Source organism: Oncorhynchus keta, chromosome 8 (assembly GCF_023373465.1).
Source record: "Oncorhynchus keta strain PuntledgeMale-10-30-2019 chromosome 8, Oket_V2, whole genome shotgun sequence".
Lineage (NCBI taxonomy): Eukaryota > Metazoa > Chordata > Actinopteri > Salmoniformes > Salmonidae > Oncorhynchus > Oncorhynchus keta.
Window position 1 is genome coordinate 46731195 of NC_068428.1, and position 109008 is coordinate 46840202.

General features: G+C 46.0%; 1 protein-coding gene and 1 long non-coding RNA gene across 2 annotated transcripts; both read right to left on the reverse strand.

The window, feature by feature from the left end:
* Window positions 1-6577: 6577 nt before the first annotated feature.
* Window positions 6578-107177, reverse strand: pinx1 (PIN2 (TERF1) interacting telomerase inhibitor 1). Its single transcript, XM_052524589.1, has 7 exons — window positions 106992-107177; window positions 106014-106123; window positions 105625-105717; window positions 105241-105322; window positions 100731-100829; window positions 72066-72154; window positions 6578-9356 (listed from the first exon to the last, which is right to left on the reverse strand). Exons 1-7 carry the CDS (start codon window positions 107008-107010, stop codon window positions 8556-8558), a joined length of 1293 nt encoding a protein of 430 aa, XP_052380549.1. The 5' UTR covers window positions 107011-107177; the 3' UTR covers window positions 6578-8555.
* Window positions 15057-18747, reverse strand: LOC127931520 (uncharacterized). Its single transcript, XR_008141540.1, has 3 exons — window positions 18682-18747; window positions 17602-17631; window positions 15057-15111 (listed from the first exon to the last, which is right to left on the reverse strand). It is a non-coding gene; the product is annotated as an uncharacterized LOC127931520 (long non-coding RNA).
* Window positions 107178-109008: the final 1831 nt, after the last annotated feature.

Genomic DNA, 109008 nt, shown 5'->3' on the forward strand with positions numbered 1-109008 from the left:
GATTACAGGTAGATGGTTACAAGATGATTACAGGTAGATGATTACAGGTATATGATTACAGGTAGATGGTTACGGCTAGATGATTACAGGTAGATGATTACAGGTAGATGATTACTGGTAGATGGTTACGCTAGATGATTACAGGTAGATGATTACAGGTAGATGATTACAGGTAGATGATTACTGGTAGATGGTTACGGCTAGATGATTACAGGTAGATGATTACAGGTATATGATTACAGGTAGATGGTTACGGCTAGATGATTACAGGTAGATGATTACAGGTATATGATTACAGGTAGATGGTTACGGCTAGATGATTACAGGTAGATGATTACAGGTATATGATTACAGGTAGATGGTTACGGCTAGATGATTACAGGTAGATGATTACAGGTAGATGATTACTGGTAGATGATTACAGGTAGATGATTACGGGTAGATGATTACAGGTAGATGATTACGGGTAGATGATTACGGGTAGATGATTACAGGTAGATGATTACAGGTAGATGATTACTGGTAGATGATTACGGGTAGATGATTACAGGTAGATGATTACGGGTAGATGATTACAGGTAGATGATTACGGCTAGATGATTACAGGTAGATGATTACGGGTAGATGATTACAGGTAGATGATTACAGGTAGATGATTACGGGTAGATGATTACAGGTAGATGATTACGGCTAGATGATTACAGGTAGATGATTACATGTAGATGATTACAGGTAGATGATTACTGGTAGATGATTACAGGTAGATGATTACAGGTAGATGATTACGGGTAGATGATTACTGGTAGATCGTTACGGGTTGATCATCACAGCTAGATGATTACGGGTAGATGATTACTGGTAGATCGTTACGGGTTGATCATCACGGGTAGATGATTACGGGTAGATGATTACGGGTAGATGATTACAGGTAGATGATTACGGGTAGATGATTACAGGTAGATGATTACGGGTAGATGATTACAGGTAGATGATTACGGGTAGATGATTACAGGTAGATGATTACGGGTAGATGATTACAGGTAGATGATTACGGGTAGATGATTACAGGTAGATGATTACGGGTAGATGATTACAGGTAGATGATTACGGGTAGATGATTACTGGTAGATGATTACGGGTTGATCATCACGGGTAGATGATTACAGGTAGATGATTACGGGTAGATGATTACTGGTAGATCGTTACGGGTTGATCATCACGGGTAGATGATTACGGGTAGATGATTACGGGTAGATGATTACTGGTAGATCGTTACGGGTTGATCATCACGGCTAGATGATTACAGGTAGATGATTACGGGTAGATGATTACTGGTAGATCGTTACGGGTTGATCATCACGGGTAGATGATTACGGGTAGATGATTACTGGTAGATCGTTACGGGTTGATCATCACGGGTAGATGATTACGGGTAGATGGTTACGGGTAGATGATTACTGGTAAATCGTTAAGGGTTGATCATCACGGGTAGATGATTACGGGTAGATGGTTACTGTAGATCGTTACGGGTAGATGATTACGGGTAGATGATTACGGTAGATGATTACGGCTAGATGATTACGGGTAGATGATTACGGGTAGATGATTACGGTAGATCGTTACGGTAGATGATTACGGGTAGATGATTACGGGTAGATGATTACAGGTAGATGATTACGGGTAGATGATTACTGGTAGATCGTTACGGGTTGATCATCACGGCTAGATGATTACAGGTAGATGATTACGGGTAGATGATTACTGGTAGATCGTTACGGGTTGATCATCACGGGTAGATGATTACGGGTAGATGATTACGGGTAGATGATTACTGGTAGATCGTTACGGGTTGATCATCACGGGTAGATGATTACGGGTAGATGGTTACGGGTAGATGATTACTGGTAAATCGTTAAGGGTTGATCATCACGGGTAGATGATTACGGGTAGATGGTTACTGTAGATCGTTACGGGTAGATGATTACGGGTAGATGATTACGGGTAGATGATTACGGTAGATCGTTACGGTAGATGATTACGGGTAGATGATTACGGGTAGATGATTACGGTAGATGATTACGGTAGATCGTTACGGTAGATGATTACGGGTAGATGATTACGGTAGATGATTACGGTAGATCGTTACTGGTAGATGATTACGGTAGATCGGTACTGGTAGATGATTACGGTAGATCGGTACTGGTAGATGATTACGGTAGATCGGTACTGGTAGATGATTACGTTAAATCGTTATGGGAGATGATTACGGGTAGATGATTACGGTAGATCGTTACGGTAGATGATTACGGGTAGATGATTACGGTAGATTACTGGTAGATGATTAATGGTAGATGATTACGGTAGATGATTACGGTAGATCGTTACTGGTAGATAACTACGGTAGATCGTTACGGTAGATGATTACTGGTAGATGATTACGGGAGATGATTACGGGTAGATGATTACAGTAGATGATTACGGGTAGATGATTACGGTAGATGATTACGGGTAGATGATTACGGTAGATGACTATGGGTAGATGATTACAGGTAGATGATTACGGTAGATCGTTACGGGTAGATGATTAAGGTAGATCGTTACGGGTAGATGATTACGGTAGATGATTACGGGTAGATGATTACTGGTAGATCGTTACGGGTTGATCATCACGGGTAGATGATTACGGGTAGATGATTACGGGTAGATGATTACTGGTAGATCGTTACGGGTTGATCATCATGGGTAGATGATTACGGGTAGATGGTTACGGGTAGATGATTACTGGTAAATCGTTACGGGTTGATCATCACGGGTAGATGATTACGGGTAGATGGTTACTGTAGATCGTTACGGGTAGATGATTACGGGTAGATGATTACGGTAGATGATTACGGGTAGATGATTACGGGTAGATGATTACGGTAGATCGTTACGGTAGATGATTACGGGTAGATGATTACGGGTAGATGATTACGGTAGATGATTACGGTAGATCGTTACGGTAGATGATTACGGGTAGATGATTACGGTAGATGATTACGGTAGATCGTTACTGGTAGATGATTACGGTAGATCGGTACTGGTAGATGATTACGGTAGATCGGTACTGGTAGATGATTACGGTAGATCGGTACTGGTAGATGATTACGTTAAATCGTTATGGGAGATGATTACGGGTAGATGATTACGGTAGATCGTTACGGTAGATGATTACGGGTAGATGATTACGGTAGATTACTGGTAGATGATTAATGGTAGATGATTACGGTAGATGATTACGGTAGATCGTTACTGGTAGATAACTACGGTAGATCGTTACGGTAGATGATTACTGGTAGATGATTAGGGGAGATGATTACGGGTAGATGATTACGGGTAGATGATTACAGTAGATGATTACAGGTAGATGATTACGGGTAGATGATTACGGTAGATGATTACGGGTAGATGATTACGGTAGATGACTACGGGTAGATGATTACGGTAGATGATTACAGGTAGATGATTACGGTAGATCGTTACGGGTAGATGATTAAGGTAGATCGTTACGGGTAGATGATTACGGTAGATGATTACGGGTAGATGATTACGGGTAGATGATTACGGTAGATCGTTACGGGTAGATCGTTACGGGTAGATGATTACTGGTAGATCGTTACGGTAGATCGTTACGGGTATATGATTACAGGTAGATAATTACAGGTAGATAATTACGGGTAGATAATTACAGTAGATGATTACAGGTAGATAATTACAGGTAGATAATTACGGGTAGATAATTACAGTAGATGATTACAGGTAGATAATTACAGTAGATGATTACGGGTAGATGATTACAGGTAGATAATTACGGGTAGATGATTACTGGTAGATCGTTACTGGTAGATCGTTACAGGTAGATGATTACGGTAGATCGTTACGGGTAGATGATTACGGTAGATCGTTACGGTAGATCGTTACTGGTAGATCGTTACGGGTAGATCGTTACGGGTAGATGATTACGGGTAGCTATTGATGACGCCTGTTGTTTCGACGACTAGACAAACACAGACCGCAGTTTCTTATTCCTCCTTTGACTCATCTTGGTAATATAATATAAATCTGCATATTTAGCAGACGCTTTTATCTGAAGCAACTTAGTCACCCGTAACATTTTACATATGGGGAAAGGGGGATTTTAGTCAGTTGTACCACAATGCATTTAACTGAAATGTGTATTCCACATTTAACCCAACCCCTCTGAAATAGAGAGGTGCGGGGGGGGGGCTGCCTTAAATCGACATCCATGTCTTCGGCAATGTGATGTCTGGGGGAGGCAATGTGATGGTCTGGGGGAGGCAATGTGATGTCTGGGGTAGGCAATGTGATGGTCTGGGGGAGGCAATGTGATGGTCTGGGGGAGGCAATGTGTTGGTCTGGGGAGGCAATGTGATGGTCTGGGGGAGGCAAAGTGATGGTCTGGGGGAGGCAATGTGATGGTCTGGGGGAGGCAATGTGATGTCTGGGGTAGGCAATGTGATGTCTGGGGGAGGCAATGTGATGGTCTGGGGGTGGCAATGTGTTGGTCTGGGGGAGGCAATGTGATGGTCTGGGGGAGGCAATGTGATGGTCTGGGGGTGGCAATGTGATGGTCTGGGGGTGGCAATGTGATGGTCTGGGGTAGGCAATGTGATGGTCTGGGGTAGGCAATGTGATGGTCTGGGGTAGGCAATGTGATGTCTGGGGGAGGCAATGTGATGGTCTGGGGGTGGCAATGTGATGTCTGGGGAGGCAATGTGATGGTCTGGGGGAGGCAATGTGATGGTCTGGGGGTGGCAATGTGATGTCTGGGGGAGGCAATGTGATGGTCTGGGGAGGCAATGTGATGTCTGGGGTAGGCAATGTGATGTCTGGGGAGGCAATGTGATGGTCTGGGGGTGGCAATGTGTTGGTCTGGGGAGGCAATGTGATGGTCTGGGGGAGGCAATGTGATGGTCTGGGGGTGGCAATGTGATGGTCTGGGGGAGGCAATGTGATGTCTGGGGTAGGCAATGTGATGTCTGGGGGAGGCAATGTGATGGTCTGGGGGTGGCAATGTGTTGGTCTGGGGGAGGCAATGTGATGGTCTGGGGAGGCAATGTGATGGTCTGGGGGTGGCAATGTGATGGTCTGGGGGTGGCAATGTGATGGTCTGGGGTAGGCAATGTGATGGTCTGGGGTAGGCAATGTGATGGTCTGGGGTAGGCAATGTGATGTCTGGGGAGGCAATGTGATGGTCTGGGGGTGGCAATGTGATGTCTGGGGAGGCAATGTGATGGTCTGGGGGAGGCAATGTGATGGTCTGGGGGTGGCAATGTGATGTCTGGGGGAGGCAATGTGATGGTCTGGGGAGGCAATGTGATGGTCTGGGGGTGGCAATGTGATGGTCTGGGGAGGCAATGTGATGGTCTGGGGGAGGCAATGTGATGGTCTGGGGGTGGCAATGTGATGGTCTGGGGGAGGCAATGTGATGGTCTGGGGGAGGCAATGTGATGGTCTGGGGGAGGCAATGTGATGGTCTGGGGGTGCTTTGGTGGTGGTAAAAGTGGGAGATTTATACAGGGTAAAAGGGATCTTGAAGAAGGAAGGATATCACTCCATTTTGCAACGCCATACCCTGTGGACGGTCCTTAATTCGAGCCAATTTCCTCCTACAACAGGACAATGACCCAAAGCACGGCTCCAGACTATGCTAGAACTATTCAGGGAAGAAGCCGTCAGCTGGTATTCTGTCTATAATGGAGTGACCAGCAGTCAACCCTATTGAGCTGCTGTGGGAGCAGCTTGACCGTATGGTAACTATGTAGGAGCCAGCAGTCAGCTGGTATTCTGTCTATAATGGAGTGACCAGCACAGTCAACCCTATTGAGCTGTTGTGGGAGCAGCTTGACCGTATGGTAACTATGTAGGAGCCAGCAGTCAGCTGGTATTCTGTCTATAATGGAGTGACCAGCACAGTCAACCCTATTGAGCTGTTGTGGGAGCAGCTTGACCGTATGGTAACTATGTAGGAGCCAGCAGTCAGCTGGTATTCTGTCTATAATGGAGTGACCAGCAGTCAACCCTATTGAGCTGCTGTGGGAGCAGCTTGACCGTATGGTAACTATGTAGGGAGCCAGCAGTCAGCTGGTATTCTGTCTATAATGGAGTGGCCAGCACAGTCAACCCTATTGAGCTGTTGTGGGAGCAGCTTGACCGTATGGTACGTAAGAAGGGGCCCATTAAGCCAATCCAACGGGTGGGAGGTGCTTCAGGAAGCATTGGGGTGAAATCTCTTCAGAGTACCTCAACAAATTGACGACTAGAATGCGAAAGGTCTGCAAGGCTGTAATTGATGAAAGCAAAAAGTTTGAAGGACACAATTATTATTTCAATTAATTATAATTATTTATAACCATGTCAACATCTTGACTGTATTTCCTGTTCCTTTTTGCAACTCATTTCATTTATATGTTTTCATGGAAAACAAGGACATTTCTAAGTGACCCCAAACTTTTGTCACGGTAGTGTACATAGACAAGTCATGTCCTGTTCAACAAGTTACACCCTGCTACAGACACATGTTTAAACCATTTATTTATTTATTTTAGTAGCCAACTGAAAGACAACTGATACGGAGGACAATAATTGTAGCGGATCAATATAAACACGAGACGAAGCAGCTCATGGATTGACAAGGTGATTGGAGTTGTATCAGTAGAAACACTACGTACATATGTTAATGTATGCACAATTGCAATGACAATGTGGACCGCATGTAGTCCTAGGTTCTGGATGTATTGCATGTCAGATTGATTGGCAAAAAGCCCATCGAGAAATTCTTCAACAGCTCAAAAAAAAAACAAAAAAAAAAGTTTTCATTTTTGAGTTTGATTTATTGACCGGGAAACATTGACAGCTTGATTTCATCTGATTATAAAGAGAACACTTTATTATGAAATCAAACACACATCAATTCCTTTCTATAAGAACCCCTGTCCTCTTGTAGACTGGCCCCCTGTCCTGTTGTAGACTGGCCCCCTGTCCTGTTGTAGACTGGCCCCCTGTCCTGTTGTAGACTGGCCCCCTGTCCTGTTGTAGACTGGCCCCCTGTCCTCTTGTAGACTGGCCCCCTGTCCTGTTGTAGAATGGCCCCCTGTCCTGTTGTAGAATGGCCCCCTGTCCTGTTGTAGACTGGCCCCCTGTCCTGTTTTAGAATGGCCCCCTGTCCTGTTTTAGAATGGCCCCCTGTCCTGTTTTAGAATGGCCCCCTGTCCTGTTGTAGAATGGCCCCCTGTCCTGTTGTAGAATGGCCCCCTGTCCTGTTGTAGAATGGCCCCCTGTCCTGTTGTAGAATGGCCCCCTGTCCTGTTGTAGACTGGCCCCCTGTCCTGTTGTAGAATGGCCCCCTGTCCTGTTGTAGAATGGCCCCCTGTCCTGTTGTAGAATGGCCCCCTGTCCTGTTGTAGACTGGCCCCCTGTCCTGTTGTAGACTGGCCCCCTGTCCTGTTGTAGACTGGCCCCCTGTCCTGTTGTAGAATGGCCCCCTGTCCTGTTGTAGAATGGCCCCCTGTCCTGTTGTAGAATGGGAGAGGGGAGACTACAGGGAGACTACAGGGGGCAGATACCACAGGGAGACTACAGGGAGCAGACTACAGGGAGACTACAGGGAGACTACAGGGAGCAGATACTACAGGGAGCAGAGACTACAGGGAGACTACAGGGAGCAGAGACTTTAGGGAGACTACAGGGAGACTACAGGGAGCAGAGACTTTAGGGAGACTACAGGGAGACTACAGGGAGCAGACACTTTAGGGAGACTACAGGGAGACTACAGGGAGCAGAGACTACAGGGAGCAGAGACTACAGGGAGCAGAGACTACAGGGAGCAGAGACTACAGGGAGCAGAGACTACAGGGAGACTACAGGGAGCAGAGACTTTAGGGAGACTACAGGGAGACTACAGGGAGCAGAGACTTTAGGGAGACTACAGGGAGACTACAGGGAGCAGAGACTACAGGGAGCAGAGACTACAGGGAGCAGAGACTACAGGGAGACTACAGGGGGCAGAGACTACAGGGAGCAGAGACTACAGGGAGCAGAGACTACAGGGAGCAGAGACTACAGGGAGCAGAGACTACAGGGAGCAGAGACTACAGGGAGAATACAGGGAGACTTTAGGGAGACTACAGGGAGACTACAGGGGCATCCAGAGAACATACGAGTCACAATGCTCATTATAAAAGTGTATCTCTGGGAAAGCACCAAACTCATCCTGAATGGGTCCAGAAACGTAGGACCACCTCGATTGTTTCCAGCAGATATTCAGTCCAAACTAACCGATGAGAATCACTCTGTGCACAGACACAGTTCTTTCATGTATGAACAGAGGCCTACTGTACTGTAACACAGAAACCTGAGGACTACAGTGCATCCCAAACGGCACCCTATTCTCTCTCTATAATAATATATAGTGCACTACTTTATATCAGAGCCATATGGGAGTAGTGCACTACAAAGGGATTAGGGTGCCATTTGAGATGACGGTTCTAATAGTTCTACAAAGAATGTAGATCTATTCTCTTCTTCTTTTTCTTCTTCTTGTCCTTTTTAGATTTCTTCTCTTTTACCACGATCACCTCATCCTCCACGACAACTACCTCCTCCCTCCATTTCTTATTTACAACCTCGCCCTCCGTTAAGTCTACAATTTGGCGGTCCTGGTTGTTCTGCTCCACGCCAGTGGTGGCGCTGCAGTCTTCAGCCAACACCTCTTTCTCCGCCCGCTTTCTCTTTCTCTTCTTCTCGCGCCCCTCCGACACGGGAGCTACGACACACTCTTCCTTCACCACCACCACGTCATCCTCTTCCCTCTCCCCCTTTCTCTTCTTCTCGCGCCCCTCCGACACGAGATCTACGACACACTCTTCCTTCACCACCACCACGTCATCCTCTTCCCTCTCCCCCTTTCTCTTCTTCTCGCGCCCCTCCGACACGGGAGCTACGACACACTCTTCCTTCACCACCACCACGTCATCCTCTTCCCTCTCTCTCTTTCTCCTCTTCTTCTTCTTCTTCTTCTTTGACGTGAGTTCCTCTGTGTGGTCAGTGACAAAATCAGCCGGGACTTGCTGCGTATCACTGTTCTCTGGTGATGAGGTTGCAGTGGGAGCCTCGCCACGACCCTTTTTCAGCTGAGCCATCCGCTGGGCAAAGTACTCCTGCATGGAGAGGTTGCTGGTGACTGTTTTGGTGATGGCCTCTACATCAGGTTCAGGGGTCGTAACCTTTGTAGCTGGTGCTGTAACTGCCCTGGTCTCCTTCTCGTTCATTCCCTGGGAGTCTGGCCCACTGCTCTCCTACAGAGACAGAGAAATATAGAAACACATTAGAAATGTAAAATTAAGAATAGTTTAAAGTCCCCTACTGTCTACCACTTTACATAATCACTGGTATGTCTAATAAAATCACTGTGTGCATTTATTTCATTTATTTATTTATCATTTATTATACTTGTAATAATTGATTTCCCCTGAGCCACCTTTTGCCATTAAATGCTCAGGTCTGATTGTGTGAGAGTGTTGATACAAATGTAAATATATTTACATATATTTACATACACGGCCCTGATTGGAGGATAACATTGTGTAGACTCTAAAAGACTCTAAAAGCAGGACTCTTCATTTTGACGAGATGAAAAAGGTTATTAGAATTGAAAAAGGTTTGAATTACCACTGTTCTAGTAACTACCACCCTTTCATATGCAAATTAAAGATGACTGGTCATTGGTCAGAATAATCCAATTGTGATGTCATGCTCTGGTCCAAAAACTCCATCCCACCTGGCCAGGCTGAAATAACAACCTTTTCCCACCCCACCAAAGAGCTCTTACACTAAAAAAGGCCCTGACAATAATTTCCACAATTTCAGAGTGTTGTTTTCAACCTCCGGGTGGAAAAATATGTATATTTTTAAATGGGGAAAAAAACATCAAGTGTTTGACTGCACTTTAAAACGGTCAACACCCCCCCCCGTCTCTCCATCTCACCTCCACAACCACTGACCCTTTAAAACGGTCAACACCCCCCAGTCTCTCCATCTCACCTCCACAACCACTGACCCTTTAAAACGGTCAACACCCCCCCCAATCTCTCCATCTCACCTCCACAACCACTGACCCTTTAAAAACGGTCAACACCCCCCACCCAGTCTCTCCATCTCACCTCTACAACCACTGACCCTTTAAAACAGTCAACACCCCCCAGTCTCTCCATCTCACCTCCACAACCACTGACCCTTTAAAACAGTCAACACCCCCCAGTCTCTCCATCTCACCTCCACAACCACTGACCCTTTAAAACGGTCAACACCCCCCAGTCTCTCCATCTCACCTCCACAACCACTGACCCTTTAAAACGGTCAACACCCCCCCCAGTCTCTCCATCTCACCTCCACAACCACTGACCCTTTAAAACAGTCAACACCCCCCAGTCTCTCCATCTCACCTCCACAACCACTGACCCTTTAAAACAGTCAACACCCCCCAGTCTCTCCATCTCACCTCCACAACCACTGACCCTTTAAAACAGTCAACACCCCCCAGTCTCTCCATCTCACCTCCACAACCACTGACCCTTTAAAACGGTCAACACCCCCCAGTCTCTCCATCTCACCTCCACAACCACTGACCCTTTAAAACGGTCAACACCCCCCCCAGTCTCTCCATCTCACCTCCACAACCACTGACCCTTTAAAACAGTCAACACCCCCCAGTCTCTCCATCTCACCTCCACAACCACTGACCCTTTAAAACAGTCAACACCCCCCAGTCTCTCCATCTCACCTCCACAACCACTGACCCTTTAAAACGGTCAACACCCCCCCCAGTCTCCCCATCTCACCTCCACAACCACTGACCCTTTAAAACGGTCAACACCCCCCAGTCTCTCCATCTCACCTCCACAACCACTGACCCTTTAAAACGGTCAACACCCCCCCAGTCTCTCCATCTCACCTCCACAACCACTGACCCTTTAAAACGGTCAACACCCCCCCCCCAGTCTCTCCATCTCACCTCCACAACCACTGACATCGTCACATTGCAGCACTGTCTGTCAGAACATCTCACCAGTGTACAACAATAATAAAATAGAGAACGTGAGATCTTGACAGTAGAGTTCCCTGAACCGTTCGGCTTCTATTGGTTTCAATTAGAAGACAAGTTTTTTTGTGTTGCTAAGGGAGTCTTTGCACCCTGTCTATGGTAGGTGCCAGGTTTGAGTGTGTCGAGAACTGCACCTATGCTCGGGTTTACACACTCAACTGTTTCCCGTTTGTATCAAGAATGGTCCACAAGCTAAAGTACATCCAGCCAATGGGACACAACCTAAAGTACATCCAGCCAATGGGACACAGCCTAAAGTACATCCAGCCAATGGGACACAACCTAAAGTACATCCAGCCAATGGGACACAACCTAAAGTACATCCAGCCAATGGTCCACAACCTAAAGTACATCCAGCCAATGGTCCACAACCTAAAGTACATCCAGCCAATGGTCCACAACCTAAAGTACATCCAGCCAATGGGACACAACCTAAAGTACATCCAGCCAATGGGACACAACCTAAAGTACATTCAGCCAATGGTCCACAACCTAAAGTACATCCAGCCAATGGGACACAACCTAAAGTACATCCAGCCAATGGGACACAACCTAAAGTACATCCAGCCAATGGGACACAACCTAAAGTACATCCAGCCAATGGGACACAACCTAAAGTACATCCAGCCAATGGGACACAACCTAAAGTACATCCAGCCAATGGTCCACAACCTAAAGTACATCCAGCCAATGGTCCACAACCTAAAGTACATCCAGCCAATGGGACACAACCTAAAGTACATCCAGCCAATGGGACACAGCCTAAAGTACATCCAGCCAATGGGACACAACCTAAAGTACATCCAGCCAATGGGACACAGCCTAAAGTACATCCAGCCAATGGTCCACAAGCTAAAGTACATCCAGCCAATGGTCCACAAGCTAAAGTACATCCAGCCAATGGGACACAACCTAAAGTACATCCAGCCAATGGGACACAACCTAAAGTACATCCAGCCAATGGGACACAACCTAAAGTACATCCAGCCAATGGGACACAACCTAAAGTACATCCAGCCAATGGTCCACAACCTAAAGTACATCCAGCCAATGGTCCACAACCTAAAGTACATCCAGCCAATGGTCCACAAGCTAAAGTACATCCAGCCAATGGTCCACAACCTAAAGTACATCCAGCCAATGGGACACAACCTAAAGTACATCCAGCCAATGGTCCACAAGCTAAAGTACATCCAGCCAATGGTCCACAACCTAAAGTACATCCAGCCAATGGTCCACAACCTAAAGTACATCCAGCCAATGGTCCACAACCTAAAGTACATCCAGCCAATGGTCCACAGCCTAAAGTACATCCAGCCAATGGTCCACAGCCTAAAGTACATTCAGCCAATGGTCCACAAGCTAAAGTACATCCAGCCAATGGTCCACAACCTAAAGTACATCCAGCCAATGGGACACAACCTAAAGTACATCCAGCCAATGGGACACAACCTAAAGTACATCCAGCCAATGGGACACAACCTAAAGTACATCCAACCAATGGTCCACAAGCTAAAGTACATCCAGCCAATGGGACACAACCTAAAGTACATCCAGCCAATGGGACACAACCTAAAGTACATCCAGCCAATGGGACACAACCTAAAGTACATCCAGCCAATGGGACACAACCTAAAGTACATCCAGCCAATGGGACACAACCTAAAGTACATCCAGCCAATCGGACACAACCTAAAGTACATCCAGCCAATGGTCCACAACCTAAAGTACATTCAGCCAATGGGACACAACCTAAAGTACATTCAGCCAATGGTCCACAACCTAAAGTACATCCAGCCAATGGTCCACAACCTAAAGTACATCCAGCCAATGGTCCACAACCTAAAGTACATCCAGCCAATGGTCCACAACCTAAAGTACATCCAGCCAATGGTCCACAACCTAAAGTACATCCAGCCAATGGGACACAACCTAAAGTACATTCAGCCAATGGTCCACAACCTAAAGTACATTCAGCCAATGGTCCACAACCTAAAGTACATTCAGCCAATGGGACACAAGCTAAAGTACATCCAGCCAATGGGACACAACCTAAAGTACATCCAGCCAACACAACCTAAAGACACAACCTAAAGTACATCCAGCCAATGGGACACAACCTAAAGTACATCCAGCCAATGGGACACAACCTAAAGTACATCCAGCCAATGGGACACAACCTAAAGTACATCCAGCCAATGGGACACAACCTAAAGTACATCCAGCCAATGGGACACAACCTAAAGTACATCCAGCCAATGGGACACAACCTAAAGTACATCCAGCCAATGGGACACAACCTAAAGTACATCCAGCCAATGGGACACAACCTAAAGTACATCCAGCCAATGGGACACAACCTAAAGTACATCCAGCCAATGGGACACAACCTAAAGTACATCCAGCCAATGGGACACAACCTAAAGTACATCCAGCCAATGGGACACAACCTAAAGTACATCCAGCCAATGGGACACAACCTAAAGTACATCCAGCCAATGGGACACAACCTAAAGTACATCCAGCCAATGGGACACAACCTAAAGTACATCCAGCCAATGGGACACAACCTAAAGTACATCCAGCCAATGGTCCACAACCTAAAGTACATCCAGCCAATGGGACACAACCTAAAGTACATCCAGCCAATGGTCCACAACCTAAAGTACATCCAGCCAATGGGACACAACCTAAAGTACATCCAGCCAATGGGACACAAGCTAAAGTACATCCAGCCAATGGGACACAAGCTAAAGTACATCCAGCCAATGGGCCACAACCTAAAGTACATTCAGCCAATGGTCCACAACCTAAAGTACATCCAGCCAATGGTCCACAACCTAAAGTACATTCAGCCAATGGTCCACAACCTAAAGTACATCCAGCCAATGGGACACAACCTAAAGTACATTCAGCCAATGGTCCACAACCTAAAGTACATTCAGCCAATGGGACACAACCTAAAGTACATTCAGCCAATGGTCCACAACCTAAAGTACATCCAGCCAATGGGACACAACCTAAAGTACATTCAGCCAATGGTCCACAACCTAAAGTACATCCAGCCAATGGTCCACAACCTAAAGTACATCCAGCCAATGGGACACAACCTAAAGTACATCCAGCCAATGGTCCACAAGCTAAAGTACATCCAGCCAATGGTCCACAACCTAAAGTACACCCAGCCAATGGTCCACAACCTAAAGTACACCCAGCCAATGGTCCACAACCTAAAGTACATCCAGCCAATGGGACACAACCTAAAGTACATCCAGCCAATGGGACACAACCTAAAGTACATCCAGCCAATGGGACACAACCTAAAGTACATCCAGCCAATGGTCCACAACCTAAAGTACATCCAGCCAATGGTCCACAAGCTAAAGTACATCCAGCCAATGGTCCACAAGCTAAAGTACATCCAGCCAATGGTCCACAACCTAAAGTACATCCAGCCAATGGGACACAACCTAAAGTACACCCAGCCAATGGTCCACAAGCTAAAGTACATCCAGCCAATGGTCCACAACCTAAAGTACATCCAGCCAATGGTCCACAACCTAAAGTACATCCAGCCAATGGTCCACAACCTAAAGTACATCCAGCCAATGGTCCACAGCCTAAAGTACATCCAGCCAATGGTCCACAGCCTAAAGTACATTCAGCCAATGGTCCACAAGCTAAAGTACATCCAGCCAATGGTCCACAACCTAAAGTACATCCAGCCAATGGGACACAACCTAAAGTACATCCAGCCAATGGGACACAACCTAAAGTACATCCAGCCAATGGGACACAACCTAAAGTACATCCAGCCAATGGTCCACAAGCTAAAGTACATCCAGCCAATAGGACACAACCTAAAGTACATCCAGCCAATGGGACACAACCTAAAGTACATCCAGCCAATGGTCCACAACCTAAAGTACATTCAGCCAATGGGACACAACCTAAAGTACATCCAGCCAATGGTCCACAACCTAAAGTACATCCAGCCAATGGGACACAACCTAAAGTACATTCAGCCAATGGTCCACAACCTAAAGTACATCCAGCCAATGGGACACAACCTAAAGTACATCCAGCCAATGGGACACAACCTAAAGTACATCCAGCCAATGGGACACAACCTAAAGTACATCCAGCCAATGGGACACAACCTAAAGTACATTCAGCCAATGGGACACAACCTAAAGTACATCCAGCCAATGGGACACAACCTAAAGTACATCCAGCCAATCGGACACAACCTAAAGTATATCCAGCCAATGGTCCACAACCTAAAGTACATCCAGCCAATGGTCCACAACCTAAAGTACATCCAGCCAATGGGACACAACCTAAAGTACATCCAGCCAATGGTCCACAACCTAAAGTACATCCAGCCAATGGTCCACAACCTAAAGTACATCCAGCCAATGGTCCACAACCTAAAGTACATTCAGCCAATGGTCCACAACCTAAAGTACATCCAGCCAATGGTCCACAACCTAAAGTACATCCAGCCAATGGGACACAAGCTAAAGTACATCCAGCCAATGGTCCACAACCTAAAGTACATCCAGCCAATGGGACACAAGCTAAAGTACATCCAGCCAATGGGACACAACCTAAAGTACATCCAGCCAATGGGACACAACCTAAAGTACATCCAGCCAATGGGACACAACCTAAAGTACATCCAGCCAATGGGACACAACCTAAAGTACATCCAGCCAATGGGACACAACCTAAAGTACATCCAGCCAATGGGACACAACCTAAAGTACATCCAGCCAATGGGACACAACCTAAAGTACATCCAGCCAATGGTCCACAACCTAAAGTACATCCAGCCAATGGTCCACAACCTAAAGTACATCCAGCCAATGGTCCACAACCTAAAGTACATCCAGCCAATGGGACACAACCTAAAGTACATCCAGCCAATGGGACACAACCTAAAGTACATCCAGCCAATGGGACACAACCTAAAGTACATCCAGCCAATGGGACACAACCTAAAGTACATCCAGCCAATGGGACACAACCTAAAGTACATCCAGCCAATGGGACACAACCTAAAGTACATCCAGCCAATGGGACACAACCTAAAGTACATCCAGCCAATGGGACACAAGCTAAAGTACATCCAGCCAATGGGACACAACCTAAAGTACATCCAGCCAATGGGACACAACCTAAAGTACATCCAGCCAATGGGACACAACCTAAAGTACATCCAGCCAATGGGACACAAGCTAAAGTACATCCAGCCAATGGTCCACAACCTAAAGTACATCCAGCCAATGGGACACAAGCTAAAGTACATCCAGCCAATGGGACACAAGCTAAAGTACATCCAGCCAATGGGACACAAGCTAAAGTACATCCAGCCAATGGTCCACAACCTAAAGTACATTCAGCCAATGGTCCACAACCTAAAGTACATCCAGCCAATGGTCCACAAGCTAAAGTACATCCAGCCAATGGTCCACAACCTAAAGTACATCCAGCCAATGGGACACAACCTAAAGTACATTCAGCCAATGGTCCACAACCTAAAGTACATCCAGCCAATGGGACACAACCTAAAGTACATCCAGCCAATGGTCCACAACCTAAAGTACATCCAGCCAATGGGACACAACCTAAAGTACATCCAGCCAATGGGACACAACCTAAAGTACATCCAGCCAATGGTCCACAAGCTAAAGTACATCCAGCCAATGGGACACAACCTAAAGTACATCCAGCCAATGGGACACAACCTAAAGTACATCCAGCCAATGGGACACAACCTAAAGTACATCCAGCCAATGGTCCACAACCTAAAGTACATCCAGCCAATGGGACACAACCTAAAGTACATTCAGCCAATGGTCCACAAGCTAAAGTACATCCAGCCAATGGGACACAACCTAAAGTACATCCAGCCAATGGGACACAACCTAAAGTACATCCAGCCAATGGGACACAACCTAAAGTACATCCAGCCAATGGGACACAACCTAAAGTACATCCAGCCAATGGGACACAACCTAAAGTACATCCAGCCAATGGGACACAACCTAAAGTACATCCAGCCAATCGGACACAACCTAAAGTATATCCAGCCAATGGTCCACAACCTAAAGTACATCCAGCCAATGGTCCACAACCTAAAGTACATCCAGCCAATGGGACACAACCTAAAGTACATCCAGCCAATGGTCCACAACCTAAAGTACATCCAGCCAATGGTCCACAACCTAAAGTACATCCAGCCAATGGTCCACAACCTAAAGTACATCCAGCCAATGGGACACAACCTAAAGTACATCCAGCCAATGGGACACAACCTAAAGTACATCCAGCCAATGGGACACAACCTAAAGTACATCCAGCCAATGGGACACAACCTAAAGTACATCCAGCCAATGGGACACAACCTAAAGTACATCCAGCCAATGGGACACAACCTAAAGTACATCCAGCCAATGGGACACAGCCTAAAGTACATCCAGCCAATGGTCCACAACCTAAAGTACATCCAGCCAATGGTCCACAACCTAAAGTACATCCAGCCAATGGTCCACAACCTAAAGTACATCCAGCCAATGGTCCACAACCTAAAGTACATCCAGCCAATGGGACACAACCTAAAGTACATCCAGCCAATGGGACACAACCTAAAGTACATCCAGCCAATGGGACACAACCTAAAGTACATCCAGCCAATGGGACACAACCTAAAGTACATCCAGCCAATGGGACACAACCTAAAGTACATCCAGCCAATGGGACACAACCTAAAGTACATCCAGCCAATGGGACACAACCTAAAGTACATCCAGCCAATGGGACACAACCTAAAGTACATCCAGCCAATGGGACACAAGCTAAAGTACATCCAGCCAATGGTCCACAAGCTAAAGTACATCCAGCCAATGGGACACAACCTAAAGTACATCCAGCCAATGGGACACAAGCTAAAGTACATCCAGCCAATGGGACACAAGCTAAAGTACATCCAGCCAATGGTCCACAACCTAAAGTACATCCAGCCAATGGGACACAACCTAAAGTACATCCAGCCAATGGGACACAACCTAAAGTACATCCAGCCAATGGGACACAACCTAAAGTACATCCAGCCAATGGGACACAACCTAAAGTACATCCAGCCAATGGGACACAACCTAAAGTACATCCAGCCAATGGGACACAACCTAAAGTACATCCAGCCAATGGGACACAAGCTAAAGTACATCCAGCCAATGGTCCACAACCTAAAGTACATCCAGCCAATGGGACACAACCTAAAGTACATCCAGCCAATGGGACACAAGCTAAAGTACATCCAGCCAATGGGACACAAGCTAAAGTACATCCAGCCAATGGTCCACAACCTAAAGTACATTCAGCCAATGGTCCACAACCTAAAGTACATCCAGCCAATGGTCCACAAGCTAAAGTACATCCAGCCAATGGTCCACAACCTAAAGTACATCCAGCCAATGGGACACAACCTAAAGTACATTCAGCCAATGGTCCACAACCTAAAGTACATCCAGCCAATGGGACACAACCTAAAGTACATCCAGCCAATGGTCCACAACCTAAAGTACATCCAGCCAATGGGACACAAGCTAAAGTACATCCAGCCAATGGGACAAAACCTAAAGTACATCCAGCCAATGGTCCACAACCTAAAGTACATCCAGCCAATGGGACACAACCTAAAGTACATCCAGCCAATGGTCCACAAGCTAAAGTACATCCAGCCAATGGGACACAACCTAAAGTACACCCAGCCAATGGTCCACAACCTAAAGTACACCCAGCCAATGGTCCACAACCTAAAGTACATCCAGCCAATGGGACACAACCTAAAGTACATCCAGCCAATGGGACACAACCTAAAGTACATCCAGCCAATGGGACACAACCTAAAGTACATCCAGCCAATGGGACATAAGCTAAAGTACATCCAGCCAATGGGACACAAGCTAAAGTACATCCAGCCAATGGGACACAACCTAAAGTACATCCAGCCAATGGGACACAACCTAAAGTACATCCAGCCAATGGGACACAACCTAAAGTACATCCAGCCAATGGGACACAACCTAAAGTACATCCAGCCAATGGGACACAACCTAAAGTACATCCAGCCAATGGGCCACAACCTAAAGTACATCCAGCCAATGGGACACAACCTAAAGTACATCCAGCCAATGGGACACAACCTAAAGTACATCCAGCCAATGGGACACAACCTAAAGTACATCCAGCCAATGGGACACAACTGCGAGAAGCATTCGAGTCAACAATGGGCCACTACCCCAGGGGAACGTTTGACACCTTGTAGAAGACCATGCCCCTGACGAATTGAGTCTGTTCTGGAGGGCAACGCAATATCAGGAAGGTGTTCCTAATGTTTTGTAAACTCACAGGGTTCTTTCTCCTCTGATATTTTGCAGGGGGGGGGGGAAATGACATTCCCATTTCCCAGTGCTCTGAAGTCAGCTTCACTCCCTTACGTTAATATATATTGCTGTACGTATATGAATACATTATCTGTGTCTGCATCCCAAATCGCATCCTACTCCCTAAATAGTGTACTACTTTTCACCAGAACCTGGCGCACTATACAGGGTACAAGGCCAGAATGTATTTCTTTTTCTTCGCTCTTTGTTCATGCAGCTGGTTAACTTAAGCAATTGGGGAATATTGCAAGATTTACAGATACCTCTTGGTTAGGCCACATGGGATTAAAGCAAGCATTCTACTGGTCATTAATCTCTGTCCTCGACCAACCAGAACACAGATTATAGTCGATACTATCCCACACAGAGGAAAGGGAGGGTAGTGTTCGCGAGGACCCAACGGACAAAACAAATAAATGATTTGAGCTGAACAATGGGATGTTTTTGATATCATGTAAATCGGGATGAGTCCTGAGATGATTAAATATTTAAAATCGTTAAACCTCTCACTTAAAGCTTCACCCTATACAAAAGTTTCACTTCAAACCAAAATGATTCTCCAGTAGATTACTAAGAAAAGCAGATTCCTTGTTCAAAGTATCTCTCTTTCTCAAAACATGCAATTTTTTTATTTATTTAACTAGGCAAGTCAGTTTAAGAACAAATTCTTATTTTCAATGACGGCCTAGGAACAGTGGGTTAACTGCCTGTTCAGGGGCAGAACGACAGATTTGTACCTTGTCAGCTCGGGGATTCGAACTTGCAACCTTTCGGTTACTTGTCCAACGCTCTAACCACTAGGCTACCCTGCTAGGTCACCCTGATCTATGGGTGACCTATGATTGACCTATGGTTGATCTATGGTTGAGCCATCAGATCTAAACGTCTCACACTGAGCCATCAGATCTAAACGTCTCACACTGAGCCATCAGATCTAAACGTCTCACACGGAGCCATCATAACGGCACGTCTCACACGGAGCCATCAGAACGGCACGTCTCACACTGAGCTATCAGAACGCACGTCTCACACGGAGCCATCAGATCTAAACGTCTCACACGGAGCCATCAGATCTAAACGTCTCACACTGAGCCATCAGAACGGCACGCCTCACACTGAGCCATCAGAACGGCACGTCTCACACTGAGCCATCAGAACGGCACGTCTCACACTGAGCCATCAGAACGGCACGTCTCACACTGAGCCATCAGAACGGCACGTCTCACACGGAGCCATCAGATCTAAACGTCTCACACTGAGCCATCAGAACGGCACGTCTCACACGGAGCCATCAGAACGGCACGTCTCACACTGAGCCATCAGAACGGCACGTCTCACACGGAGCCATCAGAACGGCACGTCTCACACGGAGCCATCAGAACGGCACGTCTCACACTGAGCCATCAGAACGGCACGTCTCACACGGAGCCATCAGAACGGCACGTCTCACACTGAGCCATCAGAACGGCACGTCTCACACTGAGCCATCAGAACGGCACGTCTCACACGGAGCCATCAGAACGGCACGTCTCACACGGAGCCATCAGAACGGCACGTCTCACACTGAGCCATCAGAACGGCACGTCTCACACGGAGCCATCAGAACGGCACGTCTCACACGGAGCCATCAGATCTAAACGTCTCACACGGAGCCATCAGAACGGCACGTCTCACACGGAGCCATCAGATCTAAACGTCTCACACGGAGCCATCAGAACGGCACGTCTCACACGGAGCCATCAGAACGGCACGTCTCACACGGAGCCATCAGAACGGCACGTCTCACACTGAGCCATCAGAACGGCACGTCTCACACTGAGCCATCAGAACGGCACGTCTCACACTGAGCCATCAGAACGGCACGTCTCACACTGAGCCATCAGAACGGCACGTCTCACACTGAGCCATCAGAACGGCACGTCTCACACTGAGCCATCAGAACGGCACGTCTCACACTGAGCCATCAGATCTAAACGTCTCACACGGAGCCATCAGAACGGCACGTCTCACACGGAGCCATCAGAACGGCACGTCTCACACTGAGCCATCAGAACGGCACGTCTCACACTGAGCCATCAGAACGGCACGTCTCACACTGAGCCATCAGAACGGCACGTCTCACACGGAGCCATCAGAACGGCACGTCTCACACTGAGCCATCAGAACGGCACGTCTCACACTGAGCCATCAGAACGGCACGTCTCACACGGAGCCATCAGATCTAAACGTCTCACACTGAGCCATCAGAACGGCACGTCTCACACGGAGCCATCAGAACGGCACGCTCACACTGAGCCATCAGATCTAAACGCCTCACACTGAGCCATCAGATCTAAACGCCTCACACGGAGCCATCAGAACGGCACGTCTCACACTGAGCCATCAGATCTAAACGTCTCACACTGAGCCATCAGATCTAAACGTCTCACACTGAGCCATCAGATCTAAACGTCTCACACTGAGCCATCAGAACTAAACGTCTCACACTGAGCCATCAGATCTAAACGTCTCACACTGAGCCATCAGATCTAAACGTCTCACACGGAGCCATCAGAACGGCACGTCTCACACTGAGCCATCAGAACGGCACGTCTCACACGGAGCCATCAGAACGGCACGTCTCACACTGAGCCATCAGATCTAAACGTCTCACACTGAGCCATCAGAACGACACGTCTCACACTGAGCCATCAGATCTAAACGTCTCACACTGAGCCATCAGATCTAAACGTCTCACACTGAGCCATCAGATCGGCACGTCTCACACTGAGCCATCAGAACGGCACATCTCACACTGAGCCATCAGAACGACCCGGGAAGGTCTGCTCAATCTAAGATGATAATCAATAGATTACAGCACTTCCCCAAAAATAGAGGCGGCAGGTGGCAGCGGGAGGAGGTAGGGAACTGGTCTGTCTGCCCAATATAAAGGATCAATAATGGAGGAGGTAGGGAACTGGTCTGTCTGCCCAATATAAAGGATCAATACTGGAGGAGGCAGGTGGCAGCGGGAGGAGGTAGGGAACTGGTCTGTCTGCCCAATATAAAGGATCAATACTGGAGGAGGCAGGTGGCAGTGGGAGGAGGTAGGGAACTGGTCTGTCTGCCCAATATAAAGGATCAATACTGGAGGAGGCAGGTGGCAGTGGGAGGAGGTAGGGAACTGGTCTGTCTGCCCAATATAAAGGATCAATACTGGAGGAGGTAGGGAACTGGTCTGTCTGCCCAATATAAAGGATCAATACTGGAGGAGGCAGGAGGAGGAGGTAGGGAACTGGTCTGTCTGCCCAATATAAAGGATCAATACTGGAGGAGGCAGGTGGCAGCGGGAGGAGGAGGGAACTGGTCTGTCTGCCCAATATAAAGGATCAATACTGGAGGAGGCAGGTTGCAGCGGGAGGAGGTAGGGAACTGGTCTGTCTGCCCAATATAAAGGATCAAAACTGGAGGAGGTAGGTGGGAGGAGGTAGGGAACTGGTCTGTCTGCCCAATATAAATTAAAATATACATTTCTGCAGCCTCAGATCTCTACTGAGTTAGACACAACAGAACAGGACTGTAGGTGAGTTAGACAACAGAACAGGACTGTAGGTGAGTTAGACACAACAGAACAGGACTGTAGGTGAGTTAGACACAACAGAACAGGACTGTAGGTGAGTTAGACAACAGAACAGGACTGTAGGTGAGTTAGACAACAGAACAGGACTGTAGGTGAGTTAGACAACAGAACAGGACTGTAGGTGAGTTAGACAACAGAACAGGACTGTAGGTGAGTTAGACAACAGAACAGGACTGTAGGTGAGTTAGACAACAGAACAGGACTGTAGGTGAGGTAGACAACAGAACAGGACTGTAGGTGAGTTAGACAACAGAACAGGACTGTAGGTGAGTTAGACACAACAGAATAGGACTGTAGGTGAGGTAGACAACAGAACAGGACTGTAGGTGAGTTAGACAACAGAACAGGACTGTAGGTGAGTTAGACACAACAGAACAGGACTGTAGGTGAGATAGACACAACAGAACAGGACTGTAGGTGAGTTAGACACAACAGAACAGGACTGTAGGTGAGTTAGACACAACAGAACAGGACTGTAGGTGAGTTAGACACAACAGAACAGGACTGTAGGTGAGTTAGACAACAGAACAGGACTGTAGGTGAGTTAGACACAACAGAACAGGACTGTAGGTGAGGTAGACAACAGAACAGGACTGTAGGTGAGTTAGACACAACAGAACAGGACTGTAGGTGAGTTAGACACAACAGAACAGGACTGTAGGTGAGTTAGACAACAGAACAGGACTGTAGGTGAGTTAGACACAACAGAACAGGACTGTAGGTGAGTTAGACAACAGAACAGGACTGTAGGTGAGTTAGACACAACAGAACAGGACTGTAGGTGAGTTAGACACAACAGAACAGGACTGTAGGTGAGTTAGACACAACAGAACAGGACTGTAGGTGAGTTAGACACAACAGAACAGGACTGTAGGTGAGTTAGACACAACAGAACAGGACTGTAGGTGAGGTAGACACAACAGAACAGGACTGTAGGTGAGGTAGACAACAGAACAGGACTGTAGGTGAGTTAGACAACAGAACAGGACTGTAGGTGAGGTAGACAACAGAACAGGACTGTAGGTGAGTTAGACACAACAGAACAGGACTGTAGGTGAGTTAGACAACAGAACAGGACTGTAGGTGAGGTAGACAACAGAACAGGACTGTAGGTGAGTTAGACACAACAGAACAGGACTGTAGGTGAGTTAGACACAACAGAACAGGACTGTAGGTGAGTTAGACACAACAGAACAGGACTGTAGGTGAGTTAGACACAACAGAACAGGACTGTAGGTGAGTTAGACACAACAGAACAGGACTGTAGGTGAGTTAGACAACAGAACAGGACTGTAGGTGAGTTAGACACAACAGAACAGGACTGTAGGTGAGTTAGACACAACAGAACAGGACTGTAGGTGAGTTAGACACAACAGAACAGGACTGTAGGTGAGTTAGACACAACAGAACAGGACTGTAGGTGAGTTAGACAACAGAACAGGACTGTAGGTGAGTTAGACAACAGAACAGGACTGTAGGTGAGTTAGACAACAGAACAGGACTGTAGGTGAGTTAGACAACAGAACAGGACTGTAGGTGAGTTAGACACAACAGAACAGGACTGTAGGTGAGTTAGACACAACAGAACAGGACTGTAGGTGAGTTAGACACAACAGAACAGGACTGTAGGTGAGTTAGACACAACAGAACAGGACTGTAGGTGAGTTAGACACAACAGAACAGGACTGTAGGTGAGTTAGACAACAGAACAGGACTGTAGGTGAGTTAGACAACAGAACAGGACTGTAGGTGAGTTAGACAACAGAACAGGACTGTAGGTGAGTTAGACAACAGAACAGGACTGTAGGTGAGTTAGACACAACAGAACAGGACTGTAGGTGAGGTAGACACAACAGAACAGGACTGTAGGTGAGTTAGACAACAGAACAGGACTGTAGGTGAGTTAGACAACAGAACAGGACTGTAGGTGAGTTAGACAACAGAACAGGACTGTAGGTGAGTTAGACAACAGAACAGGACTGTAGGTGAGTTAGACACAACAGAACAGGACTGTAGGTGAGTTAGACACAACAGAACAGGACTGTAGGTGAGTTAGACAACAGAACAGGACTGTAGGTGAGTTAGACACAACAGAACAGGACTGTAGGTGAGTTAGACAACAGAACAGGACTGTAGGTGAGTTAGACAACAGAACAGGACTGTAGGTGAGTTAGACAACAGAACAGGACTGTAGGTGAGGTAGACAACAGAACAGGACTGTAGGTGAGTTAGACACAACAGAACAGGACTGTAGGTGAGTTAGACACAACAGAACAGGACTGTAGGTGAGTTAGACACAACAGAACAGGACTGTAGGTGAGTTAGACACAACAGAACAGGACTGTAGGTGAGTTAGACAACAGAACAGGACTGTAGGTGAGTTAGACAACAGAACAGGACTGTAGGTGAGTTAGACAACAGAACAGGACTGTAGGTGAGTTAGACAACAGAACAGGACTGTAGGTGAGTTAGACACAACAGAACAGGACTGTAGGTGAGTTAGACAACAGAACAGGACTGTAGGTGAGTTAGACACAACAGAACAGGACTGTAGGTGAGTTAGACACAACAGAACAGGACTGTAGGTGAGTTAGACACAACAGAACAGGACTGTAGGTGAGTTAGACAACAGAACAGGACTGTAGGTGAGTTAGACACAACAGAACAGGACTGTAGGTGAGTTAGACACAACAGAACAGGACTGTAGGTGAGTTAGACACAACAGAACAGGACTGTAGGTGAGTTAGACAACAGAACAGGACTGTAGGTGAGTTAGACACAACAGAACAGGACTGTAGGTGAGTTAGACACAACAGAACAGGACTGTAGGTGACAACAGTTAGACACAACAGAACAGGACTGTAGGTGAGTTAGACAACAGAACAGGACTGTAGGTGAGTTAGACAAACAGAACAGGACTGTAGGTGAGTTAGACAACAGAACAGGACTGTAGTAGGTAGTTACACAACAGAACAGGACTGAGACACAACAGAACAGGACTGTAGGTGAGTTAGACACAACAGAACAGGACTGTAGGTGAGTTAGACACAACAGAACAGGACTGTAGGTGAGTTAGACACAAACAGGAGAACAGGACTGTAGGTGAGTTAGACACAACAGAACAGGACTGTAGGTGAGTTAGACAACAGAACAGGACTGTAGGTGAGTTAGACACAACAGAACAGGACTGTAGGTGAGTTAGACAACAGAACAGGACTGTAGGTGAGTTAGACACAACAGAACAGGACTGCAGGTGAGTTAGACAACAGAACAGGACTGTAGGTGAGTTAGACAACAGAACAGGACTGCAGGTGAGGTAGACAACAGAACAGGACTGTAGGTGAGTTAGACACAACAGAACAGGACTGTAGGTGAGTTAGACACAACAGAACAGGACTGTAGGTGAGTTAGACACAACAGAACAGGACTGTAGGTGAGTTAGACAACAGAACGGGACTGTAGGTGAGTTAGACACAACAGAACAGGACTGTAGGTGAGGTAGACAACAGAACAGGACTGTAGGTGAGGTAGACAACAGAACAGGACTGTAGGTGAGTTAGACAACAGAACAGGACTGTAGGTGAGTTAGACAACAGAACAGGACTGTAGGTGAGTTAGACACAACAGAACAGGACTGTAGGTGAGGTAGACAACAGAACAGGACTGTAGGTGAGTTAGACAACAGAACAGGACTGTAGGTGAGTTAGACACAGAACAGAACAGGACTGTAGGTGAGTTAGACACAACAGAACAGGACTGTAGGTGAGTTAGACAACAGAACAGGACTGTAGGTGAGGTAGACAACAGAACAGGACTGTAGGTGAGGTAGACAACAGAACAGGACTGTAGGTGAGTTAGACAACAGAACAGGACTGTAGGTGAGTTAGACAACAGAACAGGACTGTAGGTGAGTTAGACACAACAGAACAGGACTGTAGGTGAGGTAGACAACAGAACAGGACTGTAGGTGAGTTAGACACAACAGAACAGGACTGTAGGTGAGGTAGACAACAGAACAGGACTGTAGACAACAGAACAGGACTGTAGGTGAGTTAGACAACAGAACAGGACTGTAGGTGAGTTAGACACAACAGAACAGGACTGTAGGTGAGTTAGACACAACAGAACAGGACTGTAGGTGAGGTAGACAACAGAACAGGACTGTAGGTGAGTTAGACAACAGAACAGGACTGTAGGTGAGTTAGACAACAGAACAGGACTGTAGGTGAGGTAGACAACAGAACAGGACTGTAGGTGAGTTAGACACAACAGAACAGGACTGTAGGTGAGTTAGACAACAGAACAGGACTGTAGGTGAGTTAGACAACAGAACAGGACTGTAGGTGAGTTAGACACAACAGAACAGGACTGTAGGTGAGTTAGACACAACAGAACAGGACTGTAGGTGAGTTAGACAACAGAACAGGACTGTAGGTGAGTTAGACAACAGAACAGGACTGTAGGTGAGGTAGACAACAGAACAGGACTGTAGGTGAGTTAGACAACAGAACAGGACTGTAGGTGAGTTAGACAACAGAACAGGACTGTAGGTGAGTTAGACACACAGAACAGGACTGTAGGTGAGTTAGACAACAGAACAGGACTGTAGGTGAGTTAGACAACAGAACAGGACTGTAGGTGAGTTAGACACAACAGAACAGGACTGTAGGTGAGTTAGACACAACAGAACAGGACTGTAGGTGAGTTAGACAACAGAACAGGACTGAAGGTGAGTTAGACACAACAGAACAGGACTGTAGGTGAGTTAGACACAACAGAACAGGACTGTAGGTGAGTTAGACAACAGAACAGGACTGTAGGTGAGTTAGACACAACAGAACAGGACTGTAGGTGAGTTAGACAACAGAACAGGACTGTAGGTGAGTTAGACAACAGAACAGGACTGTAGGTGAGTTAGACAACAGAACAGGACTGTAGGTGAGGTAGACAACAGAACAGGACTGTAGGTGAGTTAGACAACAGAACAGGACTGTAGGTGAGTTAGACAACAGAACGGGACTGTAGGTGAGGTAGACAACAGAACAGGACTGTAGGTGAGTTAGACACAACAACAGGACTGTAGGTGAGTTAGACACAACAGAACAGGACTGTAGGTGAGTTAGACACAACAGAACAGGACTGTAGGTGAGTTAGACAACAGAACAGGACTGTAGGTGAGTTAGACACAACAGAACAGGACTGTAGGTGAGTTAGACAACAGAACAGGACTGTAGGTGAGTTAGACAACAGAACAGGACTGTAGGTGAGGTAGACAACAGAACAGGACTGTAGGTGAGGTAGACAACAGAACAGGACTGCAGGTGAGTTAGACACAACAGAACAGGACTGCAGGTGAGTTAGACAACAGAACAGGACTGCAGGTGAGGTAGACAACAGAACAGGACTGTAGGTGAGTTAGACAACAGAACAGGACTGTAGGTGAGTTAGACACAACAGAACAGGACTGCAGGTGAGTTAGACAACAGAACAGGACTGCAGGTGAGTTAGACAACAGAACAGGACTGTAGGTGAGTTAGACAACAGAACAGGACTGTAGGTGAGTTAGACACAACAGAACAGGACTGTAGGTGAGTTAGACAACAGAACAGGACTGTAGGTGAGTTAGACACAACAGAACAGGACTGCAGGTGAGTTAGACACAACAGAACAGGACTGTAGGTGAGTTAGACAACAGAACAGGACTGTAGGTGAGTTAGACACAACAGAACAGGACTGCAGGTGAGTTAGACAACAGAACAGGACTGTAGGTGAGTTAGACACAACAGAACAGGACTGTAGGTGAGTTAGACACAACAGAACAGGACTGTAGGTGAGTTAGACACAACAGAACAGGACTGTAGGTGAGTTAGACAACAGAACAGGACTGTAGGTGAGTTAGACACAACAGAACAGGACTGTAGGTGAGTTAGACACAACAGAACAGGACTGTAGGTGAGGTGAGAACAGGACTGTAGACACAACAGAACAGGACTGTAGGTGAGTTAGACAACAGAACAGAACAGGAACTGTAGGTGAGTTAGACACAACAGAACAGGACTGTAGGTGAGTTAGACAACAGAACAGGACTGTAGGTGAGTTAGAGAACAGGACTGTACAACAGAACAGGACTGTAGGTGAGTTAGACAACAGAACAGGACTGTAGGTGAGTTAGACACAACAGAACAGGACTGTAGGTGAGTTAGACACAACAGAACAGGACTGTAGGTGAGTTAGACAACAGAACAGGACTGTAGGTGAGTTAGACAACAGAACAGGACTGTAGGTGAGTTAGACAACAGAACAGGACTGTAGGTGAGTTAGACACAACAGAACAGGACTGTAGGTGAGTTAGACACAACAGAACAGGACTGTAGGTGAGTTAGACAACAGAACAGGACTGTAGGTGAGTTAGACAACAGAACAGGACTGTAGGTGAGGTAGACAACAGAACAGGACTGCAGGTGAGTTAGACAACAGAACAGGACTGTAGGTGAGTTAGACACAACAGAACAGGACTGTAGGTGAGGTAGACAACAGAACAGGACTGTAGGTGAGTTAGACACAACAGAACAGGACTGTAGGTGAGTTAGACACAACAGAACAGGACTGTAGGTGAGTTAGACAACAGAACAGGACTGTAGGTGAGTTAGACAACAGAACAGGACTGTAGGTGAGTTAGACACAACAGAACAGGACTGTAGGTGAGGTAGACAACAGAACAGGACTGTAGGTGAGTTAGACACAACAGAACAGGACTGTAGGTGAGTTAGACAACAGAACAGGACTGTAGGTGAGTTAGACACAACAGAACAGGACTGTAGGTGAGTTAGACACAACAGAACAGGACTGTAGGTGAGTTAGACACAACAGAACAGGACTGTAGGTGAGGTAGACAACAGAACAGGACTGTAGGTGAGTTAGACACAACAGAACAGGACTGTAGGTGAGTAGACACAACAGAACAGGACTGTAGGTGAGTTAGACACAACAGAACAGGACTGTAGGTGAGGTAGACAACAGAACAGGACTGCAGGTGAGTTAGACAACAGAACAGGACTGTAGGTGAGTTAGACAACAGAACAGGACTGTAGGTGAGTTAGACACAACAGAACAGGACTGTAGGTGAGTTAGACACAACAGAACAGGACTGTAGGTGAGTTAGACACAACAGAACAGGACTGTAGGTGAGTTAGACACAACAGAACAGGACTGTAGGTGAGTTAGACAACAGAACAGGACTGTAGGTGAGTTAGACAACAGAACAGGACTGTAGGTGAGTTAGACACAACAGAACAGGACTGTAGGTGAGTTAGACAACAGAACAGGACTGTAGGTGAGTTAGACACAACAGAACAGGACTGTAGGTGAGTTAGACACAACAGAACAGGACTGTAGGTGAGTTAGACAACAGAACAGGACTGTAGGTGAGGTAGACACAACAGAACAGGACTGTAGGTGAGTTAGACACAACAGAACAGGACTGTAGGTGAGTTAGACAACAGAACAGGACTGTAGGTGAGGTAGACAACAGAACAGGACTGAGGTGAGTTAGACAACAGAACAGGACTGTAGGTGAGTTAGACAACAGAACAGGACTGTAGGTGAGTTAGACAACAGAACAGGACTGTAGGTGAGTTAGACACAACAGAACAGGACTGTAGGTGAGTTAGACAGGACTGTAGGTGAGTTAGACACAACAGAACAGGACTGTAGGTGAGTTAGACAACAGAACAGAACAGGACTGTAGGTGAGTTAGACAACAGAACAGGACTGTAGGTGAGTTAGACACAACAGAACAGGACTGTAGGTGAGTTAGACACAACAGAACAGGACTGTAGGTGAGTTAGACACACAGAACAGGACTGTAGGTGAGTTAGACACAACAGAACAGGACTGTAGGTGAGTTAGACACAACAGAACAGGACTGTAGGTGAGTTAGACAACAGAACAGGACTGCAGGTGAGTTAGACAACAGAACAGGACTGCAGGTGAGTTAGACAACAGAACAGGACTGTAGGTGAGTTAGACACAACAGAACAGGACTGTAGGTGAGTTAGACAACAGAACAGGACTGTAGGTGAGTTAGACAACAGAACAGGACTGTAGGTGAGTTAGACACAACAGAACAGGACTGTAGGTGAGTTAGACACAACAGAACATGACTGTAGGTGAGTTAGACACAACAGAACAGGACTGTAGGTGAGTTAGACAACAGAACAGGACTGTAGGTGAGTTAGACACAACAGAACAGGACTGTAGGTGAGTTAGACACAACAGAACAGGACTGTAGGTGAGTTAGACACAACAGAACAGGACTGTAGGTGAGTTAGACAACAGAACAGGACTGTAGGTGAGTTAGACAACAGAACAGGACTGCAGGTGAGTTAGACAACAGAACAGGACTGTAGGTGAGTTAGACAACAGAACAGGACTGTAGGTGAGTTAGACACAACAGAACAGGACTGTAGGTGAGTTAGACACAACAGAACAGGACTGTAGGTGAGTTAGACAACAGAACAGGACTGTAGGTGAGTTAGACACAACAGAACAGGACTGTAGGTGAGTTAGACACAACAGAACAGGACTGTAGGTGAGTTAGACAACAGAACAGGACTGTAGGTGAGTTAGACAACAGAACAGGACTGTAGGTGAGGTAGACAACAGAACAGGACTGTAGGTGAGTTAGACAACAGAACAGGACTGTAGGTGAGTTAGACACAACAGAATAGGACTGTAGGTGAGGTAGACAACAGAACAGGACTGCAGGTGAGGTAGACACAACAGAACAGGACTGTAGGTGAGTTAGACACAACAGAACAGGACTGTAGGTGAGTTAGACAACAGAACAGGACTGTAGGTGAGGTAGACAACAGAACAGGACTGTAGGTGAGTTAGACACAACAGAACAGGACTGTAGGTGAGTTAGACAACAGAACAGGACTGCAGGTGAGGTAGACAACAGAACAGGACTGTAGGTGAGGTAGACACAACAGAACAGGACTGTAGGTGAGTTAGACACAACAGAACAGGACTGTAGGTGAGTTAGACAACAGAACAGGACTGTAGGTGAGTTAGACAACAGAACAGGACTGTAGGTGAGTTAGACACAACAGAACAGGACTGTAGGTGAGGTAGACAACAGAACAGGACTGTAGGTGAGTTAGACACAACAGAACAGGACTGTAGGTGAGTTAGACACAACAGAACAGGACTGTAGGTGAGTTAGACAACAGAACAGACTGTAGGTGAGTTAGACACAACAGAACAGGACTGTAGGTGAGTTAGACAACAGAACAGGACTGTAGGTGAGTTAGACAACAGAACAGGACTGTAGGTGAGTTAGACAACAGAACAGGACTGTAGGTGAGTTAGACAACAGAACAGGACTGTAGGTGAGTTAGACACAACAGAACAGGACTGTAGGTGAGTTAGACACAACAGAACAGGACTGTAGGTGATTAAGACACAACAGAACAGGACTGTAGGTGAGTTAGACACAACAGAACAGGACTGTAGGTGAGTTAGACAACAGAACAGGACTGCAGGTGAGTTAGACACAACAGAACAGGACTGTAGGTGAGTTAGACACAACAGAACAGGACTGTAGGTGAGTTAGACAACAGAACAGGACTGTAGGTGAGTTAGACAACAGAACAGGACTGTAGGTGAGTTAGACAACAGAACAGGACTGTAGGTGAGTTAGACAACAGAACAGGACTGTAGGTGAGTTAGACAACAGAACAGGACTGTAGGTGAGTTAGACAACAGAACAGGACTGTAGGTGAGTTAGACACAACAGAACAGGACTGTAGGTGAGTTAGACACAACAGAACAGGACTGTAGGTGAGTTAGACAACAGAACAGGACTGTAGGTGAGTTAGACACAACAGAACAGGACTGTAGGTGAGTTAGACAACAGAACAGGACTGTAGGTGAGTTAGACAACAGAACAGGACTGTAGGTGAGTTAGACAACAGAACAGGACTGTAGGTGAGTTAGACAACAGAACAGGACTGTAGGTGAGTTAGACACAACAGAACAGGACTGTAGGTGAGTTAGACACAACAGAACAGGACTGTAGGTGATTAAGACACAACAGAACAGGACTGTAGGTGAGTTAGACACAACAGAACAGGACTGTAGGTGAGTTAGACAACAGAACAGGACTGTAGGTGAGTTAGACACAACAGAACAGGACTGTAGGTGAGTTAGACACAACAGAACAGGACTGTAGGTGAGTTAGACAACAGAACAGGACTGTAGGTGAGTTAGACAACAGAACAGGACTGTAGGTGAGTTAGACAACAGCACAGGACTGTAGGTGAGTTAGACAACAGAACAGGACTGTAGGTGAGTTAGACAACAGAACAGGACTGTAGGTGAGTTAGACACAACAGAACAGGACTGCAGGTGATTAAGACACAACAGAACAGGACTGTAGGTGAGTTAGACACAACAGAACAGGACTGTAGGTGAGTTAGACAACAGAACAGGACTGTAGGTGAGTTAGACAACAGAACAGGACTGTAGGTGAGTTAGACACAACAGAACAGGACTGTAGGTGAGTTAGACACAACAGAACAGGACTGTAGGTGAGTTAGACAACAGAACAGGACTGTAGGTGAGTTAGACAACAGAACAGGACTGTAGGTGAGTTAGACAACAGAACAGGACTGTAGGTGAGTTAGACAACAGAACAGGACTGTAGGTGAGTTAGACAACAGAACAGGACTGTAGGTGAGTTAGACACAACAGAACAGGACTGTAGGTGAGTTAGACACAACAGAACAGGACTGTAGGTGAGTTAGACACAACAGAACAGGACTGTAGGTGAGTTAGACAACAGAACAGGACTGTAGGTGAGTTAGACAACAGAACAGGACTGTAGGTGAGTTAGACACAACAGAACAGGACTGTAGGTGAGTTAGACACAACAGAACAGGACTGTAGGTGAGTTAGACACAACAGAACAGGACTGTAGGTGAGTTAGACACAACAGAACAGGACTGTAGGTGAGTTAGACAACAGAACAGGACTGTAGGTGAGTTAGACACAACAGAACAGGACTGTAGGTGAGTTAGACAACAGAACAGGACTGTAGGTGAGTTAGACAACAGAACAGGACTGTAGGTGAGTTAGACACAACAGAACAGGACTGTAGGTGAGTTAGACAACAGAACAGGACTGTAGGTGAGTTAGACACAACAGAACAGGACTGTAGGTGAGTTAGACACAACAGAACAGGACTGTAGGTGAGTTAGACAACAGAACAGGACTGTAGGTGAGTTAGACAACAGAACAGGACTGCAGGTGAGTTAGACAACAGAACAGGACTGTAGGTGAGTTAGACACAACAGAACAGGACTGTAGGTGAGTTAGACACAACAGAACAGGACTGTAGGTGAGTTAGACAACAGAACAGGACTGTAGGTGAGTTAGACAACAGAACAGGACTGTAGGTGAGTTAGACACAACAGAACAGGACTGTAGGTGAGTTAGACACAACAGAACAGGACTGTAGGTGAGTTAGACACAACAGAACAGGACTGTAGGTGAGTTAGACAACAGAACAGGACTGTAGGTGAGTTAGACAACAGAACAGGACTGTAGGTGAGTTAGACAACAGAACAGGACTGTAGGTGAGTTAGACACAACAGAACAGGACTGTAGGTGAGTTAGACAACAGAACAGGACTGTAGGTGAGTTAGACAACAGAACAGGACTGTAGGTGAGTTAGACACAACAGAACAGGACTGTAGGTGAGTTAGACAACAACAGAACAGGACTGCAGGTGAGTTAGACAACAGAACAGGACTGTAGGTGAGTTAGACAACAGAACAGGACTGTAGGTGAGTTAGACACAACAGAACAGGACTGTAGGTGAGTTAGACAACAGAACAGGACTGTAGGTGAGTTAGACAACAGAACAGGACTGTAGGTGAGTTAGACACAACAGAACAGGACTGTAGGTGAGTTAGACACAACAGAACAGGACTGTAGGTGAGTTAGACAACAGAACAGGACTGTAGGTGAGTTAGACAACAGAACAGGACTGTAGGTGAGTTAGACAACAGAACAGGACTGTAGGTGAGTTAGACAACAGAACAGGACTGTAGGTGAGTTAGACAACAGAACAGGACTGTAGGTGAGTTAGACACAACAGAACAGGACTGTAGGTGAGTTAGACAACAGAACAGGACTGTAGGTGAGTTAGACACAACAGAACAGGACTGTAGGTGAGTTAGACAACAGAACAGGACTGTAGGTGAGTTAGACACAACAGAACAGGACTGTAGGTGAGTTAGACACAACAGAACAGGACTGTAGGTGAGTTAGACAACAGAACAGGACTGTAGGTGAGTTAGACAACAGAACAGGACTGTAGGTGAGTTAGACACAACAGAACAGGACTGTAGGTGAGTTAGACAACAGAACAGGACTGTAGGTGAGTTAGACACAACAGAACAGGACTGTAGGTGAGTTAGACACAACAGAACAGGACTGTAGGTGAGTTAGACACAACAGAACAGGACTGTAGGTGAGTTAGACAACAGAACAGGACTGTAGGTGAGTTAGACAACAGAACAGGACTGTAGGTGAGTTAGACACAACAGAACAGGACTGTAGGTGAGTTAGACAACAGAACAGGACTGTAGGTGAGTTAGACACAGGACAGAACAGGACTGTAGGTGAGTTAGACACAGAACAGAACAGGACTGTAGGTGAGTTAGACAACAGAACAGGACTGTAGGTGAGTTAGACAACAGAACAGGACTGTAGGTGAGTTAGACACAACAGAACAGGACTGTAGGTGAGTTAGACAACAGAACAGGACTGTAGGTGAGTTAGACAACAGAACAGGACTGTAGGTGAGTTAGACACAACAGAACAGGACTGTAGGTGAGTTAGACACAACAGAACAGGACTGTAGGTGAGTTAGACACAACAGAACAGGACTGTAGGTGAGTTAGACAACAGAACAGGACTGTAGGTGAGGTAGACACAACAGAACAGGACTGTAGGTGAGTTAGACACAACAGAACAGGACTGTAGGTGAGTTAGACAACAGAACAGGACTGTAGGTGAGTTAGACAACAGAACAGGACTGTAGGTGAGTTAGACAACAGAACAGGACTGTAGGTGAGTTAGACAACAGAACAGGACTGTAGGTGAGTTAGACAACAGAACAGGACTGTAGGTGAGTTAGACACAACAGAACAGGACTGTAGGTGAGGTAGACAACAGAACAGGACTGTAGGTGAGTTAGACAACAGAACAGGACTGTAGGTGAGGTAGACAACAGAACAGGACTGCAGGTGAGTTAGACACAAACAGAACAGGACTGTAGGTGAGTTAGACACAACAGAACAGGACTGTAGGTGAGTTAGACAACAGAACAGGACTGTAGGTGAGTTAGACAACAGAACAGGACTGTAGGTGAGTTAGACAACAGAACAGGACTGTAGGTGAGTTAGACACAACAGAACAGGACTGTAGGTGAGTTAGACAACAGAACAGGACTGTAGGTGAGTTAGACACAACAGAACAGGACTGTAGGTGAGTTAGACACAACAGAACAGGACTGTAGGTGAGTTAGACAACAGAACAGGACTGTAGGTGAGTTAGACACAACAGAACAGGACTGTAGGTGAGTTAGACAACAGAACAGGACTGCAGGTGAGTTAGACAACAGAACAGGACTGTAGGTGAGTTAGACACAACAGAACAGGACTGTAGGTGAGTTAGACACAACAGAACAGGACTGTAGGTGAGTTAGACACAACAGAACAGGACTGTAGGTGAGTTAGACAACAGAACAGGACTGTAGGTGAGTTAGACACAACAGAACAGGACTGTAGGTGAGTTAGACACAACAGAACAGGACTGTAGGTGAGTTAGACACAACAGAACAGGACTGTAGGTGAGTTAGACAACAGAACAGGACTGTAGGTGAGTTAGACAACAGAACAGGGACTGTAGGTGAGTTAGACAACAGAACAGGACTGTAGGTGAGTTAGACACAACAGAACAGGACTGTAGGTGAGTTAGACACAACAGAACAGGACTGTAGGTGAGTTAGACAACAGAACAGGACTGTAGGTGAGTTAGACAACAGAACAGGACTGTAGGTGAGTTAGACACAACAGAACAGGACTGTAGGTGAGTTAGACACAACAGAACAGGACTGTAGGTGAGTTAGACAACAGAACAGGACTGTAGGTGAGTTAGACAACAGAACAGGACTGTAGGTGAGTTAGACACAACAGAACAGGACTGTAGGTGAGTTAGACAACAGAACAGGACTGTAGGTGAGTTAGACACAACAGAACAGGACTGTAGGTGAGTTAGACAACAGAACAGGACTGTAGGTGAGTTAGACACAACAGAACAGGACTGTAGGTGAGTTAGACACAACAGAACAGGACTGTAGGTGAGTTAGACAACAGAACAGGACTGTAGGTGAGTTAGACAACAGAACAGGACTGTAGGTGAGTTAGACAACAGAACAGGACTGTAGGTGAGTTAGACACAACAGAACAGGACTGTAGGTGAGTTAGACACAACAGAACAGGACTGTAGGTGAGTTAGACACAACAGAACAGGACTGTAGGTGAGTTAGACACAACAGAACAGGACTGTAGGTGAGTTAGACAACAGAACAGGACTGTAGGTGAGTTAGACACAACAGAACAGGACTGTAGGTGAGTTAGACAACAGAACAGGACTGTAGGTGAGTTAGACAACAGAACAGGACTGTAGGTGAGTTAGACACAACAGAACAGGACTGTAGGTGAGTTAGACACAACAGAACAGGACTGTAGGTGAGTTAGACACAACAGAACAGGACTGTAGGTGAGTTAGACAACAGAACAGGACTGTAGGTGAGTTAGACAACAGAACAGGACTGTAGGTGAGTTAGACAACAGAACAGGACTGTAGGTGAGTTAGACACAACAGAACAGGACTGTAGGTGAGTTAGACAACAGAACAGGACTGTAGGTGAGTTAGACACAACAGAACAGGACTGTAGGTGAGTTAGACACAACAGAACAGGACTGTAGGTGAGTTAGACACAACAGAACAGGACTGTAGGTGAGTTAGACACAACAGAACAGGACTGTAGGTGAGTTAGACACAACAGAACAGGACTGTAGGTGAGTTAGACACAACAGAACAGGACTGTAGGTGAGTTAGACACAACAGAACAGGACTGTAGGTGAGTTAGACACAACAGAACAGGACTGTAGGTGAGTTAGACACAACAGAACAGGACTGTGGGTGAGTTAGACACAACAGAACAGGACTGTAGGTGAGTTAGACACAACAGAACAGGACTGTAGGTGAGTTAGACAACAGAACAGGACTGTAGGTGAGTTAGACAACAGAACAGGACTGTAGGTGAGTTAGACAACAGAACAGGACTGTAGGTGAGTTAGACACAACAGAACAGGACTGTGGGTGAGTTAGAACAGGACTGTAAGTTAGACAGAACAGGACTGTAGGTGAGTTAGACACAACAGAACAGGACTGTAGGTGAGTTAGACACAACAGAACAGGACTGTAGGTGAGTTAGACAACAGAACAGGACTGTAGGTGAGTTAGACAACAGAACAGGACTGTAGGTGAGTTAGACAACAGAACAGGACTGTAGGTGAGTTAGACAACAGAACAGGACTGTAGGTGAGTTAGACAACAGAACAGGACTGTAGGTGAGTTAGACACAACAGAACAGGACTGTAGGTGAGTTAGACAACAGAACAGGACTGTAGGTGAGTTAGACACAACAGAACAGGACTGTAGGTGAGTTAGACAACAGAACAGGACTGTAGGTGAGTTAGACAACAGAACAGGACTGTAGGTGAGTTAGACAACAGAACAGGACTGTAGGTGAGTTAGACACAACAGAACAGGACTGTAGGTGAGTTAGACACAACAGAACAGGACTGTAGGTGAGTTAGACAACAGAACAGGACTGTAGGTGAGTTAGACACAACAGAACAGGACTGTAGGTGAGTTAGACAACAGAGCAGGACTGTAGGTGAGTTAGACACAACAGAACAGGACTGTAGGTGAGGTAGACAACAGAACAGGACTGCAGGTGAGGTAGACACAACAGAACAGGACTGTAGGTGAGTTAGACACAACAGAACAGGACTGTAGGTGAGTTAGACAACAGAACAGGACTGTAGGTGAGTTAGACAACAGAACAGGACTGTAGGTGAGTTAGACACAACAGAACAGGACTGTAGGTGAGTTAGACAACAGAACAGGACTGTAGGTGAGTTAGACACAACAGAACAGGACTGTAGGTGAGTTAGACAACAGAACAGGACTGTAGGTGAGTTAGACACAACAGAACAGGACTGTAGGTGAGTTAGACAACAGAACAGGACTGTAGGTGAGTTAGACAACAGAACAGGACTGTAGGTGAGTTAGACAACAGAACAGGACTGTAGGTGAGTTAGACACAACAGAACAGGACTGTAGGTGAGTTAGACACAACAGAACAGGACTGTAGGTGAGTTAGACACAACAGAACAGGACTGTAGGTGAGTTAGACAACAGAACAGGACTGTAGGTGAGTTAGACAACAGAACAGGACTGTAGGTGAGTTAGACAACAGAACAGGACTGTAGGTGAGTTAGACACAACAGAACAGGACTGTAGGTGAGTTAGACACAACAGAACAGGACTGTAGGTGAGTTAGACACAACAGAACAGGACTGTAGGTGAGTTAGACAACAGAACAGGACTGTAGGTGAGTTAGACAACAGAACAGGACTGTAGGTGAGTTAGACAACAGAACAGGACTGTAGGTGAGTTAGACACAACAGAACAGGACTGTAGATGAGTTAGACACAACAGAACAGGACTGTAGGTGAGTTAGACACAACAGAACAGGACTGTAGGTGAGTTAGACACACAGAACAGGACTGTAGGTGAGTTAGACACAACAGAACAGGACTGTAGGTGAGTTAGACACAACAGAACAGAACAGGACAGGACTGTAGGTGAGTTAGACACAACAGAACAGGACTGTAGGTGAGTTAGACACAGACAGAACAGGACTGTAGGTGAGTTAGACACAACAGAACAGGACTGTAGGTGAGTTAGACAACAGAACAGGACTGTAGGTGAGTTAGACAACAGAACAGGACTGTAGGTGAGTTAGACAACAGAACAGGACTGTAGGTGAGTGAGACACAACAGAACAGGACTGTAGGTGAGTTAGACACAACAGAACAGGACTGTAGGTGAGTTAGACACAACAGAACAGGACTGTAGGTGAGTTAGACACAACAGAACAGGACTGTAGGTGAGTTAGACAACAGAACAGGACTGTAGGTGAGTTAGACACAACAGAACAGGACTGTAGGTGAGTTAGACACAACAGAACAGGACTGTAGGTGAGTTAGACACAACAGAACAGGACTGTAGGTGAGTTAGACACAACAGAACAGGACTGTAGGTGAGTTAGACAACAGAACAGGACTGTACAGGGACTGTAGGTGAGTTAGACACAACAGAACAGGACTGTAGGTGAGTTAGACAACAGAACAGGACTGTAGGTGAGTTAGACACAACAGAACAGGACTGTAGGTGAGTTAGACACAACAGAACAGGACTGTAGGTGAGTTAGACACAACAGAACAGGACTGTAGGTGAGTTAGACACAACAGAACAGGACTGTAGGTGAGTTAGACACAACAGAACAGGACTGTAGGTGAGTTAGACACAACAGAACAGGACTGTAGGTGAGTTAGACACAACAGAACAGGACTGTAGGTGAGTTAGACACAACAGAACAGGACTGTAGGTGAGTTAGACACAACAGAACAGGACTGTAGGTGAGTTAGACACAACAGAACAGGACTGTAGGTGAGTTAGACACAACAGAACAGGACTGTAGGTGAGTTAGACACAACAGAACAGGACTGTAGGTGAGTTAGACACAACAGAACAGGACTGTAGGTGAGTTAGACACAACAGAACAGGACTGTAGGTGAGTTAGACACAACAGAACAGGACTGTAGGTGAGTTAGACACAACAGAACAGGACTGTAGGTGAGTTAGACAACAGAACAGGACTGTAGGTGAGTTAGACACAACAGAACAGGACTGTAGGTGAGTTAGACAGGACTGTAGGTGAGTTAGACAGAACAGGACTGTAGGTGAGTTAGACAACAGAACAGGACTGTAGGTGAGTTAGACAAACAGAACAGGACTGTAGGTGAGTTAGACAACAGAACAGGACTGTAGGTGAGTTAGACAACAGAACAGGACTGTAGGTGAGTTAGACAACAGGGACTGTAGGTGAGTTAGACAACAGAACAGGACTGTAGGTGAGTTAGACAACAGAACAGGACTGTAGGTGAGTTAGACAACAGAACAGGACTGTAGGTGAGTTAGACACAACAGAACAGGACTGTAGGTGAGTTAGACAACAGAACAGGACTGTAGGTGAGTTAGACACAACAGAACAGGACTGTAGGTGAGTTAGACACAACAGAACAGGACTGTAGGTGAGTTAGACAACAGAACAGGACTGTAGGTGAGTTAGACAACAGAACAGGACTGTAGGTGAGTTAGACAACAGAACAGGACTGTAGGTGAGTTAGACAACAGAACAGGACTGTAGGTGAGTTAGACAACAGAACAGAACAGGACTGTAGGTGAGTTAGACACAACAGAACAGGACTGTACAGTTAGACAACAGAACAGGACTGTAGGTGAGTTAGACACAACAGAACAGGACTGTAGGTGAGTTAGACACAACAGAACAGGACTGTAGGTGAGTTAGACACAACAGAACAGGACTGTAGGTGAGTTAGACACAACAGAACAGGACTGTAGGTGAGTTAGACACAACAGAACAGGACTGTAGGTGAGTTAGACACAACAGAACAGGACTGTAGGTGAGTTAGACAACAGAACAGGACTGTAGGTGAACAGGACTGTAGGTGAGTTAGACAACAGAACAGGACTGTAGGTGAGTTAGACACAACAGAACAGGACTGTAGGTGAGTTAGACACAACAGAACAGGACTGTAGGTGAGTTAGACACACAGAACAGGACTGTAGGTGAGTTAGACAACAGAACAGGACTGTAGGTGAGTTAGACACAACAGAACAGGACTGTAGGTGAGTTAGACAACAGAACAGGACTGTAGGTGAGTTAGACACAACAGAACAGGACTGTAGGTGAGTTAGACACAACAGAACAGGACTGTAGGTGAGTTAGACACAACAGAACAGGACTGTAGGTGAGTTAGACACAACAGAACAGGACTGTAGGTGAGTTAGACACAACAGAACAGGACTGTAACAGGGACTGTAGGTGAGTTAGACAACAGAACAGGACTGTAGGTGAGTTAGACACAACAGAACAGGACTGTAGGTGAGTTAGACAACAGAACAGGACTGTAGGTGAGTTAGACACAACAGAACAGGACTGTAGGTGAGTTACACAACAGAACAGGACTGTAGGTGAGTTAGACAGAACAGGACTGTAGGTGAGTTAGACACAACAGAACAGGACTGTAGGTGAGTTAGACACAACAGAACAGGACTGTAGGTGAGTTAGACACAACAGAACAGGACTGTAGGTGAGTTAGACACAACAGAACAGGACTGTAGGTGAGTTAGACACAACAGAACAGGACTGTAGGTGAGTTAGACACAACAGAACAGGACTGTAGGTGAGTTAGACACAACAGAACAGGACTGTAGGTGAGTTAGACACAACAGAACAGGACTGTAGGTGAGTTAGACAACAGAACAGGACTGTAGGTGAGTTAGACAACAGAACAGGACTGTAGGTGAGTTAGACAACAGAACAGGACTGTAGGTGAGTTAGACACACAGAACAGGACTGTAGGTGACAACAGAACAGGACTGTAGGTAGACAACAGAACAGGACTGTAGGTGAGTTAGACAACAGAACAGGAGTTAGACAACAGAACAGGACTGTAGGTGAGTTAGACACAACAGAACAGGACTGTAGGTGAGTTAGACAACAGAACAGGACTGTAGGTGAGTTAGACACAACAGAACAGGACTGTAGGTGAGTTAGACAACAGAACAGGACTGTAGGTGAGTTAGACAACAGAACAGGACTGTAGGTGAGTTAGACACAACAGAACAGGACTGTAGGTGAGTTAGACACAACAGAACAGGACTGTAGGTGAGTTAGACAACAGAACAGGACTGTAGGTGAGTTAGACAACAGAACAGGACTGTAGGTGAGTTAGACAACAGAACAGGACTGTAGGTGAGTTAGACAACAGAACAGGACTGTAGGTGAGTTAGACACAACAGAACAGGACTGTAGGTGAGTTAGACACAACAGAACAGGACTGTAGGTGAGTTAGACAACAGAACAGGACTGTAGGTGAGTTAGACACAACAGAACAGGACTGTAGGTGAGTTAGACAAACAGAACAGGACTGTAGGTGAGTTAGACAACAGAACAGGACTGTAGGTGAGTTAGACACAACAGAACAGGACTGTAGGTGAGTTAGACACAACAGAACAGGACTGTAGGTGAGTTAGACACAACAGAACAGGACTGTAGGTGAGGTGAGAACAGGACTGTAGGTGAGTTAGACACAACAGAACAGGACTGTAGGTGAGTTAGACAACAGAACAGGACTGTAGGTGAGTTAGACAACAGAACAGGACTGTAGGTGAGTTAGACAACAGAACAGGACTGTAGGTGAGTTAGACACAACAGAACAGGACTGTAGGTGAGTTAGACAACAGAACAGGACTGTAGGTGAGTTAGACAACAGAACAGGACTGTAGGTGAGTTAGACAACAGAACAGGACTGTAGGTGAGTTAGACAACAGAACAGGACTGTAGGTGAGTTAGACACAACAGAACAGGACTGTAGGTGAGTTAGACAACAGAACAGGACTGTAGGTGAGTTAGACACACAGAACAGGACTGTAGGTGAGTTAGACAACAGAACAGGACTGTAGGTGAGTTAGACACAACAGAACAGGACTGTAGGTGAGTTAGACACAACAGAACAGGACTGTAGGTGAGTTAGACACAACAGAACAGGACTGTAGGTGAGTTAGACAACAGAACAGGACTGTAGGTGAGTTAGACACAACAGAACAGGACTGTAGGTGAGTTAGACAACAGAACAGGACTGTAGGTGAGGTAGACAAACAGAACAGGACTGTAGGTGAGTTAGACACAACAGAACAGGACTGTAGGTGAGTTAGACAACAGAACAGGACTGTAGGTGAGTTAGACAACAGAACAGGACTGTAGGTGAGTTAGACACAACAGAACAGGACTGTAGGTGAGTTAGACACAACAGAACAGGACTGCAGGTGAGTTAGACACAACAGAACAGGACTGTAGGTGAGTTAGACACAACAGAACAGGACTGTAGGTGAGTTAGACACAACAGAACAGGACTGTAGGTGAGTTAGACACAGGACAGAACAGGACTGTAGGTGAGTTAGACAACAGAACAGGACTGTAGGTGAGTTAGACACAACAGAACAGGACTGTAGGTGAGTTAGACACAACAGAACAGGACTGTAGGTGAGTTAGACACAACAGAACAGGACTGTAGGTGAGTTAGACAACAGAACAGGACTGTAGGTGAGTTAGACACAACAGAACAGGACTGTAGGTGAGTTAGACACAACAGAACAGGACTGTAGGTGAGTTAGACACAACAGAACAGGACTGTAGGTGAGTTAGACAACAGAACAGGACTGTAGGTGAGTTAGACACAACAGAACAGGACTGTAGGTGAGTTAGACAACAGAACAGGACTGTAGGTGAGTGAGAACAGGACTGTAGGTGAGTTAGACAACAGAACAGGACTGTAGGTGAGTTAGACACAACAGAACAGGACTGTAGGTGAGTTAGACAACAGAACAGGACTGTAGGTGAGTTAGACAACAGAACAGGACTGTAGGTGAGTTAGACACAACAGAACAGGACTGTAGGTGAGTTAGACAAACAGAACAGGACTGTAGGTGAGTTAGACAACAGAACAGGACTGTAGGTGAGTTAGACACAACAGAACAGGACTGTAGGTGAGTTAGACAACAGAACAGGACTGTAGGTGAGTTAGACACAACAGAACAGGACTGTAGGTGAGTTAGACAACAGAACAGGACTGTAGGTGAGTTAGACACAACAGAACAGGACTGTAGGTGAGACAACAGAACAGGACTGTAGACAACAGAACAGGACTGTAGGTGAGTTAGACAACAGAACAGGACTGTAGGTGAGTTAGACACAACAGAACAGGACTGTAGGTGAGTTAGACAACAGAACAGGACTGTAGGTGAGTTAGACACAACAGAACAGGACTGTAGGTGAGTTAGACACAACAGAACAGGACTGTAGGTGAGTTAGACACAACAGAACAGGACTGTAGGTGAGTTAGACACAACAGAACAGGACTGTAGGTGAGTTAGACAACAGAACAGGACTGTAGGTGAGTTAGACAACAGAACAGGACTGTAGGTGAGTTAGACACAGAACAGGAACAGGACTGTAGGTGAGTTAGACAACAGAACAGGACTGTAGGTGAGTTAGACAACAGAACAGGACTGTAGGTGAGTTAGACACAACAGAACAGGACTGTAGGTGAGTTAGACACAACAGAACAGGACTGTAGGTGAGTTAGACACAACAGAACAGGACTGTAGGTGAGTTAGACACAACAGAACAGGACTGTAGGTGAGTTAGACACAACAGAACAGGACTGTAGGTGAGTTAGACACAACAGAACAGGACTGTAGGTGAGTTAGACAACAGAACAGGACTGTAGGTGAGTTAGACACAACAGAACAGGACTGTAGGTGAGTTAGACACAACAGAACAGGACTGTAGGTGAGTTAGACACAAACAGAACAGGACTGACAACAGAACAGGACTGAGTTAGACAACAGAACAGGACTGTAGGTGAGTTAGACAACAGAACAGGACTGTAGGTGAGTTAGACAACAGAACAGGACTGTAGGTGAGTTAGACACAACAGAACAGGACTGTAGGTGAGTTAGACACAACAGAACAGGACTGTAGGTGAGTTAGACACAACAGAACAGGACTGTAGGTGAGTTAGACAACAGAACAGGACTGTAGGTGAGTTAGACACAACAGAACAGGACTGTAGGTGAGTTAGACAACAGAACAGGACTGTAGGTGAGTTAGACACAACAGAACAGGACTGTAGGTGAGTTAGACACAACAGAACAGGACTGTAGGTGAGTTAGACACAACAGAACAGGACTGTAGGTGAGTTAGACACAACAGAACAGGACTGTAGGTGAGTTAGACAACAGAACAGGACTGTAGGTGAGTTAGACACAAACAGAACAGGACTGTAGGTGAGTTAGACAACAGAACAGGACTGTAGGTGAGTTAGACAACAGAACAGGACTGTAGGTGAGTTAGACAACAGAACAGGACTGTAGGTGAGTTAGACACACAGAACAGGACTGTAGGTGAGTTAGACAACAGAACAGGACTGTAGGTGAGTTAGACACAACAGAACAGGACTGTAGGTGAGTTAGACAACAGAACAGGACTGTAGGTGAGTTAGACAACAGAACAGGACTGTAGGTTAGAGTTAGACACAACAGAACAGGACTGTAGGTGAGTTAGACAACAGAACAGGACTGTAGGTGAGTTAGACACAACAGAACAGGACTGTAGGTGAGTTAGACAACAGAACAGGACTGTAGGTGAGTTAGACACAACAGAACAGGACTGTAGGTGAGTTAGACAACAGAACAGGACTGTAGGTGAGTTAGACAACAGAACAGGACTGTAGGTGAGTTAGACACAACAGAACAGGACTGTAGGTGAGTTAGACACAACAGAACAGGACTGTAGGTGAGTTAGACAACAGAACAGGACTGTAGGTGAGTTAGACACAACAGAACAGGACTGTAGGTGAGTTAGACAACAGAACAGGACTGCAGGTGAGTTAGACAACAGAACGGGACTGTAGGTGAGGTAGACACAACAGAACAGGACTGTAGGTGAGTTAGACACAACAGAACAGGACTGTAGGTGAGTTAGACAACAGAACAGGACTGTAGGTGAGGTAGACACAACAGAACAGGACTGTAGGTGAGTTAGACACAACAGAACAGGACTGTAGGTGAGTTAGACAACAGAACAGGACAGAACAGGACTGTAGGTGAGTTAGACAACAGAACAGGACTGTAGGTGAGTTAGACAACAACAGAACAGGACTGTAGGTGAGTTAGACACAACAGAACAGGACTGTAGGTGAGTTAGACAGGAACAGGACTGTAGGTGAGTTAGACAACAGAACAGGACTGTAGGTGAGTTAGACAGGACTGCAACAGAACAGGACTGTAGGTGAGTTAGACACAACAGAACAGGACTGTAGGTGAGGTAGACAACAGAACAGGACTGTAGGTGAGTTAGACACAACAGAACAGGACTGTAGGTGAGGTAGACAACAGAACAGGACTGTAGGTGAGTTAGACAACAGAACAGGACTGTAGGTGAGGTAGACAACAGAACAGGACTGCAGGTGAGTTAGACAACAGAACAGGACTGCAGGTGAGTTAGACAACAGAACAGGACTGTAGGTGAGGTGCCATTAGGACAAAACTTTCCAACTTCCAACCCAGAGAAAATCTCTACGGTCTGTTACTGGACAATGGTCTCTCTCTTCTCTGGTCTATAGACAGGCTTAGTGTTACACAGGTGATAGAGTCTAACGATATGACGGCTCGCCGGGACTGGGGGATGACGGCTCGCCGGGACTGGGGGATGACGGCTCGCCGGGACTGGGGGATGACGACTCGCCGGGACTGGGGGATGACGGCTCGCCGGGACTGGGGGATGGACGGCTCGCCGGGACTGGGGGATGACGGCTCGCCGGGACTGGGGGATGACGGCTCGCCGGGACTGGGGGATGACGACTCGCCGGGACTGGGGGATGGACGGCTCTCCGGGACGGGGGGATGGTGGATGACGGCCACCTGGGGTTGGTGGATGACGGCCACCTGGGGTTGGTGGATGACGGCCACCTGGGGTTGGTGGATGACGGCCACCTGGGGTTGGTGGGGCCACTGAGATGACTCTCAGGAGAGAGATGGATGACGGCCACCGGGGGTTGGTGGATGACGGCAACCTGGGGTTGGTGGGGCCACTGAGATGACTCTCAGGAGAGAGATGGATGACGGCCACCGGGGGTTGGTGGATGACGGCCACCTGGGGTTGGTGGGGCCACTGAGATGACTCTCAGGAGAGAGATGGATGACGGCCACCTGGGGTTGGTGGATGACGGCCACCGAGATGACTCTCAGGAGAGAGATGGATGACGGCCACCTGGGGTTGGTGGATGACGGCCACCGGGGGTTGGTGGATGACGGCCACCGGGGGTGGTGGATGAGATGACCACAGGGGTTGGAAGGATGGAAAGTCCACCTGGGGTGTGGTGGATGACGGACCACCATTAGGGTTACTACTGGATGACTGGACACACACACACCTGGGGTTGGTGGATGGCATAACACCAACAGACACCACCTGGGGCCTGCAACACCAACAGACACCAGCCTGGGGCCACTGAGATGACTCTCAGGAGAGAGACACCAGCCTGGATGCAACGGCCACCGGGGTTGGTGGATGACGGCCACCTGGGGCCTGGTCAACAGGGCAACGCCAACAGCCACCTGAGATGACTCCAGGAGAGAGATGGATGACACCAGCCTGCCACCAACAGACACCAGCCTGGATGACGGCACACCTGGGGTTGGCCTGGGGCCACTGAGATGACTCTCAGGACACCAGATGGATGACAGACCACCGGGCCTGCAACACCAACAGACACCAGTGGATGACGGCCACCTGGGGTTGCCTGTGGGGCCACAGAGATGACTCTCAGACACCAGCCTGCATAGACACCCGGCAACATCAGAAGGAGAAAAGAAAGTCATGACTTGGTGTGTGGCCTCTTCTCTCAGACACGCCTGGGGACCACCATTAGGCTCATCTCTGTTACTACTGCAACGCCAACAGACACCAGCCTGCAGAGACTGGCCTGCACACACAGACACACACACACACAGCACACACCTGCACACACAGACACACACACACACACACACACAGACACACACACACACACACAGACACCACACACACAGACACACACACACACAGACACACACACACACACAGGAAAACTCCTCCATCACAACTCAACAAGAACAGTGGCAGAAAGGCATAACACCAACAGACACCAGCCTGCAACACCAGCCTGCAACACCAACAGACACCAGCCTGCAACACCAACAGACACCAGCCTGCAACACCAACAGACACCAGCCTGCAACATCAACAGACACCAGCCTGCAACACCAACAGACACCCGCCTGCAACACCAACAGACACCAGCCTGCAACACCAACAGACACCAGCCTGCAACATCAACAGACACCAGCCTGCAACGCCAACAGACACCAGCCTGCAACACCAACAGACACCAGCCTGCAACACCAACAGACACCAGCCTGCAACACCAACAGACACCAGCCTGCAACACCAAGACACCAGCCTGCAACACCAACAGACACCAGCCTGCAACACCAAGACACCAGCCTGCAACACCAACAGACACCAGCCTGCAACACCAACAGACACCAGCCTGCAACACCAACAGACACCAGCCTGCAACACCAACAGACACCAGCCTGCAACACCAGCCTGCAACACCAACAGACACCAGCCTGCAACACCAGCCTGCAACACCAACAGACACCAGCCTGCAACACCAGCCTGCAACACCAACAGACACCAGCCTGCAACACCAACAGACACCAGCCTGCAACACCAAGACACCAGCCTGCAACACCAACAGACACCAGCCTGCAACACCAGCCTGCAACACCAAGACACCAGCCTGCAACACCAACAGACACCAGCCTGCAACACCAACAGACACCAGCCTGCAACACCAAGACACCAGCCTGCAACACCAGCCTGCAACACCAAGACACCAGCCTGCAACACCAAGACACCAGCCTGCAACACCAAGACACCAGCCTGCAACACACCAGCCTGCAACAGACACCAGCCTGCAACACCAACACACCAGCCTGCAGCACCAACAGACACCAGCCTGCACCACCAGCCTGCAACACCAAGACACCAATTGTCAACTATTTTTCACGTTGTGTGTTCATGATTAAATGCTGGATACAGGAGAACATGCGAGAGGGTCTGAGGAGGAGGGTTTTGAAGACAACGCCTATAGCCAACGACCAGCTCCTCCACAGAGCCACAGGAAGAGGATGTGATGTGTGCAGTCCTGAGATAAGGCTCCTTCTGCAGAGGAGCAGTCTGGCAGGCTATCAGCCCTCTTCCTGCCCTCTCCGTCTGCTCTCCCCTGGCGAGGCCAGGGAACACTGGGAGGTTCCCAGAGAAAGAGAGAGGGGGGAGAAGAGAGAGAGAGAGAGAGAGGGGGAGAAGAGAGAGAGTAGGAGAGGGGTAAAGGAACAGGGGGAGGAGAGAGGGGAGGAGAAGAGAAAGTGAGAGAGGGGAAGAAGAGAGAGAGAGTAGGAGAGGGGTAAAGGAACAGGGGGAGGAGAGAGGGGGAGAAAAGAGAGAGGGGAGGAGAGAGGGGGAGAAAAGAGGGGGAGGAAAGAGAGAGGGGGGAGAAGAGTGAGAGAGGGGAAGAAGAGAGAGAGAGGGGAGAAGAGAGAGAGAGGGGAGAAGAGAGAGAGAGGGGAAGAAGAGAAAGTGAGAGAGGGAAAGAAGAGAGAGAGAGTAGGAGAGGGTGAGAAGAGTGAGAGAGTAGGAGAGTGTGAGAAGAGTGAGAGAGTAGGAGAGTGTGAGAAGAGTGTGAGAAGAGTGAGGAGAGGGGGAGAAGAGAGAGGGGAAGAAGAGAGAGAGGGGAGAAGAGAGAGAGGGGAAGAAGAGAGAGAGTGGGAGAAGAGAGAGTGGGGGAGAAGAGAGAAAGGGGAAGAAGAGAGTGAGAGAGAAGGAGTGGGAGAAGAGTGAGAGAGTAGGAGAGGGTGAGAAGAGGGAGAGAGTAGGAGAGGGTGAGAAGAGTGAGAGAGTAGGAGAGGGTGAGAAGTGAGAGAGTAGGAGAGGGGGAGAAGAGAGAGTAGGAGAGGGTGAGAAGAGAGAGAGAGGGGAAGAAGAGAGAGAGAGAATAGAGAGAGAGGGGAAGAAGAGAGAGTGAGAGAGGGGAAGAAGAGAGAGTGAGAGAGGGGAAGAAGAGAGAGAGAGAGAGGGGAAGAAGAGAGAGAGGGAAGAGAGAGAGAGAGAAGAGAGAGAGAGGGGAAGAAGAAGAGAGAGAGAGAGAGGGGAGAAGAGAGAGTGAGAGAGGGGAAGAAGAGAGAGAGAGAGAGGGGGAGAAGAGAGAGTGAGAGAGGGGGAGAAGAGAGAGTGAGAGAGGGGGAGAAGAGTGAGAGAGTAGGAGAGGGGTAAATGGACAGTGGGAGAAGAGAGAAAGAGGGAGAAGAGAGAGAGTGGGGGAGAAGAGAGAAAGGGGGAGAAGAGAGACTGGGGGAGAAGAGAGAGAGAGAGGGGTAAATGGACAGTGGGAGAAGAGAGAAAGGGGGAGAAGAGAGAGAGTGGGGGAGAAGAGAGAGAGAGAGGGGAGAAGAGAGAGAGAGGGGTAGAAGAGAGAGAGAGGGGAGAAGAGAGAGAGAGGGTAGAAGAGAGAGAGAGAGAAGAGAGAGAGAGAAGAGAGAGAGAGGGGAGAAGAGAGAGAGAGGGGAAGAGAGAGAGAGGGGAGAAGAAGAGAGGGGAGAAGAGAGAGTGGGGGAGAAGAGAGAGAGAGGGGGAGAAGAGAGAGAGAGGGGGAGAAGAGAGAGAGAGGGGGAGAAGAGAGAGAGAGGGAGAAGAGAGAGAGAGAGGGGGAGAAGAGAGAGAGAGACAGAGAGAGAGTGAGCGAGAGGGGGGTAAAGGGACGGGGGGGATCTGAAGGCCTCTCCTTCAAAACATTCCATCTCTAGACTCTGAACAGAGCCAACAGTGAGACGTGGCTGCTGAAGCCAGGACATTACCGTAGACGCCAAGCCAATTCAGTGTATGAATCAATCAAGCCAGGAATGGATGGCGGTTCAACAGAATGCATTAGCCACCTTTTCTCTTGTCCTGCGGTAGACTAGTGTTTGGTCCAGGGTGTGTACTTACAAATACCTTCGGGACAGTATTCAGACACCTTGACTTTTTCCACAATATGTTACAGCCTTATTCTAAAATAGATTTTTTAAAACACAAATGCTCAGTAATCAACACACAATATCCCATAATAATGTGTTGTTGTTTAGTCAAATTTAGTCAAAATGAAATAAATACCTTAAGTATTCTGAGACTCGAAATTGAGTTCAGGTGCATCCTGTTTCCATTGATCATCATTGAGATGCTTCTACAACTTGATTGGAGTCCACCTGTGGTAAATTCCATTGATTGGACATGATTTGGAAAGGCACACACCTGTCTATATAAGGTCCCACAGTTGACAGTGTGTGTCAGAGCAAAAACCAAGCCACGAGGTCGAAGGAATTGTCCGTAGAGCTCTGAGACAGGAAGCCCAGATCTAGGGAAGGGTACCAAAACATTTCTGCAGCATTGAAGGACCCCAAGAACACAGTGGCCTCCATCATTCTTAAATGGAAGAATTTTGGAACCACCAAGACTCTTCCTAGAACTGGCCGCACAGACAAACTGACCAATCGGGGTAGAAGGGTCTTAGTCAGGGAGGTGACCAATAACCCGATGGTCACTCTGACAGAGCTCCAGAATTCCTCTGTGGAGATGGGAGAACCTTCCAGAAGGACAACCATCTCTGCAGCACTCCACCAATCAGGCCTTTATGGTGGAGTGGCCAGAGGGAAGCCACTCCTTGGCAAAATGCAAATGACAGCCTGCTTGTAGTTTGCCAAAAGGCATCTAAAATACTCTCAAGACCATGGGAAACAAGATTCTCTGGTCTGATGAAAACAATAATGAACTCTGACCTGATTGCCAACCGTCACGTCTAGAGGAAAACTGGCACCATCCCTACAGTGAAGCATGGTGGTGGCAGCATCATGCCGTGGGGATGTTTTTCAGCGGCAGGGACTGGGAGACTAGTCAGGATCGAGGCAAAGATGAACGGAGCAAAGTACAGAGAGATCCTTGATGAAAACCTGCTCCAGAGCGCTCTGGAACTCAGACTGGGACGAAGGTTCACCTTCCAACAGGACAACAACCAAGACAAGGAAGGAGTGGCTTCAGGACAAGTCTCTGAATGTCCTTGAGTGGCCCAGCCAGAGCCCTGACTTGAACCTGATCTAACATCTCTGGAGACCTGAAAATAGCTGTGGAGCGATGCTCCTCATCCAACCTGACAGAGCTTGAGAGGATCAGAGAGAAGAATGGTAGAAACTCCCCAAACACAGGTGTGCCAAGCTAGTAGCGTCATTCCCAAGAAGACTCAAGGCTGTCATTTCTGCCAAAGGTGCTTCAACAAAGTACTGAGTAAAGGGACTGAATACTGATGTAAAAGTGATATCTCCATTTTTTTTCCCCCTTCGACATTATGGGGTATTGTGATGTCATTATGGGGTATTGTGATGTCATTATGGGGTATTGTGATGTCCTTATGGGGTATTGTGTGTAGATTGATGAGGGGAAAAAACATTTAAATCCATTCTAGAATAGGTCTGCAACCTAACAAAAATGTGGGTTTAAAAAAAAAATCTATGGGTCTGAATACTTCCTGAAGGTCCTGTGGATATCAAACTGTCTCTGGCTCGGACAAGGCTTTCCGAAGGCCCTGTGTATATCAAACTGTCTCTGGCTCGGACAAGGCTTTACATACCTTTTCAATAACTAAACTACATCCCTGTACACTGCTGGTGATCAAAGTTTCTCAGAGAGTGAATAGTTATTTAGGGAAACTAAACTAAAATCAGGTGTTGTTACGTTGCAGATTAGTCTCCAATATTTCCACTACTTTTATTTCTGGTTGTACATTGCGCTTGTCCTCTTGTTGGGGACAAGTAAAAAATAAATAAAAAATGCCCTATCAAACAATTACTCCGATCAGAATTATATCAGAAGTCAACATTGGAATAATATTCAAATCAATATTTAAATGTACAGTACCAGTCAAAAGTTTGGACACATCTACTCATTCCAGGGATTTCTTTATTTGTACTATTTTCTACATTGTATAATAACAGTGAAGACATCAACACTATGAAATAACACATATGGAATCACGTAGTAACCAAAAAAAAGTTAAACAAGATGTAAATATATTTTATATTTGAGATTCTTCCACCCTTTGCCTTGGTGATAGCTTTGCACACTCTCGGCATTCTCTCAACCAGCTTCACGAGGTAGTGACCTGGAATGCATTTCATTTAATGTATGCCTTGTTCATTAAAAGTAAAAAAAAATGGGGGATTTTTTTCTCTTCCTATTAATGTGTTTGAGCCAATCAGTTGTGTTGTGACAAGGTAAGGCTGGTATACAGAAGATAGCCCTGTTTGGTAAAAGACCAAGTCCATATTATGGCAAGAACAGATCAAATAAACAAAGGAATGACAGTCCATCATTACTTTCAGACATTACTTTTTCCCCCCAACTCCTCCATCCTCCTTCCCTGTCTCCTCCTGCCTTCTCCCCCAGCCTCCTCCTCCTGCCTTTTCCCCCAGCCTCCCGCTCCCACCTCCTCCTGCCTTCTCCCCTGCCCCCCCCTCCTCCTCCCTTCTCCCCCCTCGCCTCCTCCTGCCTTCCCGCCTCCCCATCTCCTCCTCCTGCCTTCCCGCCTACCCATCTCCTCCTCCTGCCTCCCCATCTCCTCCTCCTGCCTTCCCATCTCCTCCTCCTGCCTCCCCATCTCCTCCTCCTGCCTCCCAATCCTCCTCCTCCTGCCTTCCCATCTCCTCCTCCTGCCTTCCCATCTCCTCCCCCTGCCCCCCCCCACCTCCTCCTGCCTTCCCGCCCCCTCCTCCTGCCTCCTCCTGCCTTCCCAACTCCTCCTCCTCCTGCCTTCCCATCTCCTCCTCCTGCCCTTTTCCCCCCCTGCCCCCTCACCTGCTTCCTCCATCTTCCCTCACCACAAGATAAATCACATGCTCTTGCTTCTGGTATCATAGAGGACTTCTGGTCACTTCTAAATGAAGGTGCGTTGGCTGCTGTAATGGAGCTTCCAGTTCTCCCCCTCCTCTACTCCCCACCACCAAGACCACTACCCCCATCCTCTACTCCCCACCACCAAGACCACTACCCCGCCTCCTCCTCCCCAGCCCCTCTACCCCCCACCACCAAGACCACCACCCCCATCCTCTCTCTTCTCTGTCCACCTCCCCTCTCCTCCTCCTCCCCCAGTCCCCTCCTCTACCCCACACCACCAAGACCACCACCCCCATCCTCTCTCTTCTCTGGCCACCCCCCCTCTCCTCCTCCTCCCCCAGTCCCCTCCTCTACCCCACACCACAAAGACCACCACCCCCAGCCTCTCTCTTCTCTGGCCACCTCCCCTCTCCTCCTCCTCCCCCAGTCCCCTCCTCTACCCCACACCACCAAGACCACCACCCCCAGCCTCTCTCTTCTCTGTCCACCTCCCCAGCCTGGTTGATTTATTTCTCCTTCCTCTCCAGCCACTCCGCCTGTCCCCCACCCCACCTGGCCCCCACTCCGCCTGTCCCCCACCCCACCTGGCCCCCAGCCAGTCCAGTCCCGGTCACTACGTAAGCGTGAAATAGCCGACGAGGCTGCAACGACTCCAGTGGCTACAGAGCCACACGGCATTAGCTGGAGTAAACCTTCCTGCCGCTGTCGTCGCCCGGCGACCGGTGAAAAATGTCCTGTGATTGGCTAATTAATCAGTCAAAAGGGGAGCGATGCGCCCTGTTACTGGTGGGACCGGAGCGGGTGCCCACAGAGGGCCTGCTGATAAATAGTCTCCCTGACGATTCATACATCAACAAAAGTTAGTCATTTTTCTAAAGCCCAAGGCTGGCTGTGAAGGGAGAGGTATCGCCGCCGAATCAAACCAAACCAGTTTTCATTTCTCTCTTTCGCTCATTTTATAGATCTTTTTTTTTTGATTGTGGAAAAAGGGGGCTTCTCTACTCGACAATTTTGTGTTGAAAATGTCTCACTTTTTAAAATCTTGTGTGATTTCTCTCTTTGAAGAGAGAGCGCTCTCCTTTTTTTTTTGCTGAGCCTAGTCTTGGAATAAAAAGCCTGCTGAATGGAAAATCTCCAGAATTTCATCTATGTGCGGGAAACCAGCCCCGTGTACTTCATGCAGATTAGGGGCGGCAGGTAGCCTAGTGGTTAGAGCGTTGGGCCAGTAACCGAAAGGGTTGCTAGATCAAATCCCCGAGCTGACAAGGTAAAAATCTGTCGTTCTGCCCCTGAACAAGGGGCCACTGTTCCTAGGCTGTCATTGAAAATAAGAATTTGTTCTTCACTGACTTGCCTAGTTAAACTAATAAAAACATGTCTGGGATGTATTTAAACTGCCTTTTGATCTACCTGCAGGTGTCTTTTTTAAATTTATTTTTATACCTTTATTTAACGAGGCAAGTCAGTTAAGAACACATTCTTATTTTCAATGACGGCCTGGGAACAGTGGGTTAACTGCCTGTTCAGGGGCAGAACGACAGATTTGTACTTTGTCAGCTCAGGGGTTTGAACTTGCAACCTTCCGGTTACTAGTCCAACACTAACCACTAGGCTACCTGCTGGTTACTAGTCCAACACTCTAACCACTAGGCTACCTGCTGGTAACTAGTCCAACGCTCTAACGACTAGGCTACCCTGCCGCCCCAGGGCTGTCTTACAGACCCGTTGGTTGTTTCAGCACGGGGGGAAACAGTACACCCCCACAGGGTCATGAATAGCACAAATAAACCCCACTGCTCTGTCTGAATTCATTTAAAAAACAAATGAGGGTTATAGAGTCTTGGCGCCTCCATTCCAATATTCATTCTGGCCTTGTTTTCCTCAATCAGCAAACTCCTCCAGCATTATAGGAATTGTCATCAAAATATATATATATATATATATAGCTTGTATACAGAACAGGTTAGAATTAACAGAAAGGTTGATGGCACCCCCCCCCAAAAAAAATAACTAAATAAAAACCAACATTATTGGACTTTGAAATGGCGAACCCATCCGGACATTTCGGATTTTTTAGGTAAACTACTACGTTTCATCATCATGTAACAGAATATAGAATGCCCATGGTCGATGGTAATGAATAGGTCTAGCAGTTAGTTAGTTAGTTAGTTAGTTAATAGGCTGGCTGCGTGCATTGGTCTGGTTCTAGGGTCAACTAGGTTCCAGCCATGCGGCCGGTACGGAGCACTTCTCTTGGGGTCGAGTCGACCTCCCTGCCCTCTCCCACTCCCACTCCCTGCCCTCTCCCACTCCCTGCCCTCTCCCACTCCCACTCCCTGCCCTCTCCCTGCCCTCTCCCACTCCCTGCTCCGCCACAAAGAGGCTCCAGCCCTGTCACTGGTCACCTGTTGGCTGGTTATTCTGCCCGTCCACATGAAGGATCACTGGTCAGCGTGGAGGGGAGGGGTCCCTGGTGACGTTGTCTTCAGAAAAAAGGAGGATAAGGACCGGGTGGTGTAGGGGTGTGTGAGGCAGAGCAGGTTGGGGGTTCAGGGACTACTAGAGTCCACCACTACAGTAGAACTACCCAGAGTCTACCACTACAGTAGAACTACCCAGAGTCTACCACTACAGTAGAACTACCCAGAGTCTACCACTACAGTAGAACTACCCAGAGTCTACCACTACAGTAGAACTACCCAGAGTCTACCACTACAGTAGAACTACCCAGTCTACCACTACAGTAGAACTACCCAGTCTACCACTACAGTAGAACTACCCAGAGTCCACCACTACAGTAGAACTACCCAGAGTCTTCCACTACAGTAGAACTACCCAGAGTCTACCACTACAGTAGAACTACCCAGAGTCTACCACTACAGTAGAACTACCCAGAGTCTACCACTACAGTAGAACTACCCAGTCTACCACTACAGTATAACTACCCAGTCTACCACTACAGTATAACTACCCAGTCTACCACTACAGTAGAACTACCCAGTCTACCACTACAGTAGAACTACCCAGAGTCCACCACTACAGTAGAACTACCCAGAGTCCTCCACTACAGTAGAACTACCCAGAGTCTTCCACTACAGTAGAACTACCCAGAGTCTACCACTATAGTAGAACTACCCAGTCTACCACTACAGTAAAACTACCCAGTCTACCACTACAGTAGAACTACCCAGTCTACCACTACAGTAGAACTACCCAGAGTCCACCACTACAGTAGAACTACCCAGAGTCTTCCACTACAGTAGAACTACCCAGAGTCTACCACTACAGTGTTTATTTTAAATCACTAACATTGGAAAGACTTCGAAACATTTCTAGTGGTATGGCCAACCTAACTAATATGATATTAGAATATTCCTGGTCTTGTGTGAGGTCTAGTGTGTGTAAATTTAGTCCGTCCGGTCCAGGGTTCGGTCCAGGGTTCAGTCCGTTCGGTCCAGGGTTCTGTCCGTCCGGTCCAGGGTTCAGTCCAGGGTTCAGTCCGTCCGGTCCAGGGTTCTGTCCGTCCGGTCCAGGGTTCAGTCCAGGGTTCAGTCCAGGGATCAGTCCGTCCGGTCCAGAGTTCAGTCCGTCCGGTCCAGGGTTCAGTCCGTCCGGTCCAGGGTTCAGTCCGTCCGGTCCAGGGTTCAGTCCGTCCGGTCCAGGGTTCAGTCCGTCCGGTCCAGGGTTCAGTCCAGGGTTCAGTCCGTCCGATCCAGGGTTCAGTCCGTCCGGTCCAGGGTTTCGGTCCAGGGTTCAGTCCGTCCGGTCCAGGGTTCAGTCCAGGGTTCAGTCCGTCCGGTCCAGGGTTCAGTCCAGGGTTCAGTCCATCCGGTCCAGGGGTTCAGTCCGTCCGGTCCAGGGTTCTGTCCGGCCGGTCCAGGGCCCGGTCCGTCCGGTCCAGGGTTGGTCCGTCGGTCCAGGGTTCGGTCCGTCCGGTCCAGGGTTCGGGTCCGTCCGGTCCAGGGTTCGGTCCGTCCGGTCCAGGGTTCGGTCCGTCCGGTCCAGGGTTCTGTCCAGGGTTCTGTTTGTCCGGTCCAGGGTTCAGTCCGTCCGGTCCAGGGTTCAGTCCGTCCAGTCCAGGGTTCAGTCCAGGGTTCAGTCCGTCCGGTCCAGGGTTCTGTCCGTCCGGTCCAGTGTTCAGTCCGTCCGGTCCAGGGTTCAGTCAGGGTTCGGTCCGTCCGGTCCAGGGTTCGGTCCGTCCGGTCCAGGGTGCTGTCAGTCCGGTCCAGGTGCTGTCAGTCCGGTCCAGGGTGCTGTCAGTCCGGTCCAGGGTGCTGTCAGTCCGGTCCAGGGTTCAGTCCGTCTGGTCCAGGGTTCAGTCCGTCCGGTCCAGGGTTCAGTCCGTCCGGTCCAGGGTTCAGTCCGTCCGGTCCAGGGTTCAGTCCAGGTTCAGTCCGTCCGGTCCAGGGTTCAAACTGGTTTAAAATGTCCCGGTCCAGGTTCAGTCCGTAAACCGGTCCAGGGTTCAGTCCGTCCGGTCCAGGGTTCAGTCCGTCCGGTCCAGGGTTCAGTCCGTCCGGTCCAGGGTTCAGTCCGTCCGGTAGGGTTCAGTCCGTTCGGTAGGGTTCAGTCCAGGGTTCAGTCCGTCCGGTCCAGGGTTCAGTCCGTACGGTCCAGGGTTCTGTCCGTCCGGTCCAGGGTTCAGTCCGTCCGGTCCAGGGTTCAGTCCGTCCGGTCCAGGGTTCAGTCCGTCCGGTCCAGGGTTCAGTCCGTCCGGTCCAGGGTTCAGTCCGTCCGGTCCAGCGGTCGGTCCTTCCACTCCAGCGTTGAATTTGTGTGTGTGTGTAGCTGTGATAAGCTGATATACATGGAATATACAGTTGAAGTTTACATACACTAAGTTGACTGTGCCTTTAAACAGATTGGAAAATTCCAGAAAATTATGTCACGGCTTTAGAAGCTTCTGATAGGCTAATTGACATCATTTGAATCAATTGGAGTTGTATCTGTGGATGTATTTCAAGGCCTACCTTCGAACTCAGCGCCTCTTTGCAAGACCTCAGAACAATAATTGTAGACCTCAAGTCTGGTTAATCCTTGGGAGCAATTTCCAAATGCCTGAAGGTACCACGTTCATCTGTACAAACAATAGTACGCAAGTATAAACACCATGGGACCACGCAGCCGTCATACCGCTCAGGAAGGAGACGCGTTCTCGTTCTCCAAAAGATGAACGTACTTTGGTGCGAAAAGTGCATATCAATCCCAGAACAACCGCAAAGGACCTTGTGAAGATGCTGGAGGAAACAGGTACAAAAGTATCTATATTCACAGTAAAACGAGTCCTATATCGACATAACATGAAAAGGCCGCTCAGCAAGGAAGAAGCCACTGCTCCAAAACCGCCATAAAAAAACAGACTACGGTTTGCAACTGCACATGGGGACAAAGATTGTACTTTTTGGAGATGCTTGCAAGCCGAAGAACACCATCCCAAACGTGAAGCACGGGGGTGGGAACATCATGTTGTGTTGGGTGCTTTGCTGCAGGAGGGAGTGGTGCACTTCACAAACTAGATGGCATCATGAGGTAGGAAAATGATGTGGATATGTTGAAGCAGCATCTCAAGACATCAGTCAGGAAGTTAAAGCTTGGTCGCAAATGGGTCTTACAAATGGACAATGACCACAAGCATGCTTCCAAAGTTGTGGCAAAATGGCTGTGCGAGCAACGAGGCCTACAAACCTGACTCAGTTACACCAGCTCTGTCAGGAAGAATGGTCCACAATTCACCCAACTTATTGTGGGAAATTTGTGGAAGGCTTCCTGAAACGTTTGACCCAAGTTAAACAATTTAAAGGCAATTTTACCAAATAGTAATTGAGTGTATGTAAACTTCTGACCCACTGGGAATGTGATGAAAGAAAAAGCTGAAATGAATCATTCTCTCTACTATTAGTCTTAAAATAAAGTGGTGATCCTAACTGACGTAAGACAGGGAATTTTTACAAGGATTAAATGTCAGGAATTCTGATAAACTGAGTTTAAATGTATTTCGCTAAGGTGCATGTAAACTTCCGACTTCAACTGCACACGGAAACAGGGCTGATCGTGACCGGTAGCAGGAAATATAGAAATACTTCAAAGTACTTCAAAGTATTTAAAAGTAATATACTAAAAACCGTCCTACCTCACTGCTACCAACACATCTCCTGGCCACTAGGGGGAGCTAAAACTTTAGACCGCTTTTATTCGACCCACAGAAACACATACAAGCCCCTCCCTCTTTCCTCGCTTCAGCAAATCTGACCAGGACTTTTACAAACAAAAGCTCATACAGGAAGTAGCAGTGATGCGCTCAATACGGAAGCAGTCGGACAAAGCAGACGCGAGGCCACAAGTCTGTACCGACTGGGATATTTCCTGGGTTTCATCCGATAACGAACTTCATCAATAGACGATGTCGTCCCCACAGTGACTATAAGAACGTATCCCAACCAAAAACCATGGATCACAGGCAATATCCGCGCTGGGCTAAAAGCTAGCACTACTGCTTACAAGGACCGGTACTAGGGCTGACCCCAATTAGTCGACTGGTCAATTGTTTGGACACACCTACTCATTCAAGGGTTTTTCTTGGTTTCTTTCTTTTTTACTTTGTACCCTGCCTTCATGTTCATATCTACCTCAAATACCTTATTATTATCTATCCTGATGTCACTTTACCCTGCCTTCATGTACATATCTACCTCAAATACCTTATTATTATCTATCCTGATGCCTAGTCACTTTACCCTGCCTTCATGTACACATCTACCTCAAATACCTTATTATTATCTATCCTGATGCCTAGTCACTTTACCTTCATGTACATATCTACCTCAAATACCTTATTATTATCTATCCTGATGTCTAGTCACTTTACCCTGCCTTCATGTTCATATCTACCTCAAATACCTTATTATTATCTATCCTGATGTCACTTTACCCTGCCTTCATGTACATATCTACCTCAAATACCTTATTATTATCTATCCTGATGACTAGTCACTTTACCCTGCCTTCATGTACATATCTACCTCAAATACCTTATTATTATCTATCCTGATGTCTGGTCACTTTACCCTGCCTTCATGTACATATCTACCTCTAATACCTTATTATTATCTATCCTGATGTCTAGTCACTTTACCCTGCCTTCATGTACATATCTACCTCTAATACCTTATTATTATCTATCCTGATGCCTGGTCACTTTACCCTGCCTTCATTTACATATCTACCTAAAATACCTCGGTAGCAGGATAAATACGGTAATATTTACGGTAATCAATAGAGAGCAGTGTAGGAGTGAGGGTTTATGTGAGTGTGAGTGAGGGTTTATGTGAGTGAGGGTTTATGTGAGTGAGGGTTTATGTGAGTGAGGGTTTATGTGAGTGAGGGTTTAGGTGAGTGTGAATGTTTATGTGAGTGTGAGTGAGGGTTTATGTGAGTGTGAGTGAGGGTTTATGTGAGTGTGAGTGAGGGTTTAGGTGAGTGTGAGTGAGGGTTTATGTGAGTGTGAGTGAGGGTTTATGTGAGTGAGGGTTTAGGTGAGTGTGAATGTTTATGTGAGTGAGGGTTTAGGTGAGTGAGGGTTTATGTGAGTGTGAGTGAGGGTTTATGTGAGTGAGGGTTTATGTGAGTGAGGGTTTATGTGAGTGAGGGTTTATGTGAGTGAGGGTTTAGGTGAGTGTGAATGTTTATGTGAGTGAGGGTTTAGGTGAGTGAGGGTTTATGTGAGTGAGGGTTTATGTGAGTGACAGTGAAGGTGTGTGTCTGACTGGGTAGAGACTTGTGGATAGGGATAGTCAGGTAGACAGTGTGTATAGTCTGTGGGAGAAGGAGCGCGCCACTTCTTAGCCATTTAACTTACAGCCAGGAGGGACAGAAGCTGTTTAGGAGCCTGTTGGTCTGAGCACCAGGTCCATGTTCTGTTACTGTAGAACAGCTTTACTGGATCGGGGCTGTTTGTCCCATTGGCTGTGTTAGGAATTTGTTATGTAATTGAGACGAAAATGCCCAATGCACTCTAGTTTCTGTTTGGGTTAGGAAAGCAGGCGATGCTTGTGGTGTGGACTGCATTGTTTAGCAGTCTGAGTGTGTGTGTGTGTGTGTGTGTTTGGGCAGTGTTGTGTTTGTTGTGAAGGCCAGGAGCTCTAATTTGCTCTCAGATTGCAACTAATTGCTTAAACAAAAGGACAGCCTCTCCAAGTGTGTCCATTGACAGGGCCCTCCGAGCACCTCGGAGAACAAGAGCCTGTGACCCCCCCACCACCACCAGCTCTCTCGGTGGCACCCACCAAACTGAGCCAACTCTCTGACACATACAGATTAGCCCCGGGGTAAAAGAGAGAAAGAGAAAAGCGTTTGTAAGGTAATTACAGACACGGAGGTGCAGCCAACAGCCTAACGACGATCATCGAGATCCCATTGGTTGGTTACACACACACACACACACACACACACACACACACACACACACACACACGTCCAATCACTGCCTCTTTGATGTAATCAATCACGGAGGGTAATGTTAAACACTGGGGAGTATTTTTTTTTGTCTGCGCCCTTTTGTGGGGGAAAACTCATCCCGACTGGCTCCCCAGTGTCTGCGCTTAGGCCCTCCCAGGCCCACCCGTGGCTGAGCCCCTGCCCAGTCATGTGAAATCCATAGATTAGGGCCGAATGAATTTATTTCAATTGACTGATTTCCTTATACAAACTGTAACTCAGTAAAAATATTTTTAAATTGTTGTGTTACATACAGTACCAGTCAAAAGTTGACACACCTACTCATTCAAGGGTTTATTTATTAAAAACTATTTGCTACATTGTAGAATAATGGTGGACATGAAAACTATGAAATAGCACATATGGAATCATGTAGTAACCAAAAAAATAAGAAGTGTTAAATCAAAATATATTTAAATAAAATGTGAGATTCTTCAAAGTAGCCACCCTTTGCCTTGATGACAGCTCTGCAGACTTGGCATTCTCTCAACCAGCTTCACGAGGTAGTCACCTGGAATCCATTTAAGTTAATTTGTGGAATTTCTTTCCTTCTTAATGTGTTTGAGCCAATCAGTTGTTTTGTGACAAGGTAGGAGTGGTATACAGAATATACTTAGAAAGTTTATTCAAGTGCAGTCGCAAAAACCATCAAGTGCTATGATGAAACTGGCTCTCATGAGGACTGCCACAGGAAGGGAAGACCCAGAGTTACCTGTCTCTCATGAGGACCGCCACAGGAAAGGAAAACCCAGAGTTACCTGTCTCTCATGAGGACTGCCACAGGAAAGGAAAACCCAGAGTTACCTCTCCTGCAGAGGATAAGATCATTAGAGTTAACTGGCTCTCATGAGGACTGCCACAGGAAAGGAAGACCCAGAGTTACCTGTCTCTCATGAGGACCGCCACAGGAAAGGAAAACCCAGAGTTACCTGTCTCTCATGAGGACTGCCACAGGAAAGGAAAACCCAGAGTTACCTGTCTCTCATGAGGACCGCCACAGGAAAGGAAAACCCAGAGTTACCTGTCTCTCATGAGGACCGCCACAGGAAGGGAAAACCCAGAGTTACCTGTCTCTCATGAGGACTGCCACAGGAAAGGAAAACCCAGAGTTACCTGTCTCTCATGAGGACCGCCACAGGAAAGGAAAACCCAGAGTTACCTGTCTCTCATGAGGACCGCCACAGGAAAGGAAAACCCAGAGTTACCTGTCTCTCATGAGGACCGCCACAGGAAAGGAAAACCCAGAGTTACCTGTCTCTCATGAGGACCGCCACAGGAAGGAAAACCCAGAGTTACCTGTCTCTCATGAGGACCGCCACAGGAAGGGAAAACCCAGAGTTACCTGTCTCTCATGAGGACCGCCACAGGAAGGGAAAACCCAGAGTTACCTGTCTCTCATGAGGACCGCCACAGGAAGGGAAGACCCAGAGTTACCTGTCTCTCATGAGGACCGCCACAGGAAGGGAAAACCCAGAGTTACCTGTCTCTCATGAGGACCGCCACAGGAAGGGAAAACCCAGAGTTACCTGTCTCTCATGAGGACCGCCACAGGAAGGGAAGACCCAGAGTTACCTGTCTCTCATGAGGACCGCCACAGGAAGGGAAAACCCAGAGTTACCTGTCTCTCATGAGGACCGCCACAGGAAGGGAAAACCCAGAGTTACCTGTCTCTCATGAGGACCGCCACAGGAAGGGAAGACCCAGAGTTACCTGTCTCTCATGAGGACCGCCACAGGAAGGGAAAACCCAGAGTTACCTGTCTCTCATGAGGACCGCCACAGGAAGGGAAAACCCAGAGTTACCTGTCTCTCATGAGGACCGCCACAGGAAGGGAAAACCCAGAGTTACCTGTCTCTCATGAGGACCGCCACAGGAAGGGAAAACCCAGAGTTACCTGTCTCTCATGAGGACCACCACAGGAAGGGAAAACCCAGAGTTACCTGTCTCTCATGAGGACCACCACAGGAAGGAAAACCCAGAGTTACCTGTCTCTCATGAGGACCACCACAGGAAGGGAAAACCCAGAGTTACCTGTCTCTCATGAGGACCGCCACAGGAAGGGAAAACCCAGAGTTACCTGTCTCTCATGAGGACTGCCACAGGAAGGGAAAACCCAGAGTTACCTGTCTCTCATGAGGACCACCACAGGAAGGGAAAACCCAGAGTTACCTGTCTCTCATGAGGACCGCCACAGGAAGGGAAAACCCAGAGTTACCTGTCTCTCATGAGGACTGCCACAGGAAGGGAAAACCCAGAGTTACCTGTCTCTCATGAGGACCACCACAGGAAGGGAAAACCCAGAGTTACCTGTCTCTCATGAGGACCACCACAGGAAAGGAAAACCCAGAGTTACCTGTCTCTCATGAGGACCACCACAGGAAGGGAAAACCCAGAGTTACCTGTCTCTCATGAGGACCACCACAGGAAGGGAAAACCCAGAGTTACCTGTCTCTCATGAGGACTGCCACAGGAAGGGAAAACCCAGAGTTACCTGTCTCTCATGAGGACTGCCACAGGAAGGGAAAACCCAGAGTTACCTGTCTCTCATGAGGACCACCACAGGAAAGGAAAACCCAGAGTTACCTGTCTCTCATGAGGACCACCACAGGAAGGGAAAACCCAGAGTTACCTGTCTCTCATGAGGACCGCCACAGGAAGGGAAAACCCAGAGTTACCTGTCTCTCATGAGGACTGCCACAGGAAGGAAAACCCAGAGTTACCTGTCTCTCATGAGGACCACCACAGGAAGGGAAAACCCAGAGTTACCTGTCTCTCATGAGGACCACCACAGGAAAGGAAAACCCAGAGTTACCTGTCTCTCATGAGGACCACCACAGGAAGGGAAAACCCAGAGTTACCTGTCTCTCATGAGGACCACCACAGGAAGGGAAAACCCAGAGTTACCTGTCTCTCATGAGGACCGCCACAGGAAAGGAAGACCCAGAGTTACCTGTCTCTCATGAGGACTGCCACAGGAAGGAAAACCCAGAGTTACCTGTCTCTCATGAGGACCGCCACAGGAAGGGAAAACCCAGAGTTACCTGTCTCTCATGAGGACCGCCACAGGAAGGAAAACCCAGAGTTACCTGTCTCTCATGAGGACCGCCACAGGAAGGGAAAACCCAGAGTTACCTGTCTCTCATGAGGACCGCCACAGGAAGGGAAAACCCAGAGTTACCTGTCTCTCATGAGGACCGCCACAGGAAAGGAAAACCCAGAGTTACCTGTCTCTCATGAGGACCGCCACAGGAAGGGAAAACCCAGAGTTACCTGTCTCTCATGAGGACCGCCACAGGAAGGGAAAACCCAGAGTTACCTGTCTCTCATGAGGACCGCCACAGGAAGGAAAACCCAGAGTTACCTGTCTCTCATGAGGACCGCCACAGGAAAGGAAAACCCAGAGTTACCTGTCTCTCATGAGGACTGCCACAGGAAGGGAAAACCCAGAGTTACCTGTCTCTCATGAGGACCGCCACAGGAAGGAAAACCCAGAGTTACCTGTCTCTCATGAGGACCGCCACAGGAAGGGAAAACCCAGAGTTACCTGTCTCTCATGAGGACCGCCACAGGAAGGGAAGACCCAGAGTTACCTGTCTCTCATGAGGACCGCCACAGGAAGGGAAAACCCAGAGTTACCTGTCTCTCATGAGGACCGCCACAGGAAGGAAAACCCAGAGTTACCTGTCTCTCATGAGGACCGCCACAGGAAAGGAAGACCCAGAGTTACCTGTCTCTCATGAGGACCGCCACAGGAAAGGAAGACCCAGAGTTACCTGTCTCTCATGAGGACCGCCACAGGAAAGGAAGACCCAGAGTTACCTGTCTCTCATGAGGACCGCCACAGGAAAGGAAGACCCAGAGTTACCTGTCTCTCATGAGGACCGCCACAGGAAAGGAAGACCCAGAGTTACCTGTCTCTCATGAGGACCGCCACAGGAAAGGAAGACCCAGAGTTACCTGTCTCTCATGAGGACCGCCACAGGAAAGGAAGACCCAGAGTTACCTGTCTCTCATGAGGACCGCCACAGGAAAGGAAGACCCAGAGTTACCTGTCTCTCATGAGGACCGCCACAGGAAAGGAAGACCCAGAGTTACCTGTCTCTCATGAGGACGGCCACAGGAAAGGACGACCCAGAGTTACCTGTCTCTCATGAGGACCGCCACAGGAAAGGACGACCCAGAGTTACCTGTCTCTCATGAGGACCGCCACAGGAAAGACCCAGAGTTACCTGTCTCTCATGAGGACGGCCACAGGAAAGGACGACCCAGAGTTACCTGTCTCTCATGAGGACCGCCACAGGAAAGGACGACCCAGAGTTACCTGTCTCTCATGAGGACGGCCACAGGAAAGGACGACCCAGAGTTACCTGTCTCTCATGAGGACCGCCACAGGAAAGGACGACCCAGAGTTACCTCTGATGCAGAGGATAAGTTCATTAGAGTTACCTGTCTCTCATGAGGACCGCCACAGGAAAGACCCAGAGTTACCTCTGCTGCAGAGGATAAATTCATTAGAGTTAACTGGGTCTCATGAGGACCGCCACAGGAAAGGAAGACCAGAGTTACCTCTGCTGCAGAGGATAAATTCATTAGAGTTAACTGGCTCTCATGAGGACTGCCACAGGAAGGGAAGACCCAGAGTTACCTCTGCTGCATAGGATAAATTCATTAGAGTTTACCAGCCTCAGAAATTGCAGCCCAAACAAATGCTTCCCAGAGTTCAAGTAACAGACACATCTCAACATCAACTGTTCAGAGGAGACAGTGTGAATCAGGCCTTCATGGTCGAATTGCTGCAATGAAACCACTACTGAAGGACACCAACAAGAAGAGACTTGATTGGGCCAAGAAACATGAGCAATGGACATTAGACCGGTGGAGATCTTTCCTTGGTCTGATGAGTCCAAATGAGATTTGTGTTTCCAACCGCCGTGTCTTTGTGAGACGCAGAGTAGGTGAACGGATGATCTTTGCATGTGTGGTTCCCACCGTGAAGCATGGAGGAGGAGGTGGAGGTGTGGGGGTGCTTTGCTGGTGACACTGTCTGTGATTTATTTATAATTCAAGGCACACTTAACCAGCATGGCTGCCACAGCATTCTGCAGCAATACGCCGTCCCATCTGGTTTGTGCTTAGTGGGACTATCATTTGTTTTTCAACAGAACAATGACCCAACACACCTCCAGACTGTGTAAGGGCTATTTGACCAAGAAGGAGAGTGATGGAGTGCTGCATCAGATGACCTGGCCTCCACAATCACCTGACTTCAAACCAATTGCGAGGGTTTGGGATGAGATGGAATGCAGAGTGAAAGAAATGCAGCCAACAAGTGCTCAGCATATGTGGGAACTCCTTCAAGACTGTCAGAAAAACATTCCAGGTGAAGCTGGTTGAGAGAATGCCAGAGTGTGCAAAGCTGTCATCAAGACAAAGGGTGGCTACTTTGAAGAATCTCAAATATATTTTGATTTGTTTAACACTTTCTTGGTTACTACATGATTTCATAGTTTTGATTTCTTCACTATTATTCTACAATGTAGAAAATAGTAAACATTTCAAATAAACCTTGAAATGCACTATTGGTTAAGGGCTTGTAAGTAAGCGTTTCATGCTAAAGTCTACACTTGATGTACTCGCCGCAATTGGCAAATAAAGTATGATTTGATTTGAATGAGTAGGTGTGTCCAAACTTTTTACTGGTACTGTAAAAAAAAAAACAAAAAAAAAAATATATATCTATATATATATAAAATATTATATACACACATACATACACAAAAAATCAAAAAACAAACAAAAACAAATCACCCAGAAAAACTAGAACTGTTTCTGAATTCTGTTCCAGCAATACGGTGCATTGAAACTAAAAGCAGATTTACCTCGCTCTGTGGAGACCCTCGGAATCTCAAGAGTTAACCAATCCTGTCAACGGGTTAGGCAACTCAGGTGTCCCACCCTGTCAACAGGTTAGGCAACTCAGGTGTCCCACCCTGTCAACAGGTTAGGCAACTCAGGTGTCCCACCCTGTCAACAGGTTAGGTAACTCAGGTGTCCCACCCTGTCAACAGGTTAGGCAACTCAGGTGTCCCACCCTGTCAACAGGTTAGGTAACTCAGGTGTCCCACCCTGTCAACAGGTTAGGTAACTCAGGTGTCCCACCCTGTCAACAGGTTAGGTAACTCAGGTGTCCCACCCTGTCAACAGGTTAGGTAACTCAGGTGTCCCACCCTGTCAACAGGTTAGGCAACTCAGGTGTCCCACCCTGTCAACAGGTTAGGTAACTCAGGTGTCCCACCCTGTCAACAGGTTAGGTAACTCAGGTGTCCCACCCTGTCAACAGGTTAGGTAACTCAGGTGTCCCACCCTGTCAACAGGTTAGGTAACTCAGGTGTCCCACCCTGTCAACAGGTTAGGCAACTCAGGTGTCCCACCCTGTCAACAGGTTAGGCAACTCAGGTGTCCCACCCTGTCAACAGGTTAGGCAACTCAGGTGTCCCACCCTGTCAACAGGTTAGGTAACTCAGGTGTCCCACCCTGTCAACAGGTTAGGCAACTCAGGTGTCCCACCCTGTCAACAGGTTAGGTAACTCAGGTGTCCCACCCTGTCAACAGGTTAGGTAACTCAGGTGTCCCACCCTGTCAACAGGTTAGGTAACTCAGGTGTCCCACCCTGTCAACAGGTTAGGTAACTCAGGTGTCCCACCCTGTCAACAGGTTAGGTAACTCAGGTGTCCCACCCTGTCAACAGGTTAGGTAACTCAGGTGTCCCCACCCTGTCAACAGGTTAGGTAATTCAGGTGTCCCACCCTGTCAACAGGTTAGGTAACTCAGGTGTCTGTACTTTAACAGCCAAGGTCCTATTCTAAATTCAAATCTGCAGCTGATGGACCTCATGAGCTGGACTGGTCTGACTGGTCTGACTGGTCTCTGTATTTTGATATGAAATCCACATCACCCACTAAACGAACTTATCATTTTTTGCGGGTTTCAAGCTAGTAATGTATAAATATTTATCTTTAAAATGTAATTATGACATAGCCAATGAATATTTAGCACCATTTTGGATTTCACCCCCCCATCTCATAACCAAATGGTTTTGACCGTTTAGAAGTTTGAACGGAGTGAGGAAGTCTCCCCCCCCCCCCGCAGTGGTTTTACCCAATCATCTTCCAGAGGACACGATCATATTTCTCACCAGAAACGGATTCGTGGCAAAAGAAGCAGATCCCATACACCGTGTAGGTCTAACTGAAGGAGAAGGGGTGGGGTGGGCGGATGGAGGGAAGGGGAGGTGGTGTGCGCCGGTTTCTCTGTCCTCCCACGCCAGGCCTATGAGGGATGGGCCGGCGACCCTTCTCCACTCATCAGGGACAGACAGCTGGGCCGAGCGGCTCTGATCCATACACCACGGCTATCGCCAGATTTATTATCAGGACAGGACAATGAGGCCACAGTCACATAATTAACCAACCTTCCCAATATTGGCCAGACATTATTGGAAAATGGCCAGTACTGCTGGCTTCTTATTATTTATTTTTTTTAAATACAAAAAAACATTTGTCAGTCTTTCAACTGACCTGGGACCAACAGGCAAATTGGGGGAATTCAGAATAGACTGAAGGCCGTCTGCATTGAGGATGGACTGATATAATTCAGAATAGAAGACAGTTCTCATTAATTAATTAATCAACAATTAACATCATCGCTAACGGCAACACAAAGTGGAGAGACAAGCGCGCGCGCACACACACACACACACACACACACACACACACACACACACACACACACACACACACACACACACACACACACACACACACACACACACACACACACACACACACACACACACACACACAAGAAAGTTGGAGGTAAATATTATATCACTGATGCATTTTTGTCTTATGAACACGAGCAAAAAAATAAAAATAAAAACGTTCTGGATTCAGTGAGTCCACGTTCTGGATTCAGTGAGTCCACGTTCTGGATAAAGCAGATTTTATAGGGTCCTTATTAGCGCACTATATAGCGAATAAGTTTTCATTTAGGACGGGCCTCTACCGACCTGGCCTCGGCTCTAGGAGGGGTCACGGGGAGGAGACGGTGGTGGTGTTGCCGGTGAGTTGTAGGGTTAGATGTAGATACGGGCTGGTTAGGGTTTCAGTCACAACGGGACATCTGTATTGCAGATGGCTTTATAACAACATGACTTATTGGGACTATATAGGGTCTTACCTCTTCCTGGGCCTCGGCTATGCGCTTCGTCCCCCTCGTCCCAAAGATACAGGCCAGGTCTGTCTGGCTGCGGCTGGACAGGTCCTTCCCTAGAAGGAGCAGGTCAGGGTTAGATACAAAGAGACAGAGATACACAGAGAGACAGAGAGACAGACAGAGACAGAGGTGTTTTATAAGGCTGAGGTATTACAGAAAGAGAGAGAGGAGAGGTGTTTTATAAGGATGAGGTATTACAGACAGAGAGAGAGGTGTTTTATAAGGCTGAGGTATTACAGACAGAGAGAGAGGAGAGGTGTTTTATAAGGCTGAGGTATTACAGACAGAGAGAGAGAGAGGTGTTTTATAAGGCTGAGGTATTACAGACAGAGAGAGAGAGGAGAGGTGTTTTATAAGGCTGAGGTATTACAGACAGAGAGAGGGGTGTTTTATAAGGCTGAGGTATTACAGACAGAGAGAGGAGAGGTGTTTTATAAGGCTGAGGTATTACAGACAGAGAGAGGAGAGGTGTTTTATAAGGCTGAGGTATTACAGACAGAGAGAGAGAGAGGTGTTTTATAAGGCTGAGGTATTACAGACAGAGAGAGAGGAGAGGTGTTTTATAAGGCTGAGGTATTACAGACAGAGAGAGAGGTGTTTTATAAGGATGAGGTATTACAGACAGAGAGAGGAGAGGTGTTTTATAAGGCGGAGGTATTACAGACAGAGAGAGGTTTTATAAGGTGTTTTATAAGGCTGAGGTATACAGACAGAGAGATTACAGAGAGGAGGTGTTTTATAAGGCTGAGGTATTACAGACAGAGAGAGAGGAGAGGTGTTTTATAAGGCTGAGGTATTACAGACAGAGAGAGAGGAGAGGTGTTTTATAAGGCTGAGGTATTACAGACAGAGAGAGAGGAGAGGTGTTTTATAAGGCTGAGGTATTACAGACAGAGAGGAGAGGTGTTTTATAAGGCTGAGGTATTACAGACAGAGAGAGGTGTTTTATAAGGCTGAGGTATTACAGACAGAGAGAGAGGAGAGGTGTTTTATAAGGCTGAGGTATTACAGACAGAGAGAGGTGTTTTATAAGGCTGAGGTATTACAGACAGAGAGAGAGGAGAGGTGTTTTATAAGGCTGAGGTATTACAGACAGAGAGGAGAGGTGTTTTATAAGGCTGAGGTATTACAGACAGAGAGAGAGTGTTTTATAAGGCTGAGGTATTACAGACAGAGAGAGGTGTTTTATAAGGCTGAGGTATTACAGACAGAGAGAGAGGTGTTTTATAAGGCTGAGGTATTACAGACAGAGAGAGGTGTTTTATAAGGCTGAGGTATTACAGACAGAGAGAGAGAGAGGTGTTTTATAAGGCTGAGGTATTACAGACAGAGAGAGGTGTTTTATAAGGCTGAGGTATTACAGACAGAGAGGAGAGGTGTTTTATAAGGCTGAGGTATTACAGACAGAGAGGAGAAGTGTTTTATAAGGCTGAGGTATTACAGACAGAGAGAGAGGAGAGGTGTTTTATAAGGCTGAGGTATTACAGACAGAGAGAGAGGTGTTTTATAAGGATGAGGTATTACAGACAGAGAGAGAGGAGAGGTGTTTTATAAGGCTGAGGTATTACAGACAGAGAGAGAGGTGTGTTATACATTTCATATGCATATACGTCTACCAGGGCCATTATTCTAGATATTTAGTCTTGACTTCTGACTCCCTTCCCTCCACAGTGTCTTGTTTTGCTAAAAAGGCGTTTGAGAAAAACACAAGTCAAATATAGATGCTACAGGCTGCATTCTCGTTGATACGGCCAGATCCTTTCCTGTTGTCAGGAAAACACGGACGACATTCCTCCCCCCCCTTTACCTCACCTGGCTTGGGAGCGCCGCCTGTCGTCACTCAGTACCTACTTCCTGTTTTCTCTCCTCTAGCCTCCATCTGACACCCTACTTCCTACATAAGTGCACATAACCCATAGGGGATCTTGTCAAAACAAGTGCACTACGTAGAGAATAGTGTGCCATTTTCATTTTCGTAGGCCACTCTTACGTCAAATCAGGAGCTACTTCCTATTTTCTGTCTGGTCCATCTGGCATGTCCATTTACAGCCCCCCCCCTTACACGACCCTACCTAATATAACCAGACCCTAATCTCTCCACCAGGCCCCCGAACGCTCCCAAATGGCACCCTAACCTCTGCATAGTGCACTATAGAGTCAAAAGAAGTACACTGTGTAGAGAATAGGCTAGCATTTGGAATATAAACCCCGTTTACTCCCGTTGTGCTCCTAATATAGGAAGGCCGTGCTCCTGATCGATAAAAGCAGGGAGATGGATAGGATGAGGACAGATTGGGAATGCGTCCACAGTAGTACCACGTTCCAAATATATCGTGCTTTTACTTTTCATCAGATCAGAACCATTATTAATCAGTGCACTACAAAAGGAATAGGGTGCCATTTTGTACATAGCATGGGATGCTCTCCCATAGCGCCCCCCCCCCCCTGACCTTTCACCCCAGTTCTTAAAGAAGAAACTCATTAACCCTCAGACAGAGATGGAAGAACGATCACACAATTCTTCCAACATGCTGTTGTTTCCTCCTCAGTCCTCAGGACAACCTCGTTGACCCCAGATGAACCATCAGAGTTTACCCTCCTCTTCCTCTTCCTCCTGTCTGATGAACAGTTTAACCAGTTGTTCCACGCTTGGCAACGATTTAATTTAACCGTTTAGTAATTAAGAATTGAGGCTGTGTTACCTAACCACCTGTTAGTTGGCTCAATCCATGAGTGCCCGCACACACACACACACACACACACACACACACACACACACACACACACACACACACACACACACACACACACACACACACACACACTAAGCTTAACAGCAGCTAGAATGTTGACCCGAGTGTGTTGCCATGGCCACCTGAGGGACGCTCTCCTGTCACTGGCTGGACCACATGCTCCTCCTACAAAACACCCCCTCTCTGAAACGTGATAGGTCCATTCCGAACCTGCCTGCTTGAATTTATGCTTGATGGGTATGTTACTGGCTGCATCAAGCTGTCTCACTACAGAAACAGGAGACAGACTAGTGTCCTGTCCAGGGGGTGTCCTGGTACATCAAGCTGTCTCACTACAGAAACAGGAGACAGACTAGTGTCCTGTCCAGGGGGTGTCCTGGTACATCAAGCTGTCTCACTACAGAAACAGGAGACAGACTAGTGTCCTGTCCAGGGGGTGTCCTGGTACATCAAGCTGTCTCACTACAGAAACAGGAGATTGGCTCATATGGGCTGCTGTGGCTCAGACAAGGCTACTAGGGGTTGGGGACAGAGCTGGACCAATCACAGACATAGCTTGCACCAAATGGCACCCAAATACCTATTTAGTGCAGTACTTTGACAAGGGCCAAGAGAGAATATGGTGCTATTTGGGATGCTCAGTCAGTTTGGATCGCCACGACGATCGCCAAAATGATCCAGACATCGAGCCACACCTCTTTGCATGTTACCGGTTTCTCCTTGCCTGTGGAAGCATCCTCTTGTCAGGGGTTTGAAGCATTGCCAGCTTAATGTTAAGGCTAGGTAATGGATTAGGAAGAGTTGAGCTGTTTATATCTGAAGTTGAAAAGGTTGCCACTTCCTTCCTGCCTTCCTGTCTGCCTTCCTTCCTGTCTGCCTTCCTTCCTGTCTGCCTTCCTTCCTGTCTGCCTGCCTTCCTTCCTGTCTGCCTGCCTGCCTTCCTGTCTGTCTGTCTGCCTGCCTTCCTGTCTGTCTGCCTGCCTTCCTGTCTGCCTGCCTGCCTTCCTGTCTGCCTGCCTTCCTGTCTGTCTGCCTTCCTTCCTTCCTGTCTGCCTGTCTGCCTGCCTTCCTGTCTGTCTGCCTGCCTTCCTGTCTGTCTGCCTGCCTTCCTGTCTGCCTGCTTTCCTTCCTTCCTTCATGTCTGTCTGTCTGTCTACCTTCATGTCTGTCTGCCTACCTTCATGTCTGTCTGTCTGTCTGTCTACCTTCATGTCTGTCTGCCCACCTTCATGTCTGTCTGTCTGCCTACCTTCATGTCTGTCTGTCTGCCTACCTTCATGTCTGTCTGTCTGCCTACCTTCATGTCTGTCTGCCCACCTTCATGTCTGTCTGTCTGCCTACCTTCATGTCTGTCTGCCCACCTTCATGTCTGTCTGCCTACCTTCATGTCTGTCTGCCCACCTTCATGTCTGTCTGTCTGCCTACCTTCATGTCTGTCTGCCTACCATCATGTCTGTCTGTCTGTCTACCTTCATGTCTGTCTGCCCACCTTCATGTCTGTCTGCCTACCTTCATGTCTGTCTGTCTGCCTACCTTCATGTCTGTCTGTCTGCCTGCCTTCATGTCTGTCTGTCTGTCTGCCTACCTTCATGTCTGTCTGTCTGCCTACCTTCATGTCTGTCTGTCTGCCTACCTTCATGTCTGTCTGTCTGCCTACCTTCATGTCTGTCGGTGCCTGTCTACCTTCATGTCTGTCTGTCTGCCCACCTTCGTGTCTGTCTGCCTGCCTTCGTGTCTGTCTGCCTGCCTTCGTGTCTGTCCATCTGTCAGGTGCTACATCCTGTCTGTCAGGTGCTACATCCTGTCTGTCAGGTGCTACATCCTGTCTGTCAGGTGCTACATCTACAGTAACAGGTCTTCTATGGAAGTATTCATTGGGCAAATGGCACTCTATTCCCTGTATAGAGCACTACATATGACATGAGCCCTATTCCCTATATAGAGCACTACATTCGACATGAGCCCTATTCCCTATATAGAGCACTACATATGACATGAGCCCTATTCCCTATATAGAGCACTACATATGACACGAGCCCTATTCCCTATATAGAGCACTACATATGACACGAGCCCTATTCCCTATATAGAGCACTACATGACCCCTATTCCCTTTATAGAGCACTAAATTTGACCAGGGCCCTATTCCCTGTATAGAGCACTACATTTGACCAGGGCCCTATTCCCTATATAGAGCACTACTTTAGACCAGGGCCCTATTCCCTATATAGAGCACTACATTTGACATGAGCCCTATTCCCTATATAGAGCACTACTATAGACCAGAGCCCTATTCCCCATATAGAGCACTACAAGACCCCTATTCCCTATATAGAGCACTACATTTGACATGAGCCCTATTCCCTATATAGAGCACTACAATAGACCAGAGCCCTATTCCCTATATAGAGCACTACATTTGACATGAGCCCTATTCCCTATATAGAGCACTACATTTGACATGAGCCCTATTCCCTATATAGAGCACTACATGACCCCTATTCCCTATATAGAGCACTACTTTAGACCAGAGCCCTATTCCCTATATAGAGCACTACATTTGACATGAGCCCTATGGGATTTCAGGACCCCTATGGCGACGGACTGGTCGTTGAACGGAGAGACGGATTGGTCGGGGCGTTGAACGGAGAGACGGACTGGTTTTTTACAATGGAAAGCTATGTAATTCCAGCTCCCAGACTGCAATTCCTATGGCTTCCACTAGATGTCAACAGTATCTGTTCATTGTTTCAGGCTTGTTTCTTCAAAAATGAGTTTTAAAGATGTTTTGGTACAAAGACAGAGGACATGCGCTGACTAATTTTACTTTTCTATTTAACATACTTCTTTCCGTATGAAATATTATAGTTAATTGACATTTTTTAGGATACCTGAGGATTAGATAGAAACGTAGTTTGACTTGTTTGAACAAAGTTTAGCGGTAGCTTTTCCGACTCTGCATGTTGAACGAGTGGATTAGTGAAATCGATGGCGCCAAGTAAACATTTTGGGATATAAAGAAGGATTTTACCTAACAACCGTTCATGTTGTAGCTGGGACCCTTTGGATTGCAAACCAAGTGATTTATTTAAATCGCCATTTGTGATTTTATGAAGCCTGTGCTGGTTGAAAAATATGTTGATGTGGAGCGCCGTCCTCAAATAAAGGTTAAATAAAAAAATAAAAAATAAAAAAAAATAAAAAAAACAGTCCATAATAAATTGCTATCTGGGTCAGTTGGGCATCATTTGAAAGCTTGTTCCACTGCCAACATGACTAGCTAAGTTATAAAATACAATTTCACAATACAATTTCGGGAAACATCAATTGCGATGCGCATAGAAAGGTCCAGGTCAATCAAATGTATTTATATAGCCCTTCTTACATCAGCTGATATCTCAAAGTGCTGTACAGAAACCCAGCCTAAAACCCCAAACAGCAAAGCAATGCAGATGTAGAAGCACGGTGGCTAGGAAAAACTCCCTAGAAAGGCCAGAACCTAGGAAGAAACCTAGAGAGGAACCAGGCTAGGAGGTGTCCAGAAGCACGGTCGCTAGGAAAAACTCCCTAGAAAGGCCAGAACCTAGGAAGAAACCTAGAGAGGAACCAGGCTAGGAGGTGTCCAGAAGCACGGTGGCTAGGAAAAACTCCCTAGAAAGGCCAGAACCTAGGAAGAAACCTAGAGAGGAACCAGGCTAGGAGGTTTTTGGCTGCCAAAACTGCACATTCTGGCTTTTCACCCAATAAATATTTGATTTTTTCTTCATCTTTTATAGTTTCAAATTCTTTGTATTGAATTATAATTTTGGGAAAGAAATATTCTCTTAGGTCTGAGTATTTATCACAGTGTAATAGGAAATGCAGCTCTGTCTCTACCTCTCCCCTGTAGCAGAGTGAGCACAGCCTGTCCTCTCTGGGCAGCCAGGTTTGTCTGTGACGACCGGTCTCTATAGCCAGCCTGTCCTCTCTGGGCAGCCAGGTTTGTCTGTGACGACCGGTCTCCATAGCCAGCCTGTCCTCTCTGGGCAGCCAGGTTTGTCTGTGACGACCGGTCTCCATAGCCAGCCTGTCCTCTCTGGGCAGCCAGGTTTGTCTGTGACGACCGGTCTCTATAGCCAGACTGTCCTCTCTGGGCAGCTCGGTTTGTCTGTGACGACCGGTCTCTATAGCCAGACTGTCCTCTCTGGGCAGCCAGGTTTGTCTGTGACGACCGGTCTCTATAGCCAGACTGTCCTCCCTGGGTAGCCAGGTTTGTCTGTGACGACCGGTCTCCATAGCCAGCCTGTCCTTTCTGGGTAGCCAGGTTTGTCTGTGACGACCGGTCTCTATAGCCAGACTGTCCTCTCTGGGCAGCCAGGTTTGTCTGTGACGACCGGTCTCTATAGCCAGACTGTCCTCTCTGGGCAGCCAGGTTTGTCTGTGACGACCGGTCTCCATAGCCAGCCTGTCCTCCCTGGGTAGCCAGGTTTGTCTGTGACGACCGGTCTCTATAGCCAGACTGTCCTCTCTGGGCAGCCAGGTTTGTCTGTGACGACCGGTCTCTATAGCCAGACTGTCCTCTCTGGGCAGCCAGGTTTGTCTGTGACGACCGGTCTCTATAGCCAGACTGTCCTCTCTGGGCAGCCAGGTTTGTCTGTGACGACCGGTCTCTATAGCCAGCCTGTCCTCTCTGGGTAGCCAGGTTTGTCTGTGACGACCGGTCTCTATAGCCAGACTGTCCTCTCTGGGCAGCCAGGTTTGTCTGTGACGACCGGTCTCTATAGCCAGACTGTCCTCTCTGGGCAGCCAGGTTTGTCTGTGACGACCGGTCTCTATAGCCAGACTGCCCTCTCTGGGCAGCCAGGTTTGTCTGTGACGACCGGTCTCTATAGCCAGACTCTCTGAGTCTGTACCAAGTCAGTGTTCCTCAGTTTTCTATCAGTCACAGTGGTCAGATAGTCTGCCACCATGTACTGTCTGTTTAGAGACAAATAGCATTGAAGTTTACTTTGATTTTTTGTGGTCTCTCTCATCACCATACTTGTGCAGATATATGCATTGTGATTCTCATGATTCTATATGCATTGTGATTATCATGATTCTATATGCATTGTGATTCTCATGATTCTATATGCATTGTGATTCTCATGATTCTATATGCATTGTGATTCTCATGATTCTATATGGTTCTATTCTATGCATTGTGATTCTCATGATTCTATATGTAGTGTGATTCTCATGATTCTATGTGTAGTGTGATTCTCATGATTCTATGTGTAGTGTGATTCTCATGATTCTATGTGTATTGTGATTCTCATGATTCTATATGCATTGTGATTCTCATGATTCTATATGTAGAGTGATTCTCATGATTCTATATGTAGAGTGATTCTCATGATTCTATATGCATTGTGATTCTCATGATTGTATATGCATTGTGATTCTCATGATTCTATATGCATTGTGATTATCATGATTCTATATGCATTGTGATTCTCATGATTCTATATGCAGTGTGATTCTCATGGTTCTATATGCATTGTGATTCTATATATATATATGATTCCCATGATTCTATATAGTGATTCTTGTGATTCTATATGCATTGTGATTCTTGTGATTCTATATGCATTGTGATTCTCATGATTCTAAATGCATTGTGATTCTCATGATTCTATATGCATTGTGATTGTATATGCATTGTGATTCTTGTGATTCTATATGCAGTGTGATTCTCATGATTCTATATGCATTGTGATTCTCTGATTCTATATGCAGTGTGATTCTCATGGTTCTATATGCATTGTGATTCTATATGTAGTAGTGATTCTATATTCTATATGCATTGTGATTCTTGTGATTCTATATGCATTGTGATTCTCATGATTCTATATGCATGTGATTCTCATGATTCTATATGCAGTGTGATTCTTGTGTGATTCTATATGCAGTGTGATTCTCGTGATTCTATATGCAGTGTGATTCTCGTGATTCTATATGAATTGTGATTCCATATGCATTGTGATTCTATATGTAGTGTGATTCTTTTCTATATGTAGTGTGATTCTCGTGATTCTATATGCATTGTGATTCTCGTGATTCTATATGCAGTGTGATTCTCGTGATTCTATATGCAGTGTGATTCTCGTGATTCTATATGCAGTGTGATTCTCGTGATTCTATATGATTCCATATGAATTGTGATTCCATATGCATTGTGATTCTATATGTAGTGTGATTCTATATGTAGTGTGATTCTCGTGATTCTATATGCATTGTGATTCTCGTGATTCTATATGCAGTGTGATTCTCGTGATTCTATATGCATTGTGATTCTATGCATTGTGATTCTATATGCAGTGTGATTCTCGTGATTCTATATGCAGTGTGATTCTCGTGATTCTATATGAATTGTGATTCCATATGCATTGTGATTCTATATGTAGTGTGATTCTATATGTAGTGTGATTCTCGTGATTCTATGCAGTCATGCATTGTGATTCTATATGTAGTGTGATTCTATATGTAGTGTGATTCTATATGCAGTGTGATTCTATATGTATTGTGATTCTATATGTGATTCTATATGTAGTGTGATTCTATATGTAGTGTGATTCTATATGTAGTGTGATTCTCGTGATTCTATATGCAGTGTGATTCTACATGTGATTCTATATGCATTGTGATTCTCGTGATTCTATATGCAGTGTGATTCTCGTGATTCTATATGCAGTGTGATTCTCGTGATTCTATATGAATTGATTCTATATGATTCCATATGCATTGTGATTCTATATGTAGTGTGATTCTATATGTAGTGTGATTCTCGTGATTCTACATGCATTGTGATTCTATATGTAGTGTGATTCTATATGTAGTGTGATTCTATATGCAGTGTGATTCTATATGCAGTGTGATTCTCGTGATTCTATATGCAGTGTGATTCTCGTGATTCTATATGAATTGTGATTCCATATGCATTGTGATTCTATATGTAGTGTGATTCTATATGTAGTGTGATTCTCGTGATTCTATATGCATTGTGATTCTATATGCATTGTGATTATATATGTAGTGTGATTCTATATATAGTGATTCTCATGATTCTATATGCATTGTGATTCTATATGCATTGTGATTCTCGTGATTCTATATGTATTGTGATTCTATATGCATTGTGATTCTATATGTAGTGTGATTCTTGTGATTCTATATGCAGTGTGATTCTCGTGATTCTATATGTAGAGTGATTCTATATGTAGAGTGATTCTATATGCAGTGTGATTCTATATGTAGAGTGATTCTATATGTAGAGTGATTCTATATGCAGTGTGATTCAATATGTAGTGTGATTCTCGTGATTCTATATGTAGTGTGATTCTCGTGATTCTATATGTAGTGTGATTCTATATGTAGTGTGATTCTATATGTAGTGTGATTCTATATGTAGTGTGATTCTCGTGATTCTATATGTAGTGTGATTCTCGTGATTCTATATGTAGTGTGATTCTATATGTAGTGTGATTCTATATGTAGTGTGATTCTATATGTAGTGTGATTCTATATGCAGTGTGATTCTATATGTAGTGTGATTCTCGTGATTCTATATGTAGTGTGATTCTATATGCAGTGTGATTCTATATGTAGTGTGATTCTCGTGATTCTATATGTAGTGTGATTCTCGTGATTCTATATGCAGTGTGATTCTCGTGATTCTATATGCAGTGTGATTCTCGTGATTCTATATGAATTGTGATTCTATATGCATTGTGATTCTATATGCATTGTGATTCTCATGATTCTATATGCATTGTGATTCTATATGTAGTGTGATTCTATATGCATTGTGATTCTATATGCATTGTGATTCTATATGCATTGTGATTCTCATGATTCTATATGCATTGTGATTCTCATGATTCTATATGTAGAGTGATTCTATATGTAGAGTGATTCTATATGTAGAGTGATTCTATATGTAGAGTGATTCTATATGCAGTGTGATTCTATATGCAGTGTGATTCTATATGCAGTGTGATTCTATATGTAGAGTGATTCTATATGTAGTGTGATTCTATATGTAGTGTGATTCTATATGTAGTGTGATTCTATATGTAGTGTGATTCTATATGTAGAGTGATTCTATATGTAGTGTGATTCTATATGTAGTGTGATTCTATATGCAGTGTGATTCTATATGTAGTGTGATTCTATATGTAGTGTGATTCTATATGTAGTGTGATTCTATATGTAGTGTGATTCTATATGTAGTGTGATTCTATATGTAGTGTGATTCTATATGTAGAGTGATTCTATATGTAGAGTGATTCTACATGTAGTGTGATTCTACATGTAGTGTGATTCTATATGTAGTGTGATTCTATATGTATTGTGATTCTATATGTATTGTGATTCTATATGTAGAGTGATTCTATATGTAGAGTGATTCTATATGTAGAGTGATTCTACATGTAGTGTGATTCTATATGTAGTGTGATTCTATATGCATTGTGATTCTATATGTAGAGTGATTCTATATGTAGAGTGATTCTATATGTATTGTGATTCTATATGCATTGTGATTCTATATGTAGTGTGATTCTTGTGATTCTATATGCAGTGTGATTCTCGTGATTCTATATGTAGAGTGATTCTATATGTAGAGTGATTCTATATGCAGTGTGATTCTATATGTAGAGTGATTCTATATGCAGTGTGATTCTATATGTAGAGTGATTCTATATGTAGTGTGATTCTATATGTAGTGTGATTCTATATGTAGTGTGATTCTATATGTAGTGTGATTCTATATGTAGTGTGATTCTATATGTAGTGTGATTCTATATGTAGAGTGATTCTATATGTAGAGTGATTCTATATGTAGAGTGATTCTATATGTAGAGTGATTCTATATGTAGTGTGATTCTATATGTAGAGTTCTATATGCATTGTGATTCTCATGATTCTATATGCATTGTGATTCTCATGATTCTATATGCATTGTGATTCTCATTGTGATTCTATATTCATTGTGATTCTCATGATTCTATATGCATTGTGATTCTCATGATTCTATATGCATTGTGATTCTATATGCATTGTGATTCTTGTGATTCTATATGCAGTGTGATTCTCATGATTCTATATGCAGTGTGATTCTCTTGATTCTATATGCAGTGTGATTCTCTTGATTCTATATGCAGTGTGATTCTCGTGATTCTATATGCATTGTGATTCTATATGCATTGTGATTCTATATGTAGTGTGATTCTATATGCAGTGTGATTCTCGTGATTCCATATGCATTGTGATTCTATATGCATTGTGATTCTATATGTAGTGTGATTCTATATGCATTGTGATTCTATATGTAGTGTGATTCTATATGTAGTGTGATTCTCGTGATTCTATATGCATTGTGATTCTATATGTAGTGTGATTCTATATGTAGTGTGATTCTCGGGATTCTATATGCATTGTGATTCTATATGTAGTGTGATTCTATATGTAGTGTGATTCTCGGGATTCTATATGCATTGTGATTCTCGTGATTCTATATGCAGTGTGATTCTCGTGATTCTATATGAATTGTGATTCTATATGCAGTGTGATTCTCGTGATTCTATATGCAGTGTGATTCTCGTGATTCTATATGAATTGTGATTCTATATGCAGTGTGATTCTCGTGATTCTATATGCAGTGTGATTCTCGTGATTCTATATGCATTGTGATTCTATATGCAGTGTGATTCTCGTGATTCTATATGCATTGTGATTCTATATGCATTGTGATTCTCATGATTCTATATGCATTGTGATTCTATATGTAGTGTGATTCTATATGTAGTGTGATTCTATATGTAGTGTGATTCTCGTGATTCTATATGAATTGTGATTCTATATGCAGTGTGATTCTCGTGATTCTATATGCATTGTGATTCTATATGCATTGTGATTCTCATGATTCTATATGCATTGTGATTCTATATGTAGTGTGATTCTATATGTAGTGTGATTCTCGTGATTCTATATGTAGTGTGATTCTATGTAGAGTGATTCTATATGTAGAGTGATTCTATATGTAGAGTGATTCTATATGTAGAGTGATTCTATATGTAGAGTGATTCTATATGTAGAGTGATTCTATACGATTCTAGAGTGATTCTATACGTAGAGTGATTCTATACGTAGAGTGATTCTATACGTAGAGTGATTCTATATGTAGTGTGATTCTATATGTAGAGTGATTCTATATGTAGAGTGATTCTATATGTAGAGTGATTCTATATGTAGAGTGATTCTATATGTAGAGTGATTCTATATGTAGTGTGATTCTATATGTAGAGTGATTCTATATGTAGAGTGATTCTATATGTAGTGTGATTCTATATGTAGTGTGATTCTATATGTAGTGTGATTCTATATGTAGTGTGATTCTATATGTAGTGTGATTCTATATGTAGAGTGATTCTATATGTAGTGTGATTCTATATGTAGTGTGATTCTATATGTAGTGTGATTCTATATGTATTGTGATTCTATATGTAGTGTGATTCTATATGTAGAGTGATTCTATATGTAGTGTGATTCTATATGTAGTGTGATTCTATATGTAGTGTGATTCTATATGTAGTGTGATTCTATATGTAGTGTGATTCTATATGTAGTGTGATTCTATATGTATTGTGATTCTATATGTAGTGTGATTGATTCTCGTGATTTTATATGTAGTGTGATTCATGTGATTCTATATGTAGTGTGATTCTATATGTAGTGTGATTCTATATGTAGTGTGATTCTCGTGATTCTATATGCATTGTGATTCTATATGCATTGTGATTCTCACGATTCTATATGTAGAGTGATTCTATATGTAGAGTGATTCTATATGTAGAGTGATTCTATATGTAGAGTGATTCTATATGTAGAGTGATTCTACATGTAGTGTGATTCTATATGTAGAGTGATTCTATATGTAGAGTGATTCTATATGTAGAGTGATTCTACATGTAGTGTGATTCTACATGTAGTGTGATTCTATATGTAGTGTGATACCCAACAACCCGGTCGCATTCACAGGTAGTATCACATTTTGTTTCGAATTCAATCACCGGTCAGGGAGTATCACATTTTCATTTCATTACAGTACAACGGTTTGATTTGTTTGATCGTAGCTAGCTACATAGCTAGCTACATAGCCGTCTTTGTTTCAAAGATAATTGTGTAGTCTAGACCGATTCCCTAGGTTAGCTAGCCAGCTATTGTCGTTCTTTTAACTCAACGTAACGTAAACAACACTGCTAGCTAGCCAGCTAGCCCCCGAATAGCAGCACTGTAGAATTATTACACTCAACGGAACGACTTGATTAGTGTAGTGTCAACAACGCAGCCACTGCCAGCTAGCCTACTTTAGCAGTACTGTATCATTTTAATCATTTTAGTCAATAAGATTCTTGCTACGTAAGCTTAACTTTCTGAACATTCGAGACGTGTAGTCCGCTTGTCATTCCAATTTCCTTGCATTAGCGTAGCCTTTTCTGTAGCCTGTCAACTATGTGTCTGTCTATCCCTGTTCTCTCCTCTCTGCACAGACCATACAAACGCTCCACACCGCGTGGCCGCGACCACCCTAACCTGGTGGTCCCAGCGCGTACGACCCACGTGGAGTTCCAGGTCTCTGGTAGCCTCTGGAACTGCCAATCTGCGGCCAACAAGGCAGAGTTCATCTCAGCCTATGCCTCCCTCCAGTCCCTTGACTTCTTGGCACTGACGGAAACATGGATCACCACAGATAACACTGCTACTCCTACTGCTCTCTCCTCGTCCGCCCACGTGTTCTCGCACACCCCGAGAGCTTCTGGTCAGCGGGGTGGTGGCACCGGGATCCTCATCTCTCCCAAGTGGTCTTTCTCTCTTTCTCCCTTACCCATCTGTCTATTGCCTCCTTTGAATTCCATGCTGTCACAGTTACCAGCCCTTTCAAGCTTAACATCCTTATCATTTATCGCCCTCCAGGTTCCCTCGGAGAGTTCATCAATGAGCTTGATGCCTTGATAAGCTCCTTTCCTGAGGACGGCTCACCTCTCACAGTTCTGGGCGACTTTAACCTCCCCACGTCTACCTTTGACTCATTCCTCTCTGCCTCCTTCTTTCCACTCCTCTCCTCTTTTGACCTCACCCTCTCACCTTCCCCCTACTCACAAGGCAGGCAATACGCTTGACCTCATCTTTACTAGATGCTGTTCTTCCACTAACCTCATTGCAACTCCCCTCCAAGTCTCCGACCACTACCTTGTATCCTTTTCCCTCTCGCTCTCATCCAACACTTCCCACACTGCCCCTACTCGGATGGTATCGCGCCGTCCCAACCTTCGCTCTCTCTCCCCCGCTACTCTCTCCTCTTCCATCCTATCTTCTCTTCCCTCTGCTCAAACTTTCTCCAACCTATCTCCTGATTCTGCCTCCTCAACCCTCCTCTCCTCCCTTACTGCATCCTTTGACTCCCTATGTCCCCTATCCTCCAGGCCGGCTCGGTCCTCCCCTCCCGCTCCGTGGCTCGACGACTCATTGCGAGCTCACAGAACAGGGCTCCGGGCAGCCGAGCGGAAATGGAGGAAAACTCGCCTCCCTGCGGACCTGGCATCCTTTCACTCCCTCCTCTCTACATTTTCCTCCTCTGTCTCTGCTGCTAAAGCCACTTTCTACCATTCTAAATTCCAAGCATCTGCCTCTAACCCTAGGAAGCTCTTTGCCACCTTCTCCTCCCTCCTGAATCCCCCCTCCCTCCTCCCTCTCTGCAGATGACTTCGTCAACCATTTTGAAAAGAAGGTCGATGACATCCGATCCTCGTTTGCTAAGTCAAACGACACCGCTGGTTCTGCTCACACTGCCCTACCCTATGCTCTGACCTCTTTCTCCCCTCTCTCTCCAGATGAAATCTCGCGTCTTGTGACGGCCGGCCGCCCAACAACCTGCCCGCTTGACCCTATCCCCTCCTCTCTCTCCAGACCATTTCCGGAGACCTTCTCCCTTACCTCACCTCGCTCATCAACTCATCCCTGACCGCTGGCTACGTCCCTCCCGTCTTCAAGAGAGCGAGAGTTGCACCCCTTCTGAAAAAACCTACACTCGATCCCTCCGATGTCAACAACTACAGACCAGTATCCCTTCTCTCTTTTCTCTCCAAAACTCTTGAGCGTGCCGTCCTTGGCCAGCTCTACCGCTATCTCTCTCAGAATGACCTTCTTGATCCAAATCAGTCAGGTTTCAAGACTAGTCATTCAACTGAGACTGCTCTTCTCTGTATCACGGAGGCGCTCCGCACTGCTAAAGCTAACTCTCTCTCCTCTGCTCTCATCCTTCTAGACCTATCGGCTGCCTTCGATACTGTGAACCATCAGATCCTCCTCTCCACCCTCTCCGAGTTGGGCATCTCCGGCGCGGCCCACGCTTGGATTGCGTCCTACCTGACAGGTCGCTCCTACCAGGTGGCGTGGCGAGAATCTGTCTCCTCACCACGCGCTCTCACCACTGGTGTCCCCAGGGCTCTGTTCTAGGCCCTCTCTTATTCTCGCTATACACCAAGTCACTTGGCTCTGTCATAACCTCACATGGTCTCTCCTATCATTGCTATGCAGACGACACACAATTAATCTTCTCCTTTCCCCCTTCTGATGACCAGGTGGCGAATCGCATCTCTGCATGTCTGGCAGACATATCAGTGTGGATGACGGATCACCACCTCAAGCTGAACCTCAGCAAGACGGAGCTCCTCTTCCTCCCGGGGAAGGACTGCCCGTTCCATGATCTCGCCATCACGGTTGACAACTCCATTGTGTCCTCCTCCCAGAGCGCTAAGAACCTTGGCGTGATCCTGGACAACACCATGACGTTCTCAACTAACATCAAGGCGGTGTCCCGTTCCTGTAGGTTCATGCTCTACAACATCCGCAGAGTACGACCCTGCCTCACACAGGAAGCGGCGCAGGTCCTAATCCAGGCACTTGTCATCTCCCGTCTTGATTACTGCAACTCGCTGTTGGCTGGGCTCCCTGCCTGTGCCATTAAACCCCTACAACTCATCCAGAACGCCGCAGCCCGTCTGGTGTTCAACCTTCCCAAGTTCTCTCACGTCACCCCGCTCCTCCGCTCTCTCCACTGGCTTCCAGTTGAAGCTCGCATCCGCTACAAGACCATGGTGCTCGCCTACGGAGCTGTGAGGGGAACGGCACCTCAGTACCTCCAGGCTCTGATCAGGCCCTACACCCAAACAAGGGCACTGCGTTCATCCACCTCTGGCCTGCTCGCCTCCCTACCACTGAGGAAGTACAGTTCCCGCTCAGCCCAGTCAAAACTGTTCGCTGCTCTGGCCCCCAATGGTGGAACAAACTCCCTCACGACGCCAGGACAGCGGAGTCAATCACCACCTTCCGGAGACACCTGAAACCCCACCTCTTCAAGGAATACCTAGGATAGGGTAAGTAAGGGTAAGTAATCCTTCTCACCCCCCTTCTCCCCCCAACAAGATTTAGATGCAAGTGGCTGTTCCACTGGTTGTCATAAGGTGTATGCACCAATTTGTAAGTCGCTCTGGATAAGAGCGTCTGCTAAATGACTTAAATGTAAATGTAAATGTAAATGATTCTATATGTAGAGTGATTCTATATGTATTGTGATTCTATATGTATTGTGATTCTATATGTAGAGTGATTCTATATGTATTGTGATTCTATATGTATTGTGATTCTATATGTAGAGTGATTCTATATGCAGTGTGATTCCATGGGATGAACAATACCAGCAGGTACATCTGAACCAGCGCTAGCTAACGCTGCCTACAGTAGCAAAACTTATCTTGCTGGTCTGTTGTTGATGCCCTGTCCTGGCTGAGCTGGGCTGGATTGTCCTAGCTGGACTGCTCTCCCTCACGGTTTAACCCAGTGTTCAGGATCGATGGCCTTCGTTTCATTTGTTGGGGAAAGGTACCGGCGCGTCTCTGCTATATCAACCCAGCCTCTACTCACATCCAGGCACAGTGTATCTGAGCCCACAGGCTACGGAGAGATTCTTTATGACTCCACTCCCTGGCTTCAAAAAGCTGTCTCTCCGGTCTGTTGTTATTGATGTCTTGTCCCTGTTCGGGATTGATGGCCTTCGTTAGCGGAGAAAGGCAGCGGCCACTCCTCTCCTCTGGCCAGACCCAGGCTCTCTGCTGCACAGGCCGTTTAGGACACATTCTAGCTCCAGGCCTAGTGTGTCCGACCCCACAGCATTAACCAGTAACCCACTTTTATCATTTGTCCAACCATTTATCAGCTGTCAGGCTGTGGAGGTGACTGATATGAGAGTGTAACTGCAATTCCTGGCTTTCACCTGGCCTGGCATTCACCTGGCCTGGCATTCACCTGGCCTGGCATTCACCTGGCCTGGCCTGGCATTCACCTGGCCTGGCATTCACCTGGCCTGGCCTGGCATTCACCTGGCCTGGCATTCACCTGGCCTGGCCTGGCATTCACCTGGCCTGGCATTCACCTGACCTGGCATTCACCTGGCTTGGCCTAGCATTCACCTGGCCTGGCCTGGCATTCACCTGGCCTGGCATTCACCTGGCCTGGCATTCACCTGGCCTGGCATTCACCTGGCCTGGCCTGGCATTCACCTGGCCTGGCATTCACCTGACCTGGCCTGGCTTCACCTGACCTCAACTGGCTTCACCTTAACTGGCTTCACCTGGCTTCACCTGACCTGGCTTCATTTGGCCTGGCTTCACTTGGCCTGGCCTGGCTGCCTAGTTGACAGACACACAGTGTTGTAGTGGAGGCTATACGCTGTATATCCACGTATCCTCCTTAAACCCCACAGATGCGTAGCGAAGTAGTGTGTCCAATAATAATGTTTATAAATAATCCTCAAAAGTTATTGGAGTTTAACCCTTGTAGGAATTAGAATTAGGAAAACTAAAATCAATGGAGGCCAGAGGATTTTTAATTTAATTATTAAAACATAAAAAAAATAAAAAAATAGGAAACCAAATTAGTTTTCAAGCGCTTTCATTTCCATGATTGTCGACTCATTTTCTCATGACTCTCGTCCCTCTGAAGAAGACAGATGGTGAGCAATATGTTTGGAACATCGGATCGCCATACATATCGTATCGCCAAGTATCGTGAAGATTCCCAGCCCTTCTGGATTCTGTGGATCAATAATTCACTTAAAGGAATCCTGTCTTCATGTTAAAATGTGACAACACCTGGGCGTCATCCTACATGACACCCTATTCCCCATGTAGGGTGTTAGCGGGACTAAGATGCCATTTGGGAGGTAGCCTAGTGGTGAGAGCATAGAGCTAGTAAACCGCAAGGTTGCTGGATCGAATCCCCGAGCTGACAAGGTACAAATCTGTCGTTCTGCCCCCCGGAACAAGGCAGTGTATAGGCCGTCGTTATAAATAAGAATTAGTTCTTAACGGACTTGCCTCGTTAAATAAAAGGCTTCTCATGTCATCCGGCCATTAATTTGTTAGTTGTCAGATTAGTCCATCTGTCAGGGGGTAAACCCATGGTGATTGGCTGAGTGGTTTAAAGCCATGGTGATTGGCTAATCTGTTGTTTTTTTTGTTGGCAGGAGTCACTCTGATTGGCACTCGGCTGTTTCCATATCGACAGTGACCTTGGCAACCTGCAGTACCTGCCTAACGATAGATCCTGCCAGGATGTTGAAACATTTAGAAAGGAAAAATAGAAAACGATAAATCTTTTTCTTTATCTCAACTAAGGGGCTACGTCCCAAATAGCCCCCTTTGCCCTATACAGTGACCATTATTTGACCAGGGCAGGGCTCATAGGCCCAAAAGCAGTGTACTACGCAGGGAAAAAGGGCGTGATTTTAGTCTAGGTCTCACACTCACGCGTGTCTTTTTGTCGAGCAAAAGGGAAGGTACTAAGCGGTGCACAAGACCCCCACAGACGCAATCAACTTCGTGGAGATACGGTGACTTCTCTTGTAGGCCTATTTGGCAGGGGAACTGTGAAGCTGTTTAGCCTGTTGTCTGAGTCTTTTACTAAAGAACGTTGTTGTCTGAGTCTTTTACTAAAGAACGTTGTTGTCCGAGTCTTTTACTAAAGAACGTTGTTGTCCGAGTCTTTTACTAAAGAACGTTGTTGTCCGAGTCTTTTACTAAAGAACGTTGTTGTCTGAGTCTTTTACTAAAGAACGTTGTTGTCTGAGTCTTTTACTAAAGAACGTTGTTGTCTGAGTCTTTTACTAAAGAACGTTGTTGTCTGAGTCTTTTACTAAAGAACGTTGTTGTCTGAGTCTTTTACTAAAGAACGTTGATGTCTGAGTCTTTTACTAAAGAACGTTGTTGTCTGAGTCTTTTACTAAAGAACGTTGTTAGTCTTTTACTAAAGAACGTTGTTGTCTGAGTCTTTTACTAAAGAACGTTGTTGTCTGAGTCTTTTACTAAAGAACGTTGTTGTCTGAGTCTTTTACTAAAGAACGTTGTTGTCTGAGTCTTTTACTAAAGAACGTTGTTGTCTGAGTCTTTTACTAAAGAACGTTGTTGTCTGAGTCTTTTACTAAAGAACGTTGTTGTCTGAGTCTTTTACTAAAGAACGTTGTTGTCTGAGTCTTTTACTAAAGAACGTTGATGTCTGAGTCTTTTACTAAAGAACGTTGTTGTCTGAGTCTTACTAAAGAACGTTGTTGTCTGAGTCTTACTAAAGAACGTTGTTGTCTGAGTCTTATTAAAGAACGTTGTTGTCTGAGTCTTTTACTAAAGAACGTTGTTGTCTGAGTCTTTTACTAAAGAACGTTGTTAGTCTTTTACTAAAGAACGTTGTTGTCTGAGTCTTTTACTAAAGAACGTTGTTGTCTGAGTCTTTTACTAAAGAACGTTGTTGTCTGAGTCTTTTACTAAAGAACGTTGTTAGTCTTTTACTAAAGAACGTTGTTGTCTGAGTCTTTTACTAAAGAACGTTTGTTGTCTGAGTCTTTTACTAAAGAACGTTGTTGTCTGAGTCTTTTACTAAAGAACGTTGTTAGTCTTTTACTAAAGAACGTTGTTGTCTGAGTCTTTTACTAAAGAACGTTGTTGTCTGAGTCTTTTACTAAAGAACGTTGATGTCTGAGTCTTTTACTAAAGAACGTTGTTGTCTGAGTCTTTTACTAAAGAACGTTGTTGTCTGAGTCTTTTACTAAAGAACGTTGTTGTCTGAGTCTTTTACTAAAGAACGTTGTTGTCTGAGTCTTTTACTAAAGAACGTTGATGTCTGAGTCTTTTACTAAAGAACGTTGTTGTCTGAGTCTTTTACTAAAGAACGTTGTTGTCTGAGTCTTTTACTAAAGAACGTTGTTGTCTGAGTCTTTTACTAAAGAACGTTGTTAGTCTTTTACTAAAGAACGTTGTTGTCTGAGTCTTTTACTAAAGAACGTTGTTGTCTGAGTCTTTTACTAAAGAACGTTGTTGTCTGAGTCTTTTACTAAAGAACGTTGTTGTCTGAGTCTTTTACTAAAGAACGTTGTTGTCTGAGTCTTTTACTAAAGAACGTTGTTGTCTGAGTCTTTTACTTACTTACTTTTACTTTTACTTTGTCAAATTATTAGAAAATGGAACCGTTGTGATTTATATAGAGACACAAAGGTACCAACAGTCTCTGACTAAAGGGCTCTACTGGGCCACACTGGGCTCTCAGTCATCATTATTCACAGAATTCCAGATTCAAATCAAGCCACAATTATCAGCTTTGGTATTGACATCAGTGAGCAGGCTTTCCCATTGGAGGAGAGAGCAGGCTTTCCCATTGGAGGAGAGAGCAGGCTTTCCCATTGGAGGAGAGAGCAGGCTTTCCCATTGGAGGAGAGAGCAGGCTTTCCCATTGGAGGAGAGAGCAGGCTTTCCCATTGGAGGAGAGAGCAGGCTTTCCCATTGGAGGAGAGAGCAGGCTTTCCCATTGGAGGAGAGAGCAGGCTTTCCCATTGGAGGAGAGAGCAGGCTTTCCCATTGGAGGAGAGAGCAGGCTTTCCCATTGGAGGAGAGAGCAGGCTTTCCCATTGGAGGAGAGAGCAGGCTTTCCCATTGGAGGAGAGAGCAGGCTTTCCTATTGGAGGAGAGAGCAGGCTTTCCCATTGGAGGAGAGAGCAGGCTTTCCCATTGGAGGAAAGACATGGGTAGGCTTACCAACAGAAAACATCTATAAAACAAAAATTATTATGAACATTTGGGCCACGCAAATCCAACGTTTATATAAAATGTAAATGCCATTTCCTCCTCTACATTTTAACAGTCTAAGTCAATGTAATATAGGACAACATTACAAAATCCATTTGTCCTATGTCGTTAAATTTAGTCTCGTTATAATACGGAAAATGTAGGCCATTACAAAAGAACAGAATACCACATTGTAAGTTGACTGCTATTCTATTAAAGATCTATCCGAGGATCAGCTTTAGGTCAAAGGGCATCTTTTAAAACTATTTTTGAGACTCTCCTCATGTCTTGATAATTATGAATGAGAATGTAGTCCGTTTGGTTTATGAAAATATTATAGTATTTGTTCATCTCTCCCATCGGTTCCCATTTTCATTCCAAAAAAAAGATGCATCAGAGACTCACAAGACCATACCAGTGGAGTGATGCAACGTGCTGCTTCGCCCTAGCTGGCGAGGACGCAAGACCATACCAGTGGAGTGATGCAACGTAACAGTGGAGTGATGCTGGCGAGGTGGACGCAAGACCATAACAGTGGAGTGATGCAACGTGCTGGCGAGGACACAAGACCATAACAGTGGAGTGATGCAACGTGCTGCTTCGCCCTAGCTGGCGAGGACACAAGACCATACCAGTGGAGTGATGCAACGTGCTGCTTCGCCCTAGCTGGCGAGGACACAAGACCATACCAGTGGAGTGATGCAACGTGCTGCTTCGCCCTAGCTGGCGAGGACGCAAGACCATAACAGTGGAGTGATGCAACGTGCTGCTTCGCCCTAGCTGGCGAGGACACAAGACCATACCAGTGGAGTGATGCAACGTGCTGCTTCGCCCTAGCTGGTGAGGACACAAGACCATAACAGTGGAGTGATGCAACGTGCTGGCGAGGACGCAAGACCATAACAGTGGAGTGATGCAACGTGCTGGTGAGGACGCAAGACCATAACAGTGGAGTGATGCAACGTGCTGGTGAGGACACAAGACCATACCAGTGGAGTGATGCAACGTGCTGCTTCGCCCTAGCTGGCGAGGACACAAGACCATACCAGTGGAGTGATGCAACGTGCTGCTTCGCCCTAGCTGGTGAGGACACAAGACCATACCAGTGGAGTGATGCAACGTGCTGCTTCGCCCTAGCTGGCGAGGACACAAGACCATAACAGTGGAGTGATGCAACGTGCTGGCGAGGACACAAGACCATAACAGTGGAGTGATGCAACGTGCTGGCGAGGACACAAGACCATAACAGTGGAGTGATGCAACGTGCTGGTGAGGACACAAGACCATACCAGTGGAGTGATGCAACGTGCTGGCGAGGACACAAGACCATAACAGTGGAGTGATGCAACGTGCTGGCGAGGACACAAGACCATAACAGTGGAGTGATGCAACGTGCTGGCGAGGACACAAGACCATAACAGTGGAGTGATGCAACGTGCTGGTGAGGACACAAGACCATAACAGTGGAGTGATGCAACGTGCTGGCGAGGACGCAAGACCATAACAGTGGAGTGATGCAACGTGCTGGTGAGGACACAAGACCATAACAGTGGAGTGATGCAACGTGCTGGTGAGGACACAAGACCATAACAGTGGAGTGATGCAACGTGCTGCTTCGCCCTAGCTGGTGAGGACACAAGACCATAACAGTGGAGTGATGCAACGTGCTGGCGAGGACACAAGTGGAACGAGCCTGTATAGTTTTGGACTATCCCTAATGTACGAGACGTCAAAACCCTCTAGAAAAACCTTGTGCCTAAACTGCCTTAATTTAGCTGGACTCCCAGGAAGAGTAGCTGCTTAATGTGGATCCATAATATATACAACAGCTGTTCACTTTACCGTCACCCCCTCCCTAAATCTGAATCTTCTGATTGTTTCAGGGTTCAAGATCAATGTCTAATTCCACAGGTAAACACTTCTTATATTGAAACACTGTCATTAATACAAGGAACGAAAAGTTTGCGTCACATAAATTTTGGACAAGTAGAATGTTATTAAAATATCTTTTAAAAAATACCCAGAAATCTCTCAGCTATTTCCTGGTTGTAAAAGTTGTTATTAGTTTGCCTAATCAAAGTGTACAGAATCGTCTAAACCGCTGAGAAATATCTTTTCAGTAACTAAAAATATTGTATTTTCAGCTTTATGAAGCCGGTGTACAAAACCAAAAGTAAAAAGAAGCAAAAAAACGAAACTTAATGTGAAGCATAGAAATAGAGCATATAGAACAGATCTACCGCTTCTTAGACTCAATGGAGTGACGGATCTAAAAAAAAAAACACATTTCTATGTGAATTTGGTCGGGTGGCAGCTTTAAAATACTGCAGCTTCAAAAAATATATATTTTTTACATTCCCTTGTTCTAGTTTTAGGTCATACTTAAAATGTCAAATAAAAATAGGCACACAAACTAAAAAGTAGGTTGCTAATAATGAACAATAACTAGGCCCAATGGATTGTCTTTGAACTGCCGGATCTGTATAAATAGGTTGGATGGATGGCTTCGATAGTCTTTTAAGTCTTTAATATGCCAAATCATGCAAACATTCCGCTAAAAAAAATGATTACGCACCGCTACCCCTCTTGCTCTTAATAGGAACAAGCTAGTTAGCTGGTAGTTATCAACGGTGTTGGTCCCAGATGTGTGACAACGTTGTCTTAACCTGTATATTAAGCGACCTCTAACCGTGGCAATTTGACTGGTGAAACTCATGGGCACATTCCCAATGGCTGCCTGGTATTGTGATGCAATCATTTCCAGGGTGATTTTGGAATGTTCATTCAAATGATGCGGCTCATGCAACGGAATGTCTTGGTTTTTTTTTGTTGTAGTGTCAGTTGAGCTGACTGAACCAATCACAGCACAGATGGAAGGGTACACTTCCTGCTTTTACTTCCTGGCGTGGGTCTAGGTCGAAAATGTACAGGTTTAGATAACGCTGTCACAAATCTGGAACCAGCGTCGTTGGAAACTAGCTTAGCTAGTCCGCAGACACGCTCGCACACACGCTCACAGGAGTGTTTAGTGTGTGTGTCTTGAGAGCAGGCCTGATGGAGGCTTTGAAAGCCAGGACAGGAGGGGAAAAGGTTTAAAGCAATAAATAACCAGTGTTATCAGGAGCCTGCTGGAGGAAGAGGATACAGCTGTAGGAACAGAAATGGAATGGGGCCTGAGACGGCCAACTGGAGGGGAGGTAGCTGTAGAAACATGACTGAACTGGGGCCTGAGACAGCTGTCTGGGGGTAGCTGTAGAAACATGACTGGACTGGGGCCTGAGACAGCTGTCTGGCGGGGGGCTGTAGGAACATGACTGGACTGGGGCCTGAGCTGGTTGGGGGAGGCACGAAAGATGCCTGAAGAGGCTAGAGGGGGAAGCTAGTTGCTCCTGAAGAGGCTAGAGGGGGAAGCTAGTTGCTCCTGAAGAGGCTAGAGGGGGAAGCTAGTTGCTCCTGAAGAGGCTAGAGGGGGAAGCTAGTTGCTCCTGAAGAGGCTAGAGGGGGAAGCTAGTTGCTCCTGAAGAGGCTAGAGGGGGAAGCTAGTTGCTCCTGAAGAGGCTAGAGGGGGAAGCTAGTTGCTCCTGAAGAGGCTAGAGGGGGAAGCTAGTTGCTCCTGAAGAGGCTAGAGGGGGAAGCTAGTTGCTCCTGAAGAGGCTAGAGGGGGAAGCTAGTTGCTCCTGAAGAGGCTAGAGGGGGAAGCTAGTTGCTCCTGAAGAGGCTAGAGGGGGAAGCTAGTTGCTCCTGAAGAGGCTAGAGGGGGAAGCTAGTTGCTCCTGAAGAGGCTAGAGGGAAGCTAGTTGCTCCTGAAGAGGCTAGAGGGGGAAGCTAGTTGCTCCTGAAGAGGCTAGAGGGGGAAGCTAGTTGCTCCTGAAGAGGCTAGAGGGGGAAGCTAGTTGCTCCTGAAGAGGCTAGAGGGGGAAGCTAGTTGCTCCTGAAGAGGCTAGAGGGGGAAGCTAGTTGCTCCTGAAGAGGCTAGAGGGGGAAGCTAGTTGCTCCTGAAGAGGCTAGAGGGGGAAGCTAGTTGCTCCTGAAGAGGCTAGAGGGGGAAGCTAGTTGCTCCTGAAGAGGCTAGAGGGGGAAGCTAGTTGCTCCTGAAGAGGCTAGAGGGGGAAGCTAGTTGCTCCTGAAGAGGCTAGAGGGGGAAGCTAGTTGCTCCTGAAGAGGCTAGAGGGGGAAGCTAGTTGCTCCTGAAGAGGCTAGAGGGGGAAGCTAGTTGCTCCTGAAGGCTTTGACTGTCTGGGAACCCAGAGGCGTGGTAGCGGCAGGTCCAGCAGATGTTTATTTATCTTAGCTGTTTGGTCTTCTTATCCCGACGCAAACGTCCCTTTGCTCTTTCACTACTTCAATAAAAATGTCCCACTCAGACACCCCCCCCCCCCCCCCGCTCTCAACCTCCTTGGCAGGGGCTCAAAACAGTGTTCTGATGTTATCAATGTTTTATTCTGATAAATAAATAAAAAATAGTTTTTGTAAGGTCGGGAAATGCGAGTTGTCATTCTTCTGAGAACCTGCATCTTTTGGACATCTGATCAGTTTAAGTTAGCCGAAATACGAATGGATATCGGATTGGATTAAATGCAAAGAAATTGAATGAATAGAACCCCCCCCTAACCCCCACTCAAGTCAAATGATTTGTCTGTTCTATTCACTATATCTCTATGTATTTAGTACAACACGAAAGATCAAATCCAGATAAATAACTGGCGCCTGGACACGTTTGGAAATTGCGTTAATGTCAGAATACATATAACGGTACGCTTCGGTTTCCTGTTCAAAATGTTTAAGAGATGAGTGTATCGTTCTGCCGGACACTAAACCGATCTAAGACGTAACATGGGTCACAAACACATTCTCAAATGACTTTCTTTCTTTCTTTCTAGCTGAAAACACCTCTCATCGTTTGGGACCACCGTCTCCTTCCGCGTTGAACGAATAAGTCGTCTAACTATGTACAAGTCATTCTGAATGCCGAACAACTCCAACGAGACGATCAGTCAAGTCTCGGCAAAGTGCACACGCGCGTGACGTCATGCACCGACTAATGAGAGGCCTAGATTATTTCCTGGCAACATAAATAAGGTGACATGCTTATTAGTTCAACACTGACGGAGAGGACACAGTGGTCACCAAAACAATAAACAGAGAAAGTTATTTTCAGAAGGCAAGAAGAACGTGATTTGAACAAAAATTATTAGGCGGCGAATTGTACCGTTGGAATCGATTTCCTGGTCGACCCCCCTATATAACCTTCAGCCTCCTGGATCACAGGCAATTTCACTGTCACGTGACAGGGTCTGACATTGCACCCCATACCCTATATAGTACACTACTTTAGACCAGAGCCCTATGTCACCATATTCCCTATATAGTGCACTACTTTAGACCAGGGCCATATTCCCTATATAGTGCACTACTTTAGACCAGGGCCCTATGTCACCCTATTCCCTATATAGTACACTACTTTAGACCAGGGCCCTATGTCACCATATTCCCTATATAGTACACTACTTTAGACCAGGGCCCTATTCCCTATATAGTGCACTACTTTAGACCAGGGCCCTATTCCCTATATAGTGCACTACTTTAGACCAGGGCCCTATTCCCTATATAGTACACTACTTTAGACCAGGGCCCTATTCCCTATATAGTACACTACTTTAGACCAGAGGCCTATTCCCTATATAGTACACTACTTTAGACCAGAGGCCTATTCCCTATATAGTGCACTACTTTAGACCAGGGCCCTATTCCCTACATAGAGCACTACTTTAGACCAGAGCCCTATTCCCTACATAGAGCACTACTTTAGACCAGAGCCCTATTCCCTACATAGTACACTACTTTAGACCAGAGCCCTATGGCACCCTATTCCCTATATAGTACACTACTTTAGACCAGGGCCCTATTCCCTACATAGAGCACTACTTTAGACCAGGGCCCTATTCCCTACATAGAGCACTACTTTAGACCAGGGCCCTATTCCCTATATAGTGCACTACTATAGACCAGAGCCCTATTCCCTATATAGAACACTACTTTAGACCAGGGCCCTATTCCCTATATAGTACACTACTTTAGACCAGGGCCCTATTCCCTATATAGTGCACTACTTTAGACCAGAGCCCTATTCCCTACATAGTACACTACTTTAGACCAGAGCCCTATGGCACCCTATTCCCTATATAGTACACTACTTTAGACCAGGGCCCTATTCCCTACATAGAGCACTACTTTAGACCAGGGCCCTATTCCCTACATAGAGCACTACTTTAGACCAGGGCCCTATTCCCTATATAGTGCACTACTATAGACCAGAGCCCTATTCCCTATATAGAACACTACTTTAGACCAGGGCCCTATTCCCTATATAGTACACTACTTTAGACCAGGGCCCTATTCCCTACATAGAGCACTACTTTAGACCAGAGCCCTATTCCCTACATAGAGCACTACTTTAGACCAGAGCCCTATTCCCTATATAGAACACTACTTTAGACCAGAGCCCTATTCCCTATATAGTGCACTACTATAGACCAGAGCCCTATTCCCTATATAGTGCACTACTTTAGTAGAGAAGGGAAACAACGGAGGTGAAAACCACTCCATCAGTGTCATCACTAGGATGCCTTTTCAACCATGTCCATCTCAAAGCGACTTCTCTGGTTAAATAAAACACATTGAATGAAAACCTTTGGTGAACTTCATGTAGTGGACCCTCTTCCTGGACGTCTTTGACTTCTCCTCCAGGCTGAAGGACTTCTCCTGCTGTTTCTCCTCTGATGGGGCTTCTACAAACAAAACGACCATGATCAAGACCTTTAAAACCTCTTAGATGTTAGGTTTTCCTACATATCTTTTTCTTTCATTTGACCTTTATTTATACAATGAGTTTATTTGACCTTTATTTAACTCGGCAAGTCAGTTAAGAACAAATTCTTATTTTACAATGACAGCCTAGGAACAGTGGGTTAAACTGCCTTGTTCAGGGGCAGAACGACAGATTTTTACCTTGTCAGCTCGGGGATTCGATCTGACAACCTTTCGGTTACTAGTCCAACGCTCTAACCACTAGGCTACGCTGCTACCTGACTTTGAGCGGTTCTGAATGACATTTTGGTGTACAAAGTGCTCTGTGAACATCGTAGAGTCCCGGTTCTTGTAATGCCAGAAAGACTTGTCTGTCTGCTCTGAAAGTCACAGTGGCGCTTGCAAACAGCAAACGAAAACAGGAGAGTAGTAGTAGTTTCATCTTAACGGGATGTTCTCAGTCAGATTTAGGAGCTATCAACACAGGAAGAAAACAAATACTAAGTAATTTTATGGGATTGAAACAAAACCCACTTTCTCTTGGTCACATTCGTACGAAAGCACTTTGTGATCAAAGCTGTAATGAGTTTGCAGACATTTAAATGGTGTTTGTGCCGCTCAGCGGACATATAGAATTTTCTTCCATGTTGTCAGTATATGAAAAAGTGCCAACATTGTACTGTCACTAAGTATATATATATATATATATATATTATTATTATTCTTTAAGCATTTGTCATTTCAAGCCCTATTGCCACTTTTGTTGAGTAGGGGAAAAAATATATATATATTTTTTGTGGTCCTTCTGTGGCTCAGTTGGTAGAGCATGGCGCTTGTAACGCCAGGGTAGTGGGTTCGATTCCCGGGACCACCCATACGTAGAATGTATGCACACATGACTGTAAGTCGCTTTGGATAAAAGCGTCAGCTAAATGGCATATATTATTATTATATTATTATATTATAATATTTGTACTGTATACTTTGAGCTTGTGTTCTCACAAGTGACGACACCTCAGCAATTTACACCTCTTCTTACCAGAGAGTTCCAGACCTTTACAAAACTACGCAACATTACCAGTTGTTTGTGGCCATCTCATGAAAAATAAATTTGTTTGGGTATGTCTATTTAGGCGGAAATCTATATTTTGGCCGACCATTCTAGCTTGTCTAACCAAACACTAGCTTCTGTACGTGGCTTTAGATACACATGTCTGCTAAATATGGCTTACATTAACTATTTCATGTAGTGGGCTACTACTTCCCAGTCAATGGTGCAACAGCACCCCCTAGTGGGCTACTACTTCCCAGTGAATGGTGCAATAGCACCCCCTAGTGGGCTACTACTTCCCAGTGAATAGTGCAATAGCACCCCCTAGTGGGCTACTACTTCCCAGTGAATAGTGCAATAGCACCCCCTAGTGGGCTACTACTTCCCAGTGAATAGTGCAATAGCACCCCCTAGTGGGCTACTACTTCCCAGTGAATAGTGCAATAGCACCCCCTAGTGGGCTACTACTTCCCAGTGAATAGTGCAATAGCACCCCCTAGTGGGCTACTACTTCCCAGTGAATGATACTTGGGGCTACATGTGGGCTACATCTTTCCTGTAAATGTTACATTAGCACAGTAGCACCCCCTATGTCCATAATCATGGAACAACTGGTCACTTTTCCAGCAGTATATCCCACGGTTGGCTTGCCACTGACGCTAAGCAGGGTTGGTCCTGGTCGGTCCCTGGATGGGAGACCAGATGCTACTGGAAGTGGTGTTGGACAGCCAGTAGGAGACACTATTTCCGCTGGTCTAAAATAAAATATCCCAATGCCCCAGGGCAGTGATTGGGGACATTGCCCTGTGTAGGGTGCCATGTTTCGGATTAGACGTTAAATCCCCCTCTCCCCTGTAACTACTCCCGATTTGTTTATTTTAAACTAGGCAAGTCAGTTAACAAATTCTTATTTACAATGACAACCCGGCCAAACCCTATGTGATACAGCCTGGATTTGAACCAGGGCCTGTAGTGACGCCTCTAGCACTGAGATGCAGTGTCTTAGACCGCTGCGCCACTCGGGAGCCTTTTCATATGTATATACTGTACATATCTAGTCAGGGCCATCCTATTCAACTATTGCTGTGTACGTACACTACTCTATCCTACAGATATCCTACATGTTCTATCTACATACTGTCCATAATGTATATACTAGAGGGTGAGCGATTAATAGGAATGGCCGATTTCAAGTTTTCATAACAATCGGAAATTGGTATTTTTGGAAACCGATTTGGCCGATTTTTTTTTTTTTTTTTTACACCTTTATTTCATCTTTATTTAACTTGGAAAGTCAGTTAAGAACACATTCTTATTTTCAATGACGGCCTGGGACTGGTGGGTTAACTGCCTCCAGGGGCAGAACAACAGATTTTCACCATGTCAGCTCGGGGGATCCAATCTTGCAACCTTACAGTTAACTAGTCCAACGCTCTAACCACCTGCCTCTCATTGCACTCCACGAGGAGACTGCCTGTTACGCGAATGCAGTAAGAAGCCAAGGTAAGGAGCTAGCTAGCATTAAACTTATAAAAAACTATCAATCAATCAATCATAATCACTAGTTAACTACACATGGTTGATGATATTACTAGTTTATCTAGTGTGTCCTGCGTTGCATATAATCGATGCGGTGCGTATCGTTGTTCCAATGTGTACGTAACCATAAACATCATTGATTTTAAGAAAAGCAATGCACAGAAGTCTATATTTTTAAACCTGCATATTTAGCTAAAAGAAATCCAGGTTAGCAGGCAATATTAACCAGGTGAAATTGTGTCACTTCTCTTGGGTTCATTTCAGGCAGTCAGGGTATATGCAACAGTTTGGGAAGCCTAATTTGCCAGAGTTTTACGTAATTATGACATAACATTGAAGGTTGTGCAAATCAACAGCAATATTTAGACTGATGGATGCCACCCGTTAGATAAAATACAGAACGGTTCCGTATTTCACTGAAAGAATAAACATCTTGTTTTCGAAATGATAGTTTCCGGATTCGACCATATTAATGTGTTATTATGTTATAATTAAGTCTATGATTTGATAGAGCAGTCTGACTGAGAGGTGATAGGCAGCAGCAGGCTCCTAAGCATTCATTCAAACAGCACTTTAGTGTGTTATGTTATAACTAAGTCTATGATTTGATAGAGCAGTCTGACTGAGCGGTGGTAGGCAGCAGCAGGCTCCTAAGCATTCATTCAAACAGCACTTTCGTGCGTTTTGCCAGCAGCTCTTCGTTGTGTGTCAAGCATTGAGCTGTTTATGACTTCAAGCCCATCAACTCCCAAGATGAGGATGGTGTAACCGATGGGAAATTGCTAGCTAGTTAGTGGGGTGCGCGCTAATAGCGTTTCAAACGTCACTCGTTCTGAGACTTGGAGTGGTTGTTCCCCTTGCTCTGCATGGGTAACGCTGCTTCGAGGGTGGCTGTTGTCGATGTGTTCCTGGTTCGAGCCCAGGGAGGAGCGAGGAGAGGGACGGAAGCTATACTGTTACACTGGCAATACTAAAGTGCCTATAAGAACATCCAATAGTCAAAGGTTAATGAAATACAAAATGGTATAGAGAGAAATAGTCCTATAATTCCTATAATAACTACAACCTAAAACATCTTAACTGGGAATATTGAAGACTCATGTTAAAAGGAACCACCAGCTTTCATATGTTCTCATATTCTTATTAAGGATCTTAAACGTTAGCTTCCTTACATGGCACATATTGCACTTTTACTTTCTTCTCCAACACTTTGTTTTTACATTATTTAAACCAAATTGAACACGTTTCATTATTTATTTGAGGCTAAATTGATTTTATTGATGTATTATATTAAGTGAAAATAAGTGTTCATTCAGTATTGTTGTAATTGTCATTATTACAAATACATTTAAAAATCTAAAAATATATATATATATATATATATATATATATATATATATAGATATTTTTTTTAATCGGCCAATTAAAATCGGTAATTAATTGGTATCAGCTTTTTTTGGTCCTCCAATAATCGGTATCGGTGTTGAAAAATCAGAATCGGTCGACCTCTAGTCTTTACATTCCAACACGTACGTACACACACACTCTCTGGAGTGACATTGCTAGTCCTAATATTTATACATTTCTTAATCGTTGTGAATCGTTAGATATTACTGCACCGTTGGCGCTAGGAACACAAGCATTTTGCTACAATCACAATCACATCTGCTAAATGTGGGCCACTACCTTCCTCTGAATGGTACGACAGCACCACCTAGTGGGTCACGCATATATGACGAGTGAGTTTATGAACAGAGTTATTATGCACGTTGTATATTCTTCTGTTTTGTCTGGGTATTTACCATTGGCAGTGTTTTGACCATGGCAATTGTTGAGGTCTGCCAGGAGCTGGTTAAAGTCATCCTGATGGGCGATCCAGTTGTCCTGGAAACAGAACAAATTAGATCAAAACTAGGACATAACTTGGGAGGACACATTCCTTGATAAAACACTGTACATCACTGCAGTCTTGAGTATTCTTTGTCGTATCAACGAGAAACCCCCCCCCAAAAAAAAAAAAAAACTGACTTGAACTATAAAGGACTACCTGAACTTGATAATGATCATTTTCTGTTGAAAAACATTTTGCTACAATGTGCACTAATGAATAAAACCCTGAACTTCACCCATAAGGAAACAGTTGTTGACAGTGTGCCTTAATGAACACACCCCAGTTGTCCACTCACCTCGTGGCTGGCAGTGGTTCCCAGCCCCAGCTGGTTGTTCTTCACTTTGACTTTGATGTGTTCTGTGGAGCCCTGCTCAGTTCTCCCCAGGCCCTGGTAGAGACCGATGAACACGTTATTCCCCAATGACGCCAAAAACAGTTAGATACAGGCTCTTTAATTTGTATCGCCTCGATTCCTCTCTCCTCGCCTCCTTTTCCAAAACGCATTGGAGAGGGTGGGACCTTGGACCTCCTCCGCCAATACAGTTGAAAAGGAAGCGAGGAGAGAGGATGCAAGGAGGAAGCCCAGGAAGACGAATTGTCTTGAGATAGAGCTACAGTGGCATACCGTCACTAATATACTGTTAGGTTATCAGTGGTTTGCTAAGACAAAAACCCCCACAGTACCTTTCCCTTGGACCAGCCCATTCGCTCCAGCATCTTCTGGCCGAACTTGGACTCGTCTTTACTCCACGCGCTGTTCCGCGGGTCAACTGACCACTTCTGTTTTCTACGGGCTAAAAACAACAAACCGTGTTAGAATTTTTTTTAAATAATGCAATACCTACTTTATTGGTTTATTTGCACGGACATTTTAGGCTGTCAAACAGTCCCCAACCTGACAACACACGTCACAGGCTCGGGAGCAGTTAAGGGGGTAAAGTGCCTTGGTTATTAAGGACACAACGGCGGTACGCAGCGTATAGAAAACTAAATCGGTCTCGCTTGTAGATCTGATCCATGCTTTTGCCCACTATCATCCGATGCATTCGCATGGACCCAGGGGTAGTTTAGCGGTAAACCCGAAACAAACGGCTTTTGACCACTTGAACTTGAGAAATTGCCAACAAAGACAAGTTAGTCAGCACTCAATCAAGTAAGATATATTTACTTCGGCGAGTAACGATAGTATATTTACAACCAGTCACTAAACAACATCGGGGGGGAAAAACAACAACATTCTCGACCAGAACTAGTTAGTTGTCTAGGTAACGTTAACTGGCTGTCAAAAGGTCGCAACATTATATAACTAAATCACATTGGTAATGATCAGAAATGAGACAAGACACCGTAAATATACCAACACATTTGGCCTTAAAAAAAAAAGAAGTTACTTATTAACTTAGGTTGTCAAGTTGTTGAGCTAGTTGAGGTTTACTAGTAACTTGCTAGTTACCGGTAATTAAATGTGATTGTGGTTAGCATTATGCTAGCTAGCTCGACAGACTTTCGAACCGCACATATGTACTGAGGCCCTTTTTAAAGACATAACTTGCACTAAATCGATGTTGACTTCTTCAGACAACATGACACACCCAAGTATTTTTTGTTTCTCTAATGTATGAAACACAACATTTTGGCTAAAACATTCGAAGTAGCACTTACGTTCTGCAAGCATGGACATGATGGGGTCTTTAAACACGTTGACGGAAGACCGCAAGGGTGCTCTAAAAGTGCCTGTATAAAATGTTACCTACTTTTCATCTCTGTCGAGAACTAAAATGCACACACTGTGGATTCATAATACTTCGATTGTCATTTAGCTATCCACATAGCTACAATCGATTATTTTTCTCTCTTCTAATAACAAATGTATGTTTTTTTTTTTTTTACCTGAGCGAAGTGTAAATGGTGTTTTACAACACGAGGTGGCGACAAGGCGTCGCTATACAAATAACTCTACCTATCAAATTGCAGTGCAATCTGGGCTCCTTGGGACGTCCATACCCTCCCTCAACGTTAACTATAACCTAAACTATTTTAAATGTAAACTTCAATGAGGGGTAGGGACATCCCAAAGATTCCGAATAGCCTGGATCAAACCAGAGGGAAAGAGGTCAAGTTTTACTCAACCCAGCTTTCCATCTGACCTTTTTATGCAAGTGACGTTCATGTTGGATAGAAAATATGACAGGCCTGATGGAAACAGCACGTGTGTCAGTTATGAATGTTCAGTGACACTTAGGCAACGTGCAACGTGCCGTTGTGCCTGCGATGGAGATAGATAGGACTCGTCATGGCTATAACCTGTTTTAGCATGGACGTTGACATTGGGGCTTCCACCATTTTGAAGTAGTCAACTGGGTGGGAATTCCTATGAGTTGGGAGCAATCGACCAATGAAGTTGAACACAATTGACTACTTTGATAGCCTCAATGGTGCTGCCCGTGCTGTCACAGAAACTACAACGGCACAGATACAAAAATGAGTCCTCTATCGAGCTCTATGGCCTGTTGTTCACACGTGTATCTGCCCTCTCATTGGCTAGAAAGGTCACACCTAATCTCGCCTCCTCATTGCCAGCCTTTCATCTTTGAGGAAGTGTACAGTGTTTCCATTGTTAAAGCGGTCATCTTGTCACTATAATAGACTATCTTTGCTCAAACCTATCGTCAATGCCGAGAGGCTGAAATAATTGTTTGACTACACAATGTAAATAGCCAGCAGCAGCAAAAGCACAAAAAAAAAAAATACAACAAATTATACCATAAAGATACACGTGATCTCGAAACAACTCCCACATACACCATGAATCATTCCGATCTCTGGAGGTTGAAACTGTTGCATACATCGTGTAGGCTAGGATGACACTTTAAACATGGGTTAAATTGGTTGATTCAACCCACAACAATCATTTACATTGTGTGGCTAACGGGCTATAGGCTACTGTAATGTATGGGCTACTGGATTGTAATTCTATGGAGAGCACCTTATGAGAAGCGACTATTGGCTACTGTGCAAATTAATATTAATGCTCTGTTATGTAACGGGTCTTGCCAGCAGATACCATCAATCAACACATTATATTTACCACCAGTCCCCTTGCAGGCAACTCAATGTAACTTAGCTCAGTGCAGCTCAGTGCAGCTCAGTGCAACTCAGTGCAGCTCAGTGCAGCTCAGTGCAACTCAGTGCAGCTCAGTGCAGCTCAGTGCAGCTCAGTGCAACTCAGTGCAGCTCAGTGCAGCTCAACTCAGTGCAGCTCAACTCAGTGCAGCTCAACTCAGTGCAGCTCAACTCAGTGCAGCTCAACTCAGTGCAGCTCTGTGCAGCTCAACTCAGTGCAGCTCAACTCAGTGCAGCTCAGTGTAGCTCAACTCAGTGCAGCTCAACTCAGTGTAGCTCAACTCAGTGCAGCTCAACTCAGTGCAGCTCAACTCAGTGCAGCTTAGTGTAGCTCAACTTTAGGGTAGCTAACTCAGTAGCTCAACTTTAGTAGCTATCAGGCAGCTCAACTCAGTGCAGCTCAACTCAAGTATAGGTATAGGGTTAGATAGTATAGGTTAGGTAGTATAGGGTTAGGTAGTATAGGGTTAGGGTTAGATAGTATAGGGTTAGGGTTAGGTAGTATAGGGATAGTATAGGGTTAGATAGTATAGGGTTAGATAGTGTTAGATAGTAT

Coding starts and splice junctions, on each gene's coding strand:
- pinx1 (XM_052524589.1), bottom strand. Junction 105,718..106,013: donor TGGGCTGGTCCAAGGGAAAG/GTACTGTGGGGG, acceptor GGTCTCTACCAG/GGCCTGGGGAGAACTGAGCA. Junction 105,323..105,624: donor GAACCACTGCCAGCCACGAG/GTGAGTGGACAA, acceptor TTCTGTTTCCAG/GACAACTGGATCGCCCATCA.